Here is a 139,891-nt window from a genome sequence, read left to right on the forward strand (position 1 = left end):
CATTGTAAATCCAATAACGATCGAAACAATGTCACAATCTCGACCTTGGAAAGCAAAGGTGTAGTCGTGCTTGTAGCCACTGTAGCGCGACTACGTTATTGGCTCCCGCTAACCCGAGGATGCTGCAGACTAATAATAACCATCACAACTGCTGATTTGAGCGACACATGGACCGAACTCAAACCCCCTTCCGCTTTTCTGAGATCACCTGTGCGGAAACATGAAGAAAACCAGCGGTGTGTAAATGTTGTTATGTGCGTGTAGCAAAGCACAGGTCATCTCCACATGCATCATAAGGGCGTAGACGTAACTACGAAAACAACTCCATTAACACAGGCAACTCTTTCGTCCTCATTTGGAGCGAAACTTACTCAAAATTCAACTTGCGCTAAAGCTATAACTAGTGCTATAGCTGCGTTTGTAGCAACAGTGATGTCATTCAGTGACGGAAAACCCTGGATTTAAACATTTAATTAACACACGTTGAACCACGTTAATCAAATCAAGGATTTGGAGAATAGTGAAACCCAGAGTCCACACAGTACTGGGGAGAAAAAAAAAATCAGATACAAGTCACTTTAACCAAAAAAACTACAGCTCACTTCAGAATACTTTAAGCGAATACTTTAATCCCCATGGGGGAAATCAGGTGAGTAACATTTTCTCTTTCAAAGTTAAAATAACACTCCATAATAGAAAATAAGGAAATAGATTAAGAAAACACAATAGCAACAGTTAACCGATACAGTAAGACCAACATTCGAACCACAATTCCAATGATCACAGAACTCGACAGATACAATAAAGCTGGACTTTTGCACAGCACTGTACATAAATAGTTTTAGTGGAACACTGACTGCTTAAAGGCCCATATCAGTTCAATGGTGCTCGACTTTAGAGATATAGAAGAAAGTGATATGATGAGCACCTATAGTGTGGATGCTAAGCCACTAGACTGTGAGGATACTGACCCTGTTATGCTGAGGAGAGAAGTTGCTGACATGTTATGAGTCGTCTTGCCTTTTAAGAGGGAAATGTCATGGCAAATCAATATAACGCAAGTAATCACCTTCACCTGTTCAGATACAAATGGTCACTTCCAGGACGACAATGCCCTAATCCATATGTCAAACGTTTTTATATAAGGGTTTGCTAAATACTCTTATATTATATGGCCTTTAATCAAATATGAACCCACTTCAGCCCTTCTGATTTTCAACCGTGTTCATTTCTTTGAATTATTTACATGTCTGTTACTTTCCAAACACCACAAAGCCTTTGATTAGTTTCAGCACAACTGTGGGATGAGCAATGAGCACCTGAACGTGGAGGAGGACAACATGACCTCTTCAGTGAAGATAATCAATTTGAATAGACAGCTCCAGCAGGTCATTGTTCCCTTCTCTTCACCTTTCTGTTCACCTCCTGAGCACCAATGGCCACATTTGTTTGCTATGCTTGTTTAGCTGCAATAAGCCCCCGAGGCACAGAGAAGTGTATTTACTCGTTTCCACAGGATATTCTGAGAAATGGAGAGCTACTGATGCAGGCAGACTCACCATCTCTTCAACCAAACTCAATAGGTTTTCATTAACACTTCAGAGCTGAGGTCCTGTGACCTATCTTGGCTCAGTTTCTGTGGATCAATGGACAAAATAGGCCTGCTTGCTTTTTTGGCCAAGCAAGCAATACATCACAGCAACTGATGGGTAATGTCCTTGCTGCCTACATGAATAATTAAGATTTCACTTTCACTTCAGTGTGTAAAACAACTTTCAATTAGTAATGTGTGTCACTATTCCAACGGGGCTCTGCAGCGTATGAGAAAAAAAACCCATCAGATTCATCACTATATTTAAACAGAAGAACAGAAAAGAGGAGAGAATTTGTTGGAAAGCATGCAAGATAACGGAACAACTTTAGCAGGATTCATATAGAGACACACAATGCAAATATTCACAAATATGCACGTTTGATGGATCCAAATATATAAAAGTCACTTAATACGATAGAGGTGAACAAACTGAAAAGCTCTGGTGGTAAAGTTGATGCTTATCTATGCATTATGAAGGTATGTGATCATAAATCTAATTACTGGATGAATTGTTGTCTTATTGGGGATTAACTGAGTCATTACATGTTAACATCTGAGGATTATAAATGCATGCACAACATTTTAATTGTTTACTGTTCAGTTTAAATGTTTCCGTCTGTGTTGTTGACGATGAAACTGGGTCTGGTGAGACTAGATTTTAGATAAATAACAAAGAAACCGACAGTGCCAGTTAGGTCAGTTCGAGACTTGCAACCAAAAACTAACTTACAGCAATTAACTACTGCCAACATTAGTTATCCACTTATAACTAAACACAATTTAGTTACACGTACAATTTAAACAAGTTATATTTTCGCACAATGCATAAACTTTATACTATGTTTAATTTATATTCGTAAAATAGTAACCTTACTAATGAACACTCAGGGAGGAGGTATTGCAATGCAAGGTGCCTAAAATGCTGATATGTCACATCAAACCAGAAAAAGGGGGGAAAAAAAAGGAAGAAAATCAATCAAATCACACTGATCAAACTGAGAAAAGGTACCAGCATAATGTACCTCACTCATACTACACCACTGTAACTGCTCCTCACAGTACTGCACCATGAGACACTCTCTTTCTACTATCCAATAACTGCAGTCTCTCCTCAGATCCACACCATTTACTTCAAATAGATACACACAAAAACAACAACAACAACAACAACAACAGGAAGCCCACACTGGGGACCTCCTTTAGTTTCCTTGGATTGAGACAAATGCAAATTCATCTACGGGATAACTTAATGAAATACTGGATGTAAGTGAAATGAAAACACTGGTGTATGTAAACAGAATGCCAACAAATGAGACTCAAATGACTGAAGCAAATTTTAACTAGAAATAATGACACAAAAAGATGCCAAAAAGCAAACAAATAATCACAAATAAATCACTCTTCAAATGAGGTATGAAAGATGAGTAGACTGGAAAAGTGCTGTATAAATTAGAGCTGCAACAATTATTCAATTATTTTGATTATCGATTAATCACTTGGAGTGTTTTTTCAATCATTAAAACGCGCTATCTTTCATTTCTGGGTTTGGGAAACAGATCAACATTTTAAATCACTTGGACATATTATTTCTGGCGATCGATTAATCAAGAAAATAATCAACAGATTAAACGAATATGAAAATAATGATCAGTTAGTTGTAAATGGTTTATATAAATACAAACCATTTAACAAATTATAAACTTACAACAGAGCAATAGATCTGAGCAGTACATTGATTTTTATTTTAAATGGTAAAACAATCTAAATTAAGCAAACACAACCTTAACACAGCCAAATAATTGAAACTACAAGCCCCAAAGCACAGTAACATTTCAAAATGTAAGGCAGCAAGACAGCAGGAGAATCAAACAGAAAGACACGACAGAGGAGTCCTGCAGCAATAAGGCAATATGTCACACATACTAAATCACTACCTGTGCCATCTTTACACAAACACCTCTGAACCATCAGTCTAATAACGTTAGCCACCGCATTACCTCCATTACTTGGAGCCTCAGTTCAGGTGAACTGTCTTCACTGCCGCTGTTTCTCAGCGCGGCCCACGCGGTTCACTCACACACGCGTGGACACAAACGCACAATGTGGCGCAAAACGCCAGCGCACAAACATGAAACTATTATACATTTAGCAACAAGCGGCCAAGTGACAACAGTGCGTGCGACATACCTGAATGATGAACCGGAAACTCAGTGAAGCAGAAGAGGAAATGTTGGCCTCTGTCATGTAGCCTACAAATCACGTGAAGAAGGTTAAGGGGCGTGTACTAATTAACCTGCCGCTTACTTCCGCTCATGATGAGAGAACTATAATGTGTGTAATGCAGTGTTTGTGCGACTAAACTTTAATGCATCACTGGTTTTTTCATACTAGACCATACTTCATTTCCTCTGACTATCTTTGTTTGTTGTTACTACCAAATAAATTCAGAAGAAAAAGAGTTGGTAAGGGTCTGTATTTATATAGAGCATTTCTAGTCTTTACATTACATTACATGTCATTTAGCAGACGCTTTTATCCAAAGCGACTTACAAGTGTAGGGTGTGAATGGTGAACTTGTAGTGTAAAGCAGTTTATCAAGACTACTGTCCTCGCTCCCAAATGGTGGAACGATCTCCCCATCAACATCCGGACAGCTGAAAGCCTCCACATATTCCGACGCCGACTAAAAACACACTTATTCCGACTCTACCTCGACTAAGACGACAAAAAAAACAAACAAAAAAAAACTTGTACATCGCACTTATGACTAGCACTTCATAGTTTGTTCTACTTGAAGCTCTTACTTACTTCTAGCTCTTATTTGTACCCAAATGTTTAAATGCACTTTTGTAAGTCGCTTTGGATAAAAGCGTCTGCTAAATGACATGTAATGTAATGTAATACACTTCAACATGGGGTTAAAGTGTCTTGCTCAAGTACACATATGGACTAGCAGAGCCAGGAATTGAACCCACAGCCTTCCAGTTGAAGGTGGCTCATGGTGCCACTGAGCCACCATGGCTCAATCCTAACTGCTCACTGTTTAAACACTTTTACCTTTACTTCTAAAACTTAAGTATATTTTATATCACAACAGTAAATGTCGTCATATACTTTAAGACTTTTTCTCTCACTCTACCACTGAGCTACTGCCGCTCAATTCTAACCTTTTACCTTTTGTCTGTTTGTACATTTCATATCAGAGAATTACTTTTGAGTAAATGTCATATACTTTAAGACTTTTACCTAAGTAATATTATAAAAGGTGACTTAAGTCATTTTCTGGTAAGATATTTGTACATTTACTCAAGTATCCCTTTAAGGTACTTTATACAAGACTGCCCAGCTGACATAGGGCGAAATGTGGTTATCACCCTGGACAGGTCGCCAGTCCATCGCAGAGCCAGCATGTAAAGACGAACAAACAATCACTCACACGCTCGCGTTTATGTCCGACAGGCAAACTCCACACAGAAAGACCCGCCCCAAACCAAACCTGCAACCTTCTTGCTGTGAGGCAACAGTGCTAGCCACGTGTTCCACTGTGTGGCCCCCTTCATATACTATGAGTGCATCATTTTTAATGAGTGACTGTTACTTTCGTTCTTCTAACTGTGGAGGCACAGTGCCAGGTTTAAATTTGGCTTGTGGCACATTGATTGACACAGAGATATTTGCTTGTCATCAACTTACAAATGTCTGCATTCCCTGTGTTTCTATTTTAATTTTCTCGATGGGCTGAGACAGGGGCTGGAGCCAAATATAAGCACTGGAACTGAATTTAAAGAGGAAAACGGCCCATGATGGATGAAACTTCAGTCACATCAACAAGTGATTTTGTGTCAAATAAGGATAAACAAAAAGTTGAAACACTATAATTTCTCAGAGTATTTTTTTTGTCACCCCTGTTTGTTCCATGCCACACACACAACCTGGGCTAAAGTGGTCATCAATCAAAAGGATGCACGTAGTTCACATTTTCACATACACATGTGATTTTCCCCAAGCACAAACTGGTAGTTACTTTGTGGTGGAGTATGACAGTATTAAAAACATTGCTGCTATTCAAATGTGATGCTGATGTGCAGCTGAGACGCATGAATATGGAACTACATATGATTTTTGCTTTCTGAAGGAGCCAATCATCACATCTTTGCAGCGCTAAAACCGGTCACTGGACGTAAGTGTGATTATAAACGGGGAAAGAAATTGGCAGATTCATTCTGCATCAACCCAACAATCACTCACTCATCAGAGACCACAGACTAATACCCACGGTGGTGTTTCTTCTGCACTAGTCCGAAAACGTGCAGAGGAAATACCGGGGATGTTGTGGAGAATCAAAGACCTTACCATGATGATCCTGCAAGAAAAAAATGTGGAAGACGTGAGTCCCACTTCCCTGCAAAAACCTCAGGGGCAATCATCTAATGGCGTGGGCTCATCACACTGCTAAAGTGTCTACTCAGCAGCACCCTGTATATGGCCAGCCTGGGCCCCTGCCAGGCTTTTTCTAGCCTCAAGCATCAATGGCCAGGAATCCCTTCTGATGAATGCACCTTTCTACAACCACAACTACACTACAGTACATCAGCCTCACACACACACACAGGTTCACACAGCTATTCTTCTCAGGACACTGTATCCATCCAACCATTTGACCAAAACCTTGTCCCTAACTTTAACCACAACCAGTTAATGCATAATCTTAACCTATAACACAATTCAAGTCTTAGTCCCCAAAGCTTTAGAAATAAGGCTTCTCCCTCCTTAGCAGAGCTGGAAAGAGTACTTAAATATTCTATTCAAGTAAAAGTACCACTATTTTAATATATTTCTACTTCAGTACACGTAAAAAGTAAAAGTTACCTTTTCAACAAGGTTGGGGTTCTTTCTAGTGTCGTGCAAAAAGGGGACACAAATGTCACATGATTGAATAGAAGGCAAACCTTTATAAATTAAAGTGCTGACAAAATGAAATATGTAAACACATAATGTATCAGTCAAAATGGGACAAAGGTCACAAATGCTCTCTCAGGGACCATAATTAACGCCATCGTCCTCGTCATTCACCTGTCCTCATCGTTTGCCTGTCCTCATCCTCATTTACTTGTCCTCGTCATTCACTGCCAAAGTTTCTGGTATGTGATTTTCTTTTAATTAATTTATTTAGTTTAATTCAGGCCAACATTTTTTTTAGTCAGTAACACATGTGATTTAAAATGCATCAGTACAGTAGAAGTACAGTACTTCCAAAAAAACATACTTAGGTAGAAGTGAAATTACTAAAAAGTAGTACACAAAACATCAAACTGGAAAGTACACAAAACATACTCATTACATTACATTACATGTCATTTAGCAGACGCTTTTATCCAAAGCGACTTACAATGGAATTGAGTACAATCAGCGAGGGGTGGAATTGAACTTGCGACCATGATGTTTTTCGCACATAGGGTACCGGTCTTAACCACTGAACCACTCCACCCTCAGTTACAGTAATGCGAGTAAATGTCATTCATTACTTTCCACTGCTGCTCATTAGGACCTGGTTTTTGTGTCCAAGAGGACGATAGGTCCTGACAATGTTTACGTCAGAAAAAGTGCCAAAGAGGCAACAAATAGTACACACTCACTCACACACACACACACACACGCGCCTGCCCTGGCGTCGTTTTTGTCTTTGTCAAACAACCTGCACTAACACACTGATTTAGCAGCTATGAGTATTTGTGATGGGGTCAGCCAACAACCAAGTCAGAGCTTTATCAAATTGAAGTGGTGCCCTTCCTTAACTGCCTCCAATTCCTTTTTGTCAATTACAAACACTGGCTTGCAACGAGCTGAACTTGCAGTTTCCCCCACTGAGGGAGGAAATCATCTCTTTGCCAGCTGTTCATTTCCAAAAGAGAAGGTACCATATTGATGTGTGGCAGTAAATTGCATGGTATATATAGCCAGTGGCCAGGTATGATAACTTATCCTGGATCGCCAGCACTGTGGTGAAGGAGGCAGAGTGAGGCAGAGGCAAAAAACCAAAGCCAGAGACGTTGAGCTGACAGATCCAGGTATATTCTACCAAATCGGCTTAATCATCCCCACGGCTCTTAACAAGCAAGAGAAAGGCCATTCATCTGCTCTTTTGTGCGGCAGAAACAATTTGGCCTCCTCTAGTGCACTGGCAGACGCACAGCATTGACGAAATCCATTATCTTCTCCGTTCATTGCTCTTCCCTGACTGATGCCTGATGTTGTTTCTCCTCCCCTGAGTGTGATTAAAATTGTTTAAAAGTTCTAAAGTTACGGTTTCCGTCCTGGTCCAAGATCCACGTGAAACAAGTGTAGTTTTGAAATTGTTCAAAACCCTCCGATTTGAACAAGCAAGACAAAAGGAAATGAACACAAAACAATAACCCACATCTGACAGAGTCCAGGAACAGACACTGCATCATAGAGGTAATTCATCACCTCAAAGACTGTGAAAAGAGAAGAAATATAGAACATGAGAAAGAGAGCGCTGTGCACAGGACTCTCCTCCCCCTGAGATTCAGGGCAGTTGATGTGAAAAACACTTTTGTCCAAAGTGAGTACGGTTTATTCATCAAGTATAATCATCTCTTGTAAGACTTATTACTACTTTACTCTCTCCCCTTTGATGGAAATGACAAAACCCAGAAACTGAGTGTGACATGCAAGAACATTGTGTGGTTGCCGTTCACATGCACACACATTTTCTAAAATAACACGGGATAAAAGAGCTGCGATGGCGATGTGCAATGCACACACTGAAAGGTGCTGTATGTTACAGCTCGCCGCGGCCGCGTGTGCGATGTCTGCATCTTACTGCCAGCCGAGCAGCACAAGCACACTCATCAAATATTAGCTGAATGTTAAAATCGGCAGTTTGATTTGTGGTGGAATGGTTGTTATTCATCTCATCTACGTTTCAGCTGAAAAGCTTGGAGCTCCTTTCCACTCCACCAGACCGGTGCTGAGAACTGCCAGATATAGACAAACACACTCATGGGAATACAAATTCAAACATATAAGGCTATTAAAAATAATAGTAAACTAAGTAAATAACAAAACTGTTTTTACTGAATTCGGAGATGTTGTTATGATTATCCTTCACTACATTTATTCCCAAAGGAGAGTTTGACTGCACTTTCCATTTCCAGTGACGATCCTTTAGGACTTAGATATGCGAAATGATTGTCCAAACTATTTAATGCTTTCCTAAATAAGAGGCATTCAGCTGGAGTCTGGTGAGGGTTGTCTGGGAAACAAAAATATTAACTCAGCTTCCGCTCGCCTCAGTCTGGTTTCTACGTTGTTCCATGTTGGGGGTAATGTGCCACAAGGTGGCTGTGCCTGGCACATCCATGAGCTGAGAAGTAGAATATTGTGCTTCCTTTGACGAAAAGAGGCCAGATGGGATCTCCACTGTACAAACAAAGAAGATTAAGGAGTTTTAATAGTGAGGGGAAGACTGTGAACAGTTGGCGAGCTTTAAGAAAAATGATTTTCCTCATATGTTTCCTCATATTACAATAACACAGCTGAATTGGCAATGAAGCACAATCACATTGTTTAAATATACATAATGATTGGTCTGAATTTTAGGCAAGTTTCACTTTCACTTGCAACTGGTGGTCATTAGTAGTTAATACCAACCACCACAGAGCGTGTAATTAGTTCCAACACCACTGCCAGCCGGTCATGGCCACGTAGTTACGCTTCAAAGATATGGCTCTCTGTTTTTGTTTGCCCGTTGTCCAGGGAGGTGAGGAGGCCACCGACAGCACAGATGGAGACTGTGCTCAGAACAGTGTCACCCAGGAGGAGGATGCATCGTCTAATAAATCACCTCAGCCCTGGTGAGTTAAGGACACGGAGTGTGTGATGCTGACTGAGCTAATGATTTCATATGGGGGTGTTATTCAAACGCTGTCTGCCTCTCCCCCCCCGTGTGTTTTTCTCTCCCCCTTTATCTCCCATCATTTACTCTCTGTCCAGCAGAATAATAAGTAAAACAAGGCCCAATAATTTAACCCTTAGTGCTCACACTGCATGGCTCTGAGTCATGTTGTTGAGTCAAAGTTATCATTCATTTTATATCGCATTTTCAGTTAGTGATATAAAGTAGCAATAATTGTGAAGAAGTCCCAAAATTATTCTTTTCTTTTTGTTCATAAAAACGAGCCAAGTGAACGTCGTCGAACTGTGACACGTTTACAAATTTCACTACCGATTTTAAACATTGTGAGTACTTTTTGCTCAGGCGTGTTTATATCGTTTTTTTTAACATATTGCCGATGATTGAGCTGAAACAAATGATATAAGACACTCTATATTGCACAAGCCTATAGCCTCTGTATATACTGTATGTTACTCTATGTAACATAGTAATGGAAGAATGCTGTGTGTTCTAAGGGTTAACATACCAGCCCCGAATAAGTAAGCAGAGACAAATGTTGCTTATTTCAAGTTATTTAGCTTGGGGTGAACCATTCGAAACTGTATAATACTTCAAATAATCATGTGGGGGTTCTTTTTGATGAAAGTTAAAATTAAATGCTATTACAAAAACAGGCTCTTTGCTATTAAATTAACCAGTGAGAGGTGCACACAGGGGCTATTTTCCCAGACATAGATCGTGCTACAATTAAACTTCCTCTTCATGATTGATACAAAATGCAAAAGCCTCAAACCTTTGTAGTTCAGCATGACGCAATGTATCCTGTTATTCTCTCCAAGACAAGTGCCTGAAATCATCAACAAACTAATAATGTTCCCTGTCTTTGACTCCATAAGTCTATTTATGGGCATTCCAAAATCATATTACTGAACCCAGTCATATCCCAGTCATATCTGGGTCTCGGCACATTACACAACATCCATGTATGGTGAGGAAGAGACTTCACGAGGCAGCGTGAGCCGACTCATTCAGGTGGGCAGCTATATAGATTTTAGGCTTGTGTGGGCCTCACAGCCAGCTGGCATTTCTCTGCCTAATGATGGGATAGATGAATCGATCTGTGAGTAAAATTAACACCATTAACTAAGGTGAGCTGCTTGCTTGAAGGTGTATGGTTATTTTATGTCCTTTGCAAAAGAAAACTGAGCTAATTACTGTCACACAAAATGATTTTTACTCTGCTTAAAGCTGCAGTGCGTAACTTTTCCTGAGTGTTTCTGTGTGTTTTCAGTGAAACTTCAACCTGTTTGCAGACACCACTGTTGCTGTTGTTGTTGTTGTTGCCTCCTCCATCTGGCTTGGATCACTTCCTGTGTGCAGCACGGGGAACGTTGCCAGGCGACATAGAAATCTAAACATCGCTATCCTGAGAAAAGCAGAGAGGGAGAGAGAGAGAAAGATGTGGAGTTGAAATGTTTAATTAGCATTGTGTGTGAACTACATTTGTTCATGTTGAAGAATGATGTACTACATGTACTTTACTAGCGTTTGTTAAACAAGTAAGACAATCCTGGTGCCAGGATCATATAGTTTGCCACTGCATGATTCTTCAGACCACAGATATGCGTGAGCTCATGTTTCTGAACCAACACCACTACACTTATTTACATGTATACAGACATGTATCAGTGGGATCGTGTTTTAACAACCTGTGGCTTTTTTGACTGAAATTAAGTTGTTTTCATAAATGTGGTTTGATTGAGACTCAAAACCGCCTGATTAGAGTTAGGAAAAGATGATGTTGTTTCCTCACAGCGTCTTGACATTAAAAAGCACAACATGTTTTAGTGTTGAAACTCACTCGGATCATCAAAAACAAACACAGTGTTGCAGGGTTAAAACACACCGGGATAACACAGCTTCCACTCCGGCACAGTTCCAGTTCCCCGCACAAAATCTTCAAACCGGCCAGAGCATTCACATCGAAAATGAATTGGTTTGGAAGCTGAAATGTTGGTTCCTCGCACACCGCTGTGTCATCAGTGGTCAGTTTAAGCTGTAAACAAGAGGAAAAGGGAGTCGCAACAGATGAGTGACAAATGTCCAGAGAAACGAAAAACATCCCAAGGACAAATTTATTTAACCTGTGATATGCGGAAATTTTATTTAAAAAAAAAAAACAGATTTTGTTTAAGAACATGAGCTTTTACTTTGACACATAAAACTACGGATCTCAGTACAACACTGGTTATAAAACTCTGTTAAAACCACTGCACAGTTTAGCACAGATGAAGCTGCTTTAAAGACACATAATAAAAGTATATGTCTCTCTTGATGACATGCTGCACATATGGTGTCCATGACCGGACAAAGGGCCAGGCCTTGAAGAGGACCTGAGGTCAAAAAGTGAGACTCCGACCTCTGATCTCTTAACTCCTTGCAGTAGGAGATACATTTCACCCCGAAGACTCAACCACACGTGTTTTATGCAGAAGAACACTGGCCAGAATTGGGTTTAAATAAACAACACACTGATGCTGCAAGCATGGAAACTTTTTAAGAATTGAAGTGGTTTATGTCATTTCAAGATGTGCGTTGCCCTCCCCTGCCAAGATGACAAATTGAACCAGCACAGGAGAAGAATGAAGGGCAGCTCTGTCCAAGCTGAATTTTAAGAGATTGATAAGAAACTTCTCTATCCAGCAGCACTTGTTGAGCAGAGGAAACCTGAGAGCTCGGTCTTCAATCAATCATTCCAGGGGATTCATCTTTTTTAGAAAGATGCTCAGTGTGTATGCCTGTGTAAGGATTGAGAGAATGTGAAGGTTAAATGCCTAATGCCCTCTGAAAGAATCCTCTCTGCCCCACATTGTAAAAATTCAGGGAGATGGTGATTTACAGCTGGAGATCACTGTGAGGTCTGGAGAACCCGAAGACATCTGTACAAATTCTTCACTTAATCATTTTTGCTGTGCATGCGGAGTTCTTCAGTTCACTCGTGCCTTACATAAGCGCTTTTGGTGATGAGGCCAAAGTGATTCACGGACAAGTGTCATTTTCACACTGAAGGTGATTGAACACACATTTCATAATGAGTCTCTTGTTGTAGTTTCAATTCCTTGGCATCTCTACTGAAGTGAAACTTGTATTATAGCCCAAAAAAACTATTCAAAACCATTCTGTTCATATAATCTGTTCTGTACAATATTCATTAAAGGCATTTGTTTTGCTTTTTTTCCCATGGTGCCGCAGAGTGTTTTGAATATGGAAGAGGTGGAAGCTGCTGAGTGTAGGTGTGAAGATGCTGTTAAAATAATGCAGTTTTAATTATAAGCGTTTCATCAGCAATTAACATAAAAAAACCAGCATATTTACCATTACGTGTTCTCCAGTTGTTACACAAACATGAGAGTTTGAAGAATGAACTGCATGATGGACATCAACTTTTTTACATATAATTTTTTTACAGGGAAAAAGAAAATAAAGAGTCTGAGGATTTGGTTGCATAAAAAGAATGATTAGTGGAAAAAAGTGGTTTGTCTTTAAATAAAAAAAAAAAAATGGAGGTTGAATAAGCACACTGTTTATAACTGTTAGTACATACCCTGGTTCAAAGATTACATGATGATAACTGTTATGGCGAAAAGACAACACCAATTATTGTGTTTCCAAAACACTTCAAACACACTGTGGTGAGTTTTCAAGTGCATTCACTAAAAGGACATTTCTTTTGCCGTTTGTCAAAGGCAAAACAGTCTTAAATAGGAGGAAACTCAATTTCAGGAATGTGCGCGTGTCTGAACTCAGGCCATAAAATCATTTTCTCCTCACTAACTGAGCTCACATCCAAAATGAGATTACTTTGAGGGACTCCTTTGCTTTACCATAATAGGAATCTATTTTATAAGAAATACACGGAGAGGAGACTCTAAGTGATTTTCTTATCTGCTCACCTTTTTCCACTTAACCCCGAATGTTTTCATGAATCATAGAAATAAACTGGTCTGATTCAAACTGTGATTTATATAGGAGTATATGGTGAACCTGGAATTGCATAAAAGAGTTTTTGTATTAGGCTTTTTTCTTTCTTTCTTTTTTTCTCCTGCCACTGTCAAATCATCCCTTCCTTTTTTAAGGGTCCTCAGAGGTAAAGGCAAGACAGAAAGCTGGAGGAAAGACACTTATCTCTAAGACATGGCTTGATCCAAAGCCCTGCTCCATCTACGATGCATGAAATGATACAAAAACATTCGGCGCGGTTTCTGTTGACGCACAGCTCCTCGTGGAACAACGCGTCATGTGCGCTCGACTTGAATGTTTGGTCAGTGTATGGCAAAGGGAGCTGTCTGTGGTGGAGAGGAGGCAGGGGATGACTGCTGTCCTGCTCACTTCTCCTCTGAGCTCAAAGGAGCGTGAAGGGAGAGGGACTGTGAGGAGTCTGTGGAGCTGCCCTGTGCACGGATCTGTCTCGTCAAACAATATTTGGAAAACGAACGCGCAAACGTCATGTTAAACCATGCGGACTTGGAGCCCGGAGCCAAAAGTGAATTTATCTCTATCAAAGAAAAACATTTTTGTGAGTTGTAGTTACAAGTCGTCTGAAGCCTGCTATGGAGGACCCCCTGAATCAAAATGAGTCTGAGCATTGACAATGTCACACGGTTTTGGAAAAACGGTTCTTCGGAACTCGATGGGACTGCGGTCGCCTCATCCCAGGTCAACTTCACCAACAGCTCCAGCGGGAACCACACGGAGTCTAGCGAGCTGGATCTCACCCGAGCCATCCCTCTGGGCTTGGTGCTGGGCGCCTTCATCGTGTTTGCCATCGCAGGGAACATCCTCGTCATCCTCTCGGTCGTGTGTAACAGGCACCTGCGGACCCCGACGAACTACTTCATCATCAACCTGGCCATCGCTGACCTGCTGCTGGGCACCACGGTGCTGCCGGTGTCCGCCACTCTGGAGATCCTAGACTACTGGGTGTTCGGCAGGATCTTCTGTGACATCTGGGCGGCGGTGGATGTGCTGTGCTGCACCGCGTCCATCATGAGCCTGTGCGTAATATCCATCGACCGGTACATTGGAGTGAGCCACCCACTGCAGTACCCGGGCATCGTGACGGAGAAGCGGGCTCTGCTGGCCATGCTCGGCGTGTGGGTGCTCTCCGTGGTCATTTCCATCGGGCCTCTGTTCGGGTGGAAACAGCCGCCGTCGCCGGACGACACGGTGTGCCCTATCACCGAGGAGCCGTTTTACGCGCTCTTCTCATCCCTCGGCTCCTTTTACATCCCCCTAGTCGTCATTCTCGCCATGTACTGCCGAGTGTACATAGTCGCCAAACGAACCACAAAAAATCTGGAGGCAGGTGTGATGCGCGAGAGGATGAACTCCGGCGAGCTGACCCTCAGGATCCACAAGGGATCACAAGTGCAGGAGGAGACCTGCGCTTCAAGCACCGGCAAGGGCCGCGCGCACCAGTCGAGAAGTTCCCTCACAGTGAAACTTCTGAAGTTCTCCCGGGAGAAGAAAGCAGCTAAAACTTTGGGAGTGGTTGTCGGCATGTTTACGCTCTGTTGGCTGCCCTTCTTTCTCGCCTTACCCATAGGTACGTTCACAAGGTCACAAGGTCACGTGTATTGTGTTTAAGGACACCCAAAAAATACAACCTTTACCTATTTATTTTTTTGCTCAATCAAACAACATTTGATTACGTTCAATAAGATTTGCTGAAATGTATTAATGCTTGTGGGGAGACTAAACAGTAAGAGTTCCAGACTGCTGCAGTCCTCAGGTACTGTAAATCATATCTATAACTTACACTGGTGAAATTCTCCTGGGAAGCATTTACTACTTTGAATCGTTACCCAACCAGTGAGTGGGCTTCGATATACTGGAGTGGTCATTTTTATTACAGGGGTAAAAAGATAACACCATCCATAAATTATTGCACGATTCAATATAGCACAGAGGGAGTAGTAGCTGTATTATTCCACGGTGTATTTAATTAAGTTTGTTTGCGTGACAGTTTTCACACACGCAGACTTTTTAACTGAGATACACTCAGATGTTTCATGTCAGCACGATTTACTGTGTTGTGACTCTGTAGTCTGAGAATCCGGCGCCTTAATAATGGATCAAAACACCAGAGGAGGAATTCTTTATCCAGTTTAAGCAAATATTTTTTGTGTTTTTATTACATTATTTCCAGATTTACTCTTAATCTCTTCTGATGCAACACACACACTCCGTGTTTGTGAAGACTATGGCCTTCTCTGCTCTTGTCAGTTAATCCTGAGAGCAGGGCTGGCTCTGGAGTTTTCGTAGCCTTGCACAGAGGCTTGTTTCGGGGGCCACCCTCTCCATTTTTGCCTATTTCATGTACAGTATGTGTAAGAATAATATATATATCTGAAATAACACAACATGTTTCATATTACAAAATGTCTAACAGCAAAGTTTTGATAAATTGTTTTTTATCAGTTTTTTTAATCATAATCAAACAATTCCCGCTCATTTCACGAATATTACTAATGCAAATCACAATATTCTGCATTTATGAAACAAAGTAGCCTGACTTGGCTTTACAGTCAAGGTTTCGTGACTAGATTTAGATATAGATTTTGAACCAGGACCAGTTGAGACAGAGTCATTTAGAAAACTAACTCACAAAATAGAATTTGATTAAATCAAATTTATGTTTGCATGTTTTTTTGCACTTAATTTAACCTTTGTGCATGTAAAATAAGCTTCACACACAGGATTGAAATTGATGTGGGAAAAAAAGTCGTTCAGTCTTACAGTCACCTCATCTTGTCCCTTATCTCTTCTCCTCCCAGACTTGAGCTTTGATTAATGCAGACCTTTCATTATTATCTATGTCAATACACACAGTACATAAACATTGATTTTTGCTGCACCAAAGTGCAGTTACTTTAAGGCAAATACTTCTTTACCTTTATTTCAAATAAACTCCAGTCTCACTCAGGCCACTGTGGTTAGCCAGCATTCAACACTCCTATTTAACAATATTTTGTGGCTAAATGGTTCCCTTGTGTTGTTTTGTGGGGAAGAGTGTGAAAAATGAGGTTGTACATTCACGGTGGTCATGTGGGAATGTGTTTACGCCCCTGGCTTTGAGCTTCCCTTCATCACATCCTCACATGGACACACTCATACGGGGCACACACACCTGGGGCAGGATTACTATGCAGTGTCACATAGCAGGGATTATTGGCTGTCTCAGTCAAATACTAAAAGCACATAACAAATTACATTTTCCAATGTTGAGATTTGCAGAGGTTTTGGAAGGGGCCCGTTTGTGTCACACTAATTAACAAAGTGCCATGAAACCTGCCGCGGTTATGTTTCTCTGCACAGTCGCTGGTGTAACATACTGATACATCATGCCAAAGCACCAGAAAGACATTGTTGTTTCCGTAAGTACAGTAGGTAGGATTTTATTTATGCTGTTGATGAATAATTCCATAATAACCTTAGAATATAATGTAAATCAAGTAATCCGAGAGAGGGATAGAAAGACACAGAGAAAGACATTTGTGCACTTTTTCTAGGCTCTGTTTATAGGCTTTAGGTATGAGTTCACTAGTCCTGTGATTTCCAAATGACACATTCATTGTATATATGAATAGAGGTGGTTAGAGTAGACAAAGAAATGACTCAAGTAAAAGTACTGTTACTTTAAGATAATAAACACTTGTCATATGACTCATTTGATTGGAAATATTTTGTCTGCCATAGTCAACAGGGAGAGAAATAGATTGCATGTGTAATATAAAAAAAAAGATATTAAAAAATGAAGTAACGACCATCACTTTGTCAAATGGAACGGTGTAAAAGTACCGTTCTTTCTTCAAATATATACTCAAGTAAAAGGATGTTGCAATAAAACTACTCCTAAAATTATTTTTTTTTCCACAAAATTAACTCAAGTATTTGTAACGGAGTAAATGTAGCGCGTTACTTACCCACCTCTGCATATGTAAACAGTCGTGCAGTGCATTGTGGTGAAGTGTTGCATTTCCACTGCTCATTTGGATGAAGCGAAAGCCCAGGCAACATTATGCAAACCAGAGGTGTCCGGCCTGACTCGCTTCCACGCAAAACTACCGACTTAAGATCTGAAACCATTGCTTTTCAAAATAAAACAAGGCGGTCAGAGACGGCAGACTTCACTCCATTCACGCGACAAGCCTCTGGTGGCCTCTGCTGGTCATATTGGCAAGTGCAAGTGCGGAAACGCAAACCAACAAACAGACAGACAGACAGACAGATGCACAAGAGCCACTAAAAACAATACTTCACTTCATGGGTTATTTTTCATCAAAAATCGGTTAAGAGACACAATCTGGCTTGAAATCCAGCAGCAGAGAGCCCACCAAAGAACGTCTGAAGATGACCCATTGATTTTTAGCACACCGGTATTTTTCAACGCAACTAAGCGCAAGTGAAGCGCAACGGTTCGGGCTAAAAAAAGTTATAGTGACAATGATCACACGTGTTGTGGTGGTTGTAGGAGGCAACTCCCAGTCATTCATTGGACACCACTTAGCGGGAAGCCCTTTGCGCCCTAGTGGACATTTACCGTCACTACTCCATGCGCAGTTTCAGAGGCGGCTTTGACCAATCCCAGGGCAGTTCAGAAAGAGAGCACACGCTCAAATTAGCTGCTGACCTTACTGTACAAAAACTCCACACTCGGCTGCTGTTCCAGCGATATTCCCTAAAGTGCAGCTTTACTTGAAGTTTGTGCCCCTGTGTTGACTGTGATAGTGCAGCGGCACCCTCCTCATGTTGCTCCCTGATTGTTCATTCGCCTCCACCCACTGATTTGGGATTTCCTGCCTCACACTAGTTATTATCCTGCTACTTCCTCTGAATACTGTCACTCTTTTGTAATGTATGTGGGAGCTGCTTGGTTACTGCTCAGTGTTGTGTGTGTGTGTGTGTGTGTGTGTGTGTGTGTGTGTAGGGTGATAAAATATTTATGTGTGTTCATGTGCACGTGCTGTATGTTCATGTCGGGGGTTCAAGCGAGGCCACAGCTGCTTCTCTCTCCTCTGTCTACACTGAGTTTAAAAGATGAAAGTGAGGTTGGACGGATGCTGCCAGCATGAGCCGCTCTATACTCCTGAGGTCTCAGCTGTTGACTATAAGCAGCTTAAAGAAATAGATGTAGTCTCTGCTTCAGTCACCAACCTCAGCAGGCTGATTCACACATCCTTTTGTGTTTGTTTTTCTGTACATAAATGGCGAGCCTAAGTCCTCCAGTCCCAAAGGTTCACACACACACACACACACTTACTGTTATTTCACAACACTGTGTTGACACACAGTGAAAAGGAAAAGTGAGTGTCACTACTTTTTATTGACACAATTATTAATTAACTTCTCAAATACATAAAATTTACCAAAAATACTACAAATGACTACATTTGCCAACCATTAAATATCAATTTTATTGATATAAGTAGTAAGTAAATGATACTGCATAGGTTCCTTGACGATCCAATGATTGATGGTTATTAAAAAAGGCATTTAAAATGATGTGCTTATTCATTTTAAAAAGGGCTAGAAATTGGATGATGTCACAATGTTTTCCTGTATAACTTAGTGTAATGACAGATTTTTGTTGATATACAGTTCTTTTTGTCTTCACATATTATTGACATGTTTCTATTTTGATATAATAGTGTAGTGCACAGCACAAGTAGAACACACATTTAGAGCTTGAACTGAATCATTTTATATGTCTCAAAAGTTGTTTTTAAGACGTTTTATGGCATTGCATGGAAAAAACATAGGACAATAAAGGTTCAGAGGAAGAATTAGGCTTTATGTTTAGCATTTCATTGAGTTTTTGCTCGACCAAAGAGAAATCATTAGTCCTCAGGGAGATACAGCATATTATTTTATTGCACACACTGTCCTGCGGCTTTTTTTTTTTCTATTTAACACCCAGCACAGACACTAATGTCCTGTGAAGGGCTCACATTTAATGGGTGCAAGCAGCGTGCTCAAATGTGATAGAAACCAACACTTGGAGGTGTTCGGACCAATTGTTTCGGTGTATGTGTTTTTTGGCAAACTGACTGTAACTGTGTGCATGTGTGTGCATCTCACACGTGTGAGATGTTTTAGGGTGTTTTTTGTTACATGGAGCAAGCTGGCAAATGGTTTTTGAAGCGGGGGGGGCCTAATGAGAGCTTTAAGTGTCAAAGTAATGGAGGAGAAAGGAAGTGGCAGAGCTGCCAGCTCAAGGGGCCACAGGGCAGCGGGGGTGAACGCACAGGTCCCTGGGATGTCAGCCCAATTTTTCCAGCCCAACAGTTTCATGCTATAGTTTCATTGAAAGCAATCTGCAAGGGTAATAACTCTCCTGTCCTTTTAGATCAAGACATATTAATCATATTTAGGGGTGCTATGAAACAGGATAGGTGAGTTTTTGGTGTGTGTGTGTTTGTGACCAATGACGCAGAACTCAATGAGGAGAATCTGGTCACTTTGGTTAAAAGGGCTAAGATTTGAACGGTGATTAGGTTAAGGTTAGCGTTAGGCATTAACTGGTTATGGTTATGGTTATGGACAAGGCTTTGTGTAGGCTGTCCATATGAATGGAAGTCAGTGCTGTTTCATAAGACAAATAGGTGAGCGTGTGTGCGTGCATGTGTGGGGACCTAAATCTGATCACTCAGTCCCATTATGGGGACTTGTCTTCCATATGGGGACAAAAATCATCTCCTCATAATGTAAATTACTACTTTTTCAGGTGAAGACATGTTTTAAAGTTCGACTGAGGTCAGGGTAAGAATTAGCTTACTTAGCTTATTAGCTTAAGTCAGTATAATTATGATTAAGGTTAATGGAAACCAGTGTGTGTGTGTGTGTGTATGGAATATGCACTGCTTCTCCCAGTGATGACAATAACAGGATGCTTTGTTTTGTTAAGATGTTCCTGTCTTCTACAGAGTGTGTGTGTGTGTGTGTGTGTGTGTCAGGAAGGAGGTGCAAAGATTTCTCTCTGCAGCAGTGGTGAGACCACCAACAATAACTCTCCCACTGTCATCTCCTGACCTCTGACCTGCAGCCATGCCCCTCTTATCCTCTGCAGTTTTGACTACAGCTTTTCAACATAAACACTCTTCAAGGGAGAAAAGTTGACCACATTCACACAGAGCCTAAATATACAAACATGTAGCCTAACACATGTGATGACAGTGGGGTCTGTTGTCACTCCAATATCCTACTCTTTTATCCCGTACTTTAAAGGCCAGAAGCGTTTCATCTCATGGTCTTTGTGGAGACCAAAATAACCCAGGCCTACACAATCTTTCTCCAAACAGAAAGATCCAATAACATCAGTTTGTTAAGATTTGACATGTTACGACTGCTATTCTCAACTGTTGACACAGCAATCAACTGATTAGTTTAGTTTGTCCATTTAATCTTTTATCACACACAAAGTTTTACATTTACTTTTTTCATTTTAAGCTTTGCTTTTTGTTTTGTTTTACATTCAATAAGGGAAAGACCAAAAATAGATAAATATAGTAATCTGTGATGCTGAGAGTGAGTTATCATCCAAAAAAAAAGTAAAGTGTGATGGACAGGGAAGGACACAAAGAAAGACATGAATTAAGGTACAAGATTGATTTTCACCTCACTCTGTATCCAATCACACACCTAACTCATACAGCTATGAAATCACATTAAAGCAGCAGCAGAAATACACACACACACACACACATACACACACACACACACACAGTTGTAGTGTCATTAAATGAAAGTTAATGAAAGTCAATAAAAGTCCTGGTTCCTCACTTTTATTCACGTTACCCAAAGGACTGAAGTATTATATATGTACAAATGACGTGTGTGTGTGTGTTTGCTTGTTTGGTTTTGTGGCGTCACATTGAAACGCTTTGAGAGTTTCCAAAATCATTTTTAACGCTCCTCCCCACTACCTGCAACATTTCACGGCTATGAAAGATAATGTACCGAATAGCACTTAAGATACAGTAAATGTTAATGCTCTTGATCTGATCTTCACAAAGAAGGAAGCTGTGGTCTCGATGATGCACCTGCCGTTTATCGCGTGAAATCTGCAGATTACTTTGTTGCGTCCTCGCTCTGTAGCTTGGCCTAAAGAAACATTTACATCCGCCCACACATGCAGACATGCAGTTTGTCTGTCCTGTTCTTTCTTTCGCACTAACCTCACACATAATACTCGTATTAATTCCTTTTATCCTCAGCCGTCGCCCTCTCACCTCATTAGTGTGAGATATTCTTCCTCTCTTTCAGCACAGTAGGGGAACTGAAGCACAGTGAGGGCAGAGACTAAACTCTAGTTAATGTGATGAGCTTGTTTACAGTGTTTTTGCATATGTTTGTAATATATAAAAAGGCTTGTTAACTCCCATTTATATATATTTTCATTTTACCCACAGTGTATTTCTTTATATATAAACATGTGTGTGTGTGTGTGTGTGTGTTCTCATGAAAGGGCTTGAAATGAACAGTCAACATGCACATACTGGTTTTTTTTTTTTTATTATTATTATTTGCCTATGAATGTCCCCACAAGGTTTTTCTCTTTTAATGATGAACAAATAACTATCCTTCCTGGTGTTTCTATGCAACTCTGTGATATTCTGATTAAATGCTGCCACCTACTGGTTTAACCTGCAGGATCATAGACAGTATCACGCCAGTGTTGGCATACACTTCAAGCGGATACAAAACGTGGAAGCAGTCGTCTGGTGTACTGGTTGAAGCTAAACAGGGAGTAAGCACATACTGAATAAATGAGACTATTTCTTACTTGAATTACAATATCAGTCAACGATAAATACTGGTAGGGACAATCTGGCTTTCTCCAGATATTATTATGTCCTCACCGTCCATACACAAACCTACGCCCTTGGATACAGCCATGTAATACTGCCCTGATTCAACAGTTCAAAAATTCTTAATAAATTCTTCATCTGTGTCATTTTTATCATCTAACTATCCCTTCTCTGCCACATCTTTCCACCCAGGCTCTTTTAATGTGAACCTGCGCCCACCTGACTCCCTCTTCAAAGTGATCTTCTGGCTGGGCTACTTCAACAGCTGCTTGAACCCCATCATCTACCCGTGCTACAATCGTGAGTTCAAGCTGGCCTTCATTCGCATCCTCAAGTGCCAGTGTCACCAGCGTAAACGTCCTGGCTGGAGAGCCTACAATTACCGCTCCTCCAACTTCAGCTCCTCTGGAAACTCGCGCAAAGGCTCTACGGATCACAACTCTGGCTGCTTCAATGGCAGCCAGCGTACTCTGTCCTCCGCCAGTCCGAGCCCCAGCTACCTGACCAAGGGTCTCCCACCTTGTCCAGAGGGGGACACTTTGTACATCTGGGGAGCAACTACCCCAACTCCCTCCACACCCAATATGCTGCCCGGCAGCCCTGTAGACTATGAGCAGAGAGCACTGAGAGGCGAGGTAAGGGGGAGTAAAGCAGCCGTGGAGAATACTGGTGGTGTTTTTTCTTTCTCCTTTGGGAAGAACAGAGACAAGAGAGGAGGCAAACAGGACAGCTACGTGCCTGAAGACAAGGTGTGACCGCTGAGCCTCAGTGAGTAGTGACATGCTCATTTCTTGTAGGGATCAAAGTCACCAGAGAGAGTGAATGTAGGATTACACACAGATTTGCATCCATCATCCATCCATCTGTCTGTGGATTTCATTGTCGTTAGAGGTCAATGTAAGGTGAAGTGTTGACTATGCTGCTGTTGTTCTAGTTTAACCTAATGTGTTCTTTTTATTGGACAAAAAGGGTTTGAATACAACAAATCTAAACAACTACTGGGGCTGGAAAGACACCGGTGCATGAATTATAAATAAACAAACATTGATTGATTTAACTTATCCATGTTCCCACACCCTGTAAAAAGACTGAACATGAAAAAAAAACAAAAACAAAAAAAAACTTGTGTAAAATACGTGATAAGAGAAATGATCACCTTTCTGTTGCAGTCACTTGATATTTGTTATGTTGTGGGAATAAAGTATAACCTGGTTTATCCGCTATGCGCACAATCATCCGATATGTTATTTGTATGTTTGATGTTCATAAATGTCTGAATATTGATATTAGGAATGTGACTGGTGAACGAATAAACGTACAAACATTGTTCAAACACTGCCTGAATGAAAACTCTTATAGTCTTATTTAACCACGACATGTAAGTCATTGCACGCTCTAACTGCGTCAAGGTGAAATAATCACTGGTCATAAACCTTCCAAATATACAGTATGTAAAAGCAGAAGAGTCTGAGTTATGCATCTATACATATATATATATATATATATATATATATATATATATATATGTATATATATATATATATATATATATATATATATATATATATAGGGGTGGAAAAGATGTAGATGATGTATATCTATATATATATATATATATATATATGTATATATATAAATGCAGAGTGAGCTAACAAACCAGCATGGATTCCTATAGGTACACTTGCACACAGTATTTGAAGGATCTCAGCAGAAGGTTATTCCAAACATCTTCTGTGGATTTAGGGATTTAGAGATCTGGGCTCTGTGCAGCCTTGCCATCACTTCTAGAACTCCATGTTCTTCTTCAAGCTGTAAACAGTTCTTCATTGGCTGTATGTTTGGGGTCACCGACCTGCTGCAGAATACATATGGGGCTCATCAGATGCTTCCCTCGTGGCATTGCATGATGGTTAAGTAGCTGTATTAAGGACACCATTAATCCTGACCAAACAACAACTCCATTTGCAGAAATGTCCGCCATGGAGACCTCCAGTCACTGGATGGTGTACCTTGCTTCCACCGTTTTCTGTCAGTTCTGAGCTGATGGCACTGCTCGACATCCTCTGCTTTTGTGGGGAAGTGATCATGAAGTGTCGATCATCCGCCACATTAAGTTTCCTTGGTCGACCACTGCATCTGCAGTCCTCGACGTTGCCCATTTCTTTGAGCTCATTCAAGAGCATGAACATCACTTCTTGAATGTAGTATAACTCCCTTGTGCCTTTTTGCTGACACTCTTGCCATGATATGTGTATGACCTGTGACATGAAACTGTCTCCCACAACCTCACCTTGGTAGCAGAGTCTTAAGCCTCATACACAACTGTTTTCTCAGTATTGACTGAAAATGATGATCGTTAGCACCGGTTTGGTGTAATTTATGATCGGAATTGATGGAGCGGAGTTAAGTTAAGTTCATGTAGTACAAGTGCAACATTGATATGAATACCTTGGCAACCCTCAGGCAAATGGGAACCATGACAAGGCAGCAAGGAGATCAGCCACAGCCAAGTACTAAGAACAAGCAAAGCAGGTTTTCAACAGTCAGCTGAATGGCTTGAATAAGATCTAAGCCATCCATACCTATGCCCTGCCACTAACCAAATATTCTGCTGGCATAATTACTTGGCAGGGGAAAGAGGCAACTGACAAGGACTAGTGAGCATCAAAGCCTCTATCCACAAGAAACACCTAACATCCAAGAATACAACAGGAAGTTGCCCTTCAGTGATGACCTGCTAAGTGGATGCCTCAGGCAGTTGAGAACTGGCTGATACTAGGAAAACATACCAGTGCCAGGAGAAGGCTGGACTGAAAGACAGCACAAGAACAGGCCCTAAGGCAAGGCGAGAGCAGTCGAGGCTCACACCAGCCAGGACCCCCAGGTGTAAGCTGTGCAAAGATGCCTCGAAGACAGTGTAGAACATCACAGCAGGGTGTAAGATGCTGGCGGGGGAAGCGCACAACCAAGTGTCTGGAATAAGAAACAGAAACACCAGTATGGAGCGGAGGTCCTACGGTCAAGATGGATGAGAATGACAGAGATAAGATCCTGTGGGGCTTCCAGATCCAGAAAGACAAACTGATGGTGGCTGTATAAACACACACACACATACACAGAGAGAGAGAGGCTGTTTTTTGTTCTTAAGTTGTTTGGTGAGTTTTTCATCCATTGTTCCATTCTGTGTCGCATAAAGGGTTTCTGGAAGAAGATACTGGTCTTCTTGATGCTGTGCAGCTAATACTTCGCTAAGAGCACAGCCTTTTCAAAAACCTGCATTTCATTTCTTTCTTCCATTCAGCTAAAAGATTGATGACACACCTGTAAAGGGACCAGGCCTTCATTTAGTGTAAAGTGCTCTATCTTTCCACCTTACAGCACTTTACCCACGTCTCCTGTTACCTTGACACCTGCACAGTTTAGTTTACGTCAAGCAATGAGGCAGCGACTTCAGCGCAGGATAACAGACCAGTCAGGGAGTATTTAAGTCTTTTCAGAATGAGGAAGTAATGGTCAGTTTTAGCAACATCTAATAATCACTGTGTATTTCCATTCTTCTTAAAGCCACCAGACATCCTCAAGCTGACTCACCATTGACAGTATAATCACCTGTGTTGTTCTTTCCTGCCTTCACACGGATATATTTGTAGTTCCCTGATTTATCCCAGTCATCGAGTGCTTTTTTTTAAATTTCTGACTCAACAGACAATTTATTTGCTACACATTTGTTTGGTTTATTTGACCTCAAGCAGATCTCAAGTACAGCCGCAGAACAAAGATTTTGAGTAGGGATGTTAGTCGGTATCAGTCCGAGATATCAAAATCACTGGGTCAGATATCGTACAGATAAAGATGTGAATTCCGATACAATCCAAAAATCATATAGCATGTATATGCAGTATATCATGCTTCACTGCACAGACTTAGTGACATTATTGCAGTATTTGTTACACAGTTGGAGAATAATGACTCAGCATAAATGTGTTTGCATACTGTAGACTCCATGCACTTGGTCTTTCTCGCAGTTTACTACACCACAAGCTGAAACTTGCAAACAAAACCTCGTCACTTGACACAAGTGCAGGTAAAACCTGATGTCTCACCACAGTGTCAAATCGTCATGGAAAACCGTGGCTGGCATTTCTCATCGCATGTGAGATGAACAGAAGAGGCGAGGTTTGGTCGTGATTCAAGAGGAACAGAATCTGCAGGCCACTCCTCCCTTTTTATTCTACTCCTTTCTCACCTCCTGTCTTTCACCATCATGGCTTTCACTGGGAAATATGAGCTGGAGAGTCAGGAGAAGTATGAGGAATTTCTGGAAGCAGTAGGTACTGGGATTTTTTTGTTCATCTTTTTGATACGTAGGCTTTTGCAGAGATGAATATAGGCTGTCATTCTTTCACAGTTTGTTGAAGTTCCTTATTTGGAGTCTCACCTTCTCTGTCATAGGACTTTCCTCTGCCAAGACAGACCACAAAGTGGTGACAGAGGTGGTTCAGGACGGGGACAGCTTCACCTGGACACAGTCCATCCCCAACTGGACCTGGTCTAATAACTTCACCGTTGGCCAGGAGTGTGAGCTGGCGACAATGAAAGGCTCCAAATTCAAGGCAAGTTCATGACAGAAAGCTTTCAACTGATCCGCCTCACGACAGAATTTCCCTTTGTGACTTTTGTCCTCGTGACCTTTAGGCCACCGTTGCTCTGGAGGACGGCAAGATTTCAATACCGTTTCCTCAGTATCACTTTACGGCAGAGATCAAAGATGACAAACTGTTGATGGTGAGAATGAAAGCACATGACTTCCTTTTTAATAACTTCACCAACATGAATAGGAATCGCGGCTTGTTGCATTTACATCTTTGCCTTGTGTTCTGTAGAATTGCGTAACTCCTGGAGAGAAGGGTGTGACTTTCAAACGAGTCAGCAAACGAATCTAATGCTGCGAGACTGAACACGCCGCAGAGGAAAAGAGGCTGTGGAAGTGAAACTCATCGTGGATGTGCTCCAGTTACAAACCACTTCCACATCTCACATTAGGAGCAAGTGGGATTTTTCTTCTTTATACCGTCAATGTTATCGTCCTCTATGCTGTATTTCCACATGTTGACCATGTGTATTCCAATAAAAAATGTCATGTTTTACTTGTTCCAGGTCATTGGTGTTGCATTAGTGAAAATGTTTTATATAATTTTGATAATTTGAACTTGTAAATCATCCATTCCCAGATGCTGTGGCATAATATAAACTCTGAACCACTTCTGTGGCACAGCGATACTTTCCACTTGAAAGCCACAGCTCCATCATAGTCGACACAACATATAATTAAGTCTTTCTGCAACAATTATTGTATGTTCCAGAGCGAACAAGTGACTAGACTTGTTTTGTTTTGTTAATCGCTTCTTTAAATCGATTTATTAAGGTTATTTTAAAATGAATTAGAAAAAAATGTTATGACCTCTTATTGCCCGCCTGCTGTACCTGCAAGGCCCACTAGGAGGCCGCAGCCCACACTTTTTTATTACATCAATACAACCTATTAGTCCATACTTTTTGTACTGATGAAAAGAAGCAAATAAGATGCATTTTGAATGCTGGGAGAAGCATGATTTATTGGGTCATTCATGTTCCCAGATCCTCTGAAGTGAAGCAGTTCATTTCATCTTCTTGCTGATCAGCGTGCTCGATACTGCACCCACTGTCTTAACCTTTAAAAGAAAGGAAAGGGACACATCTGTCACGTGCTCACGAGCGCGTCGTCGCACAGGAGCGTGCACTCACCTCGATGAGCTTGTCACCAACCACCTCAGCCGTGTAAAGATAGTTGGGGAAGTGAATCTTCAGTTTTCCTCCATCCAGAGTGACAGTGGTCTGAAACAAGTATATATGATCAAACTGCAAATTAAAAAAAAAAACAAAAAAAACTATGTATTGATATCATACAGGTAGAAAATAATGAACCTTGAATTTCTCTCCATCCAGAGTTTTCAGCTCTGCCTCTCTCCCAATGAGGAACTGATTGTTCCAGGTTTTGTCCTCCAACAACTTAGTCAGTCTGAATGTGTCATTCTGATAGATGTCTGTTACAACGTTGGGATTGTTGAGGTCCTCGAGGGCTTTAATCCCTGTCGAGAAGAAAGAAAACGATCATTAAATGGTAATCCAGTCACACAGAGAATTTATATATGAAAGTAAATAAGTACAGTTCCTCACCAACCGCCTTCAAGAACTCCTCGTAGTTCTCCTGGGTCTCCAGCACGTACTTTCCCGTAAAAGCCATGATGAAGGAAGTTCTGCCGTCGAAGGCTGATGCTGGAAACTCAACAACGACAACTTTTATGTGCTCAGTTCTCCACATGCAAAATTTAGGGCAGAGCCAACACCCTTGTCTCCTTGAACAAGGTAAGAAAGTTAGTTAACTCTTTATGAATCCATTTACAACAAGCCTATACTGACTTCTTTGTTATTTGAATATCAACATATTTCTCAGCGTTACTTGTGACAAAATATTTTAAAAACAAACACACACACACACACACACACACACACACAACCTATATGTGACAGAGTTAATGGATAGTCCTTGTCACTTAAGGTGGGACTGAGTATGCGATGGTTATATCCACAGCCACACAACTGAGATATAAATGCTGTAAAGATCATCTTGTTTCCACACACAAGATTATAAAGTCTTTAATTCAAAGAGAATAACATGAACATGAAGTATTAAATGTTAAGAACAATCACAACTAAACTAAAAACATTATTATTGTTTTTGTCTACGACACAGTGATTTTCTATCCCGTACAAATCATTAAAAAATAAACATTCCCCAAAATTGATCAACTTTGAGAGTTTAAGGCTCTTATTCCAGGAAACTCGATCTTATTTTGCTTTTTTTTTTTGAAGTTTTGTTTATTGCTACCTTACGACACCATTTTCTGAATGAGACACACATTTTGTTATGATAATTGTCTTTTGTCTTTGAGCACAACATCAGTCTTTGAACATCAGAATTTGTTCAAATTATACCCAATAACTTGTTACATAGCTAGACAAACACATCACGCTCATAATTATTGTGCCAACCTGGTCCAAAACAAATGTTTGGTGCTGCTCTTTTGTCTTAATTACTGAGCCACAAGTGAGCGCTGCAGGCACAGGAGATGAACGTGTGCTTGGTGTCGGCTCAGCCAAGGTAGGAGAATTCTATTTGAATAGATTAGTTTCATGTCAAATGTGCCTTGGGAGGTTTTCTGGTTTCATAAGTGCGACATCATGCACACCTGAGTAAACAGTCCCCGCAGCCTCGAAGCAAAACTGCCTCAGTGAAACTTCTATTGTTTGTTCATCTCCTCTATGTGCGATGTTCACGTGGTCATTTGTTAATCAAAGTAAACCTTGTTTTATAAGACGGCATTCTTCTTCATTAACTGCAATGCATTCACATTTCTGCACATTTTCAAATCTGACTTTAATTCTTCTTTCTTTCTTCCACAGTTGGTTTTTGCAAAGGTCTCATTTAGCCATTTCATTTAGGTCATTTAAGAGTCTCTTTTCCCTCCATGAAAATAAACACATAAATAAACTTGCCATAGGTCTTAGACTCTTATGTTGTCACTGACTCTTCTACTGTGGAGGAACTGCACTTCTCCACTGTTGCCACTAAGAGGCATCATCCCTCCATCAAATTTTGATCTATGTATCTATAGCGATGAGTTACTGTTTCCTTTTCTAAGATGTAAACACCAAACTGTCATTAATGAGATGTGATTAAATGATATTATGGTATATATAATTATATATAATATAATTCCCATTATGTTGGCTTACACTTGTGTTAGTGAAGACAGATTTATAGTCTGCTCATGTCAATTCTTCCTCCATGTCAACATAATTTCCACATATTGTCATATCATTGATGTCGACTGCGGTGTGAGGTCAAGAGATTTACTCTAAAATACATTACGTCAGTGTGTAAACGTAGTTTAATCAAAGTGTCGAAGTTGACCTGCAGTCACGGCACCACAGAGAGGTTTAATTTGACTAAGTTATATGTGAAAGCAGGGCCAGGTGAACCTGTCGTTTCTTCTGAGGGAAAAGCTGAATTGATTTAAAACCCTGATCGCATCTGACTCTTTGTGTAACATGTATTTGTTTCTGGTTTATTTCCTCGTCTCTTGGTCAAGTTTATAATTCATTAATTCTACGTATATAATAGTAAATCAGTTTAGTAAAATTTTGTAGAAAATGAAGCAAAAAGAGCAGTGTCCACCTATAAATCCATCAATAAAACTTTTAAGACACATTTTTCAAAAGACCAAAAAAAAGTAATACTTAAAAAAAGGAGAGAAATAATAAAGAAATACAGACACCTTTTGAAATACGCATGGAAACCTAAGCTCAACTGTAGATTTTGATAATGTGCCCTGATGCCTTCACTCACGTTGAAACCTAAAGCACGTGTAGTGAAGACCCCCACAGAGCAGCCTGCTCTCTGCACCCCCACCCAACACTTTTCCAAATTCTTCCCCGAGGACACATTCACAGGAAGCCGACAGCCTGCTGTTTCAGCTCCACAAACAAAAGCTTACAGGAGGCTGCGAGAATGATCCATTATTAAACCGACGGCCCTGAGCGCTGAGCTGCTCCCCCTCTCTCCACCTCCTCCGCCCTCTATACAGATGGACCACTCAACACTGGAGATGGTGAATCTGCTTTAATCTCAACATCAATGCGTGCATTTTTAGTTTCTTCTTTCTACGCAAACATACAAATGATATAAATAGTGTGTAATGTGAGCTCTGACAAACGCCGATTAATCGTTCGCCAAGTTAATTACATTTTCATCTGGCTCATGGCTTAAAGATCAGTGAGAAGCGTAGTACTGAAGATTTCTAAATAAAGAAGAAAAAAAACTACAAAATGACTGCGTTCATTATAGATTATATTCTACCGCATGGGAAAGAACAGCACTAAAGCTCCACTGTGTCCCACTGCCAAACATGGGGGTGGGGGTTATTTACAAGAATTATGCTTGTGTATAACAGAGCCCCATCACTGAATAGATTTCTTTATATCAAAATGCCATTCAGGGCCACATGGTGGAGTAATGGTGAGTGCTGTTGCCTTGCAGCAAAAAGTGTGCGTGTGTGTGTGTGGCTTCAGGTTCTCCAGTTTCCTTTAACAGTCAAAAACTATACAGACGTAACTTGGACCCCACGCCTTTCCACCCTATCTGGGGTCCGTACCCCTTGTGTGGAGGACGAAGCCGCAGACAAATGAGCGAATGAAAACGCCATGAAACACAGAAAGCTCTGTGGTTACAACGCAGGAGAGACACTTGCTTCTCAGATGATGAATAACTTTGTCTGCAGGCTGAAAACCGGCCCACCATGGTTCTGATATTCCACCCATGGTGACGAGCGTGGGACTGAAAGATGAAATAATACTTTCCATAGATTCAAATACAAACGAGTGCTGGGTTTTTCAGAACCAACGACGTGGAAGAAGAAACACAAGCTTCTCATCAAAAAAACTCAGTTCATGTGTGGTTTATTTTTTCTATGGCACCATTATCATTTAGTGTCACATAAAACAAGACTACAGATTGGTACAAAATAATAATTAAAAAAAATAATAATGGGGGGGGTTGTTTGTGGTGTCATTTCATTAATGTCACGTTAGACAAGCGTGTGTTGCTCTTTTTCTCTTTTGGTTTGAGTGACGTCGCCTTTCACAGGACGGACAAATGCACAGTAAAATACAAACTAAAAAAAAACAAAACAAAACTATTCAGTAATATCTCTCACTCAAAAGGAAGAGGCTGCAATATGCAACATATTCATTGTGTTCAGAGCCCACCGCCTTCTAGAGGAAACCAAGCTGCAGCAAGTCACCTCACACAATTACCAAAAAGAAATAAGTTAGAAAAGCAGATGAAACCAGTGGTGAACACGAGACAGTGATGGCTGTGGTCAGTTCAGACAGGAGAAACACACCTTATTGCACCTTTGACACCTCAGTGAGAAGTTGCTCGTGAATGATGAGGAAAAGAGCAAGTTGAACTCTTTAGAAAAAAAAAAAATATATATATATAAACTTAACTAGTTCAAACCAATAGCATTTGTCCAGAGAATCATGAACATCTTTAACTAAAATACAATGAAAACAAAGGGAATGTAAACAAAAAAACAACACACATACAACTGTACATAAATGTTAGCAAAATAAAGGCATAGTTTCTTAGTTCATGGTGGCAAAACTAATTTGCATGTCCTATCCAACGGTGGGGAAAACAAACATGTGAGTTGCAGTAAAGTTTAGTTCGAGTAGTTGCAGCTTTCAGGCGACTTCAGGATGACGCGCATCTGAATTATGCATTCAAGGTTCACTGCTCGAGCGTTGCAGCAGCTGAGGACGACGCAGCGCCAGGAAAATGTCCCGCATCTACAGCGACACAGTTTGAAATGTCAGTGTTCGATTTTAAAAGGCAGTTTAAATGTTTATGTACAGAATAGAGATTTCTTTTAACTTTAACTACAGTGAGCAGTCATTTCCGTTCAGTCTACAGCTGAAGCACTGATGAGACACTTCAATTATAATTAGCAGATTTGACCTTTTTGACTGCTGGTTGGGTAAATCAACAGATAAGAACTACAAACTCAACCACAGTTAGATTTCAGGCAACGACGTCCACGGTCATTTAAGATATTGCCACGGCAACCACTGGCGCTGGGAATCTGGATGTGCTTATCTCTAAACAGGAAGTGGAAGAGTGGGAACTGCAGCTTTGGGAATCTTGGAAGTCATTAGACAGCAGAGTTGAGAGCAGAGTATGGTCCAGTGATGAGGACGGGGAAACATTTAAGGACCCCCGCAGATGCCGAACTAGCATCCACGTTAAAGCATAATAGCACAGAATAATGAGAAGGCTGCGAAATGCGGCCTTAAAACCTGAGCTGGAATATACAGTTTACATGAGGAGGTACAAAAAAAATATTAATCAATGGGGTGTTTCTAAGTGGGTATAAAAAGCTACACTATATCAAACAAAATGAATAAAAGAAAGAGAGTCATCATAAATAAAAGCTATGGCATGTTTCAATGCCATCATATTCAAGTAATCTTGGTCAAGTCCCTGATACTTAGTGGTTCATGTAAACATTAGAGTCATTAACACAGACACAGAACCAATAAGTCACAAGAAGGCAGCAGCAATTCAATATGTACAATAACACAACCAAAGTCCACATCTCCTTCACTAACGCTGGTCCACTCACGTCCGTTTGTGTCGTGGACGTCGGGAGATATTTCAACTTTAGTACAACAGAGCCGGCGGCTTCAAGAGAACCACGTGTTCACCCGCGCGTGCGACGGCTCTGCCACAAGGCTCGACTTTGGAGGAGGGAGAGAAGAGATGAACGTGAAGGTGAGCGGAGGAACCGAAACCTAATGAAGCAACTGCAGGTGTGTTCAAGCCGAGCGAGGGACTCCCTGAGCCTACACGCAGTGATCAGTGTTCCCTGACAAGGACACTTTTTGTTTCTTACCGAGTCGGCAACAAGCCTCCGTTTCCTCCTCCATCTCTCTCAAATAGTGGCTCAATAAACAATATCAGCCAATTTTTAATAAAAAAAAAAAAAAGTAAAATTTTTTGGATTAGAAAATAAATGCATGAAACAGTGAGATATCCTCGTCCACAGCTACGTCGTGTTCTGTGCACGCGTCTACAGCCGCGTTCACACTGGACGCGTCTGCAAATTCAGGCACACGTTAACTGACGAGAGATTCTACACCGTCTGTGCGAGCCGTGTGTCTCTGGTGCGTCACACAGCTCTTTTTGGATACAGATCGTTTCTCAAGCGAGTCACAAGTGTCTTGGAGCAAATTAGACAGTGAAAATGATCTTACAAGACTGTTTCAGTGTCTGTATCTGCCACATACTTTTTTCTTTTTTTTTTAAAGTAAAAGCACGGTAGCATTTCAGTTCCCTGAATCCCTTTTTTTTTCATAAAATACAGTATGTGCAGAAGCAACGGATGTGGGGCTTTATACTGAAGAGTCCTCGTGACTAAAAAAAGTTAGGTTTTATCAGCAGACGTGACACAGCTGCGTGAGATGCACGTGCGTCTACTATGAACCTGGCGTAAAACTGGCTCAGCTATCACACAACTGAGAACTGGCACTGAATGAGGTGTGTGCACTGTTTCATTCACAGTGATGACACAGATTTATAAAAACCAGTTCACGATATGGCAACAACATGTTCTTTGCAATGCCTCCGTATTAAAAACAGTGGAACGTTTGTCACGTGAGCGTGATGACTTCCACCGGGTCCGCCTTGCCTTTGGACCTCTGCTTGCGTTTGAGGCGTCTCTGTGACTGGGGGGCGGGGCAGGCTGAGGGTGCTGTGGTGCCGACGGAGAGAGAGAGGAGGTCTGTGAGCGGATGTTTCAGGGCAGGGAGCTGGGTTGAAAGCATGGCAGCGCACTCCCGCACGGGTTTGTGATCCCTCTCCGTCTCCTGGCGTCACCTGTCAAAGCAGCCAGCTGTGAAGGTATGATGAGCGCCCAGGTAGCCCCCGCTGTAGGCCATGCTCAGACAGTGCCGCGGCTCTCCTGCCAGGGTCATTTGCACAGAAATCGGACCCTGGAGCGGCAGTGCACGTGTACCCGGCTGTAGACCAGAGGTGAGGCTTGGGTAGGAGGGGAACCCACTGCCAGGAGTGATGGAGGGCGCCCCAGTTAGCAGCCCCATCCTGTGGCTCTGAAGGAAGTCCTGAGACATGTTCACCACAGGCCCCAGACCCTGGGAGTCTGCTAACGCTTGCAGCTGGGACAGGGATGGAGAATGCTGGGAGAAGTGTGGGAAGCCATCAGGCTGAAAGAGCAGCTGTGGCGTGGATGAGGTGGAGGAGGAGGAAGAGGAAGAGGAGGCCGGTCTCTGAATGGCCGACACTGGGGAGAGGTGAGAGGTCTGGACCTGAGACTGCAGGGAGGAGGGACGGTGAGGAGGAGTGGATTTGGTTTTGTTGGCCTCCTTAACGTCGCTGTCGTGGGCACTGCAGCAGAGGAGAGTGCACAAATGTCAGTTGTTATCACCTCAAACAAATTTAAATGAACTCAGACGATATGTGTATGAGAAAGTCAGTGGTGAATGCTCATTTTTACGCTGATAAATTGGACAAATGTCCCAATACACAATCACTAGCGGGTAATCTAGCTTTTGACTAGTCCTTAGCATGTCGATTGCCATTTCATGTCTTAGTACACAAACATGCAGTAGTAATTCGCCTCCCAATTGCATTATCTGGGTGTGACCTTGAATGAATTTCTAATGTCATGCAATCATATTGATAGTTTTAGGGAGAAAGCAACGTGTGTTAATATTTGAGTAAAAATGTCCTTCCAGAAAAAAGCCGACTGACATAAACCATTTAACAGGAGCAGAGGTCTGAACCAGTTCTTCACCTCCCACACTATTAGTCTGTACATGTGTAAACAATTACAGTTTCACAGGAGCAGACACACACTGCCCCTCGCTGACCATTAAACGGGCAAGATAATTGTTGTTAAATGCACACATTACAAGATTCTTAAGGTTAAAGCACCAGCCAATGTTATCACCAAAAACCATGGCAACAAAGATAAACATAGCATGGGGCCTTAATGTCGTGTATACTGCGTTATCCACTACAGTTTGAGAAGCTTATCTGTCATCCTGGAGTGTGTGTGTGTGTGTGTTGTGAGTGTCTCTTACAGCAGCATAAGCTCAATGCACTGGGTGAGGTGGTCCCATGTGTAGCCAGTAAGCAGATGTAGAGCCGTTGTCCAGCTTGGGGAAATCTGAAGGCAAATGCGAGATGCTGCAACACATGCAGCTGCAACCTGGGACGGTCGGAAACTCAGAAAGGCATGATCTATGAGAACCAGGAGACAAGAGTGAATTCTTTCATCAGTCGTGCATCACATGCTGATCTACTGCAGCCCAAAGATCGATAGAACAAACAAGGCAAAGTCTATTTCACCCTCCTCCACTCGACCCACCTTGCAATGACACTTCCAGGAAGTAGTGAGTGTATTTGTCCATGAAAGCCTTGGTCTTGGAGAGGGAGGACAGGGGCCAGCCGTTGTACAGGTCGCCCTCCTGCACCGAGGCATGGAGGTAGTAGTCAATAAAGTGGGCGGGTGTGGGCATGCACAGATTCCAGCCAAAGGTCTCCAGCAGCAGTAGCTCCATCTTAATCAGATCCCTCTTGTTGAGAACCAGGTTCAGGCTGCACATGAAACCCAGAGAGTTCAGCTGCTCCAGTTTAGGAACCCGGTCCTCTTTCTCCTCAAATTTACCTGGAAACAAACAAGCAGATGTGGCAGAACTTAGTGTTTAATCCTATTTTATTTGTTACACATCATAGACACCTCAGAGATTAGAGATTCAAGCCTTAATGGGTATGTAAACAGTACTTTGAGCCGTAATGGATCAGTGTTGTCAAAATGAACGGCATTGAAAATGTAACCTGAATTCTTTGATCTAACATTTGAAAACAAAAAAAAAAAAAATTAGAAAACAATTTCACAACAGTGAAAACAATTAAATTACAGCCAATTTATTAAGACAGTAAGATGCATTCTGGAAATCATAGCAGCAGACAACTCCCTAACAATAAGTGAGATGTCAGTAAAGAAATTACCTATTTCATCTGAAGAGATTGACAAATGACAATATAAAGTGCAAATCCTCAACATTATATGCCAGTTGGAAAAAAAATATATTTTTATAGGCAGATGTGGGATCCCAACACAAAATCTTAACAGCTTTTGATAAGAATTTGTGTTTTTTTCTCCCCCAGAAAATATCAACTGTAGCCAAATGCAGCAGATTTACAGTCAATACTAAAGAAGCTAAGAACTAAAGCAGAGTGCCTGCTAAGCATTAGCAATGAAGTTGACTATTACTGAACATCTGGCCATAAAGCTCAGCCATTTCACTAACAAGCCTTGGGAAGCATCACTACAAGCTTACAGAGCGTGGGGCACTCCGTGTGGATTACACAAGCCCGACTCTTCCCTATGAAAGAGCAAGTAATCTCGACCCCTCATATTTCTGTTCCTCTCACTTGCTCCAGATCCTCACAAGACTTTACAGCAGTGCCATTATGGTGAGGCCCCCTCCTCCCCTCCCTTCACCATCCCAGGATATACTTTCCATAGCAACAGCCCTGAGGCCTCGGGGGTCCATGTGGCCAATGAAGAGGGGTGATTCTGCTTTTAATCCACAGGTCCAGCAGGCCTCTGCTCAAACTTTAAGAATGAGGGTGAGGAGGAGGCGGGTGTCAGGTTACACACTGATACAGGCTTTGCTCTGAAGCATGTGCTTCTACTATACACAGCTTCAAGTGGGGGCACATTCTAGATTTGCAGTGGAACTGATTCGGCTCAACTGTGATGGGATTTTTAAAGCTAGTGTCAATACTGGAGAATAAGTTTTTTTGTTGTTTTTTTTAACACTGGACATAGTTTTGATTGAAGGCAAATTGCCTAAAAAGAAACATGATGTTGAAGAGCTTATGAAGAGTTTATAATAAGTGTTGTCTGAGGGTTGTTTTTAGTAGATATGTAAGAAAGTTGACATATCAACATTGAAAAATAAATTTAACAGAGCTGTCTAGAGGAGAAACGTCTGATAAGTGATTGATACATAAATACCAGGAACATCTTTCATGTCAAACAACATATACACAGACACTGATTTTTCTGGCCTGGTGAAATTGACCTGCCTGTGGCTCTAGGTTAAGCTCCTCTTTGATTTGTGATTTGCATGAGTGAGCAGTGGGCATGTACTGGATTGCAATGGCCTATCACAGATAATAAAAAGATAAATAAACCCTCTAAATCCCAACCAACATAAACATGCAAATAAGCACCTACACACACCCCTGCTTTGTTTGTATTACATCCACAGGCTGAGACTATAAGGTTCATGTTGTTGTGTCGGCTTTGTCAAAATATAAATCCAGCTGAGAATTGCAATCATCCTCTGTTGGCGAAATCCTTGGCCTCTTATCTAAAGGCACAAAGGCAACAAGATACTATTGCCTCGGCTACATAGCGTTTTATGCCCACGTCTCCACGAGAGTGGCTTCTTCCTATCAAGTGTGAGTTTTACCACTGATGTTGCGACCTGCCATTAAACAAGACAGAGGAGTGGAAGAGAGAGACGGAGTAGTTGAGGAAACACGAGGGGAGGGGAGTGGGGGGGGTCTGCAGCTCCACAGGCCAGCGGGGTAATTAGCAGAAAGGCAGTAATGGCGTCTCTCCAGCAGAACAGGAAGCACACTGCAACAGGGCTGTTTACACCCACAAGGGCTTGTTTTCCGCAGCCCAGTCCACACTTGCCCCATTCTCTCACCCTCATGTCCTCTGATCATGGCTCTGGCTGCTCCAGAGACTGCCGTGTCCACACAGATGCCGCCATAAAAAGCCATCAATACCCCCTATCTCCACACAACCACAGCCTTTTTGATCTTGAGAGAGACAGTGAGAGTCAATCTCCTAATTGTGCTCTACTGTGGGTAACCAGGTGCATGAGAACTAACCTTTACAAGTGAGGAAACAAAACAACCAAACCAACAGAAATAAGGGACGAGTGTGAACCACAAACCGGTTTGACGTACTGTAAAAAGAACTGACTCCTGTGCACATGACAGCCTCAGTGAAGAAAACAGGGGTATCATTCACGTGAATGAGTTGTCACAGCAGGAGAGATGCCACAGAGATAAAATCAGATAAAAATCAAATAAATCAATCATCCACAGATTGTTTTTTCAATTGTTTAACCTGACATGTGGCAGAATGGTAATAATATCTGATCATGTCCAAAAACTGAAATAAATTAAGTTGACGATGAAGATTAAGTTCTAAAAAATAGGCTAATAACTATTTTTTTAAATTAACACACTTTTTTTTTTATCAACAAACCGTTTCATTTCATGAGCTAATACAAGTTTTTGTACTTATGTAAAAAAAAAGCTATTCAAAGTTTAGTGGGTCAGAATTTGTACAAAGATAATTAAGGAAATGTATAAATGTGTGATTATTTAACAAAAACAACTAAGATCTTTTGTGATATCAATATCATCAGCTATATATTAGACTCAGAAGCTGATTAAAATTAATTGAATAAATCCAACTTCCAACACATGACTGCTGTCACAAAAAACAACACATAGAAGTGCACAGAAAATCTAAATAAATGTACATTTCCCTCTCAAATAAAAAAATATTCCTCATTCATTCATTTTTGACTGGACACAGTGCAGCAAAATTCAAACACCATCCCAGTCCCTAATTCTACTGCCTGTGTCCTGAGAGAGACACGGTGCATTCCTCTCCCGTGACTTCAGTCTACCTGGAATGCAGGCGGCTCAATGATCCTATCTGTATTCAGTGAGCAGGAAACAGACACCATTTAATTCCACAGCACGTATGCTTTAAATTTACTGTAACTACTTGACACCTACTCTTTCCACAGCACACACACACACACACACACACACAGGTGCCAGAGATGATGAGAAAAGTTAAGAGGTGACAGGTCAGAGGTTAGGGAGAGGTACGGCCGAGATGCAGAGCCTCCTCCCAGGTGTGCCGTCTGGGGAAGAGGTGAGTGTGAGGAGCAATAGGGGCTGTAAGGAAACCTGAGATCTGTCTTCCACACTTTGTATCTACAGCTCACCATTTTACAAATACAATCACACATTTTCAAAAGGAAAAGTAGATGTATTAATGTTCACAACCCATTTGTAGCTCAGTGAAAATTGACTATTTTCCATTTAGCCTGACTGTATTTACTTAATCATTTGCGGGGGCTTGTTAACTAAAAAACAAAACACATTTGGTTACACATGTTACGTACCACTGTCCCATTAAATTTCGACAAATGTCAGAGTGACCGACATGTGATGTGCATTGATTTTGGAAATCCACTTGTGGGTTATTGTCGTAAGAAATAATGTCATTCAATCATTCAATGTTGGTTAAAAAGGAAGAGAAAATCACAATGAATTGGACTCTCAAAGCAAATCAAACATGCGCCCAAGTATCATGATGTAATAGAATCGTGACAAAAGCATATCTCCCTCCCCCGCAGTAGTAGGTCATATTAGACAATGAATAGTACTACTGACCTGTCCACACCCATTAACATAATTGCATTCATTCTGAGGGCTGTACATGACAACAGTTCCATTTTAATTATTGCCAAACCTTTAAGAGGGGGGGAAAAGTGGAATTGGGTTTCCAATTCATCTACATTTCAGGGCACCCTGCTGAGTACTTCACCTCTAGCATGTCCCATTTTGTAGACCACCTCCCTTTCTTCCCTGTTTAACATCAGCGGCCGACCTGCCTTTGAAGTACTGCTCCACTCATTTCCCAACCCCCAAGGGATGTGAGGCTGCTTTTACAAGTCGCCCTGTCCCAGGACTGGATTACACTCTGCCTGTTCCTGACAAGGTGAGAGAACCAAGGGAGAAAAAAACAAACAAACAGCTCAAGGCAAAAAGACCAGAACCCTGTCAGCTACATAGCTGTGAGCTATTGAAGCAATGCCCGTTCGAATAAGAAATTAATTAAAACGACTTGAATGTGGTTCATAATTAGGGTGAGCAGGAGGGGGAAAGAAATCCATAGGTTTATCACAAGGTTGCCACAGCAACCATCTCCTCATTTAGCAATCTTAGCTTGCAGCAAGTCTCTACGATGAACACACAAACACACGCCTGCACACACACACACACACACACAACCTCCACCCCTCGGTTTCTGCTCCCCTCCCCCCTCTCTATGGGAAGCGTCTGGCTGGCTGTCCTGCTTGCATTGACAGGCTTTTGTTTGAGGCCTGACTCATAGAGCATATGGCAGGTGCCCCTCAGCACACAGAGCAGCCCCCACCCACCCCCGGGCTCCGAGGCCTATGCGAGTGTACGGTGTTGTGACCGTGCTTGGGGTGCGTGTCATAGAATGCTCTTTTTGGTTTCGCTTTAGAGACTCTTCACCGAATCTGGTTTGCTGGGCAAACATGAACAATAGGTCACATCATAGCTCAAAATGAACATGTACCGTTCATTATCAAAGATCACATTTCACATAAATACATCACAAGGCATCACAGCAGAAAATTCTTTGCACTCCTGTGCCGCCAGGCAGCACATCCACAATGTCATTTACCATCACAAGTAGCTGCAATATGCAGATGTGTGACTTGAGAGGGCAGGATCTGTCAGGAAGACTGATGTGATCACTGCAGGACTTCATGGACTGTAGCACAATAGAAGAAACTTAAGTTTGAGAGATGATTTCAAATGGAAATAAGGAGCCTGCATTAACTGTTTTTTTCAGAGCTGATATTAAACTGACCATGGTTTCCTTGGGTAATTTGCTTCACTGGAACTAAGTGAAGTAAAGTGAAATAAGTGCAGTCAAGAACACTCATTCCCTGTGGGTTTAAAAAAAAACAAAACTGAACAAAATCTCACTTCTGCAAATGAAGAGGTGATCATCCATGAACAAACACGTGGATCACAAGCATGCACAACAACAGACACACACAAAGGACTAACAGGATTAAGCTTTGACTGTTGTGAGGCACAAAAGAGGTGGTGATTAATTAACCAAGTGCAGAAGCCAGAAATATTTGAGGAAAGACAATGTGTGTGCCTGTCAAAGGCAAGGAGAGGGATCTGGGGAAGCCATTCAATAACTAGGCCAGATTCCAAAGCACTTCAGGACAGATAAAAACCCAAGACAACTTTGAATCAAACACTCTTTCAAGTCTTCATCAATCATAGCAGAGGATCCCTCGAGTACTGGAGGACTCAGAGGCAGGAGAGCAAAGAGGAGAAAAGCCCAACTAACTGAGCACCAAAATCAAAAGATTTAATAAAAAACTTGATTACGAGTAGAACCTCTGTCCAGGTTGAATCCATTTCTCTCCATGAGCAAACCCTAAAAGCAATTCTCGGATTCTCCCGAGATTGCTTTTAAGTAAAACCCCTTTCATGTTTCAAATTCAAATGTATCCCACCACAGAGACCAGTCTGATTGCAAAGATGGCCCGTATGTGACTTCACATTCGAGCACACATATGCCGAGCCCTCCCTCCCATTCTGTGCTCCCACTCTGACGTTATCATTAGTCTAATTACCCATGACGCCAAGGGCTGCATTAATGCACAGCAAACCTCTGTTAATCACGAGACAGGCACAGAGACACTAATAACACCGTGCATCAGCAGGACAATGATTAACACACCTGCTTTACACGAACAAAGAAACTCTGTTTCTGTTTCACAGAACAGAAGCTCGGGTTATCACACTAAACTGCACATGTTTCTGCACTAAAGCTCACAGTTGAAGAAGCAATAACATTAAGTAAGAAAACATACCAAAACAACCAAACCAATCTAAAAAAACAATTTTATAAAGAGAAGTTGGATCTGTGGTTTTTCCAGAACACAGATGAAACAAAAATGTATTATTATTTGATTAAATCCTAATATGGTCACAAATTTAACAACAACAAAAAAGGCGTGTGTGTTTCACCAAATGAGCTTCATGAGACAGCTTGGAATTCAGGGTAATGCTGTGCTTCAGTGACCTCCATCATGGCAGTTATGTTTCTGATGCTGGTCATCGGTCTGTCTGTCTGTCTGTTAGGCATGGGGCCATTACATTTTGGTTGAATCCCATTAAGAGGGTGGATGAAGGGATTTCTCTGACTCTCTTTTCTATATATATATACACACACACATACAAATAGTATTATGATGACTTTATGACAGACAGCAGGCAAGCTAATCTAACCATTACATATGAAAAACATCAGGTGATCACAAAGAAAAAGGCCATTCAAATGATTCCACCTTAAGAACAAACAAAGTGCTTTAGTCTTATACACTGCATAAGACTAAAACAACAGCAGCAGCCACAGAAAAGGGATCAAACACAAAGATAAAGTTCTGCAGACAAGCACCCTCCCAACCAGTTTCTCCTAAAACAATAGTGTAACCCTAACCCTAACCCTAACACAATGGCAACATGGTCTATTTTTAAAACGGCATCACAGCTAACAATAAAAGGTCCTTACAGGCTGTGAGATCAGTCTGTTAAGGGCAGATGTAAGACAAAATCACCATGATCTCTCTACAGTCACAGCTTCTTTTTTTGCTTTTTTTACTCAAAACACTCCTCGAGATTAAAAAGCACAACACCAAATGTTAAATTACTACTGCACTAACATAACATATACAACATATTACAGTTTCCATAGTACATCCAAGAAATAAGAGGGAAAGATGAGAAAGTATGCTCTTCAGGGAAAAATAAACACACAACATAAAAGTAACATCAGGGTTCATACACTACATATACACACACACACACACACACACACTCATATATATATATATACACATATATATATATATATATATATATATACACACACACATATACATATACATATATATATATATATATATATACACACACACATATATATATACACATATATACATACACACATATATATATATACACATTAACATGTAGATGCTGGAAGGCTGTTCATGCACTTACTAGCTAGGAGAAGACATGAGAGGGCTATCACGTAGAGCTGCTTGACGGCCACATCGTAGTGGTCCATGAACAAGTCCAGCAGATAGACGGCCAGGTGACGTGCTGTGGGACATAGCTGGTAGCGGTTACTGAGGATGGCCAGCAGGTCTGCAAAGTACCGCCGCATGCCAATCTGCGGTGAGTGGGCCCGATAGACTGGTAACTTCAACTCCTGAGGAGGGGGAAGAGAAGAGGGGTGAGAGTGTAAATGACGGGGGTAAAGAGGTGAGAGGAGCAGAAAGCAGTGGTGACGAATATGCATAATAATAGTGAGCCTTGCATCTCTCCTGCTGACTGGGTTTGACTGCTGTCAGGAGGTCTAACTCACTCACACCAAGAATAAAACCTTTTATTTTAACAAAAGAGAAACCGGTGCTCGCTCCAGTTTCATCTAATTCACCATTGCTGCGCAGACCTGGAGCTAATCTGGGTCATTGCAGGGGTCTCAGTGGGCTGAGGGAGGTGCTGATGTCTGTGTGTGGTTTTTTTTTTTAAAGGGGGGTGCCATGGAGGCTGGGTAGAAGATAGGATTAGGTTTCACCCCTAGAACATTGCCTATTCATGTTCAATTAGCTGCATGTGTTTCAAAGTGGAAGGAAGATACTTGGGGGCATTAGCATTGAATCAGCTTCGCCCCAATCAGCTATACAGAAAACAGCAGAGCACATGGCTCCAGTCTCAGAACAAACAACAGATGTACAAAGACAAAGGTATTAAAGCTGCTAATACCAGTAAAAATGTTTTTCCTTTCAAAAATGATTCATGAAATGATGTTTTTGTGATTCTGAATAAAAAACGGGATTTTGGATTTTGGATGTAATAGGAGATTGAGGATTGCTGAACAAATCTCCTTATGACCAAAATGTGAGGGCTGCTTACATTAAAGGAGAAATGGAGAAAACATAAACATCACGTTAACAGTTGTTAAGGATCATCCCTGCCTTTGGGCTGAAAGTCCCATATTTGTTTAAAGCATATCCTTTGGAAAGAGGGAGAACTACAGACTCATCCGGAGTTTAAACAAACTATTTGTTTTTAACACAACTAAGACAACAAAGATGCTCAGAATGACAATTCAATAGAATCCAAAATAAACAGTAACCCCCTCCCAAATTCAAATAGAGCCGCTCCACACCGGTGCCAAAACCAACCACACCACCCAGTCCTCCAGCAATTCAGATTCTGCCTCTGGTCCATCTGTCTGTCTGGGGGTATAAGGGCGGCAGCAGGAGGAGGGGGGGGGCTACTGGAGTCTGGAGGGGCTCCAGGGGGTGGGTGGGTGTGGAGGTGCCTTTGTGGGGGACCCGCACCATAATTAAGGACTCCACAGCTGCCTTTGCCTGATTTGCATGTCTGGTAATTTGCCACATGCTACACAGCACCACTAACTCTCCCACATCAGGGCATCATCACTGCAGCAAACATCATGAAAGCTGCATGAGGCTGTGGAGGAGCAGGCGCCGTGCGGGAAATCGCAACACTCATTCACCTTCCTTCACATTTTCAGAGAGTCCACAGAGACGGACCAAACCCAAAGGTTTTTAATTCATCACGATAAAGAGGGAAAAAAGGACGAGAGTGTACAATTGTGGTAATATTTAAACAAAACACACAACAGCTACACAATAATATGTTTTACCCCGTGTATTCTATTTTGTTTTGTTTCTTTCATAAATTGTACTTTCTCACGAAAAACACTTTAACATGCCTTATTGTCCAAATTGTCATATTTGATAATGTGCACTGTCGCCAGTTTTAAAGACTGAAAATCACTACAAATATTAATGCTTACTGTTTTCCTAACAGCCAGAAAATGCATTCACACCCCATATCCTTGCACTGATTAAAAAACATACTCACTGGTTAAAACCCTGTTTAAACAGTGTATGTTTTCACGTAATGATACATTATACAACAGATAAGTTCTTAAATACTTAAAGTTCTTAAAGCCTTAAGTGGAAAAAGAGAAACTGGCGTCACCATGAAGAATAGTAAGCATGAGGCAGAGGAATATCAAGCTGCTGTTTCTCTAAAAGTAAGTTTTAGAGGAGAGAGCAAATGATCTTATTGGGAATAAATCTGCCTCTGGTGGAAAGTCTGTGGCGGACTGTGCTTTAACGTTCAAGAGCTCAATATTTTCTCAGGTGGTACTTGGTATAAAAAGATTGAGAACCACCGTACTTGAGTGTGTCATCAGATCTGATGTGTGTCTGTGAGAATTAGTCTCACCCGTTTCTCAATCCACCACACGTATCAGATTTCGCTTTTTTTGTAACGTTACAATGAAGACGAGACATTACACCGCATGTACACTAGAGTGAGCCTGTGGCTTGGGATTTTTGGAGATCAAACCCTAAACATTAGACTCACAGTATCTCTCTTTCAATATAATATGTAAGAAAAGAGTGAGTGTGTTGTTGAGATAGCAGCTCTGCGTACAGATTCTCAGTCTGACAGCTCGCTCTGAGTCAGTCCCTGTCCAGCATGAGCAAACTGGATCTCACTGTGAAAGAGAATGACTCATTGTGAAGCTCACAAACATCCAATTCATGGTACAGTCGTCATGCCCCGCATAAATACATACAGTATAACCTCTCACACATGCAGAGACCTGACATCTCCGAAAAACCTGATCTGTACTCATCTCCCAGTGCGTGGAGCTGGCAGGAGAGCCACAGCCAGAAGATGCCAGTCAAGTGACAGATGTCTCCATTAAAGGGGACACATGGGAAGAAATATGATCACGCTTCGAGGTTAATTAAGACATTCTCAATTAATGAGCCTTAACTCCTCCATGTAATCTAATTTAGATCGGTTTTAAATAAACAGTGTGACCTGTGTAATTATTTTTTACTGTCCAACCTTTAACACGCTGTGGCCTCATCCACACGGAACACTGAACTTTCCTTATACAACCATTTTTATTTTTCTTGCTTAAAACAATTCTGAAAACAAAGCTTTCAAGAAATGTCTTCATCCACACGAAACCCACCCCCCATAAACAACTATAACCTCTGTAGTACATGAGCCATTCCTGTAAGTGGCGCTGTAAAGCCGGTACAGAAATACATCAAAAAGAAGAGGTTGTTAATGTTGAGCGGCACCCGCTGTGTACAAACGTCTTTTCTTTATTTACTTTTTTATTTATTAAATAAAGCTAGATTCGAATTCATATAAATTGTAACGTATACGATCACAGAAACAAAGACAGAATAAACCAAGTCAGGGGGAATAAGGAAAAAAAAGAAGAGTACAAAACTTCAGCTGATTCTCCTGAACTCGTTTTCCTATGTACAGCCCCAAAGGCTGGTTGTGTTTTAAGTCCCGTTGACTTGTTCTTGACTGACTTTTAAAATGTAATTTAGCGTTTTCTGTTAAGAGACCAGATAGACTATTATGATAAATAATTTGATTTAAGGGGACATATTATGCTAAATCAACTTTTTAACCATTTCAGTACTTATATTTGGGAAGTGTGGAAAAAGAATACCCAGTCATGTTTTCGTGGTCCCCCTTAATGTAAGTATAGGCCATAAAACACGTGATGTTGAATTCCCTGCGCTTATGACGGCAGCATGCGCATTTCACCGCGAATGTTACCACCCCACCAGTGAGTTTACTTCGAGAGCTCCACCTTAGCCCTTCGAGAGTGCAGGCGAGGGAGGAAGAGCAGTATTATGTCAACGCGGAGGGACAAGTGTGCTGTTGGTGAATGCACAGTGGAGCACAGTGTTTTACACAAACTTCTGACAATTATCAGGTCTGCTATCAAAGTGAAAACGTTCACAACAAACAGACTCACCTTGATGCGGAGGGACTGATGGATATCTGAAGCTAGCTGTCCTTTCCACCATAGCAGCTCCCTCTCCATCTTTCCCATCCAGGGGAGAGTTCAAGACTCAGGTTTGACCTGTAGAGACAGAGTTTGATACTTCAAAGATGTGCCAGTTGGAGCAGATAACTAAAAAAAAAACATCAACAATTAGTGAAGACACTTTGATACAGGACATATCAAAGGCTGATATACTGATATAAAGACATTGCACCAATATGCTTATTGACTTCAATCTAATGAATGAAAAGCTGCTGTTAAAAATAGAGGATTTTGAAGTTCTCCCCTGGTTTTGACAAAGTTTGCAAACATCTAGCTGCAGAGACAGATGTGTACAAAAAAGACCAACAACAGAGAAGTAGCTGGACTAAGGACAAAGGTGAGGATAACTAGAAACTCATTTATAGTTTTCATACAGGACGTTCACAGAGAAAATTAACAGTATCTAACTGATATTAAGTCACTGCTTTAAAATCAAAATTAAAACCCTTTTTAAAAATATATATATAATTGAATATGATAAAGGCTCAAGTTTGATCTTTAAAAACCAAATCTGATTTTGAACATCTAGTTGAAGAGACAGGTGTGTCCAAATTTTAGAGACAGTGTGGCACCTGAACTGAGAAACCTGAGGATAAAGTTATGGATAAATAAAAAGGGTTCGGATAAGCAAACATAAGATTTCATTATGTTCACAAGATAACCAACTGATATAAAGTCTGAGTTTTTAAACCAATGAAGTGCCGAGTTTGTATTGACAGTCAAAGTAAGGCTGGTGATAATAGCAGTAGATTTTGGATGAATCACAGTGTTTAAACATCTGACTCAGTCAATGAGACTGGGTCACAGAATCTTCTGAGAATGTTACACGCTTTTATAATGATTACATAACACGTGGATCAAGTGAAGGTGTTTTCCATGTATCTCTTGGAAATTGTTGGTTTACCTGATCAGGTACATAGAAATGGCTTTAAAAATGCTCAGAAATAGGATGTACAAATGTGTTCCAGTTAGGATTTATACAGACAATTGGCTCGTGGTGTTTTGTCTTCTGGATGTTCATATTAAAAAAGTTTGAGAAACACTGGCCCCACAGTGGAAGTCTCCGGCTGCATAGGCCATTTTCTGTGTTGGGGAATTTAAATGGCTCAGTTAAATGCCCGCTCCTCACACAAGGGTCGAATGAATCTCGGCAGACGTTCGTGGTTCACAGTTTAGACGGTTGGTGGAAAATAATGACATTTAACACACTTAAGGTTTCATTGAAAACGCGTCTGCACCACGAGACAAAGTGAGAGGCTACATTAGTGAAGTGCCCACCGAGCGCTCGCTCGCTCGCTCTCTCTCTCTCTCTCACACACACACACACACACACACGGTGGCCTGGCTTCACAAAAAGCATCACGCTGTAATAAAACATCTCCGCACACACACACTGCTCATCCCTCCAGCTGCTCAGAAACCCGGCTAAACTCCCGGTGTCCACCGGTACAAAAACATGTGCCACTCACCGCTCCGGCGACGGGAATGCCCCCCAGACCCCTTTGTCTCAGCCCGACATCCTGGATGAGATAAGTCCTCTTCGGCTCAACTTTGAGAAAGAAGCCTCTTTGATTCAGCCGAAACACAAAGTTCAAACGCGCCGACGGGTTCGTGAAACAGTCGCCGCCGTCAAACCCCGGTCACCGCCGTTTCCCCCCAAACTCTTCACACTTTTTGCCAGGGACTTGGCTCCGCCGTTTCACCTCCGGTGGCTCCGCGGTAACAAAGTCGGCTCTTCGGCTGCACCAGCTGCTGCTGCTGCTGCTACGAGGAGAGAGGCAGAGAGAGAAAGCGCTCCTCCTCCTCCTGCAGCCTGGGGGTTGTAGTCCTTTACTGGTCATTAAGGACTACAAACGTCCACATTTCAGTTGAGCACCTCGGGGCAGACTCTAGACCACGGCTACTCAGTTACAAACTCAGCTGGGCCACATTTTCAAAACTCATGAAACATTTAAAACCAGCGCAAATGTATGAAAGGCCTAAAAAAACTGCATGAAAATAATAACAGAACTGAACAGAATCTGAGGTGGTAGCAGTAATGTTTTTCACTTTGAAATAAAACATATTCTGTCCTCTGTCACAGTTGTTTCTCTTTAAAAGTTAGAATAAATCGTATTTAACACAGGTGCAACTCAAAGTGCATAAAACCAAAAAGGTGTGCAATGTTAGCAACAGCATTAGTTTCTCCGAATTAAGAGAAATCAGTCAGTCAGTCATCATCTAACCGCTTTATCCTCCACCAGAGGGTCGCGGGGGGTGCTGTGCCAATCTCAGCTACATCGGGCGATAGGCGGGGTACACCCTGGACAGTTCGCCAGTCCATCGCAGGGCCACACACAGCTAGAGACAAACAACCATTCACTCTCACACTCACTCCTACGGTCAATTTAGAGTGTCCAATTCACCTATTCCCCACATTGCATGTTTTTGGACTGTGGGAGGAAGCCGGAGAACCCGGAGAACCCGGAGAGAACCCACGCACACACGGGGAGAACATGCAAACTCCATGCAGAAAGGCCCTTGTTCCAACCGGGGCTCGAACCCGGGTCTTCTCACTGCAAGGCAAGAGTGCTAACCACTACACCACCGTGTGGCCCATTAAGAGAAATATTTGTCACATATGACCCATGGATATTTGAGGGACAGTGGAAAGTCTATGTCCGTTTTTTTCTCTCTGTTTCTGGTGGGACCACTAAGAGGTTGCTTTTGGGCTACATGTGGCCCATGGGCCGCCATTTGAATAGGTTGGCTCTAGACATTTGATGCCCTGTATCACTCGCCAGCCATTTTATTAGGTACACAGGTGCAATTTGACAGGTGTACCTAATAAAACGGCAGTGTGTGTGCGTAAGAGTGTATAATGAGGATTTTTGTAACCTTGGCTCAGAATAAGCCTTTTAAAGGGAATGTCCTACTTTACAGGTGGCCATCTTGTGCTGGATGTTTTCAACAGCAGCTGATGAGACAAACCAGCCTGAGCTCCCATTTTGCATTTTGAAGTGGACACTTACCATGCAAACAAAGAAATGGCAACTGTAGTTCCCTGACAAATGCATAGGAGAGGGAGGGGTGAGTGGAAGCGTCCTCCCTTTGTCTCACATTAGATAATTCTTATACACTGGACCTGGCCAGCAACAATGAAAGCAGTCCTGACACCACGCGAGAGCGACTAAAGGGAGGACCTTTTTCCTCATAAACTAAAATGTATTGATTTAACCAGTGTTGTAATATAACAAAGTACTTTACTTTGTTATTTGTATTTCTAGCAACTTTCTCCACTACATTTCCTGTAACTATCTTTGTTACTCGTTACTACCAAATAAAACCAGATGAAGAAGAGCTGGTAATGGTCTGTATTTATATAGAGCTTTGATGAGCTGCTTTATACTATTGTTTAGCCATTCACACATCTTCCATATTTTCACACACTTAATGCAGGGTTAAGTGTCTTGCTCAATGACACATATAGCCTAGCAGACCTAGGAATTGAACCCACTACCTTCCACTTGAAAGACAATTTTCATCATTACTCCTCACTTTTTTATATTTTTAAATAATATATTATTTAAATATTTTTTAAACTAAAACTTAAGTACATTTTATATCACAGAACATTACTTTTGATGCTTAAGGAAAGTAAATGTCATAAATGAGACTTTTGCTTAAGTAACATTCTAAAAAGTGACTTCAACGTCTACAAAAGTCATTTTCTGGAAAGATACTTGTATTTTTACTCAAGTATCCCTTTAAGGTACTTTATACAAGACTGTATTTAACCAAGGGCTTAATTGCATTAGATAACTGTTCCAAAGTTTCATAGATTAGCTGTTTAGAGTACTAAATAATGTCTGTATTTAAACCAAACTATAGAAACAGCTGTCTGTAACTCTCAAGCAATTATTTTGTGTTCTCTGTTGTTTTCTATAGATGTACAAATCGAAAACAGAAGAGGCAAACAAAAATAAATAATTGGAATGCTGCCCTCCACAGTTCATCTAATAATCATTTCAATAATCTAATAATCAAGCAGCACTGACAGGCCCTCACATCCCATGCATGTCAGGGTGTGGAGCATCAAAAATGGCCATTGTGTTGCACCAGAGACAGGCCAGCAATTATTTATGTCAGAGTAAAGCAAATGTAGACCCCACCCTGAAAGCTTCATGTAAATTAAACATTTTTCACTGAAGGCATACTTCCTGTTGCCAGTAGGCGGTGCACTGACTGGCCTTGTAGGTTATCATCTTGGACTGATTTTCCCCAAACAAGAAGATAAAAGACAGAGCAGAAGCCTGCTGTGCTGTAGCTCCTTCTGCTGGCAGAATATACAGCAAGATGTGCAATGCTGCCCTCTGCAGTTTGAAATTCCCAATCACATTCTGAAGTCTGAAATCACAAAGCTCAAAGTTGCCCTTCATTCTCATCCTTCATCCTCATCTCTCTCTCCTCTAGTCCTTCTTTTTCTTCTAATCATTTCCTGCAGGCTGCACACACTGAGAGGTGTAATGCTGCCCTCCACAGTTCAGAGTTCTTCATCACAGTTCATCTCCTCGGTCTCATCCTCTTCTTTACTCATTCCCAAGAATGAGGAGACACGAGAAGAGATGATTATTCTCAACAGTGTTTCCACATGACGAGAGAACAGCACAGTCTCTGGACTTAAACCCAAACCCACTGCTGGTTGTCATGAATCTGCAACACTATTTCCCCTGTTTTAAGATGTTTCACTGGCTTAAGTTCAAGAAAAATCCAACCCTGAATTTTAAAAATAACTCCATGTTTAGTGTGTGATTTGGATTCATCTTAAAATACCTGATGGGAAATTGAGGTTTTGGAAAAAACCTTTAGGTAGTTTGAATTTCATCATCTTTAAATCAACTGTTTTGTGATTTATTGTATAGTTTTGTTTATAATTACTTGGTATTTATATGCGTATGCACAAGATTAGATATTTTATTAATACAATAATGGAAATAAATAGATACTGTTAAACTGTGCAGATGAGAAGAAAAAAAACCTAAATGAAATGTACAAATACTGACACTAAATACTTTTGTATTACCCTATTTCAAACTGTGCTTACGTGTCTGTCAAATTACCATTGTTGAGAGAAATACAGTATGTTATTAAATAGTTAATTTAGTTCAGGTTTGACACTGATCAACGTTTTCTGACATTTTGTGGACCAAACTGTTACTCGATTAATCAAGAAAATAATCTACAGATGAATCGATTGTGTAATTAATCGTTAGTTGCAGCTCTAATCAGGACATAACAGCGCAACACAATTCTACTGTCTTCCCTTTCTGGTTTGAATTAATTGAAATTATTGAAACTCTTTCTTGTAATCCAGAAAATGGTTGATGAGCAGTGGGTGTGACACAATACTGTTATTGATTTCAGTTTTATTTAATAAAAACTTGAACGCATGTAAATAACTCTGGCAGTTCTTGGACTAATTATTTAAAAAAGCGTTTTCCTAGAAGTGTGACAGAGCATTGTGGTTTCTCTAGTTGACTTTCTTCCTTCAGTGACTGCCCCCTAGTGTCAGAACTTGTTCAATGGCAGGAACATGTTCCAGGAGTGCAGCATTAACTGTCATCCTTAGCATTTGCTTTCCTGTCAGCCTCATTGAGAAAGTCCTGGTCGGCATAGATAAGGAAGCCAGTGAAGGTGCTGTCTGTCCAGAAAGGGTCAAAGAAGAGTCCATTCTGCTCAGAGTAAAAGATCTGCAGCCAGACCTGGTCTCTCCGCTGCAGCTGGAGAACTGTAGACCCAGACGCCACATCGTGGTTTCCTGTGTTTGCGTCAAATGTCTTGATCTTGTACTGTCCATTGTGCACCAGCCCTATGGCCAGATGTTTACTTGCAAGAGTGATGTCATAAGAGAAATAGTAGACTCCAGGAATAACGCACACAAACTTCCCACTGGTGGCATTGTAGTGATTCCCCTCATTCAACAGGATCCGGCTGAAGCGGATGGGCATTTTCTCTTTGGGGTAGCTCTTTGTCATCGCCACAGAGAAGGCAGAACGGGCTGCACTGTCACAGTTGCAGCCTCCAGGCGCCCCTTCATGGCCTGTATCACCCCCCTCTCCCTTTGGCCCCCGTTTTCCAGCTAATCCCGGTATCCCACGCAGGCCCTTCAGACCTCGAAGTCCAGCCTTGCCGATAACTCCTTCGCGGCCTTTAATCCCGGGTTTGCCTTGGTTTCCAGTCCTTCCTGGATTACCTGAAATAACAACAGTTCTTATATTTCTGACACAGTAAAGTCACACGTGCTTTACTAATCTAATTTAATTTAATCTAGATTCTAATAGATAGATGGTAGAATTACATTGAACTACTTTATAGATCTAGTGTGTAACATTTAGCAGGGTTAATGGGCAGAAAGTGAATATCCTACCCATAAGCATATTTGTAGGAGTGTATAATCACTTTTGGAATAAAAAAACATTTGGATTTTGTTTCCTTAGAATAAACTTTCTTTATATACTGTAAGGACCTTGCTTTACAGTGTTTCCACAGTAGCCTGAAATGACAAACCAACCAGAGCTTGCATTTTACATTTTGAATAAGACCATTACTGTGCAAATGGAGAGTGGTGAGAGGAAGAGTCCTCTGTCCTAATCTGCAGTGTGGAGTGTTACTTTTAAATTTGAACAAATGTACACTACATTCAGCTCAACGCGACTCAGAGGCCGTGTTTTGATCTCGTGTCGTTCCTGCACTGAGCACAGGAAGTGGTTCGTTTTATGTCAAGACAGACAGAGACAACAGCAACATCAACAGCTAGTAAAGCAAGACGGCAGGTTTAGCTAAGGCGAGTGTTGTGAGGGGACAGCTGAGCACTACTGTATCCCTCCATGTGCAGCTTATGCTAAATTATGTGATTTAATTTATTCTATAATATATTACTGTTGGTACCTGCAGACGACTGTAGAACATCTCTGCATCTTTGGCTCACAGATAATACCATATTTGGATTGTTCAGCAGCTTGATGACTTAAATGCCTCGTCCGCTGCTGCGCTGCTGGTATATACACACAAACACTCCTTCGTTCAGGTCTGATAGTATTGTTTGACAGATGAGGGACGCAGCATACACAACCAAGGCTTCTGTTGACTAACAGACTAAACAGAGGCAAAATAATATCATCGACAAGAAGAAAAAATACCAAAAGTTATGCACTGCAGCTATAAATCAGTGGATGTTTTACAGACATTAATCCAGAATCCATTTTGTTTGTTCCCAAACATACACAACACTTGGATTCTGATGTATAGGATGAGGATGTACAGATGTGAACTCTGCTGGACTCTGCTTTGACAGCTGTCGGGTTTGTCTCACCAACATATGAGAGAAAGTGTAAGAACTGATTCAAACATCACGAGTGAGAAGATGACCACCTCTATTTCCCCTTTCTCCCTTCTCTCCGTCCTTTCCGTCTGGGCCATCCTTCCCCGGCGGGCCCATTGGTCCCATGGCCCCTGGTGATCCGGGGACTCCTGGGTTCCCCGCAGGCCCCACTGGACCGGGCAGACTGCAGATCAGCTGAGATGAGTGGATCGTGATGTTGCGACCTTTCTTAAATGAGGAATTTGTTGACTGGGGGTCGACAACTGACAACAACCAGCACAGCACACACATCTGGAGCATGATGGTCACTGTGGAGTCACAACAGGAAGAGACACATTAACTGTTCACAAGAAGAATACATAATACATTTGATTTGAATTTTGTCTTGTCACTATAGAAATGGTTAAAAATGTGCACTGTACAGCACATGCACACCATGTCTAGCTGTAATCCAGTTTACAGACGCTACATGCACACGAGTAGTCTCTTTATGCAATGACTGCGTGCATAGAGAAAAACTGGACTCGCAAAGAATGCAGCTCACAGCAAGTTAGCACAGGGAGGGCACTGGACAACTCACCAGTAGAAAAATGATGACCTATGAACATGTTAGCGTCCTTATTTCTGCGGGTGAGAGCAAGAATGTTCTCCTACATCATTTTCCAATAATCGGCGAGATAACGCTCTAGGAGAAGCACGGCAGAGAAATGTGAATCAGTCTGTGAATCACAGTCCATAACATCCGCCCTGTTTCAGCAAGTACTCTGCCAAAACATACTTTCACCATGATGTCATTCTATTCAAGTCAGTGCAGTGGCTATATTGTAGAGCTAAAGCTGTGACACCATCACTTGTTGGGAAAATGGGATGTTATATCACAGGCATAATGAAACGTATAGGACAGCTATAGGTGAATGACATACGTGTGTGATAGTGTAAGTGAAACACGGCGATGTGCAGAAGGGTGTATAATCTTATTGTGAATATGACAAAATGTGTTCAGTGTTAATCCTAGTGATTTGGAGGAGAGAGCAGAGAGACAGTAGAAATGTTGCAGCTGTTGGGTGAGGCAGTGCTGCTGTGTACTGTATTCACCATGGGAACAATTACACAAGTAGTTGCTGGTATCCGAGACAAAAAAGTCCTACAATTGGTTCATTTGTGTAGAATAAGAAAAAGAAATGTATTCAATCTGACAAGAGGATTAAAAACACAAACACAAAAACGTATTGATCGAAAAATAATAGCGCATGCCAACGGACATACACTGAGAGGGGATGTTTAGCACACTGACCCTGTAAAACAAAATCCATTTTCATGACACAGTACATTCAGACAAACACATTTTATTTACAAAATGCCTTAGTTCCAGTAAAAGTACTTCCTGAAACTACTATTAAGACAGCATTAAGCAGCTCTGCTTAGAATCAAAATGTGCCCAATAGTTAAAATGCATGGAAGGGATATTTTCATTTTTTTAATGTGGGACTGGATCAGTACAAACTGAATACATCATTCTGTCCTCTGCTGTGTCAACTGGTGGCGCCGGAAAAAGAAAAACAATACCAAACAAAATGTTTTTTTTCTGTATCATTTTGCAGCAAGTTCCTGATCTAAATGTACAAGATGACAGTTTAAAGGAGTCCAAGAACTTTTCTCACAGAGCAACTGCTCTGGTTTTGTCTGTCAGGAGAGTTACGGTGGTTACTTTCCCAGGAAGGAAGCCATGGGATCATCTGCTCTGCAGCGTTTCATGCGGAAAGCCTCCATCTCTTCCTCAGTGGGCGCCTTTACTTCCTGCAGGCTGTTGTATGGCCGTTTCCTTTCTTCCAACTGCATGATTTCTTCTACATGCTTTACCCATTTGTCCTCTGCTTCAAGGGCCTGAGACACAAAAGCAAGTTGGGGTTCAATCACAGAATTGAACCAAACCAGAGGTGAATAAAGGTTCCATTTTTTATTTTTACTAGAGCTGAAACGATTAATCGATTATTAATCAATTACTAAATTAATCGACAACTATTTTCAAGCTTTTTTCATGATTAAAACAAGATTTTCAATTGTTTAAACTTCTTAGATATGAATATTTTCTTCATTTCTTTGCTCTGGATAACAAAGAAATCATTAAAAGTCAATCATTTTGGTTTGTGGACAAAACAAGCCATTTGAGAACATCTTCCTTTCCAGGTTTGACAAACACTGATCAACATTTTTTAAGGTTATCTATATTTTATGGACCAAACGATTAATCGATTTATCGAGAAAATAATCGACAGATTAATCGAATATGAAAATAATCATTAGCTGCAGCTCTAATTTTTACCTTCTTCAACTTCTCTTTCTTCTTCTCTTCGTCCTCCGAATCACTGTTGTCAGAGTCACGCTTTTTGTTCTTCTTGCTCTTCTTTTTCTTCTTCTTCTCTTTCAGCTTATCACGATGCATCTGGTGAAAGAAAATATTCATAACGAGAGCAAATGAGGTATATTTAAAATCTATGTTTAAAAGTGAATACAAAAACAAAAAAATTGGTTGCAGGAGCAGTGGACAGCACATATCTGCATCCGGGGAGCAACTGGGTATTGGTTGCCTTGCTCAGGGAACCAGCAACCCTCCACTTCGAGTCCAATTTCTTTCCTCTTTTTAATGGGCTGTCCTTAACATCAGTAACTCTCTTCAGCGTGATTTACCTCAAGCAGAGACTTAGGCTCTTCCTCCTCCTGTGGCTCAACGAGTCCTTCTTCAAATGGTACACAGTCTGTGTTGTTCTGTAGTTATTTAAAAAAAAAAAGAAATAAGTGCCAGTTAAAAATAAATTTGATGAAAAATAATCAAGGGTGTAGTTTTATTGCATGCATTACACAGAAATCATTACTCACTATTGTAACTCCAGTCTCTCCTGTGCAGTAACTCTGTTTGACCATGGAATGACAGCACTTGTATCCCCAGAGCCCATCCTTCCAGTAAGAGCCCCAGATACACTTGAAAAATAAAACAAAAGATTGTTTTTAGAATACACAACGAAATAAAAGCTGTCGAATCATTAAGAGCCATGGGCTGTTGTGCTGTTCTCACAGTGTGGTTGTTGTTGAGCACGTCCTCCTCATACTTGGAGCGAGCGACAGCCTTCTCAAGTCCCTTAAGCACCGCACCGTGACGAGAATATTCAACGTAGTCCTCAGTCTGGGCCAACAGCAGCTCCCGTGGTGGAGCATTTAAGTGTTCTTGACCTCCATACTGATCGTCACACACAACAGAACAAACAGTTAGTGAAATCATCACTGAATATTTATAGGCCACTGTAAAACATTTGCGCTCAAAGAAACATATTGAAATATTTGCTTGTTATTCCAGAACAATAATCAGAATCACCTTTATTGTCATTATACAGTGTACAACGAGATTAAAGAGTGTACAACGAGATTAAAGAGTGTACAATGAGATTAAAGAGTGTACAACGAGATTAAAGGGTGTACAACGAGATTAAAGGGTGTACAAGATTAAACAAAACAATAAACAATAATCCTAGGTGAAAGCAAGATACATCAGATGTTATTTACAGCTTGTGCAGCCACAAACAGCTAGAATTTTTTATAGATTAGAAATGTTACTGCTGCAATGACCCAATCATGAAATTACTTGCTTTCCAGTGTGTAAAATTTAGAAGGTTTATTGGCAGAAATTCAAAATACTACCAGTAATCCAGTGTTTGATAGCTTGAATAAACTGCTTGGTTGTCATAGCCTCAATTATCTTTTTATATGGTAAAGGCCGCCATCTTGAGCTGATATGTTTCTTCACCAGAGTGTGTATTTCGTGTTTTGCAGCACTAGCTTGCAATGCACCATAGTTACCTGACACACTTGGGAAAGGAAGGGGTAAGTAGAGAAGTGCTCAGTTTGTTACATTCTGCAGGCTCACCATTAGATGGCCTTAATTGCAATACACTGAATCTTTAAAGTGGAAGACGTCAAGTATTTACCTTCTCTAAAATGCTCTCCCTCTGCTCGTCTTTAAAGTCCTCCTTCTTGACTTTGAAGGAACGATGGAGCAGCTCCAGCTTGGTGGGGTCCGCCTGCAGATGCACCTCTGAGCCTCTCTCATAGGCCTCCCAGGCAAACACTGTCACAAGATTAAGCAATGACAATCATTACAGGGAACATGACAAGCTACAATCTTCAGATCTTCAAAAAGAAAATTCAGTTTTCTTCTTAAGTCATGTAAATGTACCGACAGTGGGTGATGACAGGCAGCTAAAAATCACAGAGATTATTTAATTACAGGAAAAAACAAGTGAAACTGATATCATACTGATATAACTGATATCTACAGATCTAAAATAGATACCCCCATTAAATGCTCCGCATATTTAGCAGTTAGCAGCAACAATATACTTGATATTTTTTGTAAGATCAAAGTAATATCAGAAAATGTCTCGATGACGTACACTGTGTTTGAGCCATGGTGATTGTGGCTCCAGAATAGCGAACAAAGTTGTCTCCAGCATACCCCACTCTGTCAGACAAAACAGGAAAAAAATGTTTAGAATGTTGACAAAAGAGAAATGAGTTTGCAGGAAATTAAGAAACTTACTCATCAGGGTTCATGCCAGTGTTGTAGTATGGGTTCTCTCTCATAGCTCGGGTCTTTGGATCGTAGTAGGCAGAGTTTGGATCCAGATTCCTCAGGTACTATGAGAGTCAGACGTTTGGACAGGTGAAATAATCTCTTGACATCCATGTAAATCAACAGCTTCAACAGTGAACATTAAACAAATCAACAGGCCTGGATAGACATGTGTCTCTTACTTTGGCTGTGTCTTCTCGGATACGTAGATTCCTGACAGTGATTCTTCTCTTAGAGTCAAAGTTCTGACCAGGCATGTCGATGTCATCTGCATATTTATCTTCATCCTCATCCTCACTGTTATGTTCATACTCCTGCAGAAAAACAATTCAAATGATTTGATGTTAATTCTGTAGACAGGAGGTCAACTGTAATCTGTTATATTAGACATCTATAAATCTCATTACAATTACAGTATTGACTTAACTTACAGTTTTGTCAAGTTTACCAGAGGCCAACTCATCCTGAAGTTTCTGGGCTTTCAGAGTCCTCTTGGCCTGAGAGACGGAGACAAATACAGAGTCAGATTCATCTAATGACAAACATATAATAATAAAATGTTGTCTGTTTTGATCAATGCAATGATTTGTGTGTGTCAGATATTAATTTCAATCAACAAAACATTTTTTTTGTTTTTTTATTTGTTTTAAACACCTTGTTTGTACAGTGCATCATGAGAGAGAAGATGGAAAACATCTATAGCCTTACCGTCACACCACAGGCCTTAATCACACAGTGAATTTACCACTGAACAACTTACCAAGTCAACTTTGGCGTACTCCTCTACAATCCGCTGGTGTTCCTCTGGGTCATACCCATTCCAGCGATCTCGCTTCCCATCGTAGTCTAGGTCAAGCTGGATCTGACAGTGTTCATCTGGAGCTATGCTTGTGCCTGTGAACCTGGCCCCAACTTTCCTGGGCCTCTGATGAGACAAATGTAAAGTTCAGAGGTTATAATTTAAGCATATAGGGACAAAAGTTTACTAACGTACCAATTAAAAATGAGTGTAAGTCAATCTCAGCGGGAAGATGGAAAGAGAAGAAATACTGCTTTATTAAGTCTTACCTCTAAGCAGTCCTTCTTCTTGTGGGTCAAAGCACCACAGTTTTCACAAGCTCCCTTACGAAATTTAGTGGACACAGAATTCTATGTAGAGACAAAAATAAAGCTATTAAATGAAAAACTTATTTGATACAGCTACATGAAAGCAATATTTTCACTCATACTCACCTCTTGTACTCCTCTCTTATACCACTCTCCAATGGTTGAATATTGACCCTCTTCTTCTTCCTGTGGTCGTTGATGTTTCAGTGTGGGCCTTTTAGATGGGTCTATGTACCATGGCACTGATGAAATATACTGTGGGATGTGAGGATTGATGTCTCTAGAAAGAAGCAGCAGGACAAATAATTCACATTAACAAACAGTCGCTTCCTTGGTCATGTAATATGAAATGTATGTGGCACAACCTAAATTCTTCCTATGACCAACTGTCTAGTCATAACAAGGTCTACTCTGGCAAATATGTTTTAATATCTTCTCGTATCACTGAAGAAATTTTGTCACGCCTATGGAAGATGCTTCAAATCAGGGTTTTGAGTCTGAGCAAGTTGAGTTAAAGAGAGGTACATAAATACTGTTTAAGTTAATTTGAAGAATGTCCTACTGGCTTTCATGCACTCAGAAAAAACCCTCAGAGCCCCATCATCCAGACAACAGAACAATCAAGCAGCAAAGCTACTGTATGGGAGAAACAGTGCCCATTATCTTTGTTTTGATTATTTTTCTTAGTTTAATGTGTTCTGCTCTGACAGAGTTGCTTTAATGTCAGATCCACCTCCTAACACTGACCAAAGATCAAACACAGGGGCCCATTCATCACTATGATAATACTTTTAACATTTAACCAAGTGATATAGGGCACTTTATATAATAAGGACCCACTATTTATCTGAGGTACTTACTTTCCCTCTTCATCCACCTCAGCTGGAGCGTTTCCCAGCTTCCTCTGCTCCTCCAGCTCCTTCTTCTTCCTCCAGTCCTCCCTGGTCATCTTCTTAGGCTCATCCAGGCCCACGATGCCCTCTGTGCTTACGGTGGCCTGCTCAGTCATGACTGAACCTTGGATAAAATCTGTTGGCACAGATAAATTGATGAGAAACAGAACCAGGAAACAGCCACCCACCAGTCGACTTGCTCGCATCAACCCAGCATCATATGTACGTTCATTCCAACTAGAATACGTTTATAAAGTTGTGGATACGGAGTCCTTTGATCCGTGTGCTATGTACTTTGACTGTCTTTGCTCAACCTTCTCTGGTAATTTCCCAAACAGAACATGTTTAAAACAGTAAGAATAAGGTAAAATGGTTAAAATGGTAAACTAAACTAAAACGATGTGTACTTAACGAGCCAAGCGTTTTGGTGCAATTTTGGGTGACATTGTCAAAAAAAAGTAGAAACCGTAAAACCGACAGAAAATTGTGATATATGCGACCGAGTAGGCTGAGAGGGTTTATAAAACAGAAGCTAACCATCAGCAATAAGCTAACCATGCTACTGAATAAAACGTGGACAAATAGTTTTATTTCTGGCAAAAATCAACTTAATTTAAACCTGTTTTACCTTAGTGGAAAGAATAAATATCACGTCGGCTGAAGTTCCTTTGCAAATAGCAAAAACTTTCTGGTTAACTCGTTGTTTTGAGTTCGTCACTTATGTTGTATGTTTTGGCTAATGCGTCACCTCGTCGACGCCATTTTAGACGAACAAGTACGTCACTTCCGTTCTTCTGTTGTGTTTTAGTCGCGACAATCGGAGCTTGCGACACCTAGAGGACGTAGCTATGCGACACCAGTGGTCCGTTCACAATATTAATCATGTCATGATCAAGTTTGTGCATTATATAACATTTCTGACTATTTTCGCTACCAATTCTATGACACTTGATATTAATTTTAAGAAAGTAAACCAAGAAATGTATGCCTCCTCATGGCACAGGGGGGTTTAATGGGACTTGGCCCCCTCAGTGGTGTGTTACTTTTAATTAAATATTTTGCTATAAACTGCAGTTCGAGTTATCATATTTTACAACCATGAACGCATACATGTAAAAAATGCTTAATGGCAAAAAACAAAAACCAAGGACATTAGCAACAAAAGGGTTGATTTCATTTCCTTCATATTTACATAAGTTACTTATGAAAATATATGACTTTATGATAAATTAACTGTAGTGACAAACTTTCAAATCACACATTTCCACCCATTCTTTAAAAAAAGGGGGAAAACCTCACAAAAAAATTCATTTGTCAATTATTCATAAAGTTGCTTTTTTTGGTCTGTAAAATGACAGAAAATGTTTTAGAAAATGTTGATCGGTGTGTCTAAAACCTGGACATTATGATGTCCTCAAAGGTCGTTTTGTCCACAAACCAAAATTATTCAGTTTCATGATTTCTTTGTTTATGAGCAAAGAAACCAGAAGATATTCACATTTAAGCAGCTGAAAACTTCAAATTATAAACTTCAAATTATAACTTAGAATTAAAAGCTTTTAAATATTGAAAAAAACACAATCCAATGATCAAAATAATTGAAGATTAATTTAGTAATCGATTAATAGTTGCAGCCCTACAAACAATAATGGAACCAAGATTTGTGTACTTCCCATCTCCAGACTGCTTGATAACTTATTAAAAGTATACACTGCATGACTACCATTTTCTGCAATGTGACATTTTAAAAACAACAAAATACTGAATACCAAGATTAAGTACTTAGATTTTATTCTAATTAACATAATGGAACAGCAGTGATGAGTGTATAACCACTGTCAGTGATGCATGTTCAGGTTTTGCCATTATTCGTGCATCTGATCCTGAGTTCTGACATACCTGAATGGAGAAGGAAAAAAAGGACATGATAGATTGTGGGTTACACAGTGATAAAGTGGTTAGTATTGTTGCCTCACGGCATAGGTCACCGGATCAACCAAGGCCTTTCTGTGTAGGGTTTGCATGTTCTCTCCCCTGAGGGTTTTCTCCAGGTACTCTGGCTTCCTCCCTGTCCAAAAACATGCAGATTAGGTCAATTGGACACCCTTAACTGATCGTAGGTGTTGAGTGTTTGAGAGAGAATGGTTGTCGGTCTCTGTATGTTTGCCCTGCAGTGGACTGATGACCTGTCTTGTGTGTACCCTGTCTTTCATCCTATTGTCAGCTGGGATGGACCCTCATGTAGAGTATAAAGCAGTAGACAATGAAAGAATAATAAACTGTGAATCAATATTAGTAGTTTTCTGTCTTTACAATAATGATTTTTAGTCTTGATGACTCCAGTGGGTTTATTTTTGTTTTTTCTCAGACACAGCAAACACATACTGTTGTGTCTTACTGTAACATGAACCAGTGAGAACTCTATTTCTTATCACTTGTATTAAAAAGACAAGGTTAAGACAGCAACAACAACATAATAGGCCCTTATGGAGACAGTTTGGTCAGATCTTTTTCTTACATTACAAACATTTTTAAAAAAAGGCCAAAAAATGTAAACAATATTGAGAGAAAGAACAAAAGATCATAACAGCACCAGACACAAATGGACACATCAAAGTAAGTATAAAGAGCCTTAGCACCAGAACACATCCCCACTGTCAGTCCAGCCGTGGATGAAAAGGCCATGTAGTACCAGAGTGACGACAGTATTGCGTTCAAGTAGGTACCAACTATTTTGTCCTCTGGATGACTACTGAGAGTTTGTGTTGAGGAGTTAAGGGATGGACAGACCGAGTCATTTGACATCATCTTCCACTCTGCCCCAGTCCTCTCCGTCCACTTCACCATCCTCAGCATCTTCATCCCCATAATCCCCCCAAGTGTCATACACACTCCCTCCTTCATCCTCATCATCATTATCCTCCTCCTCTTCCCCATCCTCCCCATCTTCTTCCAGCTGGTCACTTCCATAAAGCGGCTCCTCCTCCTCCTCCTCTTCTTCTTCTTCTTCTTCATCATCATCTTCCACTATCTGCATCTCCTCCATTTCATCCTCTTCCTCTTCCGCTTCTTCGTCATCGTCATCATCGTCGTCGTCATCATCATCTTCCACCTCTTCAACCTCTAACCCACACACCTCACCATCTTCCACCTCACCATCCTCCCTCTCATCCTTGGAGGAGGCAGCAGTGGAAAATGATTTGCCTTCAGTTCTGTCTGTGAGGTAAGACCTTAACTTGGAGGGGATGAAGCTTGAGGTAGCAGTCTTTGTATTGATGTAGAGACGAGGAGGAGGCTCATGCCTGCCCTGTGCAGCGGGGCTGGCAGGGGAAGAGATGACGACAGCAGAAGAACCGCCTGCTCTTCTGGAGTCTGAGGCCAGCGAGGGAGTGGCGGGCACAGTCAGGGCCCCGGGCCTCACAGAGGTCTTGTTGGGCACGTATTCACGAATCTCCCCTGGCTCCAGTGGGTCGGGCCCACAGGGATCATGTTCACTGCAGGACAATTTGCCGTCCAGCTTGGAAATGAAGAGCATGCCTTCACGATGCTCCTTACAGTAAGAGCTGGGACACATCTCACAGAATGAAGCTGCCTCTTTTCCACAGATGTCACACTGGTGCCACGGACACTCCCACCGCCCTGGAGACAGGGTTAGAGTCATTACTCAAGACAAAGAGTTTGTTTTGAGTTAAGCTAAAGGCCACAAACAAACATTTAGACAACGATGAGCTGCAAAGAGGGTTTCCATTATTGGAGAAATGTCAGTGCAGGGTCAGGTCTTTTAATTGTGTGAAAAAAGTATTTCTTAAATGCCACAAAAAAGCCTGAGGGCGTGTGAAAGTTGTATCAGGCAACATATGACTTCAGACTAAACACAGCCGCTGTATTAGAATAATCTGTGTAAAAAAAAAAAAATTAAATTAACCAGAAAATCCCTGGTGGTAGAAATCTCTTATGAGGGAGACCTGACCAAGACACCTCACCAGTTACAGTTAAATGATACAGATTAAAGGGAGGAAAACTGAACCATTTAGTTTAAAATAGTTGCAACCTTCTATCATAAATATAAAAAAAAAATCCAGGGGGATTATATGCTCAAGCATCTCTACAAATTATTTATTACTGTGGTCTGAGTCAGGAGAGTGATGTGTGAGGGAGGTTACCCAGAACAGCCTTGAACACAAAAAAACAGCTCAAGTTTTCTGCATAATGGCCAGTGATGGCCAGTTTCTAAATTCGTACATAGAACAGTGATGGATATTGGAGCCAGTCATAAAACATAACAGAACCTCACCATAGTTCAGAACGCATAGATGAACAGTTAATGCCTCCATACACACACAGTAAGACAACATCCATCTCTACTTGCCTGCTGGCCTCTTAGCCAAGTTGAGACAATCAGCGTGATAGACCTTCGGACAGCCTGGTCTCTTACAGGAGACTATCTGCCCCCCGTCACCACAGCTGAAGCATTCGTCTTCTCTTTCCTTTTTCACTTCTTGCTTGGCCTTCCTTCTCATGTAGCCCCTTCTTTTCCCTTCCTTCAGTTTCTCTGACGGCGGCTGGTTCTGGACAAGAAGACGGAAAGGGGAAGTGATTTTATGGCAAAAATTCTCATTAGGTCATCTTGGCCAGAAATCACAAGAGGACAGAGAAAAGTGTTGCCCACCACTCTTCATTTCCTTTTGCTCAAGTTGTCCTCTCAATAGAATTTTAAAATGTCTTCCTCCGATTAACTCAGCAACCACGACTGCAACTAATGATTATTCAAGTAAAAGGAAAACTCAAAATAATTTTATCACGTCTTATTTTGTCCACAAACCAAAGTTATTCACTTTTAGTGATTTTTCTTTGTTATGTGGCGCAAAGCAACCGGGAAATATTCACATCTCAGACACTAACCAATTATCAACGTAGTTGATGATTAATCAATTAATCATTCCAATGTTGTCAAAGTCATCCACCATCAAAAAGCAAAAATTAACAAACTGATGGAAGAATGTAATGATACGGATGATAACAAAAAGAGTCAGCCAGAGTATAGTGAGTGGTTACCATGGAGACAAATTTAGTTTTTGTGTGGAGAGACCAAGTATAAACCAGGCTCAAGTGTGTCGATAAAGCACTCAGACACTCAAATGCATTATTTTACCTTCGGCCGGACACCAAGGAAACCACTGCAGTTGGGTGCTCCACATTTACAGGCAGTTTTCCCATTGCCAAGACACTCCAGGTTGTAGTTGAAAGTCAGTTCCACACCTAAATGACATGTCACGTTAGTTCCAAGTTGGTCTCAGGTGTGTAGAGTTTTGAAATGATTGAAACAAACTGAATGGTTATTGTTTTGGGACCTTGTGGGATGTCTTGAAGAGCAAACAGTCCCACCCTGGTGTCCCCGTTCACAGTCCATTTTTGGGTTTCACAGTTTGGCTGGCAACTGTGGTTCATGAAGCGAGCCTGGTTCCCCTTGGGGCCGGCATCAATGATGCGGTCCTGACAGAAAAGGAACATTTTAATAATAGCATGAAGCAGCACTTATATTATTTAACTTCTATTAAAACATAACCATGTTTGCAGGTTATTTGGCTAAGACTCACCTTGTCCAGTGTAAGCATGTAAAAGTTACAGATATCATTCTCCTGCGCGTGTTTGATCCTGGCTCGACATTCTTCTTCATCGATCACCTCTCCTACATATTCACTCACAAAGGCGCCCTACACAGTAACATCATGAGAAAATATATTAGCAAGATGATGACGCAGATGAATAGGCGTCCGATTTCTCTCCAGCTGACCTTCTTAATGTCCGCCACGCCACGTAAGCCCCAGCCGCGCGACAGAGTCCTGAAAATCTCCACAAGGGTGTACTGGCGCTTTGTGAAGGTTTGGTTCTGACACCGCTCGCCTGCCACACACACCTGAGGGTGGCACTCGTACATCAGCATGCGGTTAATGCATTCCGAGTCGATGCCACACGGGTTCTCGTCGGAGGCTTTACAGTTGCACCGTGGGATTTCTGACAGGTCAGCTGTGATGATCTGCACCTTCCCAATTGGCCGGTTTACCTAAAAGAGAAAGCATGGCATAGAGTTTGTGGCACAACATAAGCACTGAAGTGCACTTTATTAGGTATACCACCAACACACATACAAACACAGCCAGTTACATGGCAGCAAGTCAATGCAATGCAATGCATTTAGGCACGTAGACACTGTCAAGAAGTCACAGTAGGAAAGAAAGGGAATTTAGTTAAAGATGGGCTGGTGTGAGTATTTTAGAAACTGCTGAGATCTTTGCAAACAACCATCTTAAATGATGAATATGGCAGTGACCAGTGACATTGGATGAGAAAGCAATTGTAAATGCCAGAGGTCAGACAAGAATAGCCTTGTTACAACCAAGGTATGAAGAAGACCATCTCTAAATGTTAAAACACGTGAAGAAGATCCCAGGTGCCACTCCTGCCACGTCACAAGGTGTCCTGTGTACCTAATAAAGTGGCCACTGAGTCTGTTGCACAGTACCTTGACGTGCTTGTACGGAGGAGGTTTCTTGTCGTTCTTTCTGTCCTCCTGAAGCTGCCTCATTTCCTTTTCCGCCTGCAGCTCTTTGAACCTCTCGGCTGCTTCCGTCAGAGCTATGGTGACAGACGCGGTCCTTTCTCAGATTATAACAGCGTATACTCACACAAAACAAGACTAAATATAATGTGCTCTCATGAGATCATACCGAAATGTGGCCACATACCGTTTTTGTAAACCGCATCGGCACCCTTTCCCATTTTCTCAATGTTGTGAGTGTCCCCCTCCATGTACGGGAAGACTCTGGCCTGATAAGTCCACACAAAATCTTTGGAGCCAAAGAATTGCACCGGGAACTCTCCGACCTCATGTTTCATCCTCAAGATGTTATTTGGAACATCTTTGGTCAGACAGACTTCTGCCGGCCACCACCTAAAGAGTTAGTCAAAAATGATTATATCGATACACAGTACATACGTTCACGAGGCATCGCTTGAAGCAAACGTTGTGCCCTCACCTGTAACGCCCCCATTTCACCCACAGGATGTCCTTAATGCGGGGCCTCTTTCCAGCTTTGCAGTCGTTGCAGAACCAGCTGCCTTGGGGCATTTCCATATTCAAACATTCCCTGTGGAAAGCAGCAGGACAGGCTTCACAGCACAACAGACTGCCCCCTGCAAGCACCACAGCACACATGCTAGTTAGTTAGTGAAGTGAAAACAACATTTTATTGATTTGACCTTGTAAAATGTATTCCGGTTATTTGTCAACTTATTTCAGAAAGCTTTAAAAGGCAAAGGTGAAATAGTATGATCCACATTTGCTTCACACCCGTACTCAATAGGAATGATATCTATTGTATGATTTGGGGCAGAATGCCAGCACCATATGACTGCGAGTGCCCTAAGAAGGTGGATCATTACGAACAGATTACTTGAAGGCATCACAGTGAAAATGACTAACTGTAGGGTAGCAAAACAGTATGCGAATCATTAATCTTACCTCCTTATTGGACAATTCAAGGAATATAAAATCATCACTTTTGTGTGTCAACGAGTTAAAACATTGGCATAAATGAGGCGTGTATTACAAAAACTGATTTGGTTAAGTTATTCACAAGCAAGGACTTTAATTTATTGTGAAACCAGATTTATGTCCAATTTACTGACATCTATGACAGCTGGAAATTCAAATTAGATTTAAAAAAAAGAATATTTGTTCTGCACAGTCAAAGGCATTAGAGACACGTGTGTTCTGTTCTCTACAGACAGGTTCAGTTGAGAAAGGGAAGAACAGAACGAGCTGCCAGGCCATCCAGTCAGGAAGTAATACAAACCATACATAACTCTTCTGATGATGGAATTGACTGCTCCATTAAAATATGTTTATAGATTAAACCTCCAACAGAGACCGATGTTGTGAGTAATGATCAAAGTATGGAGTCAGAGCGACGTGTGCATAATTTAAGGGTTAATTAATTGAATTTCAATAATGGCCTTTAATGGATTATGAGCTACTGATTCATCATCTCATATCATATGACGTTTCTATGCATGCACACATTACCAGTCATTTATGTTTTAACATCGGGTTAAAAATGACCGTGACACAAAAGAACAGACTCGCCTTCAGAGCAGACAAAGCACCAGCTCACGTTGATGTGCTCGTGGTTCTTGCAACCTTTGCGAGGAGTGAAGTGGTTTGGACAGAGAAAGCTGTTGTTCGCCAGCACCAGGCTTCCTGCTGCCATGCAGTTGTCGTTGGTATGATAAGCCACCGGGCAGCGCACGCATCGAGCGAGTCGACCTGCAATCGCAACACAGAGGAGCATAAACGTGTTGACCTGTGCACAGTCATTTTTGCACTGCAAATATTGAGGCCCTTTCACCTGGATTTTACACTTCAACTGTCATGAGAGAGGAGAAACTATTTAAATGTGTCAGGTTCAATTTAGGATTATGTGTGTACGCTGACTGAGCAGCAATTGATTTATGAAGTCAGATCAAATGGCCACAATCCAAGACACACACTGTTTGAATTACAGCACCAGGAGTTGGTTCAATGATGTTTCGTGTATGGAAGTTTTCGCTTTTTTAAATTCGGATTGGTTTTGAAAGTCTGGACAGCGAAGGAAACCACAAGGAATCTTGACTTTTCAAATCTGATCTAAACCACATTTCAGGGTGGTTTGAAATGTGATTCGAATTGGATTTGAACAACGTGAACAAGAGGACACCAACGCACGGGAGTGCAGCAACCCTCGCTGAACAGCTAAACCAGCGCAGAACACTGCAGCATGAACATCAGCCCGAACTGTGACTTTGATAGGTCATTTGTTTGAAGAAATCAGATTTTGTTTTGAAACTCATGCCACAAACATGGGTAACACTGGACAGTCTGTCTAAAAAGATCACATATGGGAGAAATCCAAGTTGCCCACAATCATATAAAAGCCACTCTAACTTTGATATTGCTGGTCATCTAACAGACATTTAAACACACAGAAGATACTCACTATGGAAACAACTAGTTTGATGAAGTCGTAAAGCAGAATGAGATCATGGGAATTGTTGCATCATGTGGTTTCTCTGTGCATTTGAACGTTACGAGTAGATCTTTGGTGGCAGGACGTGAGTAGTCATTATCCATTAGGGAAATATAAACATATTAAAATGAACAAACAATAGACATCGCTCTGGTTAATTAGTACAACCAGGATATTTCAAAGGGCTTTTGCTCCCAAAGTAAAAGCAGGGTCAGTAAAGCCTCATGACCTCATTAAAAAGCCAATTAAAACATCACAGACCATTATCTTGAATGGAAATATGATAAGAGTCTTTGAACAATAAAACAGTCCATGTACAACTTCTGATAATACTGATAGCTGAATGACTGACAACATTCCACACCTTAAACAGTGAGCGCAGAGGAAACACGCGTTAATTCTTATTCAGACTAAGAACACACAAATAATTATGGTGTCGTGAATCCTTTAACTACCTTTTTAAGGTGAACCGGCTTGTGATTATAAACAAACCAAGCTTGTGGGTGGAACTTTGGGTTGGCTGACGTCAGGGCCGTCTTATTATCCATTTAGTACATACACGTTAATATTGCTAAGCAGGGACTGTTATAATAGAATCAGAAACATGAGTGATGCCACTGTGATAAGGTGGCCACAGCCCACACACCTGAGTTAAACCATTGGGGTATGATCAGTGTGGTTCAATACTAACATGTAATAGTGATCACACACAGCACTAGCGCTTACCCTTGGTGCTGCACACGTTGAGAGGATTGGTGATGTGGCAGGACAGACAGACATGCAGAGGGCAGCGTAAGCCTTTGTTGTGCGGCTGTGTCGCAGAGTAGGCCAGTATACAGTCGCTATGGTAGAACTTGCCACACAGTGGTATAATGCAGCGCTTGACCCCACTGCCGGACTTGTTACATACAAAGCACGTGTGGACACCTGCAAGGGACACAGAGAAATCAGCATCTCTAGACTCAACCATGTAAGAAAATACTAAAAGAAGTAGTACTAGTGCGCCGTCACCTGTCTTGCATTCATGACAGAGGAATTTTCCCCTGGGAGCCACTGACAGGCCAATACACTGCAAATGAAAGGCTCCATAACAGTGACCATCACACACCAGCAGGTCCCCCGACCTCTCGCATACCTGCACAAACAGGCACCAACATACAGAATGAGAGCCGCTGATAAATGTGTAAGAAAACAAAAAAATCAGTTTCGAGATTATCTCACCTGACAAACGTTTTCCTTTAAGGACGTCGCTCCCACTTTCCCTTTCACATCCATGTGGGATGTGAGGCTGTCATTCAAAGCAACAGACTGCACCTGTAGGGACGAAGGAAGAGCAGTTGTTGTAACCCAGGCTCGAGGAGGTACTTCGTACAGATTCTTTCTTCTTTCTTTCTTTTTGGCAAGGGCAACACAACATGCACACCTCATGTTTGCGAGTTAATGTTCCAGGGTGTATGTTGGGTTTCTCCTCAGAGCTGCACGCCTCCACCTGGGTCTCCTGCTTCGGGGTCTTGCATCCATGAGGGCTGGAGGGTCTCTTTGGAGTGAGGCCGCCGAGGACATCTTTGTTCTCTGAATGCAGCAGGGAGGCAGCAGGAGTAGCAGAGGACGTCTTGGGTTCAGGCTTCTCTTTCTTTACAGATTCGACCTGTCCAATGTGGGATCGTTTAGACAATTAAACAAAGTATAATCAGCATAATAACATCTCATTGTGTGTGGTATACTGTATGAGGTAGAAATTGCTATTTAGGAACCTGAGTTCTCTTGACTAACACCTTCACCTCTGAGGTAATTCCACTGTAACACTTTTGTTCCTAGAAAACAAACACAAAACAAATTGCAAAAATAAAAAACACATTTGAGGGGTAGTCCAAAACACAAAAAACTTATTTATGCACCCGTTTACTGGCATCTCAGGCCTAACACACCTTCTTTTTCATGGGAGGAACAGACACTTCTTCTATAGCACACTCCAGAATCTTGTGCAACAGCTTCCTTGGCCTTTTCCTTTCTTGAGCCAGTAAGCCCATGTCTGAGGTGAATAAAAATAGGGAGTAAAATATAATTAAAAAAAATATTCCACAAAGCAAAAAGGGGCGTTATTATAAACAGATTTCAGGGTTCAATATTGCCCCAGTTGCACCAAGCTGCACAGTTCGGCTCAGTTCTGAACAGTACACGGTTACATGCGGTTAGATAAACAAATGCAGTTAAGGGTACCAAAATAACTAATCCATACTGTTTTACTTCTTGACACCCTTTTGATCGGATACCTGGCACAGTGGTCTGGCACCTAAAAGGCAAATCTAGACACACTGCTGTCTGTTGACTAATCAACAGAGAATCATTGCTTGTAGACAACAACAGGAATTAAAATTGGAACCTGAAGGGGATTAAAGACCATTTGTGTGTTGTTGAGTCACATTGGTATGACGTCATGTTATTTACAAAGTTAACATAGGCAGCCTAACACCATCCACCTACACACCCCATAATAGAAATGCAAGCCAGAAAAAAGGTTTATGATATTCCATGACAACAAATGGGTTTTTACCAGATTCAGGAGGTAGATCAGTTTCTGCTGCTGTCTCTTTGTCACTAGTGGGTTGTGTTGTGGCTGGGGATACTAAATATGTTGCAGGTGGAAGCTCATCCTGACACAGACTCTGTTCAAGCTCTGCCGGCGCCTCTGTGGGCTCTGCAGAGGAAGAGGCTGAGGTAACAACTTCAGGTGAAGAACCGAGATCATGGAGTGCTGCCATTGCCGACGTCTCCTGCGTAAACACAAGCAAATGAAGCGCAGTTATACATCAAATACACTCAGCGCACAACAACACTACACTCAACTGTATGTTAATGCTAATGTCAAATAAATCACTTTGCAGCACCTCGGTGCATTGAGACACGGTCATCAAGAACCGAGTGTCAGAATGAGGCTGGTCTGATCTACTGGTCATTTCCCATGCAAAAATCTCTCAGATTCACAGAGAATTGTCCAAAAAACCAAAAAAAAAAAAAGGCAGAATGGTTTGAAATGATAAAAACACAGTAGCTAAAATAACCACTTGTTACAAATAAGTGATGTCTGAACACACAACTCATCAAAACATCAAAACACATGGCTGAGGAGTGTATATAAAATATAAATATACAAATATTCTCAGAAACATAGTACACTCCGTATGCTGCCGAGTTAACAGTAAACTGAAATGAACATAAACTTACCATTTTGGAAGATTCTAAGCTGTGTTTTCTTGATTTATTTTTTGAGGCAAATATTTGATCATACTCCTCCGCGGACTCCAGGAGCCTTTTTGTTGGTTTCCGGGGACGTTTGTTCTCTGAATGCCCTGAATGAACACACACGCGACAAGTTGTACACGTCACTATGTTTCTCATTTTACCATCTCAGTGAACAAACCACATGTGAAGAAGGTTTGTCTTACCGGCTGAGCTGTTGGTCTCTAGGAGGTGCACGTCATCCTCTTCCTGCTTCTGGACTCCGAGATCTGGTGAGGCTGTTGTGGAGTAAGACCCATTCATACTCACCTTGCTCATAACCGCACACTTATTTTCAACAGCTTTCTCAATGGCCTGCCAGCGCTTCTTTGGAGCCACGGAGCATTCTGGCTTCTTGTCGAGGTAGCTAGCCAGGGGATCAGCAGTAACAGGGGGACCAGATCCAGGTTCAGCTAAGTCCGCATGGCCACTAACAAACTCCCTGCCATAAGCAAAGTCAGCCAGGTCTGAAGACAGCAGAGGTACGCTGGCCCTCAGTTTGGCTGGGAGCCTTTGTTTTCTACGCTGTTTGTCGGAGCTCGCCATCTGAGCGTGAACAGGAAACTCTCGACAGTGGTAAGTGTCAGCCGTCATAATTGCTTTAGTCCTATTCTTGGTTTTCACCGCTGTGTTGTAGGGTGCTTTGGATTTTCCAAACCGGCCATTTTCCGTTTTGATCCCAGGAGTGGAACCATCAGAAGACCCCGGCAGCAGCCCACCTCCTGTCGCAGTAGGGATGACCAAGGGTTCCTCCTTGATCAGTACCGCTGACGGCGGGACATTCAAGGGTTTCCCTTCTTTTTCTCTTGTGTCATGCATGTCTTTCAGCAGCATCAGGAAAGTACTGAATTTATAGTTGGAATCGGGTCGAAATACAGTGTGCTCAGAGTCGCTGCTGTCCTCATTCTCCAGAGATTTAAACAAGAGTTCTTTGACATCGTGAAAAGCATCCATTGGAGACAAAGACAGCGGTGGGGACGAAGAGGAGGACAGATCCACAACGTTTTCTGTTTTGATTTCAACAGGCTGCACAGTGGACACACTTGGGTCCGCACACCTTGACTTTTTCACTGAGCCGTTATAAATGAGTTTCTTATCAGGCTTCCTGGCGCGCCTTTTTGGACACCAGTGGTGATCGGCGGAGGAGGACGCACTGCTGAGGTGTTCCCTATTAGAGGACATTTCAGTTTGGTTGGCTGCGTTAGAAGGTATATGACCAGGACAATCATCATTGGGGGCATCTGTTGAGATTTGGCTTGTAGCCAGTGCATCTTTGAGATCGGTCTCTTCCTCAGCTTTCATAGCCCTCGTCATAAGACCACTGCTGGCAGGAAGAGTCATAGAGTGCTTTTCAGATGAATTAGATGACTGTTCATGACAGCTTCTCAAACTTTGTTCTGAATTTCTATCTTTATAAGTCAAGTCGTTTGTTGAAATGTTATTACACGAATCTGTACTCTGGTTTGCCTTCTCCGCAAACTTTGTTTTCGCTTTTGTCGAACCCTGTTCTTTGCCAACCGATCTGTCTACGTCCTGCACGGGAGACACTGCTGTGCGTTTAGGACGATGAAGCATTGGAACTGAATCCAGGTCGGCATAAGGGGAGTCCTTTGGCTCTTCTTTCAGTGCACGCGTTTTTGAACAAAACTGGCCCACTGCGTTTAAGACAGTGGATGATTCTGTTGACCCGCCAACTATATGCCCAAATATGTCCGACAAACATTTCTTCTTTCTCTTGCAAACTTTGCTCTTACTGGCCTGAAAGGTGGAGCTTTTTAGAAGATTGTGTTCCTTTTCACTGGACGGCATATTTGGTGATGGAGTCTGGCCAGGGTCCACAGAGAAGGAGGGGGCCTCCTGTGGCTTTTCAGTAGGTGGTGGGCTGGGTACACGCTCCTCTCCATTAGAGGACACTGCAAGCACACTTTCATTATTCCTTAAACGACGAGGGAGAAGGTACTCTGCTTCTGCCACACTGACTTTCCATGCCGTCAGTAAACTTTTGGGTATCTGCCAAGAAAAAAAAAATAATCTTTCAAAATAGTGTTCACGTAAAGTTAACTTTTTTTAATCCATTTAATACACTCACTGTATACTTGTAGTTTTTCTCCTTCTGCTTCCCTCTCCTTCTCAGCACAGGTAAGTCTTCAAACTGATGACCTCCTTCAAAAGGAAGAACAGCACTCCCAGGGACCCAGGCACGTTCTACAATCTCCCCTATTGTCTCGAGGAAATACATCCGACAAGGACGGGGACTGGGGACTGAAAGACAGCAAGAACAATTGACCACTGGAATTGCTTTGATTGATAATCCACAGCTCGGTAAATGTGAAACACTGGGAAATAAATCAAACCTCACCTTTCATCTTAGTGTGTGTCCCCTTGTTTGAATCGCAGGTTACATGGCACGGCCACCAGGGCCTCCTGTTGAATTTTGCCCAAACTATGTCTCCTTCCAAGTATTTTACTGTAGGAAGTGGCTTTTTCTTTGGGCTGTTGGACTAACAAGGACAATAGAAAAAATTAACATCTAATTGTAAAGTGTTTGTATGCTGTGATGAATACAAGTGTGTAAAACTGTTACAGGTAGATTTACGACTACAACAAATTGTCATTTTGATGCACCAACACGGATTTATACATGCAAATACATGAAATAAATAAACTTTATAAAGTTAGTAACCCAGCCCAGATGTGTGAGACTCACGTTAGAGCTGGTGCCGGCTGGAGAAAGAAGCACAGGGTCAACAGGAGAGGCAAGTTCAGAATCACTGTCCGACTCCTCACCCAAACTCCACCCATCTCTCATAGTAATTTCTGGCAGTGCGCTGGGGCTTAGTGTAGGGTTGAGTTCAGATATAGTTTTGGACATCAGATTAAAAACAGTGGGTTTGTATGTTCTTCTGTCCACCCCGGAATCACACGGGGTCTTTCTGTCACTAACAGTACATTCCTGACTTAACTTTTGTGAGTGATGAAAAGGCATCAAGTCGTCACCACTGCTCTGATCGCCCTCCTCGTCCTCCTCCTTAACGCCACTGCTGTCAAAGAGTGTGGACTCAAAATGCAGGTATCCATTGGGGATGGGAGAACAGTGCTCCAAGCTGTCAGGACTCCGCGGCGAGAAGCCATTTCTCCTGACGCCCTGCAATGTCTCAAAAGGCTCCATAGCATCATTGTCTGGGGAGGGAGGCAGCTGTACTGAAGGTGCCTCAAACTCATCATCATCACTGATTGGACTGGCACAGTGCAAGTGGTTCCTCGGATGGATGTCCCTGTCTCGGTCAGGCCTGTTGACCACAGTGTCCAGGTCCTGCAGCCTCTTTAGGGGATTGTAGCAGTGAGTACGGTCTGGCTGATTGTATCCCAGTGAAGCCGGCTGTTTGAGACTGGAGGACGGCAGCTGCACAGGTGATGGTTGATCCGATACACGCTTCACAATGCCACACTGGTTTCCGTAGGAAGTGCTTACAAGGCCATTGCGGGGCCTCAGCTCTGGCTGGCCTGAACCAAACACTGAGCCCCTAACAGCCTGTCTGTACGACTGATTCATGTTGTCATGGCTGTATCCTGTCCAACAAAAGAAAGGCAAGTTAGAAAGGGGAAATGTGCCAGTTAGGTTCCATTACAATGAGGCGTGTTGACTATCACAGCAAAAAATTATTCACATCCAGTCTGATAGAAAACTATTAAAGGGTTCTTTCACAAAACCTAGGTAGCAGATTCAGGCGGGATTCTCCTATCCTCCTAATAGACTCTGCTTTTTGCAAAAGTAGTGGCATACACGTTGCCACGGAGATTTATTCTGTGCAGTTAGCCCTGGTGTCCAATCTGTTCATATTAAAGGCACCGCATGCTCATACAACTCCACTGTTACTGTTGCTGTCTGTGCCACCTCAATCAAGAAATCTACCTCATGTTTTGATATGGAAATCTGCTCACTATAATGATCAGTAACTCACTTTCAAATCAACATCGCAATTTCAAACAAAGCCCAATGGCTGCAATTTATTACTCCTGCCAAGGAGGTTATGTTTTTGGCTGCATTTGTCAATCTGTTTGTTAGTGAGCAGCATAACTCAAAAAGTCAAGGATAACATTTCCTGGGACTGTAGTTTATGCCCCAAAGAAGAATTTACTAGATTTTGGTGGTGGTCCAGACACAGATCACTAGTTGAGTGTGTTGACTGTAGGGGAAACAGAGCAGTCTTGGCACTGCTAATTAGTTGTTTAGGTTATGATTATACCATGATCTAATGCTATATTTAAAATATGCAACACATACATGTTGCACCGTTACATTTCCATCCTTGAGTTATATTGAAGGCTTTAATAGTATAAAAAGGAGTCATTTCTAGTCCATGGACAGTGGACCTTGACTTGTAACAAATTATATTGCAACTCAAATAGACTCACAGTGAGAAAACTTGCAAATATAAATATTATTTTTTCTCAGGCTTTCCAGAATCAGCACTACTTAGCATCTGAATGACATAAACCTGACGTGACCTGGCCACACCTCCTTATCCTGACTTGGCCTACATGAGACATAATAAAGCCAAGATGGACTGAACAGGCTAAGTAAAGCCTGGCTCTTTCTGTTACTCTGTTTTCTTTTTTAATTTTGCTTTTGAGAAACAGCTATCAGCATGGGGCGCGCATACACACACACACACACACACAGTGGGCAGACATTGCATGGCCTCCATACTGGAGGCCGGTCTAGTAAAACACAGAACACAACCGTAATGTTCACACGATTCAGTCACAAACTGTGGGAAAAGACAGCCGCTTTGTCTGGTGCCCGTGGGTCATAGCGATGGCCCACTCTCACAGTGACTGTGGGTGGCTGTGGTGGTGACACACAGCCACACAAACGAGCTTACAGCCACACACACTGACTGAGGAAGAAGAGACTGAGCTACTGACTCACACACATACACACTCACACACACAAAAAAGGGGGCTAAGTTCACAACACTCTCGGCACGTGGGGAAAAAACGCCAAAAACTCACCATTTGGAAGTCGGTCACCGTGAAACCAACAACGGACGTGTGACTGTGTGTCACAAAGCGAGTGTTTTTCTCGGTTTGTGAGAGCGGATCTGCACAATCCCAGTGGCAGCAGCCAGCACTAGCAGGCCATGGCACCGCTCTCATTCTCTGCACTTCATCGCCTCATCAGCGGCGGCCCTCTGTAGAGAAGAAAACAGGCTGTCACTACAAACGACAAATATCAAGTAGAATTCCCCATTACGCTGCGACGAGACACAGCGGCGAAAGTCAGTGCGCCATAACCGGTCTCCCAGCAGCCACAGCGGCTTATTTACTACATGTTTTTTGCCTGCTGTCGAAGTGCCCCCGGTTAATGTTAAAACAAGCCCAGACTGACTGTGTTGGTGAGCAGCAGCCAATCGGCAATGCTCCCAACCCCCAGTCTGCAGCAGCAGCAGCAGCACAGGGCCGTGACACTCACCCTGCTCACGCACGCGCTCATTTCAAGCCCCCCCGCGCGCACACACGCACACACAGAGAGGCGCGCGTGCACATCCAGGTGAAGTTTGTTACAGTCGCGTGTGTAATAACAGCAATATGACACGATAGACACAAATGAATGGGTGACCTGCTTTTAGGAATGTGGCCAGCGTCTGCTCCGTTCTCCCTTTTTTCTCTCTTTTTTAGTTTAACCCCACTGACACGCGCACAGGCCCGTTTGACGTCGAGTGGACAAAAAACGAGTGCAGTGCGCAAACAACAGCGACGCGGCCTCTGCGGCCACAGCAAACTCCGTGCGCCATGTTGTGTCTCTGTGTCCCCGCTGTCTCTGGCTCCACAGACGTGTCTGTGCTGCCGTGTGACATGAGGAAACACGGGCCGCCAAGCGCACAGGAAAGAGAAAGAGAAAGGCGTTTTACACACGCTCCGGCACACACACGCAGTGCTTCTCTCTCAGTCAAATCACGAGGATTTGGTGAAATGAAACAGATAAATAAGCGTAAATGCGCAAACATTCAGTGCACGACAGAGACTCCGCACAAGCAGCAGCAGCAGCAGCGGGCCAGTCCCTACACAAACAAAGAGCGTCCAGTTTTTAGACGCAGATTTGACATCAGAGGAGCGAATTAGATATTTTCTACTTTACAACCACGATTGGTGACTTGATATAGTCAATTTCCATAAATTTAACAGTGAGTGGTTGAGTGAAAATAGACACCAACCCGGATGCCCCAGTATCTTAGCGATTATATTGAAAAAAGACCCAGTTTAACTACAATATCACACAGTTTAAGGACAAGTCTATAATACCAGTACGCTGTAACTTACCTAATTAATGCGTAAATAAACGTATTATTATTATGAGAAAAAGGTGAGTACTGTTGCCTTTTGACACGAGCCCTCTGGTGTCTACAGAGAGAATTACAACATGCTTTGGAAAAAGACAATTTCGTGATTTTATTTTGGTTGCACATACAGCACACGTGAGCATTTACTACATATTCCACAAAGCATGTTCCTGTTTCGTTAAATAAGTCCCCCCTAAATAACAGCATAATAACATACAAGTTCAACTGGAAGTGCCTATTACGTGAGTTTGGAGAAGAAAACATTCAAAGACTAAATCAACGGTGTGCAGAAATGAATAATACTTCAAAAATGATACAGCGTGTTGAATTTTACCAGTCTAGGCTAATTGAAATAGTTTAGCAGTGTTTCCAGTCTGGGTATGATGCAGGTTTACATAGCAAAATAAAATTCATATTCTACGTGACAGCACACAAAGACGACAATTATACATCAACATGTTAATGCTACAGAAAAGACTGAGTTTATAGACCAAACGAAAGTAATATTCTTTCTTATAAACGTAGAAAATGTCCAAAGAACATTGTTATAGAAACGGTAAAGCAATAAAAAGGGTGAGGAATAAAAGGGTCGAGGGTGAAGGAAAATCCACACGAGGGTGAGGTTGGAACTACAAACTGGTGAATACTTTTTTTTTGCCTATACATAAAATGTGATTTATTCATATGCATGCATCTCTGCCAAAACTGCAATGATATATGTCTGAGTCAGTCATTTTCTTATGAGAGGGTGAATACAATGTCAAACAATGTACAGTGAAAACTCCAGTCATTTAGCCATTTCTAAATGACAAAGTTCACTTCCTAAAACACTTGAGAGAAATGTTTCCTTGGCGTTCCTTTTGCTGGATGCAATCAAATGTTTCCATAACAAGCTGCAGGACTATTCTCTGGTCTCATCTGTTTTGCTACTGGGTTCACAGAGGTCTCTTTTCTCCATCATGCTGTACGGAAAAGACGGCACATCACAGGCAGTGAAGTCAAGTTTCTTGGGAACGCTGCAGTTACTAAAGTCAAATTTCTTGGCAAACTCCAGCTTCTTGATGCGATTCTTGATGCTGCCGGGAGGCCTCCCCGGGCTGACCTTATATCCCGCTGCTTTGGTTGTACCAAGTGGCCTCCCCGGGCTGGTTTTGAACCCCGCTGCCCTGGTTGTTCCAAGTGGCCGTCCAGTACTTGTACGATAGCCAGCAGACTTTGTGGTGCCCGACGGTCTCCCTCTCCGCCCTGACTTCCCTGCGCCCTTTTTCTTTTTGGAGCCATCAGGCCCTGCAGCTTCACCGTCCGCGACTGTGACGGTCTGAATGTGGAAGTCCTTCTGAGAGTCTTGCACTTGGCATGCAATGGTTTTGTGCATGCTCTGTGGCAAGGGGCCGAGGCCAGCGAGAGACAGCTGCAACCCTGGGTTTGTTGGAGAGGGGAAGAATTTGCTGGATGACGTGCTACATAGATCAAAGTGTCCGGCTGGATGACAGTCCTCTGCCAGTGCACTCATACAGTAGTCACTGTTGCTGCTGGTCACTTGATGCATCATTTTCTGCCGGAGTGTAGAGAAATAAATGTTATTTATGCACATTTGTTAAATGAACATCTTAAACGGATTACCTTTGATGGAAAAAAAGCCATTTGGGGTTTTTATTTTGCTGTTTATTCAGCTTTCATGAGTTACAGTTACAGTGACGGTAAAGGCAAACAAAGAAACAGGAGGAACAGATAAAAAGAAGGTTTAAATATACACATACATGCATCTCTTATTGTGTTGTTTAACTTCTTTGCTCATTTATCTGTGCACCATGTTACATTCATCATACACAGACTAGAAAGTAAATAAATTAGGAGGAATTGAAGTCTGGAAGGCTTTTGGAATCCTTAGTCCTTTCAGTGTTTCAAAATAAAATCTCATTTCATATCAAATGGATGCTGGGTTTTCCTTCAGACCACTAACATTTATGGGCATGATATTTTTCGCAGAAAGTTAGGACATACAAGAAGGAAGTCTCTTTATTTTCTCCAAACAAAAAAATGACACCCGTTTTCTGTAAATGACTCTTAACCTCACACAGAGCTCAAAAGAGTTATAACACATAAATCCATAGGAATTTATAGTATGAATACTGTACGTTCATATCAATAAATATACTGTTAATGTGGCTGGGTTACTACATAAATAAAACAAACGGGCCTTTTCTGCTCAAGACAAAGCCTCGTAAACTACAACTATTGTTTGCCAAAAATACATTGTAAAATGATGAAACGCAAACAAGGAAATGTAAAAGCGTCCCACTGGAAATGCAAAACTAATGCAAGGATATAAAATCGAACGATTCGTACCTCATTTGTTGCTGGAAGTTGGGCGAGGAAGGGTTAATTTCAAACCGTATACAATTTCTATCTCTGACAACCACAGCATCTTCCTCAGGCGCAGCACAAACTCACTCTTGTCATCTGCGAGTGTTGTGTTGAGGCTGCGGCGCTGTTTGTGTTCGCTATTTTACCCTCATTTCATCATTCACACACAGGCTCAGATGGGAGAGTCAGCCATTTTCGTCCAGAAAAAAAAAATTAATAAAACAGGATGCGTTGACCGCGCATGCGCAGAAGGTTGCCAGGACCCGGAGTGGGCCACACTCCCTTTTCTACCGCTTTTGACACTTTCAAATCTTATTTGTGATCGTAAGTGATTTGTCAATCCCACTTTGGATAAAGTCTCCTGGATTATCATCCTACATCTGAGGGTCAAGAGGGGCCAGAGGAGCTGGAACCAATCCCAAATGACAGAGCGCGAAAGGCAGGGTAAAGCCTGAACAGGTCAACAGTCCATCACAGTGTCCAGTTAACCTCTACATGTTTTGAACTGTGGAAGGAAGTACCCGGAGAGAACCCAGCAAATGTCCTTGGTCAAACCGGTGACCTTCTTGATGTGAGGCAACTATGCATGCCGCTGGCCCCAGGAGTAATCAGCCCTCCCAATGTCCTGCCAAATACAGACCCCTATTACATTTGGCTGTGACAGCAAAAAGTGGACCTGTAACAGTGTTGATATGCACGTGCTACAACAAAACACACATTCACTCAAAACTATGTTATTAGTATAATTTTCAAATCCAAAATTAACACTTGGGCTATAACCTACTTTGTCACCCCATTAAAAAAACATGCAAATTCATCCTTTTCTTCTGAGTAATGATAGATGGAGCTGAAGATACATAAAGAAAAAAAAAGAAAAAAGGCCAAACTCAGATTTTGTAGATTTTATTAACACGAATAAGCACAGACACTTGGATTTATGGAGCAATTGCAGTGCTAGAACAGGTAGCAATGTACATTTATCAGCATTTCCCCCACCGTCGTCTCTGATCCTCAGCAAAATTGAGTCCACAGGACTTAAGTCTCCTTGATGAGCTTGGTCAGCTTCTGAATCTTTGTTTTGGTGGACATGTCCACATACTTGTCTCCGATGCTGACAATCATGCCACCCAGGATTGAAGGATCCGACTGAAGTAGAAACGAGAGGTTGTTAAGCATTTCCATACATTGGGATTAAGAGACACTAAATGCAAAAATGGTATTTGCAACTGATGCGTTTACACTATACCTTTGTGTCCAGCTTGATGGTTTCACCTTTCTGAAGAAATCCCTTGAGAGCTACTTTCAGTTCAGCAAGACTAGCTGCATCCAAAGGCTGAAATTGATAAACATTCATACATGACTGGACAATCTACAGTTAAGGGCAAAGCGAATACAAACAATTGCCAATACATACGTATAACAGTGGCTCTTAATATGGGGTGACTTTACGCAAATGAGACTAAAGAAGAACATGCGGAAACATATCCAGTTTGTTCATCCAGTTGATACCTGAGCAGTAGTGACTGAGCAGATGACCTCTCCACGGTGAGCACTCATCATCTTGCCAAAAGCAGTGATGACATCACCAGTGAGAGTGAGACGACCATTGTCAGCCAACACATCTGCAATACAAAAAGTAAAATACATGTCAAGTAGATTAACCATGGTCATGTTTTGCCAAAAGAATTAACATACATTGGCGAGGATGTGTATTCCATTATATTAGAAAAGGTCTGATTTCAGCCAACTGTCCTGCTAAATGCACTCTCTTACATGTCAAATTCAGGAGCACTGGCTCCAGACTTCAGGAAAAAACATCATCACCATCCTCATCCAGTGGCTCTGAGCCACAGGGTTTGTGGAGTATTACTGTTGCACAATGTACATAGTGAGTTTTAAAGCTACAGCTCTTAGATGGTAAGTCACATGAACGGAGAGTCCAACCAGCTTTCTTGAGATGCTTTGTGTTTTTTTTTTTTAAACTTAACACATTTACATATGCAATAGTAGCAGACAATGGCTTATCTATAGACATTGGAGAATCAAACATATTGCATTCAAATAAATTTCATTATTTTATGTGGCTCTTTAAAAACTGTTACTTTATTACTCACAATATTGATTGTAAGCAGGTACTGACAACCAATGCTTTTATTTCATCCTACATTTTAAAGATCCAGTGAGTAAAATTTAAGTTATTTTCATATTCCAGAAATTGAAGATAATTATACTTAGTGTTGTCTTTCATGACCCAATTTCTACCAGGAGCTGGGCAGAGGCAGCCATTTTGGACCACATTATTTATTTTTTATTTATATATATTTTTTTTACACAGATAAAAATAACAGAACCACAGCGGACAAACTAAACATCTTTTAAAAGTTTTGATGATAACTGAAAGTTCTCCCAACATACTTGGAAGGGGAGGGTATGGTGAGGTGAGGGATATTTTTATAATTTTGTCAATAACACAATTTAGTGTGATAAAGATAATGCTATGCTGAGACAGAGTCTCTAGTGTCCACTCACTGATGAGATTGATGGTGATCGGTGAAGCCTTGGCCTTTGAAAGAGCATCACCCATTGCTTTCTGCTTGATGTTGCGCTTTACATGAGGATTCATTACAATACTGGAAATCTTGGGGTCCTTGATCATGGTCTGAAACAGAAATACATTATCTTTGATTTATGGACAAAACACAACAATTGAGAAAACAAATGTATATTTTATCATTGTCTAGAAAATGTAGATGAGACAACTTATCATTTATTTCATAAAATAAACAAATTGAAAACAATTAAATTACATTTTCAAAATTTACTTTGAGCCTACAGCCATTGACAAAATCTAGAAGTAGGGCAACAATTCACCTGCTGATTATTGTTGATGTAAGTGTACACATGTTTTTTTTTATTTGATAAATGCTGCCAAGTACACTAAAAAATGTTTTTAGTATCTGCTGCCCTGATCTGTGAAGCTTGGCATCTGCCATAAAAAAAACCCTCAACATATCTATCTACCTCTAGATCAGACTATAATAAAGGTGTTTTATTGTTCAAATACAGTGTGTATTTAACATCTCATGAGATATTAGAAAAACGTGATTTAAACACAAATCCTTTCAGTGCAGCCCTAAATGATAGCACACACAAAATGTTATGATTATTTTAGCTGCAATTCAGGGCTCTACTGTTTGACTTACAGACACTTTTCCCAGCTCTTGCTCCACTTGGTCCAGTTTGTTCTGCTTACTAGCAGCTGAGAACAGAGCAGTGGCATAGCGGCCCTCCACTCCATACACCTGGATGGGAGGCTAGAAAGACATAAACATAAACACACTGGTCAATTAAACTGCAACGTTACAATCTGTAGTAGATGCAGATATGCTCAGTGCAGTTTCTAGACGTTAGACATTTAGACGTCATTTTTTACCTTGACCAGTTTTGATACAGGTCTAATGACAGACGTGCTGAACTGGCGGACCTAAAAAAAACATAAAGAGAAACCATAAAGTGAGCCGATGGGTTTAAAACACACTCTGTACCCTTTACGTTGAAGACTGGCAGCGCTAGCGGGCAGGCTAACATGTTAGCAGTCATTCAAGTGCAATGACAAGTACGGATTTATAAGACATGTAACACAGCCTCCCGGACATTGATGGGAATATAAAACCTAAGACACCTTTAAACAATAATAATATCACTCGGACGAATTGCAGTATAATGTATAAAAACATCAAAATCATTGAATGTCTTACCTGCTGTCCTAGCATGTGTGCTGCCATTTTCTCCTACAGCTGTACAGAGTGGAACAGAGGACTGCGCATGCGCATTTCACAGTCAGCCGTGTGGTTGTGGGTAATGTAGTTCTTCAGCAGGGTACCTTCAGAAAATGTTTTAAAGGTTCAGTGTGTAATATCTAGATGAGCGTTCTGGCAGGAATTGAATATATTTGTATATATGTGTATAGTTACTCTAAAATAATAATAATAAAAAACAATTCGGTTTACACAACCTTAGTATTTTGATGCTTTCGTGCCCATTTCCTATATGCCTTTTTATTCTTACATAAATGTGTCAGAAGAGAAATAACACACATTTAGGGGGTCAACAATATATACATTTTATATTTAATTTCAATTATTATTGCAGCATATTGATACAGTTCTTGTTCAGCTTGTATGACCTTGAATTTCCCCTTAGGGATCAATAAAGTTTTTTGAATTGAAGAATGAACCAAGCTAAATGTTGGAGATTAACGCATGTTTTCAGGATGTTTAAGTCTCTTTAACTGCTCTACAATTCATTTTTTGGTTTGATTCTTGTGTCGAACTCTCTGACCAATCAGTGGCCGTCAGTCTGTCGACGTCACATTGTAGTATCGGCTCAGCTCACTTGGAACCTCACTGGAGCAGGTACTAAAAATGTACCAGGTACCAAGAACTATCACTAATGGAAAATCAAAAACACAAAACAGTTAATGTGACCCCAAGATGGCTGCCACTCATCACGGCTATTTTTACTGTTAGTTGCATTTCTGTCATATTTGTTTCACAGTAAATCAGTCATACACACATTACTGTTCACTTTCTGTATACATGTTGCTATCCTGTTTGTATACGCAAAATACCTTGCAGAGCATTATTATCTTATTGCTAAGCTAGCAAGGCCGAGATATGTTTGCCTTCACGCTTTTTCCAACTTTTCAAGGTGATGGCACGACCTCCAACATCTGATCTAAATGGAACGCATCATAAATCTAACCAACATAAAAGTGTTTTAAAGCCATAGTAAATGTCTAAAGCAGATTTTTATGATTATCACAAAACTAGCATGCATCACAAATATTTTGTGATACAATTCGAGTTACAGTTAATCGAAACTGGTAAGTATCAAAATCACAATATGGCTGACTGCAACTTTTGCAGGAGGGGCAATATTTCTTTTAGCCAAAATCTGTGTCAAATGACCATTTCAGTTTAAATATTGTCCTAAACATACACATCATATCCTACAGACTGCACACATATCACAACAATAATCATTTTAAATATGTTTTTCAAATGAAAATGAGAATAAGTATGTAAAAATTACCTTTCTCTTTCATATCGCAATTTATGTAAACAATAATCACAATTAGATATTTATTCAAAATCGTTCAGGCCTATACTTTGGTGATAATAATCGTGGAGGTTGACCTGTATGGATTTGTCTTTGGCTGATACTTATATTTAAACATGCAACAGATTCACTGATATGATGCTGATTTTGAGGCCCAGTGAAACGTTTGTCAAATTGTCTTTATTTGACTCCATCTGAATTTTTTTTTTTTGGCAAAAATCGTGCTGATAAATCGATCGATGGATTAATCTATGTACCTCTGATATTTCACATTTTATTTAAATCGTACAAACCGCCCCATAAATTACTGTAAGCATCCAAAAATGTGCGCACTAAAATATAACGTCCACCACGCAAACGCAAATAGCGTTCGGTTTGACCTCAGTCTAGAACCCCAGCCACGATGCGATGACGTATGTGTGATGAGTTGCTCAGCAGCTTCAGTCTTCAGTGGATCTGCGTTTGTTTGGGTGCTACATCTCCTCCTGTCTTCATGCTCTCGGTCATTTTTTTAGAAGCGCGTTACTTTTGTGTCATGTGAACACTTTGGTCTTTATCACCACAGCGGCAGGGACGCAGGACAGTTGACGCATCCGCGCGCGCGCGTAAACACTCACACACACACACACACACACGAGAATTGCGAATGACTAAAGAGCTCGCTGGGACGTAAACGGGTCACCAAGGCGTAACAGAATAATAAGAGTTTTCCCAGAGAGGGAGTGTGAGGCTGCTCGGCTCTGCGGCTGACGGCTGACTAGGCATGGACGACAAGTCATTCACCAAGGAGCTGGACGGATGGATTGAACAGCTGAACGAGTGCAGACAGCTCTCGGAGAATCAAGTCAAAGTCCTGTGCGAAAAGGTAAGGTTTGCGCGGATGAGGGACCAGTCGTCTGTGCCACACAACCGTTGGCTGTTATTGTGCTAGTATGAGCGTCAGCTAATGCACTGGAGAACACCATTTGACTGCAGCTGCAGTACAGTACACTGCTGTGCTGTGGGAGTCCACTCTGCGAGAAGATGGAGGAGAATGACTGCTAATGTTAGTCCTAGCTACGCCCACTCCTGGTACCTCTTCACTGATGTGCACTGGTAACACCACAGCAAACTGTGTCTTTATTCTCCTGTATCCTGTATTTAAATGGGACACTCCTACACTGCACCACACTCCCGAGTTGTCTGCTAACTAGCACCGTCCTGTGTTTTCTTGCCCCCTATGCCTAAGGCCAAGGAGATCCTGACAAAGGAGTCCAATGTGCAGGAGGTGAGATGTCCAGTGACAGTGTGCGGAGATGTCCACGGTCAGTTCCATGACCTCATGGAGCTGTTTAAGATCGGAGGGAAGTCTCCAGACACCAATTACCTCTTCATGGGAGACTACGTGGACAGAGGCTACTATTCTGTGGAGACAGTTTCACTCCTGGTTTCTCTTAAGGTGAAACAAATGTTTACGATGTACTTATGCACTCACTGGACAACTACAAAAGAGGCAGGGGTTGCACCTGGTGTGGTCCTCTGCTGCTGGAGATGATCTGCTTCAAGGTTCAATATCTAGTGCGTTGACAGATGATCTTTTGCATAACCTGGTTGTAACCAGTGGTTATTTGAATAACTGTTGCCTTTTGAGTGGCCATTCTCTTCTGACCTCTGGACATTTTCTGTATTTCCCAGAGATGGTTGTGCACAAAAAAGCAGTTTATATGATAGTCAGTCCAGCCCATCTGAAACAAACAACTGTGCCATGTTACCAAGTCACTTAAAAACACACTTGTGCTTTGTTTCTACTTCATTTGGTCGACTTGACCGTGTCTACATGCGTAAATGCACTGAGTTGCTGCCATGTGGCTGTATCAACAAGTTGAACAGGCGTACCTAATAAAGTGGTATACTGCATATATTTTATTTTGTAGGTAAGGTTTCGTGAGAGAATCACGATTCTCAGAGGGAACCACGAAAGCAGACAGATCACACAGGTCTACGGCTTCTACGACGAGTGCTTGAGGAAATATGGAAATGCCAACGTTTGGAAGTACTTCACCGATCTGTTTGACTACCTGCCTCTCACTGCACTCGTAGATAACCAGGTGAGGTTGTTGTATTTTAACATGGCACCTGTAGCACAGACACAGAGAATGTGCCATTCATGTGTATTTACTGTCATCCTCTTTTCTTTTTCTTTTATTAAGATTTTCTGCCTCCACGGAGGATTGTCCCCTTCAATAGACACCCTGGAACACATTAGAGCGCTGGATCGCTTGCAGGAAGTCCCTCATGAGGTAAATTCTGTCCATGTTCTTCACAGTAAAGTCATACTGGTGGTACATGTTCTATATTATTCTGTCATGGTATTTGGTAATACTTTCACACTTTTTACAGTATGTATATTCACTGGGTTCCCTTATTAATTAGTTAGTTGATCCACCAAATTCCCTTACGTCCCTTGCGACATTTAACCCACAGATGTGGGTCATGGCAGCTGAGGCAACCTACGATGTCATCACTCATTGTGATTAAATAAGTTCCAACAGTATTTCATGTTAAGGCTGCCCCACAGTAGAGGATAATTGGCCAGATTTCGGTCCTGAGCTGGCCCTTCTGACAATCGTGATAATCTGGCCAAATTATCCTGTAGTGTCAGGGATTAACGAAAACGATTTTAATGTCAGAGTCTTCCCCATTTCAAATCGTAAGAATCAAAAGTAATGTTCAACCCAAAGTAAAGTAATAACCCAAGAAAACAAGTGTGACAACCGTCTCCCGAGCCCGCTGGACGGTAGAGTAAGAGGACAAACTTGTGGATTTATGGCAAAAGTATGATTCCGTGTTTAACGTGTCCTGCAAGAAGTATCACAACTGAACGGGGACAGTCCGCCTCCATGTCTGTTGACATTCTGAAGCCACGTTTCTGTGAGATTCCAAATCCCTGGAATCTCCTCCCTGAAATCGTTTGATTAAACACCAAGTGTGAGGTCCTGCGTCTTGACTGGATCGTCCAATCTGTGCTTTCTCAGGATTAAAACATTGAACATCGGTTACAGAGTTTGTTGTGTGTGTGGTCTCACACGTTTATTCATTTTTCTTCAATCAAAATCAAATAAAATTTGAAAACCCTAAGGCTTTAGTGAAAATGCTAATGTCTCACTTGCCTAAAGGGGGAGCCAACATGTTTTGGTAACATTATAACATGATGTAATGCTTAAATAATGAACTAAATGAAGGTGAACTACAGACAGAAGGTTTTCTCTATTTATATTAAAGAATCTGAAAATAAAAAACACCATGAATCTCTATTATTTTGGTCAGGATAACCGTGACAGGACATTTTGATATTCTATTGAATTAGCCATGAACAACAGTGTGATGTTCATGGCTGGGATTCTCTTATGACTCACAGTAGCAAGTCAAGGAGAAAATTACCTCCATTAACTCTAGTTGTTCTTCGGTGAAGATATTAGTTTATTACAACATAAATCTGCATACAGACAGGATTCCTGGTGCAGCTCACACGCACACACACTCTGACTGAGTATAATAGCAGAGTTTGAGTGTATTCAGGGATCCGGGAAGAAAAGAAAACAGTCCACGTCAACTTGAGTTAGGTCCGGATGAGCGGAGACTCTCAAGGTCCATCTCATTTTTATAACTGGGACAGGCTGGCAACTCCTAACTGGAAACATAAAACATTCTGAATCGAGAACATTCTAAAACCTTGGTCATGCACATTGTACTTTGTGTAACACCACTCCAGGCCTTAAGTGTGAAAATACCCTCACACGTCCAATAACTATCACAGTATGTCAATTTCTCTGGGGTGTTGAATGGTTAAAGGACAAAATAAGCAATCTTAATGTGTCAGTTTGATCTGTGTGAGATGTTGTAATGGATTAAAAGACTTTATACCATTTGTGTTTCCCTCCTTGTCTCAGGGCCCCATGTGTGATTTGTTATGGTCAGACCCAGACGACCGAGGTGGCTGGGGCATCTCACCTCGGGGGGCTGGTTACACCTTCGGACAGGACATCTCCGAGACTTTCAACCACGCAAATGGCCTCACGTTGGTCTCAAGAGCCCATCAGCTTGTGATGGAGGTACTTAAGATAAGATAAGAAGATAAGATAAGATAGTCCTTTGTTAGACCCACAATGGGGAAATGTTCATTGTCTCAGGAGCAAAGACAGTAAAGATAACAGTAATAAATAATAAACGTGCATTTTCACATCTGTGAATGCACAATAGATACATTTTGACAATAAGACTATAAAAAGGTAAAGTAGTATATACATTAATTTACAGAATATATACAGATTGAGTTTAATATTATCAGTAGAAACAGGATTGACATATTGTACATGTGTATTGTATTGCACTTAAGTGAAATGACCGTATATTAAACTTAAACTTTATGTGAAAGCTAAAACATATTTTCTGCTTACATAACTCAAATTTAAAGACGTTGACATGCAAATAATCTCTTAATCTAGGGTTACAATTGGTGCCATGACCGCAACGTGGTGACAATCTTCAGTGCACCAAACTATTGTTATCGTTGTGGAAACCAGGCAGCAATCATGGAACTTGATGACACACTGAAATACTCCTTGTAAGTAACATGTTTTTTCTTATTTCAGTATAAGTGTTTGGGTTGGCAGTTCACATTCATTTGAATTGAATTGTTGTTTACAAAACAAATTGTGATTTTTTGAAATTCTGCCCGTTTTTTGTTTTTTTTTCAGCCTACAGTTTGACCCTGCACCACGCAGAGGAGAGCCTCACGTGACACGGCGTACTCCAGATTATTTCCTGTAAAGAAAAGTACGAGGGCTGGCAAGAGACTTTAAAGAGGTTTCATTGTAACATGGACCATAAAAAAAGAAAGGATAACGTGTGCTATTATCACAATGAAATGGAAAGTCACATTAACTTTTCCTCTCCGTGCATGATGTTTTTATTGCAGCATATATGTGTATACATATACTGTGTATATATATATATATATATATACATGTATACATATATATGTGTAGTATATGTACATAAATATGCTGCTTCTTTCACTTCGCATGGCCTCAAATCAGAAGTTGCCGTAAATTTGTGCATTTTCTTCCTTGTTTTTCGTTTTATAACTGCAACAACAGCAGGTTTCTTTTGTGTGACGTGAGATGATAGATAGTCAGAAAAGAACATGTTCCCTTTGCACTTTTGTATTTGACTTTTAACACGTGTTACCGACAGATTATACGTTCTTTTTTTAAACCCTTGTTTCGGTGTAAGTGTCGCTCCTTCTGCTCTGCTGTCTCCCATGAGAGTTGATGTACTTCATACACGCAGGCAATACTGTAACATAAAATGGCATCGGTTGAAAAAGAAAAACAAACAATTGCTTTGCAGCCACAGCTATACAAAATAAAGACTGAAGTTGCTTCAACGTTTTCGTTTTCTTCTAGCTGCAGTTTGTTTTACTTGAACAGGTCTCACCAGTCACCACTAGATGGAATCAGACATTGAAAAACTGTCTGATCATTAATGATAGGTGCGACTGATTTACATGATGTCACTTTGAGTCAAAGGTGATTAATTTTGCATTTAAATCTGTAATGTTCCATTTTCTACCCGTGTATTTGTCACATAAATCAATGTTTGTTTGTTTTTCTTTTATTGAAAGGATTTGTTTCATTTTTCATCAGACACGACCTTGTCAAGATCCTGGTCCAAGCTCTGTTTCAACTAAGATAAGGGAGGAAGTAACACTAATAATAATAATTATGATCATCTTTATTGTCCACAGACGTGGAGGACAGGACACAGGTCGCCATGTTTTGTGCACATATTGACAGGTTCAGCAAGGCTCCTGTCGATCGTCTCAAAGATATTCTTACTTAGGTCAAAATTAAGCCAGTTCTGTGATTAGATAGAAGCGTTTAATGGATGGTGTGAAGCAGTGGTCAGCAAAACAGATTAAATTAAAAAAATCAGATTTTTTTTTATTATAGATTATTTGTGTTTATATTCACAGAAATGACAAAGTGATGTTGAATGTAGCTCTTTGAGATGATTCAATGAGCAGTTTTAAGACCATAGTAACAGTGTGTGGCAAAGTCAATTTGTTTTTATTTTTTAAACCAAAACATCTCTTAAATTTGCAGTTTAGATTTGAAGAAAGAGGTTAAAGGGAGAAAAAGGGCAGGTTTTGCTTATTTGCTTAGGTTCTAGCTTAGAAAAATATGTAAATGAATAAAGGTTTGTGTATAAATGCTGCAAACTTGTTTTTTAGCACCTACAGTATATTGCGCTGGCTGCGAATCAAGGCAGCGACATTGACGAATGTGAGGTCCTCTGCTGGCTGTTCAAAATAAAAGTCTCGTTTAAGTGTGGGGTGAATCTCCTCCCTGCGTCACAAGTATGGTTCACTTTTGACTCACATTTTAACGGAAAATGTAAAAACGCGTGCATCCCCCAGAAGGGCTTGTTGCGCTCCCTCATGCAGTGTCCTCTTACTATGACTGGTCTCCCCTCTGAGTCAGGACTTTTACTTCCTCAGACAGTTTCCGGTGTGTCACAGGGAGGGGGAGCGTGCCTCTGTGTAATGTGCTGACGCCGCTGCATGCTAAATTAACTGGACGCAGCCATCAAGGGACGCTTCTCGCGCTCACCGCCGGAGCTCACAGTGCAGTAAGTAGCCCGACTGTATGCTTTGTTTGTTTGTTTGTTTTTAATGGCACATTAACATTGAAAGGGAAGGCGCGTGCACGTATGTGTGTGTGTGTGTGGATTTTTTTTGCTCTGCTGCTGCTGGATGTGTGGATGTGGCAGGCTGGTACTAGTTGAATCTGGGACGCACAGCTGGACACACATCAGGATGCGGTTAATTAGCCGTATATGTTATCATTCAAATTGTGCTCGATACAGATTTCGTCGCGCGCGTGCACACACACTCAAAAAACGCATCCAGTCACATTCCAGATTTGACTGGACCCTGTCGGGTCGTGTTTTCAGTCACAGCGCGTGTTTACACTGCGACCACCATGTCGCACACACACATTAAAATGGATCTCCGGATCACAGTATTGATGTGATATCTTTGATGATTATGAGCCACACACACAGCAGGTTAATGTGTAGCCACGCAGGCCGCCTTTGATTGGCTGAGAGTGAGGGGAGAAGCAGCAAAGATCAAAAGTCCAAAGGTCACTCCTCAGCTCTCACCTCCATCAGTAATGATCATCCATTAATTATTATTATTGTGATAATAAACAGCAGCAGCTTTACTGCGGACTGTTCATTATTTGATTACAGCTGAGGGAGGGAATGAGAAAGGGGGGTGGTGGGTGTTTAGTTACCGTCTCGTGAGAACCCCGTGAAGTTTAATTCGATTTAAAGAGACAGCACATCTGCACATCTGCCAGGAAGAAAACCCAAGACACTTTCTGCACGGCTGTCAATCCAGCAGCCATCTTTGGTGCAATCGCAGGTAGAGTTTCATCATGCTGCTCCTCCAGCTGCTGCCGGTGCTGCTGTAACTGTGGCACACACTCTGTGTGTGTGCGTGTGTGTGTGCGCGTGTCAGTGTCTCCCACTGGAGGAAAAACACATGAACAAATGGTTAAAAACCAGATCAGACTGGGTTATAGTGACCCCCTTCGCACACTGGGTGGAATGAGCACACTGCAGCCACATACACACACTCAGAGCTGACGTTCTGTGTGGTGCAGGGTTTTATTCAGTGAAGGCCACTGACTCACATCAGGCTCTACAGTGGATTTAGGAACGCTTACATGCTTGTACACATGCAAGAGGCCCGTCAAGTCACTTTACTTGTTTTGCAGTTTGAAGACAAAGGCTTCCTTTGATGTAATAGACGACACAGACCTAACAGTCGTGACACACGTAATAAGATATGCGATTATTTACAAAGAAAATGCTAGAATTTGTATCATAAATAACAATACCCTTGAATTAAATACAGCACTGTTTGATAGTAAAATTGTAGCATAATAACCTATGAACAACAACATTGTTTTACATTTAATGAAGTATCTTTTTACAAAATATGAAATTCTTGAGAAAAATAAGTGCAATTTCAACAATATTATACCTAATTTGACCATTTACATATCACACTGGATCTTTAAAGATTACATTACGATTAGAATATAATTGTAATGTGAAATTCATGCTGCGGGCCAGATTGGACCCTATGGTGGGCTGGTTCTGGCCTGTGGGCCGTACGATTGACACCCCAGGTGTAGAAGGAGGAAGCAAGTCATCATCATAAAGGGAGTTTGCGACTGTCTTGAATACAGGATTGAGACAATCTACAATCTGATTCTCTGCTCTTCTCAGACAAAGAAGATGAAATGGATTCAAGTCATTTTAGGGCCATAATTCAATGATATGTATTGCAGTATAATTTCTTTTTGTCTTGATACAGTGAAGGTTTAACACAGATCTCACCTCAGATTTCTTTCACTCTCACTCAGGAGCAAAAATCAGTCTTTCACTGTCTGACATTTGTTGTGAAAATGATCAATATCAACTGATTTGAATTGTTTTATTGTAACAATTGTGTTTTTGGTAATATCAACCAGCCTGATGTAACTTAAATATGGGGGGGGGATGTAGGACAGACATGTTACATGTGCAGTGCCCTGATGAGTCACAAGCCAGGGTTTTGAATGGAAGCTAGATTATGTCATGTAAAAAACTGTGTGTGAATGAAAGAAAATCACATTGACCTACAAGAGAGTGACAATTTTATTTTCAGTGACATATTAGACCTTGGTGAGCACTCTAGCCTTTGCAGCAAGAAGACTCTATGTCAGCTGAGCATAAAGCGATAGAAGATAGATGGATGGATATTAGAACTTTAAAAAAATTAACATTATTTTGAATATTTTATGAATATTATGATATCATGTAAAAGAGATTTTTTTTTTTACTTTGGTAAAATAAAGGTTATAATTATAATAACAACTACATACTATGATAATGTAAACTGCCGTAATATAAAGTTTTGACGTAATCGCTGTGGTTGACAGAATAATGATAATCCAATCCAATCCAACTTTATTTATAAAGCACTTCAAAAACAGCAACAGCTGAGAGAAAGTGTTGTATCGGAGATAAATAAAAGAGATAAATATCAGAGATAAATAAAACTAATGAAGTATAGAAACATTAGACCTAATAGAGCTAAAAACAAACAAGAAAACATACAAGAAAACAATGAAAGACTGTAGAAAGTATATAAAGAACACAAGTCATACAATAAAAACAATAAAAAAAGACAAAACCAGCATCTCATACTGGGTCGTTTTAATCAAATATAATCGCCCGAATGTAGCACAGCCTTTGACTCGATCACGTCGTCCATGCACAGGACTCTGTCAGTCAGCGAGAGCTGCTTTTCTCCTCAGCCACAGTTAGTTTGGGGGTTGGTGTTCGCCCATTAAAAGCCTTGGCAATTTAGCGCTTCACAACCCTCTTGTCTTGTCGGCCATCACCATAGCAACATTATGCTGAATTAGAAGCATGGCAGTTCAGAAAAGGAGCTCTTTTTTTTTTCACCAGTCCTCCTTCACTGACGTGTCTGCAAATTAAAACCAGAAGTGACAGGCGGTACCCTTCAGAATTCCAGGGATTTGATTTTGATTTTTGTCGAGTTGAGTCAATTTCCACGATTGAGAAGTTGAGCTTTAATTGTGCATGTTGCCACTTAGAGCATGTACTCCAGGCTACTGGGGACTCATTGAACCTTAAATCATCGCCACGGTTCACACCGTTCACTGTTATCTGACAAAAGCTGATGTGATGATTAACAGTTTCCTTTTCTCCAGGTAAATATGGCAGCAGAGATCTCCACGTCTATAAACATCAAGGAGCCGCGGTGGGACCAGGCGACGTTTGTAGGTCGTGCCAAGCACTTCTTCACCGTCACAGACCCCAGGAACATCCTCCTCACCAATGAGCAGCTCACGCACGCACACAAGATCATCACGGACTACAGGTGGGTCCATCACAGATTTCGGGTCGCAACCACAGGAGTGATCTGTGATTCAAAGCCGTTATTGGAGGAGGTTTGCTTCTTTACCGTCTCTCAGGAAAGGCGTCGTGTCTCCCGGGCTGACAGAGGATGAGCTGTGGAAAGCCAAATACGTGTTTGACTCGGCCTTTCACCCCGATACCGGGGAGAAGATGATCTTGATTGGCCGCATGTCAGCGCAGGTTCCAATGAACATGACCATCACTGGATGCATGATGACGTTTTACAAGTGAGAGCTTGTTGTCGCCTGTGATGTCACTGTAACCTCTTTACATCTGTGTACAGTACAACCATCACTGTCACTATGCATTTTTACCATTGTTAATAGCCCAAAAACCCCAATCATTTAAAGTGTTTGTTTTTATTGTTTATCTTAGCATATATTTTATTTATTTTTTTGCTGCTTATATTTATTTTTGTATTGTTCATGCAGCATTTTGGTCAACTGAGGTTGTTTTTAGACGTTCTTTAGAAATGAATCTTGTATTATTAGGGTTTTTTGACATGTTCCAAAAAATCTGTCAGAAATGTCATAGATTAGTATGTCTTCCAAAATTAGACAAAAATAGCATAGTTTAGTATGTCTTCCAAAATTTAACAAAAATGTCATAGTTTAGGATGTCTCCCAAGTCAATTTGTGTGCTTTCTAACAAAAACCAACAGGCTGCCTCACAAAAATGGACCTAGACTATTACCTAGAATAGAATAGAATAGAATAGACTTTATTGTCAGTGCACATTAGACTTCAACCAAATTGTGGGTGCTCCACACAGCAACAGTGCACTAAAGGTACTTTTTTTTACAACAAACATGTAAATAAACTGCAAGATTTTTGAAATAGAATAAAAATAATAAGTCATTTAGTGTGTGTGTAATCCTGACTCTGTTAAATCTTGCAGGACGACTCCAGCTGTGCTCTTCTGGCAGTGGATTAATCAGTCTTTCAACGCTATAGTTAACTACACCAACAGGAGTGGTGACGCTCCCATCACAGTCAGGTAACCGGCAGACATTTTGGCTCATATCTCATATTAACCCTTTAGATCTACTGGGTTTTGTGAGGACATATTTATTTGTTTTGGTGTTGTTTTATTTGTGAGTAATGGGACCGTTGACTCTTCTGTTCATCTGTTCACAGTCAGCTTGGCACAGCTTATGTGTCTGCCACCACAGGGGCAGTTGCCACCGCTCTAGGACTAAATGCACTAACAAAGGTATTGGTCCATCTAACCCCATTCTCATCTCATTTTGATGTGTTGACCTCAGCAGCGTGGTCGTGCTGATGTGACGTTAGCCGCGCACAAATAGTCTCTTTGTCGTCGAAAAGCTGTATTATTTACAGGGTCACGCTCTGCGAGCAGCACGTTGTCATGCCTGCTTTTATAGTGACTCTACTGTACATGCTGTTTCTGGCACGTGAGCCGTTGTGCCTGAGATAACCTCCGACTTAGGTTAGCCAGGTTTTCATTTTGTCCTTCCTTGTTTTTAAAGCATGTTTCGCCTCTGATTGGACGGTTTGTGCCGTTCGCTGCTGTAGCCGCTGCTAACTGTATCAACATCCCACTGATGAGACAACGGTAAGAAGGATGCACACTGGTGTTCTTTTACAAAAGGTAAAATAAAAGTGTGGTGGATTTCCTCTGACTTATTTTGCAATTGTTGTCTTCAGAGAACTTAAGCACGGCATTCCCATCACAGATGAGAACGACAACAGACTAGGAGAGTCAACAAAAGCGGCACAGCAGGCTATCTCTCAGGTTGTGGTCTCCAGGATCCTCATGGCGTCTCCAGGAATGGGTATGAATCTCTATGAGACACTGTGGCTCTACTCTGGATGCTAGTATGTAACATTTAATCACTTTATTATAGGCAGAAAGTGAATATGATGGCCTTAAGTATAAGTACATCTAGTGCCACCATGTTTCAACAGCCAAGCAGAAACTTATTCACAAAAAAACACATTATTTTTGGTATGTGAAGGCCGCCGCAGTGCCCTGACCATCTTTGGAAAAGGAGGAGTGAGCAGAACATTTGTTACAACCTGCACTCTCAGCATTAGACGTCACTAAATGTTACATAATAGACCTTTAATTCAAATATTAAACAACAACTTTGCAATGTGTCTGTAAAAATGTAACTGTGTCGTAACCCTTGACACTCTGTGTCTTTCCAGCCATTCCTCCATTTCTAATGAACCATTTGGAGAAGAAGGCCTTCCTGAAGGTGAGTGTTTTCCTGGATCACACAGACACATTCTACGTGTGCTGCAATAATCTCCTCAGCGTCCTCTCATTCCATGTTCCCACACTGTCTCTGGCACTTGGCTCCTCACAGTAATCACACACCAGAGCGATGAGAAGCACCGAGGCCATGAGGCCACTCCACGATGAGAATTCTCTGCTGCTTTTGTGTCCGCCATTCATCTTTTTTTGTTCTCTTCTGCCTGGTCTTTTCAGAGGTTCCCATGGATGAGTGCACCCATTCAGGTCGGCCTGGTGGGATTCTGGTGAGTCGTCAGAGACGGTCACTTTTAATGTCCCATTCCACCAACACTGCACAGTCACAGTTTATAACAAGTGATGTGAAATCTCAATGTAATTCAATGATTTACTGTATGTCACTGAAGTTATGGTGAGGAATGTGCCCCTCAGAGAAGACTCAGAAGTTAACAGCAAACCAGCAGTTTTTTGCAGTCTCTCTCTCCTTTCCTCTGTGCTTCCATCTCTCCAAAATGTGTCTGTGGTGCATTCTCACCTGAACAGAGAGCTGTCTGCGTGTGATCAGAGCACCTGAGGCACATGTTAAAGCTGCAGTGTGTAACTTTGACACTTTGCCCTGGTCTCTTGTCTCACATTTTGAAGTTTCATGTCACAGATCAGTTTAGATGCAGCAGTTTTTACCTGATCATCTCAGATTAAACCTGAGCATAAAGTACACAGGATGTTTAAAATTGACATAAACGGATTGAATTGTGAAATTTGGAAAATAGGCCACGGTTCAAAGTTCGCTTGGCTCGTTTTTATGAACAAAAAGTTTGTGACTTCTGCACAATATTTGCTACTTTAAATCACTACTAAAATTTTGATTAAAAAAAAAAATGGATAACCGTGACACAGCAACACATAAAAAGGCGAAAACATTCTTCCTCAAAAATGTGATCCACTGTGTGAGTGATAATTAATAATAACAAAAAAGTATATAGTATGTATACAAACACTATACATTGTACAAAAATGTATACAAATGTTTGCAAAGCTAAAAGAGATGGATGAATAGTCTCTAATATAAAGCGTGTGAACACAAAACAACCTGCATGAAATATTTCTCCCCATCAGAGATGATAATGGAACAGGAAGTAGTGGACACTGTGTCTCAAAGATGTCCCGTCTCTTTTTCAGTCTGGTGTTTGCGACTCCCATCTGCTGTGCATTGTTCCCTCAGAAGAGGTGAGTGAGGATCTCACTAACCCGTCACTAACTTGTCTCGTCCTCTGAATGTCTGCATTATTATTCTCTGCCTCAAGCGTTGCATAAAGTTCACCGGTGTCTGTCTGTGTTTGACCCTTTCACCCCCGCATTCCTCCCATTAACCCACACCATCCCCCACCCCCATCCAGCTCCATGTCAGTTAGCCGCTTGGAGCCCGAGCTGCAGGAGAAAATCCGGGCCGACCACCCGGGAGTGGAGAGAGTCTACTTCAACAAAGGTCTATGAGTGAGCAGCGCACTCCACCAAACACTGCCATAACACAGCTGCAGGCTGGCTCCTCACCTCTCGACTCGCCCTACTCCTCATCCAGTGTGCCAAAAAGTTAGGTCTGTGTCTCCTCATTTTCCACCGTTCAGATCTGATCTGAGGACTCCCTCTCTCAAGCTGTCTCTCTGAAATCAAATGTTTGCTTTTGTCAGTGTGATTCTACTGTAAATTGCTATTTTATATGATTGGTTGAGATGACAAGTGTGATTTATATCACAAAGGTTAAGTGGTCTTTTATTTTTCAGTGCATTTTCCTCGAATTGGTCACTTTATCGTGTGTTGCCATTGTATAATTTTGACACCCTCTCTTACCTGAGGGTGACAGATATTGCATTATTTTTGAATATGGTCATGTCGTGACATTTATTAGTCAGCGACCTCCGCAGTTCATACATTTGCCAAATATCTACAGTAGTCCAGGTCATTTCAAAGAACTCACTCACTTTAATTCACTTTATTTTTGCAAATGGGTGACATTCAGTAAGCCTCGTGGCCTCTGGACATCTGAAAACAATTCTCCAGGGATCCACTCAATAAAATGTGATGCTCTAGTGGTAATGGCAGCCATTGAGGGGCCAACATGGTGCTATTTGATGTCTTTATAACCAGTGTTTATCGTACTACCTATTCTGCAAACACGCACGAACAAACCACTCCAAGCGTTTCTGTATATTTTGTGGTCACGTCAAGGGTACGTTCAAAAGAATCCAGCAGTGACCAGATCAGAAACGTCATTCACGATCATTTCAGATAAAAACAACAACAACAATAATAAAACACCAGCTCTCATTCACGATCTCCAGTTTAAACAACAATGAAAAAGCCTCTCTGGGTGAAAGTTAATCAGGAATTTCAGATGATGATATTTGATCATGCTCATTCACGCCTTAGAGATTAGTATGGAATCAGCCTTCTGAATGCACCATCATCCACAGTATTACATTTCAGTTGCTGTTGTTTGTAAGGTTTATATGTCAATTCGTGTGCGATGTGAAGTATTGGGGGACATCGGGGTAAATGAATTGCATTGATCTTCATGACTTGTTATATCTTTCTCCTCATTTGGACTTTTAAAGGAATACTTCACCGATTTGCATGTAGCTTTGTATTACTAGAATAAGGCTAGTATTGTGAAAATTGTGCTTCCCAACCTCTGTTTCCCCTGACTTTATTCGTCTTTCTTTGTTACGTGGCCACCAGTGACACTTGGTCCTGTTAGCGTAACTGCTATCAAAGATGGCGGACACTGTTTACATTCTGGGAATGATGTCCCTTCCCTCTACGAGTGGGTCTAAAAACTGCGGAATTTAGCGCTGCAGTTTCAAGCCTCGGACCAAGTGTCACTGGTGGGCACATTCCGCATTTTTAAGATGGTGCCTCACTCCCAGAATGTAAACAGTGCCCGCCATCTTTGCTAACAGTTGCGCTAACAAGGTGGGCAGTAACACAGACAAGATATTTCTCAACATATGGGAAACTGAGGTTGGGAAGCACAATTTTTTCAAAAATACTAGCCCTATTCTAGTAATACAAAGCTATTTTTTTCATCCTGTAGAAGATTATAATGCAGAATGTCTTTGGGAGAATGTGGAGCCTCTCAGCTAAAAACCTTGGATCTTCAACAAACCCCTGCTTTAAGGGAGAAACGAGTCATTACATGCAGTCACATCGGCACATACTTTTAGGGCCCCGTCCACACGGAAACGGGTTAAGTGAATGCACATCATTTATTTTTTTGCCAGAGAGGCGTTCTGTCCACACGGAAACAGTGTTTTAGGGGACAGGAAATGATACTTTTTGTCCGAGTAGGCAGCGAATACACTACTTTAGGAAAACGTGTCATGTGTTTAGAGATTGTTAGACACTAGATATCACTAGAACACGTCTGTAAAGTCTCTACATATGCACACGGAAACAGCTCAAAATGTAATTTTCTCAGTTCATTCTATCTCTGTTGCGTTTTGAATCATTTCAGGGATATTTCCAGAAAACGACGCCATCTTTACGGGGCGATCTTTTTTTAACACGGCAAAGAAAAAAGATTGTTTTCCTTTCTTGCCATTTCCATGTGGACGTGGCCTTATTCGTGGCCTGGTTCAGTGTGATGCTGTGACTGTAAACTCTTGTCACATCAGCCAGTGTTTTAGATCACATTCATCCACAAGTCTGTGTTTCCTTAACAGCCGCTGTATTAAACTGCACATACTGTAGGTAATTATAGTCCAGGTTCTTATCAGAGAGAGACTATACAAAGTGTACCAGATTTATCAAAAGGCATCTTTAAATCAGGGATTTGAGTGAAACAGATGGACTGAAGTCACAAATCTCAGAATAAGTATTTCAACCTTTTGATTATTTTAAATATAGCTGTATGTTGAAATCATTAAGTCCAATTCATGCAAATGTTTACATTTTAATTTTTTTTTTTCCAAAACATGAAATGCTTGTGAACATCGGTTTGATTTTCAGTGCATTTTTTTGCTCATTGTGGTCTGTGATTTCCGTGAGGTGTTAAGTGTTTAATATACTGTAAATTGACTTAAATATAAATATATATATCAATGTTGCTGTCAAAGTGTCTATTTCAGGTGATCTGTGTGTTCCCACAGAGATTCATTAGGGGTTGAAGCTGATCTGTAGCTGGTTCGAAGTGAGCAACGTGATTCTAGGTGACTGAATGTAGCATTTTTCCAAATACAGCTGTTTTGTGGTACCTTGGTCCAAAAAAAAAACAAGCACAATATTGTAACAGATTAAAAATGCTGCACATTTTTAAAACATGAATAAATCTGTTCAGTTTTCCCGACACCAATGCTTATCGAGAACTTGTTTATCAGTGAGAGAGAAAAGATGATAAATAATGTAATTAACCTTTGGTACGTTCATTCATTCATTCATTCATTCATATTTTTACTGCTTTATCCTCCACATGAGAGTTGTGGGTCACCCTGGACAGCTCACATTCACAAATACGGGCAATAACCTCTGCATGTTTTTGGACTGTAAGGGGAAACTGGAGTAGCTGGTGAACATGCAAACTCCATGCAGAAAGGCATCACCTTCAGACCGAACCAGAGTCGTTCTGATACAAGCCAACAGTGGCCACCACTACTGCACCGTGCGGACCTTTGATACATGTCATATCTAAATATCAATTAAACCTCCGTTTCTAATAAAAACAAATTTGCAAACCACTTTTACCACTTGGTCAAATGAAGAATAAACTTAAAATCATGATGCTGCTGCCATTTGTTTAATTCCATTATAGAGTCAGGTTAAAGTAAATTAAAGGTAAATTTGACATTTTAATCTTTTACTCATAAAACTTGACAGAAATGCAGTAAAGAGCAGTGTGGGGCTTTTCTTTTCTTTTAAGGAAGTGACTTTTTTTGTCAATTGTATGCATTTTTTTTCAATCCCAATTTCCCTCTGTTGTTGTGGGAACGAGACATGTATCTCAGGTCCACTGTCTGATGATCGAATATCACATTTTTCTCAGGAAATTAGTAAAAAAAATTGAATATTTTTTGGGTGAAGTGGCCCTTTAATGTGTTTAAAAACACACGTTCACAAGCTTCCACCTACCAAATAATTCAAAATGTCACCACAGCCAAAGCACAATTCAAATGCTGAAATAAAAACAATAAAAGGCACCTGTTTTGCAGAACACTGAGGCGCTGTTATCACCCCACAGCGCCATCTTGTGGCTGAAATTGAAAACAACAAAGTGACATTTAAAAAGGCAATTTATTCCAAGGCACATAATGTTTAGGAGAACGTGGAAAGAACAACAAGCCTGGACTTGTCGCTTAATTTAACTGCACAAAGATCGAAGTCCGTCTGTGTGGACAACTTTACGAAGCAAAGCACAAAAACAACAGACGTGGCGTCATAACACAAAGACGTGGTGACGGCCGCAGAACGTAATCCTTCATGGGGAAGTCTTCTGCACCACCAGAGAGGTCAATGGATGGCAGGAAAATAGTGATCATCTTCAAACTGGATAAAGCAAACCGTAAACAAAAAAAACAATATAAACTGAGCCGTCACACCTGCAAGACACATTTGGTCCAGTTTGAGTGCACAAAAACCCCCAAAACGACTTAATGTATCAACGTTTGTTTCTCAGTAACTTATTTGGTGGAACAGCAGGGACACAGTTTCTGATAGGTCTGCTGATTGTGCTCCTGTGTGCAAACCATGTAAATTATAATAGTCGTGCAAAAGAGAAGAGAAATGGAAAAGGTTGCATAATTCAATGGGGAAAAAAAGAAACACTGTAGCACCACTAACATTAAAAACTAAATAAATGATATCCAGCCTTTTCACAACATAACTTATCTTTACAGCAAGCCAATAAAGTAATCCAAGCACAGACAGTTATTCATGTATATGTAACTTCACATTCACCGACAAACAGCTTCATATTTAACCAAAGACGCAGAGAGTCGACGCGACTAAAAAGATCAGTCGCTTCTTTCTCCCTGCTTTGACCTTATCTCAGTTCACTCTCAGTGCACGTTATATATCCAAGGTAACATCCGTACAGTGCTATCTTTGGAATGTGTTGGACTTTGCCAAGGTGGCACTTGGGTCAGACGGACAAATACATCTCACTTCACTGGTGAAGTGTTGCACAAACATAAGCTTCCAAGCGAAATCTTCTTACAACTGAGGTGTTTGTTTTTTGTTTTTTTTGTCTTTGAGTGTTCAGATATTACACATTTCCGGGAGACTGACGCTGAACATTGACATTTTGATTCAATGATTCCATTGTTTACATAGGATATAAATGGAAGGGGAAAAAAGATAAATAAGGATAATATAAATACTCTGAAATAGAATAATACAACAGTGTTATTATAATTTTCCATTTTAGGAAAATCCGATAAAATATAACTGTAGTGTCCACTCTTAAAACAGGCACCACTGTTAAAAGGTCTTTGGATAGATGGTAAAGATTTTACTGGCAAATGACCACAAAATGCAGAGCTGATCCTCACTCTGGTTCCTGGATGTGGACACCTGCTTCAAGGTTCTGTAGATGCTTAATGTCCCTTCACACAGTGCTCAGGGATCAAAGTGTCAAAGCTTTAGGCAAAACGAATGCACCCAATGGCAGTGACCTCACCTAAACACTGTCTGCTGCTGAGGGAGAAGACACGATCTCAGCATGCGCTCAAGAACATGTGATCTGCTGGTTGAGCTGAAAGAAAACAAGTGACACATAAGCTTTCAACAGTGCTGCCTTCAGGCACCTACAGCAGATGGACAGGCCATTAGTCAGCGTGGCCTAACCTTTAATAAATACAATTACTATCTACTTCAGCTAACAAAGGTCATCACAGCCAGACCATGTGGGCTTTAAGTGCTCAGCAGAACTCCTCATCACCCAGCGCCTCCCCCACCAGCAGAGAGTGTTTGTCGGGTTCACTGAGAACCAAACTGTTGAGCGAGTGCTTGTCGGACCGCAGCGAGTTGATGGAGGCCCGGCTGTAGGTGATAATGCGGTCCAGCAGGCTGAGTTTGGGGGACGGACGACGCACGTCACCCATGCCGATGTGGATGCTGACATCAGACAGGCTCCTCTGCCGCCTGATGTTGCCCAGTCGAGCCTCCAGCTTCTCTGCACTGGGCTTAGTGTAACTAGACAAAAACAGACAAATACAGACGGGTATTAAAATCTGTCCTGAGGGACACCGTCACGAGCAGATTGTACTAGATACAGGAGCGAGGACTTCAAACCCTGAATGTGTCCTCACAGAAATCTTTATGGATGCACGTGGCCACAATTCTGAGCTCACATGAACACAATCTGTGCTGAGGAGGGATCAGACACCGCCTCCTCAGCTGATGTCTGATCTGCAACAGTTTCATTTTCCTTTACACTAATCAGAGCTCATAAAACAAGTAAAACGAAGTACACAAAACAAGATGAAAGGTTTTAACAAAGCGACAGCTCGTTACCATTTGAGTAGAAGGGAGGACAAAACCACAGAGACGGACGACAGTGCCATCGCAGCAGAGCCCATCCACGGTTGTAACACCAGTCCAATGGGAAGGAAAACGCCTGTGAACAGTTCAACTTCATATAAGTGCTTTGAACAATCTTCTTTTTTTTTTAAATGGTCACTGTCAGTGTGATGCAGGCACCCACCAGCAGCAATGGGAATCCCAACGAGATTGTAGATGAGAGCAAATATAAAGTTGATCCTGATCCTCTTGACAGTCTTCTTAGAGAGGTCAATACTACCCACCACATCCAGGAGGTCGTTCTGTAGACAAAGAGGTTTGAATCAAAACTGCAGGGATATTAAAACATTTGTATTAAAATGGGTATTCAACCACTGTAAGAGGCAATACTGTCTCTGTAGCCAGAGTAATGAGCACTGACACTGAAGACACACATATGCAATATAACTTACTGCCTATTAAATATTCTGCTTTATTATACGACACTGACCGTGACACCGCAAGTCCATACTTCCCAGACATTAAAACAGAAATTAAACTCTCACCCTGATCAGCACCACATCTGCGGCTTCTATGGCCACATCCGTCCCAGTTCCTATGGCGATGCCCACATCGGCCATGGCCAGAGCGGGTGAGTCGTTAATCCCGTCGCCCACCATGGCCACCCTCTTGCCTGCTTGCTGCAGCTGCTCCACCTTGGCCACCTTGTGGGAGGGAAGTACCTCAGCGAAGACTTTCCTGATACCAACCTGGAGGACAAGCAGAGACCAACAGGCTCAGAAAGACACAGTGACATGATGCAATATTATTTTAGGCATTCATTCAAAGTTGAACCCATAACTATTAAAAATGTTTTAACAGTTGTGTAAAAAGTGGAGCTTTTCACTCTAAAAATACTGTCACGTTGTCAATGTCCAACAACAGCAAACTGATTTTGTACAGTTCACACATTTGTCGTACCTGAGCAGCAATGGCCCGTGCTGTCTTGCTGTTGTCTCCGGTCATCAACACAACTTCCAGACCCATGTTAGTCAGAGTGTGTACGGCAAGATCAGCCTCTGGCTTCACTGTGTCAGCTATGGCTATCATCGCACACAGCAGGTCTGCGTCAGAATAGAAATATTTAACAATAAGGCCACAAACATTTAGTGAGAATATTGTAAAGAATAAATGTTAGCCTCACACTTAATGACAGATACTCCTTACCATCTACAGCTACTAGAACAGCAGTGCGTCCTCTGCGCTCGTGCTCTGTCATGGCCTCATCTATATCAGGACTAATCTGCAGGCAGTTCCTCTTCATCCACTCTCTGTTGCCTATTAGGACAACGTAAGTGGCTGTGGGGACCGAGCCTAAACACAGAAACACAAAGGTTAGATGAACTTGTACTTGATTCACCTTAATGTTTCCTAATCATTGATTGCTTTCATTTATGTTACACAGGATGAGATGTAGACAATCCTTAGTGCCTGTGGACTCTGCAAGGCAGGCACTTCTGCTAAATCCATGACTACAACAGTGTTTTAACCCTCATTTCGATATGTCACGCAATTATTTGCGTTTCAAATGTCAAAATTTGTGAAGGGTACCAAAATAACCATTTTAAACCACATCGTGATGAGCAGAACTGCACTGCACTGCACATTTCCCAACTTACTCAGTGGCTGTGGGTCCATGATGAGTGGATGTGAGTTGGTGGTCATCCGGGTGTCACTGATTTGGACGAGAATACTGTTGCGTTGGTTGTTGTCCTCACTGTCACTGTCCGTCTGTTTCAGCAGGGTCTCCGTGTTGCTGACCTGACACCGGATGCCACAGCCTGGCACTGCCTGAAAGCCTGTGCATGTGCCGAGAGACTCCGTGCCAAGATCCTGCTCAAAGAAATAGAAATTTAATATAAGACTGAATTTATATTATGCAGACAACAAGTTATGGGAGATTTGATTTTTTGAAAGATGGAGAATGGAGATAAAGACCGACCTGTTTGCAGTACTTGGTAATCGCTGCTCCCAGAGGATGTTCACTGTTGTTCTCAGCTGTACCCACGATGGCAAGCAGCCGGGAACGAGGCATCTTGTTCCCCTCCACAACTATCTTGACTTGGATAACCTTTGGAGCTCCATATGTGATGGTCCCGGTCTTATCAAACACCACCGTCTGTACCTGCAATTACCAGTGAGAAGAAATGGCACAAGTCAACAAGAAATACAACCAAACTGAATGTATGCGGTTCAAGATATTTATTCAGAGCTAAGTATAGGCCTGGTTTTGTAAGCTTGTAAAGCAGAGACATTTCAGTGTTTAAATTGACAGTTGGCCTGGCACACGATTGGCTGACTACATACATATAGTGTCAGGGGTGTCACAGTGTCATCATTAACACACCTTATGCGCCATCTCAAGTGGCTCCCCTCCCTTTATCAGAATGCCATTTTGGGCTCCAACTCCTGTGCCCACCATGACAGCTGTCGGGGTTGCCAAGCCAAGAGAACAGGGGCAGGCAATGCATAACACTGTTATGGACGCCTGGAAGGCAAAGCGAATCACTGCCTCGGACCTGGAAATGCTCTTATCATAACCCTGCAGGAAGAAAATGGGTGCTGTGATTATAAATAAATAATATTATCAGATGCAGTGATATTGATTTTAAGATCAGTAATAAAAAAGGAATAGAGAAGAGTAAATGTCACTTTCTGATGCTACAGTCAGACATTCAGACTCACGGGAAAATATTTCTCCACTAGTGAGAAGTCCAAAAACCCAATGATGATCCAGGCGAGCAGTGTAACTAGAGATATGCCAACAATGAAGGGAACAAAGTAGCCACTGATCTTATCTGCATACTGCTGGATGGGAGCCTAAAAATATAAAATGTCAGAAATCACACACCTTCCCAGGATTACCCTCAAAGCAGGTAGACACAGTGTAGAAATGACAGGATTCACCTTTGAGGTCTGAGCCTCCTCCACTAGTTTAACAATCTGAGACAGCGTCGTGTCCATGCCAACATGTGTAGCACTGACGAGCAGAGAGCCGTTCTGGTTAATGGAGCCTGCGATCACAGTGCTCCCAGGCTTCTTCGTCACTGGCATGGCCTCACCTGGAGTCACAAAGCAACAGCTGCTGAGCAAACACGACAATACAAGGCACCAAAAAACAAGAGCTGGTCATCTGGAGGAAATACTGGTGCTGCAGAAGAAACCCCAGCTCAAATGATCACCAAATACATGACAATGTTTTCTGACTGAGTTATGATAATAATTATAATAATATGTTACATTTAAGTTTGTTATAGTTATATTAATGTATAAATTAATAAAGATGCAGGTAAATTAGACATTATAGCACAGCAACCTGATTTTGGGTATTTGTTGAACTACTCTATGTGTATTTTCTTTTATTTTCACCTCCTCTGTTTAGAGCATCTACTCACATCGGTCAGTGCAGGTATATTTTAGGTTTAAAAAGATAATAATTCAATATCAGAGAGAGCTAGAACCACACTCACATTTTAAAAAAATTTTATGACTAACCTGTGATTAGTGACTCGTCAGCCATGGAGTGTCCCTCGATGACCCTGCCGTCTACTGGAAACTTCCCTCCAGGAACGACTTTCACCACATCACCCCTCTGCACCAGCTCAACATCTACCTGCTCCTCACTGGAAAAAAAGGATTTTAATGAATTAGGGCTCCTGTAGTGAGATATCTTACCATATTACTAATAGAATAACCCCAAATCATCTAATATCAATACGAGAAATGTGCCAGGGAACAACGTGTGGTACCTGATAACAGTCATGTCACTGCTGAGATTGACCACTGTGGCCTCGGTGGCTTGTAGAGACATAAGCTTGGACAAAGCCTCAGATGTCTTACTCTATATGGAAGATGCAGACAGAACAATCTTTAAAGACGTTGTTCATTTTAATACTTTCGAAAGATATATTGAATGTTAAAGACATCATCAACAATAATAATAACAATGAGAAACACCTTAGCTATCTGTTCCAGCCAGCGTCCCAGAGAGATGAAAACAAAGAGCATAGGTGGTGTATCGAAGAAAGTGATGGGGTTGACTTTGGCTTTCTCTGCTATGGCTACTATAAGAACCACCAGTGAGTAGGTAAAGGCTATGGACGTAGCTAGAACTATAAGCACATCCATGTTGGCAGATCTGTGTTTGACTGCTTTGTAAGCTTGAACGTAGAAGTAGCGACCTCCAATAAACTGAGGAGAGGAAGAAAACAAAGAAAGGTTATAATCAAGGAACCACAGACTCCCCCGTCGCTCCTGAATATGTTTGTCTAAATAATCTGAAAATGTGCTGCTGAAATGTCCATACAATTCCTGGAATGGACTTACCTGTACTGGGACACAGAAGAGGAAGGAAAGGAGGTTCATGATGGAGAGGCCTGGCAGCAGCTGTCTCTCCAGGAACATGGTGGAATGGTAATGATTGCGGTCCTCTACTGTAGCATTGTGGTGGTGTGAAGCATTCATCTGGTGGTCCATGATAATCATGTAGATCATCATGCCCATCACAGGCACGCAGAAAAACAAGCTGATCAGGAAGGATTTCCTCCACCTTAGAGAGAGTTTTGTTATTTTTACTTTGTAAATTAGTTTTAAATATTTGTTATTGTGCGACAAAGCAAGCGTACACAGAGCATAACATACACACACTGCTGACAAAAATCAAAACATCTGTAATAGTATGCCAAATTAACAACTGTACCATTATTAGTTACTCACTGTTTTATCTCTTTGCTGTGGTCGAGGTGACTGGCTGTGCGATCTCTCTTTACCAAGGATGATTCGAACCCCAGATTCTACAAATATAACAACCCAAGAACTGATCAAATGAAACCCTTTTGATTCAGCACTTATAGTGTATGAAATGTTCCGCAGGGTAAGGTAGTACCTCGATCAGCTTAATGATGTCTCGCGGGCCTATGATTTCCGAGTCATACTTCACATGTGCTTTGTTGGTTGCCAAGGCAACAGAGGCATATATAATCCCCTTTTCTCTCATAAGACTGGATTCAATTTTGTGAACACAAGAGGCACAAGTCATTCCCCTGACCTGAAAGAAGGCAGAGAGGAGCACAAGAAGAGAAGGGGACAAAAACATATTAAAAAGGATATCAACAGGGAAATGTAAGATTCACCCACTGCATGTATTCAACCTCCTTCTCAAATATGATTGAATTTATTTACACATTTAACATTACAGAAATATCTTAAGGCATGTCATTTATCTTTTCTTAAAAAAAAACAAAAATGGTAACTCACCACTAGTTCGAGGTTTCCATCTGAACCTTCATAGTTCTCCATCACAGAGGCGGTGAAGCCCAGCTCTATCACACACTCGGCTACCTTCACCGGGTCAATGACTTCAGGGTTGTAGCGCACTTCTGCTTTACTGGCCATTAATGCCACCAAAACAGAGTAGATACCTGGAGAACATTAAAGATTTTCTCATCAGCCTCAAATTAACTTACTGACATATTTAAATATTTATGTGTCTTTACAAACCAGGTTCATTCTTGAGGTTTCTTTCGATGTTTGCCACACACGAAGCACAGGTCATCCCTCCAATCTGGATATAACATTTAGATTGCTTGTCTCCGTTGTGTCCCTGGGGCATTTCTTTGTGTGGATCACTGTCCATCTCGATATCTTTCACAGGCACTAGACTTGTAGACTTTGTGACACAGGGTTCTGGTGAAGGCAGCAGAGAATTGGTTGCTGTGGAAAACAAATTATAGTAATTAAAGGAAAGTATAATTTGCAGTTAGTTATGACGTCTCAACACTGCAGTGGCAACATAGTGAAGCTATATACTGCACTATCTATAGACAGCTATAAATTTAAAGCTGCAGTGCATAAACATTGATGATTTTTGTTGCTGTTGATGTTTTTACTACTATGTGACAGAGGAAGCGTTTGGGTGTATACAGCAGCAGTGCAGGGGCAGGCAAGGATAGTTTAGTCCATCAAACTGCTGAACTACTAGCACAATGTTGCTGTTGCCTTTATCTGTCTTAACATAAAATTAACCACTTCCATTGAGCAGGAATGTTGCCGAGCAACACAATATCAGGTGACACACAGAGAGAGTTGTGTGGAGCCGAGAGAATGCTTAACCAGCATTGTGTGAACTTATTTTACAATGGCTTATATGAAGCAGGCTTTCATTTATATTTAAAAGTTACACACTACAGCTTTCAATCGTGCAAAAAGAAAAACGGCTTCATCCATTTTGCTATGTTAATTTGGCTGACACAAGCACATCATCTGTCCTCTCACCTGGTAGGAAGGCATCAAATCCCATGTTCTCTATAGCCTCCCTGAGCTCCTCCGGTGTGGTCAAGAGGGGATCATACGCAAAGATCCCCTGGTGTTCAGCCAGAGAGACCTGGGCTGATACCACACCCTTCTTTTGAGAGAGCATGCCTTCGATAGACTGAACACAGGAGTCACATGTCATGCCCTCAATGTGGATATTAGCTACAGATGCCAGAGGCTGTGTGAAATAAGACTGTGAAGCAGGTGCGACTGTCCCTGCGGACCGAGATGATGATGAGGCAGGTATGGGTGATATGGACACAGGACTTAAAGGGCCCGTGGAGTCCCAGGGTTGAGTCTTGAAGTTTCCCGGAGGCAATGCCTCAATTGCTTGCTGTAGTTGAGGCACTGTAATCTTTAGAGGATCATAGCAGATAGAAGCCTTCTCCTTTTCCAGAGAGACCTCCACTGAGGAAACACTAGGCAGCAACGAGATGTTGTCCTGAATGTTGACCACGCAGGAATGGCAATGCATGCCTTTCACCCTGAGCATGACCAGTGTTAAATCTATGAAGATTTCAGTCTCCTCTGGAATCTCTGATTGTGAAGCAACAGTTGGCTTTTGAGAATCAAGAAAATGTTCGATTTCACTGGGGGACAGCTGCACAGGGCGGGGCTTGCACTTCACAAATGCCTTGAAACCAGCCACAGCAATTTGGTCGATGATCGTCTGGACGGTGATGGCTTTGGGGAGGTACAAGACTGCAGCTTCCTGAGACTCTAAAACAACTGTGGGTAATTAAGACAAGTCAAAATTAAAAATATAACACAGCATAAAGTGAGAGAAGTGTTTCAACATGAATATGATGCAGATTTTTATACTCCATAGAGCACACAAAATAGAACATCAAATCCGTAGTTGGCAAATGTAATCCTATCTCTTAGCGCGTAACTCCTTATAACAATGCCAATTAAAGAATTTCATGGAGTCAAATTCCATGGGTCTAACTGTCAGTAATAAACCTGCGTGACTGCGTGACTGTGCTGACTTACACAATAACATGACGCCTGTGACCTGCGTTACAACATTCTAGCTCAAAAGTTATACATGACTACAAGTTTATTAACAGGTCAAGTACATCACCTTTGATCTTTTCAATCCCTTTCAGTTTTCCTATCTTCCCTTCAATGGTGCTGGTGCAGGAGTGGCATGTCATTCCTTTAATGCCCAGCTTCAATAGTAACACATCTCCCTGCCTTATGTGAGATGGAGATATGTTTGAGGCTTTTTCCACCGGGCTGTCAGGTGTGGGGACCTCTGAAGGCGTTAGGCTGGCCAGCAGCTTCCTCAGCTGCAGTGCTGAAATCAGGGAGGGAACAAAGGTGATGGAAAGACCCATCTCAACCTGGCTCTTGCTGACATCCAGCACTCCCTGAACCTGGGATAGCTTCTTTAAAGCCTCCTCCAGGGCTGCAGGTGTCAAACCTGAAGTGGGTATCAGCTGGGTATCTGTTGATACCAGCATAGCTGGGATGGACTCTGATAGACTTGAATCAAAGCCCATGTCCTCGATAGCCTCTGACAGAGACTCTGGACTCTGTCGGTTGCTGTCAAATATGATGGTGGCATTCCTTTGTTCTAAAGACACCTACAAAATAAAAGTAAAGTTATGTGTTAGACTAGGTCAAAACATGTGGCATTTCTTTTACAGATTAATAAAAGCTAACATAGATATGTTTCATATAGCAGAAGAGAGAAAACCAGCACTGCTATACTATGATCATTATTGTAACAAAAGAACTTTACACTGCGGGGGGTGGGGGGTTGTAAATCAGTCAGTGGCCTTTGAAAGCTTACAGGATATTCTGTCAGCACAATGAGTCCTAGCTCCCCCTCTTTTGGTAGAAGCAGTAAACATGTGACACACTGAAGGTATCACCAGACTGAGCTGTAAGCTACAGACTATGGTGCAGATTTAGTAGTAAGTCAGTGTGCCTGAGAATGAGAGATGGGGGAAGGCTAGGAATGAGACAATAACTGTTCTAACAAGAAAAAAAAACCCTATTCACTCTCGTCTTTATAGATTACCATGAAATAACCCAGGCACTAAATTCTCATCCAAGACACAAATGACATTTCCTGTTGGTACAAACAGCATTTCGACCTGCTGTCACAGTCCTGCAAAGGGCAGAGCTCTATTTGGAACAAACTATTACATTATCGTCTCATTTAACCTCAGCCTGAGGGATAAACATACAAAATACAAAACAACAGGCCACAACCATTGTAATTTAGCTCTAGGCTTTGTCTTTTCATATGGCTCAAGTAACAGCTAAAATAAATCAAACTACATTACCCTATGGACAGCAAACCTTACTTAATATAATTTATACATATTTGCTCTTTCCATGTTTAAAACATACTGCATCATTACAACATCTATGGTAGTCATTTCAGATCCTGTTTTTAAAAAAGAAATGGGAAGCAAGTTTTTCTGAGTCAGCAGATTAAAAAACTAACAAGCAAATGAACATGGAAAACATACATGGCTCTAAAAATAAGAAGTGTGCTTATATCATTGCAAACAATGCATTTACCTTTATATGTATCACTCCTGAGAGAGACCCGATGTGCTGCTCTATGGACTGGACACAGGAGTTACATGTCATACCCACCACTCCGAGGGACACCGAACGTAGACTGACTTCCTGTGTCATGATTGTTTAGTCTAAAAGGAAAGCAAAGAATATAAAGTTTATTTTCCCCCTTGAAAGCCTCACAATGTTAGCGTAAATGATGAAAGAAAAAGATAGTTATCTCTATAAAAAATAACATTAAACATTAACATTATAAATACCAATCATTGGCTATTGGCTTTTACACTTCTGTTATATGGTTCTTAGGACTGCTATGATTAACTAATTAATAATTGATTTCTAAATTATCACAAAATATTTGATTATTTAGAGGTTTTTCTTTTTTATAACTGAAACATGTTAGCGAATATGTTCAAGTTTCTTTGCTCCACAGAGGTTTTGGGGAAAAAACACTGGTCGTCATTTCTTGATCTTATTTTTATTTGTTTTTAATATGGTTTGTAGCTACAACTCAAAGCCTTGAGGGCATAAGAGGGAAAATGAAAAACAAATTATTAAACCATTTATATTAAAGTAAATCACATTTCTCAAAATGTTTAAACATTTAAATTAAATTTTATTGCCATCTCTCTTAATGTAAGGAATATCTGTCCGTCTGTGTGTGTGCGTGTGTCTGTCTGTGTTTGGGACAAAGTCATCAAAGCCAAGAGTTATATGATGACTTTGAAAAAAGAAAAGGTAGCAGGGACTGAGGAGATGAGGGGGGGAAGAATCCAGAAGGAATGAAGATGAGGAAAAAAGAATGAGGATGAAGGAAAACTTCAGACTGAGATAAAAGCGACTGAGGAGACGAGAAAGCAGCTGGGTGGAGAACCTTGAGCTAATTTTAAACCTGCATTCGGAAACTGAACTGCATTTAAAAGCTTTGAACTACGATAAAGAAGGATGACACTGAGGAGAGGAAGAGAGGAAATGAGACAAAGAACTTGGAACTGGAGGAGCATTACACCTCCCAGTGTACAGCCTGCCAGAAATTAGTTTGTGATTCTTTTGATGTAAAATTTGTAATAGGAGTGTGATGACACCCATCTAAGTCAAGGTATGTTTGTCTGACTGTCTGAATCACATAACCCAATGGGTCACTTGACATGCTTCAAACTTGGCACGTGTCTTACTAAGGGCTCCAGTGTGGCAGAAATGCAACAGATGCATAGTTAAAGGATGTGCTATGCACATGAGTCAGTCACTGCCTGAGATGCAGGTACTGGATTAAATGAAAGTGAGGTTTGGCTGAGCAGTTCAAAACAAACTTGATGCAAAACAATGAACCAATGCACCAATGATACAAAGCCACTTCCTGCTTCTAACACTTTCACTTGAAAAAAATGAAAATGTATTTGTATATAATGTACAAGAAAATGTAAAACCAAAATGGAAGGTTAATAATTTCACGTTTCTGCAACAATGTGATTGATTGAACCATGAACAAAAACATAGAAGCATGAAACATACCATTGAGAATAGAAATTACCTGCCTATTCATTATTCTGTCAGTGACAAGTGAGAATAGACAACTTAGATGCACATTTGGTGCTAATAACAACAAAAAAACAACCTATCAATGTTCAGGTTGGACAAAGACTATTCCAGCAAGTCGAAAATAAATCTGTTGTTTTCTTTGCTCCTTTAAAGCTCCTGCTTTAAGTAAAACAATTCCCAATCGAAAACGACGACATATACTATTACAGAAATACTTAACAATAAAACCTCGTTAAAAACGTTTTATGACTTGTGCTGAGTAAAATTGCTCTTTCTCTTGAACTTAATTTAGCCAGAGTTCAGGCAGTGAGCTAGCTTGACTAAGCTAAACAGTGTGTTCAACTTTTATTTTTCAGTCAGCTATGCTGAACTAAAACTGACTGAACTAAACTGACCTCCTGGAAAATGCACATTGTTCTACAATCGGGATGAAAAGAGAAAACACGGCTCTTACCTTATTCAGGAGGAAGTCACAAAATGTTTTTAAAGTCGACTGTCAAGACTGTGTGGCTAAATTAAGCTAGCATGCTAGCTAACCCTTTCCTTTCTACGCTGTGTTACAAACAGCAGCGCGGACACCGCTGGGCATCGCGCTGCTTGTGGGAAACAACTGCTTCTACTGGAGTAACAGTTTCTTTTCCACTGTTATCAATAAACTCAATTGAGGAAGCCTGTTGTTGTTTCTGCTTCACATGCCGACGTGACTGACGGTTGTACCTCAACGAGGCGGAGCTTCGACGTGCGCCACAGAGACCCATGGCAACAGAGGGAAAAAAATGTTGTCCTGAGTCAGGTCTGTCAGGCGCCCAGAACGTGGCAAACATTTTTATATAGGTGACGTCATATTGACCTATCGTAATTTCATTGATGAATTGTATATATCTGTGACGTCATTCTTACTGGTCAAAACTACAGTTACACATTACTGATAAACTAGTCCTGTTAAATGCTGACTATAAAACTTAAATAAATAATACAAACGTGTTACATGAGTGTTTTTATGGCTTCAATCAGTTATAATACAGTATAACTTAAAAGTATTGTATTCAATACTCCAGATCTAAGTTGCAGAGAAATATGTATCAGCTATAATTGAATTTATAATGTTTAAATCCTTTTTTCCAATATATTCCACCTTCACTTTATTTAATGTCAGTGTATCTAGTGTTTGATTATTTTTTCTTGAAAATATTGTCAATTGTAGGCCTGTTACTACATAGTACAATAACCTTTGTGTTACTGTAAATTAGATTAATTATATGATAAATATGATATGATAAATGATAATAACTCTCTTACAATACGGTGACTATTTCTATACCCAGCATTCATCAATCGTCTACTGCTTTATCCTACAAATGAAGATTGTGCCCCATGTAATGTAATGTAATCTCTGTTTACATAGGCGTGGTACACCCTGGACAGTTAAGAGTGTCAAATTTACATCATAGTGCATGTTTTCAGACAGTGGGAGGACACCAGAGAACCCTGAGAAATCCCACGCACACGAGGGAACATGCAATCTCCATGCACAAAGGCTCTTGTTCCAATCAGGTTGCAAACCGGGGTCATTTTGCTGCAAAGGCAAGAGTGCTCCAGTATCCAGCATGTAAAATATGAATTGAACTTTAAAGTATTTAATTTGTGCAGCTATTCTTCTTGGGAAACTGCACTGACTTCCATTCAGACAACCTAAACAAAGTGTTATCCCTTACCCTAACCATAACCAGTTAATAAAAAAAATATAACTACTTAAAGAAATGAGGTTCTGCCTCATTAGGGCCAGGTTTATGTCTCCAGGAGGACTGGTTGGGAAGGAAGGGAATCGGTATCAGTCAGTATTGGTCAAAATTGTCTAAATCACTGGATCGGGATCATATATCGGACAGATAAAAATGTAAAATTCAACACAACAAAAAAATCCTATATATGGCATGCTTCACTATGCATAAATGTAAACATGTAAATAAAAATCGGCAAAAGCATTTAAGCTGTGTATTTCCTCTTTTTTAGGGAAAAAAAAAACGTTTGTTACACAGTTGGGGAATTACGTCTTTGTCAACAACACATTTTGTGCTGAGTCATTTCAAAGACTCGTTGAAATGACTCCGCACAAAATGTGTCGTTCACAGCTTCATAGTTCATAAAGGGTCTAATAATTACTATATCAGATCAATACTGGTAGTTTTTCATATCTGTATCATACACACAAGAGTGGTATGTGCCATCCCTGGTCTTAACAAGGTCGATGTTTATGCCAAAAAAGGTCCCGAAGAGGACACACACACAACCTGACACATTGACCTACTTTCTCAGCGTGCGCGCGCTCACTGATCTTGTGCTGTCTTCTCGTGGGACACGACGTGACAATAACAAATAAACACACAGTATTACACAAACACGCAGAGTACATTTATTTTATTACGGAGGGGTGAAGCTGTGCGTTGTGTGTGCCCTGTTGACGTGGCTCAGTCTGGGCTGTTTTCATTTGTCTCCTTGCATGACGGTGTTTGGAGCTGCGGAGGACTGGAGCACATCCATGTTTTCCTCTGCTCACGTGTACCAGTGCGCGTGAAGCCGAGAGGAGGAGAAGAGCTTACTTATTATGGGAGCAGCTTTTGCTGTCCTGTCTCCTTTCACCACTCCTCCACAGCCATGCCACCAAGTGTGCACCGGCAGACCACAGCACCAAGACGAGCAAAGTGTTTTTAAATCATCATAATGTGAGTAACAATGACTCGTTTTTAGTGGCGTTTGGTGTTGTATATTGTTTCATAAACTGTGTTAAATAAATGTGTTGTATACATGTGTCTGTGAAGTTCACCTGAGAACTGGGAGGTGGAAAAGGGCAGAGTTTTGTTATATTTTAATAAAACGTCCAGATTTCTAGAAATGATCTGTAAACATTGACCTTGTGCCTCATGTTTTTCCAGTAAAGCTTAGTTCAGTTCAGCTTTGACTGTTAAGGAACAACTTTCCCCACATAAATCATTTATAAATATAACATGAGCAAACATCTATGTAGGGCAACTGCTGTGTTTGACATAGATAGATAGATAGATAATACAGGAAATCTTTATTATGTGCATTTGCACAAAAATATATGTAATGAAAATGACATAAATACAGTTAACCACACAACCACAGCAAAGAGAAAAATCCTTTCACCCAATATTTGATCCTGGACCTTTTGATGATAACAATTTATATTCACAATTGAAAACATGATTTAGATGACTTGGCTTGTCAAGTCGCGGACCATTACATAATACATAGATTTCATGTACAATACAATAGGGCAATTGCGACCCTATCGTAATCATAACAGTTGTAATTATCTATTTATTGACATGTGGAAGCAACCATGTGTTTATTCAAATGTTTCAAGCTCAGTATTTACCATTGGAGCCTGTAGCTAAGCTGTTAGTGTGAACACATGCACTGACCCTCAGACATTTACAGGAGCACGATCCTAAATAAGTAAAGATAAAGAATAGAAATAAATACATCGAATCGTGTCAGCTCAAAGATTAAGACAGTAATTATGTGGAAAATAACAGTCCCCATTAATGGACCTCATTGCTGTGAAGATGGCATGGAGGAAATTAGGTAGAGGGTTTGGATTTGTGATTTTTTTTGCATGCTAATAGACTACATCAGTATATAATCAGACTCAGAGAAAGAATATCTCAGTCATAAGGCTTCAGCATCACATTTGTTTTTGTTGGCCACTTGTTGCCACAGCCCTGAGGTGAGTTTTCTGTTATTTTATAACCAAATTCAAATCAGAGTTTGATGTCTGATAGACATTTCAGGGCACGTTGTATCAGTTGCGGTAAAATGATGAGCGGTTCTCTGTAGTTCTGTGTGTGTTTTTTAAAGCATGCTCTGTGGATTTAAAAAAAAAAAAAGTGTTGTAGAAACAATGTTGTAGACCATGAATAATATTTCCATGCAACAAAAAAGCAATTATATCAAACATGTCATCACATGTTTGATTTAATGAAATCAGCACAGATCTATGTTTTCCAAGACTAATACTCATAATTTATGTAATTTTATTAGACATTGAGTTACACAAAATACCTCAAAGAATACTTGAAGAACAAAAGTTAAAATTCAGCATTGAGGTGATTAGTACAGCTAACCTCCAATGTTAAGCACTAACAACCGATATAGTAACCAACATGTGCATTTATAAAAGAGAAATACATTATATTGTGACTGAACACACCACCACATATTTGTGTACAATGTAAAAGTAGGTTTCATTCTACGTAAATAATATTGTATATCATTGAAACAAATAAAAATGCTGCGTACATTTTAATGTGAATATGCTATTGTTGTTGCTGTAGAGATTTTGAAACATTCCTGCTCTCTTATGACCCCACAGTGAGCTGGCTTGTCTGAAAATGAAACGAGGACAGACAGGTCTCATTTCAAAGTGCCCGACCTTCTCCTCCCACGAGGAGAGGACTAAGAGACAGAAGTGGGGGGCGTCCAGCTTCGCTCTGTCCCCAGCAGAGGACTGGGGCAACCTGCCCCACCACGTTGTCCTGCAGATATTCCAGCATCTGTCACTCATAGACCGAGCCAGGGCGTCGTCCGTGTGCCGCCACTGGAATGACGTCTTTCACACCCCCGACCTGTGGAGGAGGTTTGAGTTTGAGCTCAATCAGCCGGCTACGTCTTACTTGCGCTCCACTCACCCTGACCTCATTCAGCAGATCATCAAGAAGCATGCACAGCACCTGCAGTATGTTAGCTTTAAGGTAAAGTCAACCCGCATTTTCACAACACAGCCGCCTTAAAAACAGTATGTGCCCTCCTTAATCCCAACCATCTGCTGCAGAATCAGTCATGACGCATCAGCAGTCATAGCATTAGCAGACTTAACACATCCAGGCTGAAATGATTTTTACACCTCTATCTCTAATTTAATGTGTGTGGGTTTTTGGTGGATCGATTGCTGGTAAATCAGGTGGACAGCTGCATAGAGTCTGCAGAAGCGGCCTGTGACATTCTCTCCCAGCTGGTGAACTGCACCATTAAAACCCTGGGGCTGATTTCCACAGCACGGCCAAGCTTCATGGACGTGTCTCAGGTAAGACGCAGCTTCTGTTTCTGCTGCCCTACTTGTTACACATAAAGATGGGTTAGTCACATCAGGTGTGTCAGTTGCTTGCATGGAAGTGAGGATGGTGTTTTGTTTTTAACAAAGATATCACTGCGAATTATTTAAAATCATTTGTTCCTCCTCAGGCTCACTTTGTGTCTGCACTGACGGTGGTGTTCGTCAACTCCAAGTCCCTCTCCTCTATCAAGATTGACGACACGCCAGTGGACGACCCGTCCTTAAAGGTGCTGGTTGCCAACAACAGTGACACACTTAAGTTGCTGAAGATGAGCAGCTGTCCTCATGTCTCCCCAGCAGGTCAGTACACCTTCTTGTTAAAGGATTATGTCATTTTGCTTGCTGAGTGTCCAGTGATGAGAAGAGAGACGTGCAACAATACATAGCAAGTGTCCGGGGCACAGCTTGAATTAGGACATTATGGTCCGTGTCTTAAATTTCTAGGCCACCAGAATGCCTGTTGTCGCTGTACTTACTGTGACCACCTAATAGCACAAATACATCATTAAACATTTTAAGCACCTGCAACAAGGCTAGCAGCTCTGGAAAAATACAAGAACAAAAAATTCAGCATGTCACCATCCCAGCGTAGCACGCCAACATTTGCCAGTACAATGCATATTAGAGGCTGATGGGAACAGTTTGCAGATACAACATCAAACACCAAAAGTGTTATTCCTATTTAAACGTTGATGTCTTTTACTGTGGAAAGTAAAAGTCGAACATGTTTCTGTAAGTGTTGAGAGTTGAGTCTCTCAGCCAAAAACTTATGTTTGTAAATGAATGCTCATTATCAAGGTGGTTAACACTTAAATTACAGTTTAGTGACAACATAGTAATCCATCCCTCCATCATTCCATCTTATTTTCAGCTAATAATTAAGGAGAATGGCTATAGGTGATCAAAGTCAATAATAACTATGTTATAAAGTTGAAATTGACCCTCCTTTATGTCCCACACACACTGTCATTACTAACCATAATCCATGGAAAATGGAATTACCATAATAGTACAACATTATTATCACACAATTATCACATCTGTTTTTTGAAATCCTGTATCCTCTCCTCTTTGTCCACAGGTATCCTGTGTGTGGCAGACCAGTGCCATGGTCTAAGGGAGCTGGCGTTGAACTACCACCTCCTGAGTGATGAGCTCCTTCTCGCCCTCTCCTCTGAAAAACACGTTCACCTGGAGCACCTGCGCATCGATGTGGTGAGTGAAAACCCCGGCCAGACACACTTTCACACCATCAAGAGGAGCAGCTGGGAGGCCTTGGTCCAACACTCACCCAAGGTGAACATCGTCATGTACTTCTTCCTCTATGAGGAGGAGTTTGAGCCCTTCTTCCGCGAGGAGACCCCCGTCACCCACCTGTACTTTGGCCGGGCGGTAAGCAAAGAGATGCTGGGCCGCATCGGACTGAACTGCCCTCGGCTGGTGGAGCTGGTTGTGTGCGCAAACGGCCTTGAGCCCCTGGACGAGGAGCTGATCCGTATCGCGGAGCGCTGCAAAAGTTTGACGGCCATCGGGCTAGGCGAGTGTGAAGTGACCTGCAGTGGCTTTGTGGAGTTTGTGAAGATGTGTGGGGGCAGGCTGACTCAGCTGTCAATCATGGAGGAGGTGCTGATCCCAGACAGCAGCTACAACATGGAGCAGATCCACAGTGAAGTGTCCAAGCACTTGGGCCGCATGTGGTTCCCTGACATGATGCCCACCTGGTAGGAATGAAGCCACAGTGGTGAGAAATATTTGCCTTTGATGGACTTACTGTACGGATATTACATGAGCGTTGTGTGTTCACAGTTATACATTTTTTTGCGAAACAGTTGCAAAGCTTGTGTTGTGCTCCTTTTGGACAGTTGGCCTAAGTTTAAGCCTCAGACGGCTCATCAGTCCTCAGTGTTGTCGGCTGGTTCATGAGAAGTTGGGTCATCACTGTATTTTTTATACCTGCAGTGAATGTGACATAAGAGAAATAATTATTTATTTTTCACGTACAGACTTTTATTTTCAGGATTTCTGTTCTGTGAGCACACAGATTTGTTTAAACGCATCAATATTGTGATGTAAAGTTTTGGATGTAACAATTTCAACTTTAAATTCATTGGTTGACCTGAGCTTACATTCAATGCCACATTTCATCATGATGTGAAAAGGCTGTGACTCTGCCACCTGCTGGTTGATTTGTGTTACAGCCATCACACCGTCACATGTCCATCCAGTTCTTATTTTGTTTTTCTTCATTAAATATAGCATCAGCATCGTCTACTACTTCTGAAGATTCAGTCTGAGGTGCAGAGACTCACCTGGAGTCAGTGTTTTAGAGAGTTGTGCAGACGGAACAAGAGTTTCCAGTTGCGTTTGAAGAAGTCATTCATGCATTCTTGTCAAACACAAAAGTCTTTTGTGCTCTCGTCTATTTGTGTCAGAAGGGATTCTAATATTTCACCCTACAGCATTTTCTTTCACGTTTTAATTGCTGGGTTGTCGGCTAAATTATGTAAGGCTTAAGACGATGCCACAACCTAAGTCTGCTTTTGACATTCAAGTGAATGGTCATAGTGATTGTCTCTGTCAACACAAAACACCTCTAGTTGACATCAGTCTGAGAAAAAGACATGAAGGTTTTAAGACTTGATGTCTTTACTGTTCTTTAAAAATAGGGGCCAAATATTGGGTAATACGTGTTTCATGGTATTTCATTTATTTTACTACATGGTCAAAATGTAATTTAAGCAAAGTACTTTTCCGAATCATACCATGTGATAAATTAAAACAGCTTTGTATTTAAAATGTGTGTCAATTTAATGTAAAGTTAACATATGTTTGTGTTATTGTGATTTAGGCTCGCTCAGGTCTGTGCTTCACTGTAGCTGCCCTTTTTGAACGTATGCACTCAATTCTCAGACACTGAACTTGACTGTGCTTCTCAAGGCTTTAATGTGATGAGACCTGTTTCTCTGTCTTTGTCCCATTTGACCTTTATGCAGCTCATTGTTCTCAACACTAGAGGGCAGCAGTGACATGATTGCCGGCAGTGGGACGTTATGTAAGCAGGACTGCTGCTGTATAATGAAGTAGGGAAATGCCAATTATAACTCAGCCCTTTTAACAAGTGGATTTGTCTTGTGCATACTCCATTTCCATAAAAAAAAAGGCATCAGACGTTGCAGCTCAGCAGCCTTTTCTTCAGATTCCTTTGAATTTACGTTTTCACTTGTTTGATGTTGCATCTGAAATTAAACAAGACAACATCTCTGTGTCACACACACACACACACACAGACACTTGATCATTCTTTTAATGCATTTTAACAGCAAATTAAACAGTTTTGTGATAAAACTAAAGTCACAGACCCAGCTTAGGAAAAACATGTTTTCAATACAGGAAAAATGAATGAAAAGTATGTGAACCACACATTTGACAGGACGTAATGTGACTGTTGGGGATGTCTTTCTTGGTGAGAGGAAAATATTAAACCAGCTAAGCATTTCGATCTGGAAAAGTGCTTCTTTTTTGGAGGGGTGGGTGGTAATTGGGTTAGCACCCATCAGGAAAGTAACAGGCTTATGTGTTCACTGTGGCAGCTTGTTGTGATGACTGTGAGGAGGAGAGGACCCACTTGCCTTTAGTCAAGCGGTTTATTACAAAATGAACTCATCATCTCAATCAATGATTTGTCACGAGAAGAGGAGAATTTCTCCCTGACTGCCTTTACATAACACCACCTCCCCCAGCCCTGAGAAAATGAGACATTGCTCTACACAGCATGGAATGAATCCACTTATGAGCCAGTTCAGAGTATTTACAGTTTTCTGAATAAATAATAATCATCGTGTTGCCTTTGCCCTTCAAGTTACCAGTGAATCTTTTGTGTGTCCAGGCCCCTGATAGTTCTCAGTGATGACATTTAGAACAAATTCATCCTCCAGGATATCAGAGGCACTGGGAGACTGAGGAGAATTGTCCATAGGGGTCTCCAGGGTGGGAGAGGGTGGGGTAGACAGCCTGGAGCGTTTGACATACCCTCCGCCCCTGAAACCCCTCCACTCCTTGATGAATAGGTCCCTTTCGCAGGAGTTTAGCCGGTCCAGACACCTGGCTTGCAGGAGTGGGGAGGGAGTGATAGAGTTCCTGAGCACGTGAAACATGTACCTGGGGGAGAGAGTGTGGTGGTGAGAAAGTAGGCCATTGAAAATATGCAGCACTTTGATGTAAATCAGAGCATTCCCTTTAAATTTCTGCACTCTCAGACGCATCACTAAGCGAGGGGGAGAAAGGCGCTGTGGTGCAGTCATTCCTGACCTTCACAATTAATGTTATCTAATTACAAATTGGCCTCGAATGTCCATGCTCCAAAACAACCACAGCATTTCATCTGCATGAGTCAGCATGCTAATAAATCAACTTAAACAGGAAGAGGAAGAGCTACCGTTTGTGATCCCTCACCACAGATTATCACCTGTGCAGCAATTGTGATTGTTTTAACTAAATGATTTAAATTAAAGCAGCCAGCATTGCAAACAATGCAAAGATAAAGGAAAAGTTGAAAATAACGAGTTTTTGTTTTTCTTGAATCATCATGTGACCCTATAACATATAACACATGATTGTATCATTGTTCGACAGTGCTGACTCATTTTGCAATTTTCCATGTGTCAGTTTTTCCAGTGTGCATATTTGCTGTGTGTTTTACACAAGTGTAAACTGAATATCTCACAAAAGTTGTTATATGTAATGTAAATAATTGTTAGTTGCTGCCCGAATTACAATGTGACACCTGATGATTTTATATGCAGTACAAGTTCAATTAAACCCAGAAAACTAGAATTCTCTTTTCACTTTTCTTACATTATTTAAACATTATATAAAAATATATTATTATTATTATTATTATAATAATATAATAATAATCAAAAATAATATCCAAATCTAATTCATTTATAGAGGACATTTAAAACAACATAGTTGACCAAAGTGATGTACAGTAATAAAGCACCTAAACATCTAAGAATGAATAGATCTGTAATGTTAGAATAGGTAATTATAAACAACATATAATTTGATTTCTAACACATTTGATAATGTTTGAATGCTGTCACAGTTACATGATATGGTATAAATGTATACATATGTTCCGTGTGTACCCATCCTATTTTTTTATGTATTTTTTTTATCCCTTTTGGACCCTATTGTGAGCCTTTAATAAAGTTTGAGAATAAAAAAGCTACTATGGTGATATAATTACATTATATTACTTTTCCTCTCCTGGGTTTTCAGAGTGCCAGACATAGGGAGAATAACAGTGATTGTACCTGGGCAGCAGAGCCACCACAGTGGTGATGATGCAGATAAGGTAGAAAATGGGGTCGGCCATCTGGCTCTGGAGGATCCAGTACGGGTTGGATGGAGGGTTACAGGTGATGCAGATGGCGCTGTAGGCCAGTGTCACAATGAAGTACAGCGCCACACTTCCCAGCATGATTGCCCAATGAACCACCGTCTGCAACACAAACATGTAAGGCAGCAATAAGGTATGATCACGTCTGTAACGACCACATCACAAAAAAGTGAACCATGACGCGTCTATAAAAGTGGAGTAAATTAGCCTTTCAATGCGTCAAACAACTTAATGGCTGGAGTTTTACCGCAATTATATCTACAAACAGATATCCACCGATTCACCACTCACCCAGGATTTGATCTCTATTGACAGATGCAGTAGGATAGTAAATAGAGAAATAGTGTTCAGAGGAGTTCCAAAGGTAAAGACATCAATGTCTGAATCCTGGTATGCCTGAGAGAGTAAAGCACACGTTGTCAAATTTAAGGCAGAGCACAGACGGGTAAAATGACTTGGAGGATGCTCCATGACAGATGTGAGGATGTTTTTCCTCACCAGGTAAGGAATAAAGAAGCACACCAGACTCTGGTAGAAGGCATCCAGAATGGAAATCCAGAAAGTGGAAAACGTGTATTCCTAAAACAGTACACATATGTTTAAAATACAAAACAGTACAAGCAAAATATTAGGAGCTGATCAGGAGTCACAGGGAAGTTACTTAGAAAGTGTAATAAGTTAATCATGTCATATTATACTTAATACACATAATAGTATTATTTATTACCTAATATCAAAAGTGATTTATACTACTCGTTAAATTACTATACTACTTATTTAAATACAGTCAGAAAGTACAAGAAGCAGAGCTGCAAACATGGCAGCCTCTTTCCCAATATTTGCCGTTTTCTGTACATTCCTTGTGATGTGACCTGCCTTATTAATGTAATATTATTACTGTAATCCTATACTCTACTTGTTGCTGAGTAAAGTAATACTCCTCAAGATAAAGAGACTATAACGTCACTGACCCCTGAACCCTGTCCAGTCCTATAGAGTTCAGGAACACCCATCAGTATCTCAGCAGAAACATCTTTGTCCATAATCCCAAACATGATGGGCGGTACGGAGGTGAAGAACAGGTTGAAGAAAATCATCAGCCAGTAGTCGATCATGGCGGTGCCAGAGAAGCCGCAGAAGAACTGGTACCAGAAGAGCAGGTTCACATAGGCCTGAAAGACAGTCGGAGCTGCACATGATGAGTTGGAGGAAACCACAGGCGGCGTGTTTGATGAAAGAGTGGCGCTCTAATTCAGCGACGAGACTCACCACGTTCTTGTAGAAGAAGTAAATGATCATGTTGGCTAGTCGTGAGTAGCACCAGTGTCCATGGACCAGAAGAAGTTTCCTCAGGTGTTTGAAGCGAGATATAGCAAAATCACTCGCCATGACTGCCTGCGGATGACAAAGGCAAGTCGTCATATGTCGTGAACCGACAGGAGCACGACATTTACGAAACAAACAAAAATCCTCAGTTCACACCTGCATGCCCTCCTGCCCCGAGATCCCAACGCCGATATCGGCTGCTTGGATCATGTTGACATCGTTTGCACCATCACCTGAAGCCACAGAGAGGATAAGAACATGCAGTTATGAGGATCAATAACCTATTTAATGTGTATTATGCAAAAAAAAACAAAATAACTCTCTTGAGGTTGTGACACCAATCAGAGAATCTGAATGGGAAAAATAAAAAGTATAATCACAAGTAATCTATTATTATCAATGACAAGGGAAACAACTATTCAGCATGATTACAGACAGATTTTGTTGCTCTATTCAACTAACTTTTTTTAACTTGATTTGAAAAAAAAAAACCCATACAATTTGTTGTGTCATAAGGTGTTTAGAAAGTTCAAGGTCGAGCTCCTTACCCACAGCGAGGGTCATGACCTTGAGTTTCTCCCGCACCACCTTCACCACTTTGCTCTTCTGTAACGGCGTGACTCTGCAGCAGAGCACAGAGCGGCAGCGCCGCGCCAAGTCCACGAAGCGGCTCTGCAGGTCCGAGGACAGAGCCATGGCCAGGGTGCGTCCATCGATCACCAGAGAGATGTCGGGGGTTGTGTCCACGTTACGAGGGTCCGCGCTGTACCTCCTCACCTCCTCCAGAGTACAATCCAGGATGGATGTACAATTGAGCTGCAAAACAACACCTACTTATTTTTCAAATTCATTTTCATGACATTCATGATTACACTTACTTGTAGACAATAAAGGCATAAACATTTTGACAAGACTATTGATGATTTTGGTCAATCTTTTGAACATAATGCTGGTTTCAGCATCATTAGAGTGAACACTTTGTGTTTGCAAGAGCAGCACTGTCTCTCACTCTCTCTCTCACACACACATGAATCCAGACAATGTCTGCAAGACTGTGAAACTTTTATCTTTTAGCCAAGGAAGCGGGTAGGGACATCAGACTCCTCAGGTGAGCAGGTGAAAGGATGAATCTCGGTCCGTATTTCAACAGTTTGCTGCCATCTGAATTTATAAGAGTAGCTGTTTTGCTTTCCTGGGAGTGTCGTCACAGACATGAAAACACAATACTGCTTAATCAGCACTGTGTGCAATCATTTGACAGTGGCTCTAATGTAATGGACATTAGTTTACATGTAAAAGTTACACGTTACAGCTTTGACGAAACGAAGCACTCAGAGAGCGCAACCCAACCTGGCAAGGATTCCCACATTATCGATTCACTGCTCTCTGGAAATGTTAACTATACATTTCCAGAGAGCTTTATGCTGTAGAGCCATATTCATGATGTGTGACTATAAGCACAGACTCATCACTATTGTCTGTAAATAACCCCTGCTTCTGTGTCAAAAGGAAAACTAACATGATTTACTTTTTTTTTTTAAATGGGTCACATCCTGATTTTATTCATCTGATCCGTCTAATGCTGGCTAAATTTCATTAGATGTGGTACACGGATGATTGTGGGAGTGCAGTGCATCCCTTAAGTGGTTCTGGAGTTGCAGTGGTTAAAAAAAAAGTTCATTACTAATATGCCTCCACTCTGGATCACAAGAGAAGGCTGTATTTCCTCTGAGGGTTCAATATTAGACTTGGTAATTAGATATAAAAGCATGAGGTGTTGTGTTTAGGGAAGCCCACTCCATTCATCATCAGTGACTGGTCCCGTCTGAGAGAAGCACAGCCGCTCCTCTGTTCCAGAAATCTCCCCATATATCCGTTACAACCGACAGGTAATTCTGGCCTATTTGATTGCAGGGATGATTAGACATGGTCGGGTTGTTATGAGGGGCTCATTCATGTGCTACCACGTCTTTAATGGCCTCAGAAAAGCACAGGCTCACAGCTGACATCTTACGACCTTTAGTTAAAAAGATGTAGCCGCTTAAAATGGGAGGAGAGGAGTTTCCGAGTTTAAACCTCTTCAACTTGGAAAACATGTGACTTAACCTGAATGTCCATCAAAAGAAAACAATAACAACAATGGTTTATCAAGCTTCCATCACTGTCATTTGTATGTCAGGGTTGGATGGACAGGTTTGTCTGTGCATAAATGGAGTCACTGGCATATTTTTATCTATAAGGCAACTGTGGGTTTATTACTGCCGTACTTAGGGTCTAACATTACTTCTAAAAGTGATGGAAATTATGACCTATGCTTGCAGGATACATTTTCATTAAATTTCCCAAAGGTCTGTGCTGAACTGGGGAAAAGGCGTTGAACTTTCTTGCTCCATCAGCTTGGAACAATTTACAAAAACAGCTGAATCTTAGAGGCTGGTCCAACTGAATGTTTTTTAAATTAACTTTGAACAACATGGAGTCATGTAGATGTAGATGTTTCACCTGAATCACATTGACCTGTTTTATCACAGAATGTTGTCAATCGTATGGAGCACGTTACTTAATGTATTGTTCTGTTTTTTCCTTTTTCTTTTGGATTAATATTTTAGGAATACTATATCTTATCTCTCTGTAAATGCTATAAATGGTATTTGTTATTCTGTCTGTAAACCCGTTGAATGTGCTGCTGCTGCTGCCGTTTTTGGCCAGATATGTTTAATCTCAATGAAGCCTTTCTGGTTAAATAAAGGTTATAATAACAAAATAATCTGTCACAAAATATGGAATATGAAACTTGCTCTGCCTTAATTTATTTAAAATGTAAATCAAAGTGTTGGAAACGTTACTTTTAAAAAGTACTTCTTCCAAAACGTAACTGAATTTGTTACTGAGTTACAAATTACAAAAGTTGCTGTGGGACGAAGTGAGTCCAAAATACCTGGATACCAGTTTGTTGAGCTCGGTCAGAGACAAAATAAAAATCTAGCTTCCCTTGTTTCGATTCCCTTGTTTCGCTACAACTTCCTTAAAGCTGTAGCGTGTAAAAACGTTTATTTAAGCCCATCAGCTCCACAGGAGCCACTGTATGTGTTTCTCAGTGTTGCAGTTTCCGTGTCTCCGATAACATCCGTGCACTGTATACAGAGGCAAACATTTTACGTCACAACTGACAAAGAAACACCAATGAAATGTTTCAAAAGTGGATTCTATTGTTAGAAATAAACCTGGATGTTCGTCCGACGTTGAAAATGTGTGCTCCGCCAATAGAATTCAAAACAAATCAAGTGCTCCCCCGAAACAACTGCCTGACTATGTGCCAGCATCACAACACAGCTCACGTTTTCAGTCTGGAAAAGTCATTAAAAGCTGCGTTAATTGCATAAAACAAAAAAATGTCACACATGGCAGAACGAGCTCTCTCTCTCTCTGTGTGTGTGAGTGAGGAGGTGTCTTGGTAATTACTCATAAGTCCTCAGGGGGGCGATAAATGTTCAGCACTGGAGCTTTAAAAATATATATACCAAGTTTGGTAAAATATATAAATGCACCGCATCTGCTCTTACACACTCAGAGTAGTAGAAATAATTACATTTTACAAATGAGAGAGTATTGCAACTATTATATGACGATCAATTCATTTTTTTCTAGCTCAAATTGTATGAAATATTTTACAGATATGTATCCTTTCACATCAAGCAGCTGTGAATCAAACAAGCCTCGTCACCTTGTTTTTGCAGCTCATGTTAATCACCAGGTCTTCCTCCTCTAGCAGCCTGCAGGCATAGCCGATGTTGACAGCTGTCTCCGGCTTGTCACCAGTCAGCACCCACACCTGGATCCCTGCCTCCCGCAGAGCCAAGATGGTGTCTGGGACGCTTTCCTGGAGACGGTCCTCGATGCCTGTCGCCCCTACAGGAGGACATATGTCTAAAGTCACATTCTATGATCATCGCACAAATGTACAGTGTGTGTTCCGTGTGAATCGCTTGTGCTGCGCAGGTGTACTGTATGTTACCCAGCAGGGAGAGATTTGTCTCCAGCTGCACAGCAGTGTCCATCACAAGCTCCTCTCTCTTTTCTATAGCAGCCAGAGCTTTGCGTCTGCTCACTGACCAGCTCTCAAACTCTTTATCACTCACAACCTGCAACACATGCAGAGAAGAGACTGAACACAACTATAGTGCTGCGTGACAACATAATATAATGTATTTGATTCTGCACCTTCTTCGTAATGCAAAGTGTACGTAGCCCCTCTTTGGCATAGCAGTCAAGGAAGTACTGCGTTTCTGCTGCTATATTCTTCTGACTCCCACTCAGATGTTCTGGAAATAACATGATATAGATGCAGTTATAAATTTCTATCTTTAATTATAAAGTGACCCACTTTTTCTCAGTATTGGCAAATACATGTGAATAAATATTTTTGTGTGAACACACCTGCGTATGGTGTACCAAGCAGCTCCATGATGGCATAGTCTGCACCTTTAGTGTACAGCACATACTCTCCGGTCTTTGGGTGTCGCACCAAAACAGACATTCTCTTCCTGTTGGAGTCAAAGGCTAAGGTGTCCAGCACCTCAAACACCAGGTCCTCCCCAGATGGGAGCCTCACTGTCACACTGTCAGGAGTGCGGGCCAGCAGAGTGAAGCCATATGCCTTGGCTGCATAGACCAAGGCGGCCTCGTCTGGACTCTCTGCCTCGTATCTCACGTTATCTGAAGTCAGTGCAGGCTTTTTGAACTGGGACAGAGCATGGAGTGAACATGTCTGGAGCCCATTGACGTCTTCAGTTTCCTCCCTTATTACAGAAGCATTAAAGTGGTCCTCCTCTATGACAGAATCCTCAGCACGTTTTTGCTTTGGTTTGCGACGCCAGCAGGTGAAAATACGGCTGGCCCTTTTCATCCAGGTGGACATAGTATCCAGAGGATTGTTTGTGCTGCTGGAGGGCATAAACCAACTCCCCTGAAACAAGAAGTCTTATGTCATTTGATGTTTTTAGAAGGTCACTTTTTTCAATATGATGTAAACAACACACCAAACGTTTACATATAGTGTCACCAAATCTACAAGCTCAAAGGAAAAACATAGATTTCTCTCGTCTGCCAGACCTCAGAAGAACACAATCAGGAGAAGCTGATGGTCAAATTAATAACAGTAGCCAATTAAGTGGAAACACTGAACCTTTAAAACTGGGGTTTTAAAGATGACAGGCAATTAAGTTAAGACCATTGAAGAGAAGAGGAGGAAAAATAGGATACATTTTGATGGTAATAAATTTAGCAAAGCGGATCACAAGAAAAATTGATCATTTATTGTTGTATTATTGATCACATCACAAAGATTTATAAATTTATAATGTATATAGGCTTAAAAACGTTTGTCAAGGTTTCTTTTTTAATTGGTATCATTGGTTAATTTTCACTCCCGACTGTCCCCCTCATCTGTACATCCCATCCACAGACACAGCAAACAGAGTACTCACCCTCCGTCTCTGAGCTGTTGCCATGGAAACGACCACAGTGTTGCAAATAGCAAGAGCCAAAAAAAAGTCCATGTAGGGCTCTTTCTCCTGTCTGCTGCCAATGCGGAACTCTGGCCTGCTAATCTGCTGAAGCAGCTTCCTGTCTGGAATCACCTCAGTTTCCTGTTGGGGTAGAAGTTAATCACTTTGTTAATTAAAAGCTTGTGGTGATAAACTCATTCTTGCTTACACTCAGCATTCACTGATTTAATGTGACTGGACCGTGGTGGAAGTTTGAATATCTTAACCTTTTCCTCTAGTTTTGTTTGTGCACAAATGAGAGAAGATTGCAGGTAGGACAGATGGAGCGACGGGAGGGCGTTTTCATTCATATAAAAAAAGTCTGTTCTCTGAGAGACACAGTGTGAGAAAAGCTAAAGATAAGCCCTATGTCACAGCTTTTTTTCTGTCTTAGCCTGTTTCTCCAGGTCTCTGCTCGTTCCTCTGTGGACAAAAATAGACACAGAGTGACTGTACTTCATACCAAGACAGCGATGACTAATCTATACTGCACGTTTACAGTTTATGTCACATCAGGGTTTGTGCCAAATGGTGCCCAGCGTGACCATATGTCCCCTCACAGACACAGGGGCAACTTTGAGCCAAAATGGATGTGCTCATTACTGACACCTAGCAGTTTGGCCATCTGCAGTGGGGACTGGGCCCACGATGACTTTTGACACAAAGCAGGGTGAAATTTGGGTAAACAAGAGGCAGCTTGAGTGTAAATTCAGATATAAAATATGTGTTAGGTAGGAAATCTTTGTTAGAAACTAGGCTAAACTTAAATGTCCAGTTTGAACTTTAATTATTTTTAATTTAGCAGAAATTAAAGATAAAATAATGAACTTACATTTTTAGAAGTGTATAATCATCTGATTTATGAATTGTTTTTCATTACCCCAGAGTTTTTTTTATTTATATTAGGAGCCGGTCAGCTCTTTGGATCACCATGTTTTTTACAATAGCCCATAATGAACAAAATAAACATCTTTTGAGTTTTGATGCTGACTGAAGGCTACATAAGCTCTCACACTTGGAAGGAATGGGTGAGAAGAGGAATATTCAACTGCAACATGCAACTTCACCAATAGGTGTTGCTATATTTAACACACTGTAACCTTAACAGTTGTTGTATTTCAGAATGAATGCATCTGTTAGTATCCGTATGCTGTTAATGTCAAAAAATGTCATAGCTCTGGTCAAATCATGAATCTTGAGACTCAGGAAAATGTTTCTGAATATAAAAATCAAGTTGACTAATTTTCCCATAGACTTCCATTAAAACAGAGTAGTATTTTATGTACAGTTTTTGTTTGTTTCTTTGTTTTTGAAACTAGTGGAGCAGTTTTTTATGTACAGCAAAATCTTGGATTCACCCAGCTCAAATTAAATAATCTGCCCTTCTCCTCCTTCTCCTGAAAAAGCGACCATCTTACCAGTGGACTACTGAAGGCCACATCTCCCTTGGCATTTCCTGAAACCTTGCTCTTGCGTTGAATCCCAGGGTGATGATGTTTGTCTCCAGGCTTGGTGTCCTCAGCATCCAGTGACCATCCAGTCTGTGACGGCTGTGGCCGCTGGTTAAAGAGGACCTCATCCTCTGACTCTGCTTCTTCAAGGATATTTAGGCGTATGGCTGCAGAAATCCCCAAAACACACACAATATGCACACAGTTAAGTTTATGTATGAGGTCAGGTCATGCTCAGATTTGGGGTCCTGTCCTACGGTAGAGTCTCAATGTTTTAAGCAGAGAATGACGTCATGCTACTTCTCTGTGGGTTGTTATGAGGGCCTTTGTTTAGGAAGGCCCACATATATCTACATATATATATACATATATATGTATATATATATATATATATATATATATATATATATATATATATATATATATACATATATATATATATATAACCCTAACCCTAACCATGTACATATAAGATCACATAACAAATAAATTCCAAATCAAAATGAAGCCAGGCAGCACAAAACATGAAAGCAAATACTTTGGTCTCTGATCAGGAAACAACATGAGATCCAGGTAAACAGGTGATACAATATTAAAATGAGTCTCTGTGTGTTTGTTTATATTGTATTTATTTTATGTGTGTATTTATTGTTATACATATTCTGTCATCAATCTCCATAAGGAAAACTATCTATCTATCTAGCTAGCTAGCTAGCTAGCGAGCAGCTATCAGCTAGCTATCATAGCTTACATAAGGGTGTGTAGGAAAAGCATTGTGTTAACTTTTCATTTTGATGTTGCAAAATGTCTTAACGTGAGGATTTACCGTTCTCTTTGTGTGGGTACTCATTACCCATGATGGAGCATCTCCGAAACACCATCTTGTTTTCTGTGAGGGTGCCCGTCTTGTCAGAGAAGATGTACTGAATCTGGCCCAGGTCCTCCGTGATGTTCAGGGCCCTACACTGCATGCGACTGTCTGTCTCCTCATCGTACAAGTCAATGTCATTAGTGATGAAGAAGATCTGACCAACCTTCACCAACTCAATGGACACGTATAGGGAGATAGGAATCAGGACCTGGTGAGGAGAGGAAAAAGAGAGAAGAGGAGAAGGTAAAAGAAGAGACCGGAATAATTTATTGATTTTCAAAAGTTAATAGAAACGCATACACCCTGTAGCTCTGATTAGTCTTACACACACCTGCAGCAGGATGATCATGGTAAAGAACATGTAGAAGCCAGACAGAGCAGGACTGTCCAGGTGACCTTTGCTGTCTGGGACCAGGTAAGGTGGCACGCTGGGCAACGCCTGCAGCCATACAAAGTGACCTGCATGTGGGAGGACAGAGGGGATTAATCACACCCACTGACATGCAGAGAGGAGAGCTATTTTTAGCACCACACCTTCCCCTGTCTCCTCCCTCGACTCCTGCTATGACTTTGGGCGTGAGGCCAAAGTGACAGTTTCTTTTTTTTTTTAAATAAATTGATGAATCGAAAATTAAACATCCCTGAGTCAGAAATGTAAAAGCATTAATCATGACCGCTCAGTGTGCTGGTTTTACGGTTAAGTTATGCACTTCATCACTGACCTACTGCCCCGATGAGACACATGGTGAAGAGGAGAATGAGGCAGAAGAAGACATCTATGTTCAGCCTCCGCTCCAGTCTGCTGCGCTTGTATCTCGAGCCATTGTTGTTGAGCATGGACTTGGTTTCATGCCCTAAAGGTGTGGTCAGAAGGTCTTGATTCAGTTCATGTGTTCACTGGCACACATTTCAAATGGTCAGTGAATGTCAAGGAAAAAAAATGTCAAGAAATAATAATAATTCAAGGCCATGTGTATCATGTCCTCTGTAATGTTTTTGTACATTTGATTGTTTATTATTAACAGAGGTGGAAAGTAATGAATTACATTTACTCATGTTACTGCAATTGAGTAGTTTTGTGTACTTAAAATTACTTAAGTATGTTTCTTTTGGAAGTTCTGTACTTTGTTCAGTTTTAAATCACACCCGTTACTGAGTAAAAAAATGGTGGCCTGAATCAATAATAAATGAATAAATAAATAAATGATGAGGACAGGTGAATTAAGGTCCCTGAGTGATTGAGAAAGTTAAAGCATTTGTGACCTTTGACCCATTTTGACTGATATTTTGTCAGCACTTTAATTTGTAAAGGTTTGCTTTTAATTAAAAATAATTAATGTGAGATTTGTGTCTCCTTGTTGACCTTGGTAAAAAGGTAATTAAGTAAATTTTACTCAAATGTGCACATTTTAAACAAGCTACTTTTTTATTTTAACTTGAGTACATTTCTAGACCAGTACTTTTATTTGTACTTAAGTAAAATGTTGTCAAAATAGTGGTACTTTAACTTGAGTAGAATATTTCAGTACTCTTTCCACCTTTGTTTGTTTGATGACAATCATGATCCTCAGAACATCTACTGAGGTGAATTTGATCAAAATGTGTCCAATCATGGTGGATGACTGAAAATGAAGTTTGGTTGTGAGTATAATGTCTTCAGTGTGCATACCTGCATACACCACAAAGCCCACAGCATGGTCCGTGTTTCTCACAGTGCAGCCTCGAAGCAGCAGACTCTCTATCCCAGCTCCCACCTTCTCCTTATCAGGACTCTCTCTGCAGCAGGAGAAAGTGAGAAACGTCCTTTGTACTGTCAGATCATGTTAGATATTCATTACGTCTCATATATACACCCCATTAGCAA

The 139,891-nt window shown here is 41.2% G+C and overlaps 14 protein-coding genes across 15 annotated transcripts in view; 5 read left to right on the top strand and 9 right to left on the bottom strand.

The window, feature by feature from the left end:
• The first annotated feature begins 13,862 nt into the window (after positions 1–13,862).
• On the top strand, positions 13,863–23,718 carry LOC122778936 (alpha-1A adrenergic receptor-like). The gene is made up of 2 exons (XM_044041100.1): positions 13,863–15,117; positions 22,574–23,718. The coding sequence occupies exons 1-2, from the start codon at positions 14,145–14,147 to the stop codon at positions 23,134–23,136; spliced, it is 1,536 nt and encodes a 511-aa protein (XP_043897035.1). The 5' UTR covers positions 13,863–14,144; the 3' UTR covers positions 23,137–23,718.
• Positions 23,719–26,596: 2,878 nt separating this feature from the next.
• Positions 26,597–27,528, top strand: LOC122778586 (gastrotropin-like). The gene is made up of 4 exons (XM_044040624.1): positions 26,597–26,712; positions 26,834–26,994; positions 27,077–27,166; positions 27,265–27,528. Exons 1-4 carry the CDS (start codon positions 26,646–26,648, stop codon positions 27,322–27,324), a joined length of 378 nt encoding a protein of 125 aa, XP_043896559.1. The 5' UTR covers positions 26,597–26,645; the 3' UTR covers positions 27,325–27,528.
• Positions 27,529–27,976: 448 nt separating this feature from the next.
• On the bottom strand, positions 27,977–28,724 carry LOC122778585 (gastrotropin-like). The gene is made up of 4 exons (XM_044040623.1): positions 28,598–28,724; positions 28,346–28,509; positions 28,166–28,255; positions 27,977–28,092 (listed from the first exon to the last, which is right to left on the bottom strand). The coding sequence occupies exons 1-4, from the start codon at positions 28,662–28,664 to the stop codon at positions 28,039–28,041; spliced, it is 375 nt and encodes a 124-aa protein (XP_043896558.1). The 5' UTR covers positions 28,665–28,724; the 3' UTR covers positions 27,977–28,038.
• Positions 28,725–31,923: 3,199 nt separating this feature from the next.
• ccnjl (cyclin J-like) lies at positions 31,924–49,697 on the bottom strand. Its single transcript, XM_044041045.1, has 6 exons — positions 49,404–49,697; positions 47,863–47,970; positions 44,022–44,232; positions 36,433–36,732; positions 36,146–36,305; positions 31,924–35,447 (listed from the first exon to the last, which is right to left on the bottom strand). Exons 2-6 carry the CDS (start codon positions 47,938–47,940, stop codon positions 34,916–34,918), a joined length of 1,281 nt encoding a protein of 426 aa, XP_043896980.1. The 5' UTR covers positions 47,941–47,970; positions 49,404–49,697; the 3' UTR covers positions 31,924–34,915.
• A 3,625-nt stretch (positions 49,698–53,322) lies between these two features.
• c1qtnf2 (C1q and TNF related 2) lies at positions 53,323–56,048 on the bottom strand. Its single transcript, XM_044040933.1, has 3 exons — positions 55,875–56,048; positions 55,345–55,602; positions 53,323–54,166 (listed from the first exon to the last, which is right to left on the bottom strand). Exons 1-3 carry the CDS (start codon positions 55,900–55,902, stop codon positions 53,526–53,528), a joined length of 927 nt encoding a protein of 308 aa, XP_043896868.1. The 5' UTR covers positions 55,903–56,048; the 3' UTR covers positions 53,323–53,525.
• Positions 56,049–56,624: 576 nt separating this feature from the next.
• On the bottom strand, positions 56,625–62,698 carry slu7 (SLU7 homolog, splicing factor). The gene is made up of 15 exons (XM_044040932.1): positions 62,547–62,698; positions 61,886–62,054; positions 61,152–61,305; positions 60,987–61,067; positions 60,679–60,843; positions 60,350–60,415; positions 60,101–60,232; positions 59,886–59,983; positions 59,740–59,807; positions 59,275–59,414; positions 58,368–58,529; positions 58,172–58,273; positions 57,983–58,060; positions 57,618–57,737; positions 56,625–57,178 (listed from the first exon to the last, which is right to left on the bottom strand). Exons 2-15 carry the CDS (start codon positions 62,032–62,034, stop codon positions 56,999–57,001), a joined length of 1,695 nt encoding a protein of 564 aa, XP_043896867.1. The 5' UTR covers positions 62,035–62,054; positions 62,547–62,698; the 3' UTR covers positions 56,625–56,998.
• A 994-nt stretch (positions 62,699–63,692) lies between these two features.
• Positions 63,693–80,124, bottom strand: nsd1a (nuclear receptor binding SET domain protein 1a). Of its 2 annotated transcripts, XM_044039909.1 has the most exons (24): positions 79,886–80,124; positions 79,279–79,457; positions 76,970–77,832; positions 76,622–76,763; positions 76,352–76,524; positions 74,430–76,272; positions 74,209–74,333; positions 73,538–73,757; positions 72,912–73,015; positions 72,738–72,797; positions 72,407–72,631; positions 72,205–72,297; positions 71,995–72,118; positions 71,710–71,910; positions 70,065–70,244; positions 68,956–69,112; positions 68,665–68,870; positions 68,442–68,554; positions 67,713–67,982; positions 67,516–67,632; positions 67,270–67,411; positions 67,071–67,177; positions 66,288–66,486; positions 63,693–65,557 (listed from the first exon to the last, which is right to left on the bottom strand). In XM_044039909.1, the coding sequence occupies exons 3-24, from the start codon at positions 77,813–77,815 to the stop codon at positions 64,713–64,715; spliced, it is 6,492 nt and encodes a 2,163-aa protein (XP_043895844.1). In that variant the 5' UTR covers positions 77,816–77,832; positions 79,279–79,457; positions 79,886–80,124; the 3' UTR covers positions 63,693–64,712. The 2 variants fall into 2 exon arrangements, with proteins under 2 accessions (XP_043895844.1, XP_043895843.1); XM_044039908.1 differs by lacking the exon at positions 79,886–80,124 and having other exon boundaries at positions 79,279–79,709.
• Positions 80,125–80,690: 566 nt separating this feature from the next.
• si:ch1073-44g3.1 (uncharacterized protein LOC797133 homolog) lies at positions 80,691–83,180 on the bottom strand. Its single transcript, XM_044039910.1, has 2 exons — positions 82,956–83,180; positions 80,691–82,161 (listed from the first exon to the last, which is right to left on the bottom strand). The coding sequence occupies exon 2, from the start codon at positions 82,156–82,158 to the stop codon at positions 81,508–81,510; it is 651 nt and encodes a 216-aa protein (XP_043895845.1). The 5' UTR covers positions 82,159–82,161; positions 82,956–83,180; the 3' UTR covers positions 80,691–81,507.
• A 680-nt stretch (positions 83,181–83,860) lies between these two features.
• Positions 83,861–86,817, bottom strand: atp5po (ATP synthase peripheral stalk subunit OSCP). The gene is made up of 7 exons (XM_044039683.1): positions 86,732–86,817; positions 86,407–86,457; positions 86,177–86,287; positions 85,503–85,632; positions 84,483–84,595; positions 84,220–84,306; positions 83,861–84,119 (listed from the first exon to the last, which is right to left on the bottom strand). Exons 1-7 carry the CDS (start codon positions 86,756–86,758, stop codon positions 84,009–84,011), a joined length of 630 nt encoding a protein of 209 aa, XP_043895618.1. The 5' UTR covers positions 86,759–86,817; the 3' UTR covers positions 83,861–84,008.
• A 1,700-nt stretch (positions 86,818–88,517) lies between these two features.
• Positions 88,518–93,522, top strand: LOC122778823 (serine/threonine-protein phosphatase 2A catalytic subunit alpha isoform-like). Its single transcript, XM_044040925.1, has 7 exons — positions 88,518–88,959; positions 89,323–89,532; positions 90,008–90,181; positions 90,284–90,373; positions 92,024–92,185; positions 92,579–92,697; positions 92,831–93,522. Exons 1-7 carry the CDS (start codon positions 88,858–88,860, stop codon positions 92,901–92,903), a joined length of 930 nt encoding a protein of 309 aa, XP_043896860.1. The 5' UTR covers positions 88,518–88,857; the 3' UTR covers positions 92,904–93,522.
• A 1,164-nt stretch (positions 93,523–94,686) lies between these two features.
• Positions 94,687–104,699, top strand: sfxn1 (sideroflexin 1). The gene is made up of 11 exons (XM_044040674.1): positions 94,687–94,766; positions 97,931–98,100; positions 98,195–98,365; positions 99,036–99,134; positions 99,275–99,350; positions 99,628–99,713; positions 99,806–99,933; positions 100,310–100,359; positions 100,593–100,642; positions 101,535–101,582; positions 101,753–104,699. The coding sequence occupies exons 2-11, from the start codon at positions 97,937–97,939 to the stop codon at positions 101,847–101,849; spliced, it is 969 nt and encodes a 322-aa protein (XP_043896609.1). The 5' UTR covers positions 94,687–94,766; positions 97,931–97,936; the 3' UTR covers positions 101,850–104,699.
• Positions 104,700–105,619: 920 nt separating this feature from the next.
• On the bottom strand, positions 105,620–119,033 carry atp7a (ATPase copper transporting alpha). Its single transcript, XM_044040583.1, has 23 exons — positions 118,747–119,033; positions 116,754–116,884; positions 115,300–115,804; positions 114,177–114,944; positions 113,403–113,615; positions 113,160–113,323; positions 112,789–112,950; positions 112,620–112,696; positions 112,230–112,452; positions 111,861–112,094; positions 111,653–111,744; positions 111,399–111,526; positions 110,811–110,965; positions 110,589–110,723; positions 110,251–110,445; positions 109,846–110,028; positions 109,523–109,736; positions 109,071–109,217; positions 108,825–108,967; positions 108,410–108,613; positions 108,049–108,166; positions 107,859–107,961; positions 105,620–107,537 (listed from the first exon to the last, which is right to left on the bottom strand). The coding sequence occupies exons 2-23, from the start codon at positions 116,871–116,873 to the stop codon at positions 107,264–107,266; spliced, it is 4,557 nt and encodes a 1,518-aa protein (XP_043896518.1). The 5' UTR covers positions 116,874–116,884; positions 118,747–119,033; the 3' UTR covers positions 105,620–107,263.
• A 1,818-nt stretch (positions 119,034–120,851) lies between these two features.
• fbxl3l (F-box and leucine-rich repeat protein 3, like) lies at positions 120,852–126,937 on the top strand. Its single transcript, XM_044040710.1, has 5 exons — positions 120,852–121,015; positions 122,689–123,067; positions 123,277–123,399; positions 123,558–123,729; positions 124,511–126,937. The coding sequence occupies exons 2-5, from the start codon at positions 122,708–122,710 to the stop codon at positions 125,152–125,154; spliced, it is 1,299 nt and encodes a 432-aa protein (XP_043896645.1). The 5' UTR covers positions 120,852–121,015; positions 122,689–122,707; the 3' UTR covers positions 125,155–126,937.
• atp10b (ATPase phospholipid transporting 10B) overlaps positions 126,716–139,891 on the bottom strand; it is an 18,059-nt gene continuing 4,883 nt past the window's right edge. The window contains exons 4-21 of the mRNA XM_044040709.1: positions 139,697–139,803; positions 138,750–138,881; positions 138,359–138,486; positions 137,983–138,235; positions 137,124–137,323; positions 135,646–135,807; positions 134,597–135,125; positions 134,381–134,481; positions 134,175–134,301; positions 133,884–134,068; positions 130,708–130,975; positions 130,316–130,392; positions 130,103–130,228; positions 129,805–130,005; positions 129,332–129,412; positions 129,125–129,229; positions 128,748–128,935; positions 126,716–127,587 (exon numbers count right to left, since the gene is read on the bottom strand). Of these exons, the coding sequence (XP_043896644.1) occupies positions 127,284–127,587; positions 128,748–128,935; positions 129,125–129,229; positions 129,332–129,412; positions 129,805–130,005; positions 130,103–130,228; positions 130,316–130,392; positions 130,708–130,975; positions 133,884–134,068; positions 134,175–134,301; positions 134,381–134,481; positions 134,597–135,125; positions 135,646–135,807; positions 137,124–137,323; positions 137,983–138,235; positions 138,359–138,486; positions 138,750–138,881; positions 139,697–139,803 (3,274 nt within the window). The 3' untranslated portion in view covers positions 126,716–127,283. The remainder of the gene's footprint in view (positions 127,588–128,747; positions 128,936–129,124; positions 129,230–129,331; positions 129,413–129,804; positions 130,006–130,102; positions 130,229–130,315; positions 130,393–130,707; positions 130,976–133,883; positions 134,069–134,174; positions 134,302–134,380; positions 134,482–134,596; positions 135,126–135,645; positions 135,808–137,123; positions 137,324–137,982; positions 138,236–138,358; positions 138,487–138,749; positions 138,882–139,696; positions 139,804–139,891) is intronic.

This window comes from Solea senegalensis, linkage group LG12 (assembly GCF_019176455.1).
Source record: "Solea senegalensis isolate Sse05_10M linkage group LG12, IFAPA_SoseM_1, whole genome shotgun sequence".
NCBI lineage: Eukaryota > Metazoa > Chordata > Actinopteri > Pleuronectiformes > Soleidae > Solea > Solea senegalensis.

Bases quoted from the DNA above. Each gene is read 5' to 3' on its own strand.
- LOC122778936 (XM_044041100.1), top strand. From the start codon at position 14,145: ATGAGTCTGAGCATTGACAATGTCACACGGTTTTGGAAAAACGGTTCT. The intron at 15,118-22,573 runs GTACGTTCACAA...CTTTCCACCCAG, and splicing joins CTTTCTCGCCTTACCCATAG to GCTCTTTTAATGTGAACCTG.
- LOC122778586 (XM_044040624.1), top strand. From the start codon at position 26,646: ATGGCTTTCACTGGGAAATATGAGCTGGAGAGTCAGGAGAAGTATGAG. The intron at 26,713-26,833 runs GTACTGGGATTT...TCTCTGTCATAG, and splicing joins GGAATTTCTGGAAGCAGTAG to GACTTTCCTCTGCCAAGACA. The intron at 27,167-27,264 runs GTGAGAATGAAA...TGTGTTCTGTAG, and splicing joins AAGATGACAAACTGTTGATG to AATTGCGTAACTCCTGGAGA.
- LOC122778585 (XM_044040623.1), bottom strand. From the start codon at position 28,664: ATGGCTTTTACGGGAAAGTACGTGCTGGAGACCCAGGAGAACTACGAG. The intron at 28,256-28,345 runs GTTCATTATTTT...TACTTGTTTCAG, and splicing joins TGGATGGAGAGAAATTCAAG to ACCACTGTCACTCTGGATGG. The intron at 28,093-28,165 runs GTGAGTGCACGC...TTTCTTTTAAAG, and splicing joins TTGGTGACAAGCTCATCGAG to GTTAAGACAGTGGGTGCAGT.
- ccnjl (XM_044041045.1), bottom strand. From the start codon at position 47,940: ATGGGAAAGATGGAGAGGGAGCTGCTATGGTGGAAAGGACAGCTAGCT. The intron at 44,233-47,862 runs GTGAGTCTGTTT...CCCCCTCCTCAG, and splicing joins ATCAGTCCCTCCGCATCAAG to GAGTTGAAGTTACCAGTCTA. The intron at 36,306-36,432 runs GTGGGTCGAGTG...TGGTTCTCATAG, and splicing joins CCTGGAAGTGTCATTGCAAG to ATCATGCCTTTCTGAGTTTC.
- c1qtnf2 (XM_044040933.1), bottom strand. From the start codon at position 55,902: ATGTTCATAGGTCATCATTTTTCTACTG. The intron at 55,603-55,874 runs GTGAGTTGTCCA...GTGACTCCACAG, and splicing joins AGGTCATCATTTTTCTACTG to TGACCATCATGCTCCAGATG. The intron at 54,167-55,344 runs GTGGTCATCTTC...TTGTTATTTCAG, and splicing joins GGGAGAAAGGGGAAATAGAG to GTAATCCAGGAAGGACTGGA.
- slu7 (XM_044040932.1), bottom strand. From the start codon at position 62,034: ATGACTGAGCAGGCCACCGTAAGCACAGAGGGCATCGTGGGCCTGGAT. The intron at 61,068-61,151 runs GTGAGTATGAGT...GTCTCTACATAG, and splicing joins ATAAGAGAGGAGTACAAGAG to AATTCTGTGTCCACTAAATT. The intron at 58,274-58,367 runs GTGAGAACAGCA...TTATTTTTCAAG, and splicing joins TGCTCAACAACAACCACACT to TGTATCTGGGGCTCTTACTG.
- nsd1a (XM_044039909.1), bottom strand. From the start codon at position 77,815: ATGAATCAGTCGTACAGACAGGCTGTTAGGGGCTCAGTGTTTGGTTCA. The intron at 71,911-71,994 runs GTGACGGCGCAC...TGTCCCTTGCAG, and splicing joins CTGTCATGAATGCAAGACAG to GTGTCCACACGTGCTTTGTA. The intron at 67,983-68,441 runs GTACTGTGCAAC...TTTCTCTTTTAG, and splicing joins CTCCGTACAAGCACGTCAAG to GTAAACCGGCCAATTGGGAA.
- si:ch1073-44g3.1 (XM_044039910.1), bottom strand. From the start codon at position 82,158: ATGATGCATCAAGTGACCAGCAGCAACAGTGACTACTGTATGAGTGCA.
- atp5po (XM_044039683.1), bottom strand. From the start codon at position 86,758: ATGGCAGCACACATGCTAGGACAGCAG. The intron at 86,458-86,731 runs GTAAGACATTCA...TGTTTTTTTTAG, and splicing joins CACACATGCTAGGACAGCAG to GTCCGCCAGTTCAGCACGTC. The intron at 84,596-85,502 runs GTGAGTGGACAC...TTTGTATTGCAG, and splicing joins GATCACCATCAATCTCATCA to ATGTGTTGGCTGACAATGGT.
- LOC122778823 (XM_044040925.1), top strand. From the start codon at position 88,858: ATGGACGACAAGTCATTCACCAAGGAGCTGGACGGATGGATTGAACAG. The intron at 88,960-89,322 runs GTAAGGTTTGCG...CCTATGCCTAAG, and splicing joins TCAAAGTCCTGTGCGAAAAG to GCCAAGGAGATCCTGACAAA. The intron at 90,374-92,023 runs GTAAATTCTGTC...TCCTTGTCTCAG, and splicing joins TGCAGGAAGTCCCTCATGAG to GGCCCCATGTGTGATTTGTT.
- sfxn1 (XM_044040674.1), top strand. From the start codon at position 97,937: ATGGCAGCAGAGATCTCCACGTCTATAAACATCAAGGAGCCGCGGTGG. The intron at 98,101-98,194 runs GTGGGTCCATCA...ACCGTCTCTCAG, and splicing joins AAGATCATCACGGACTACAG to GAAAGGCGTCGTGTCTCCCG. The intron at 99,351-99,627 runs GTATTGGTCCAT...TTGTTTTTAAAG, and splicing joins GACTAAATGCACTAACAAAG to CATGTTTCGCCTCTGATTGG.
- atp7a (XM_044040583.1), bottom strand. From the start codon at position 116,873: ATGACACAGGAAGTCAGTCTACGTTCGGTGTCCCTCGGAGTGGTGGGT. The intron at 111,745-111,860 runs GTGTTTCTCATT...TCTTCCATATAG, and splicing joins GGCTGGAACAGATAGCTAAG to AGTAAGACATCTGAGGCTTT. The intron at 108,968-109,070 runs GTAAGGAGTATC...ATTCTGACGCAG, and splicing joins TGTTCTAGTAGCTGTAGATG to ACCTGCTGTGTGCGATGATA.
- fbxl3l (XM_044040710.1), top strand. From the start codon at position 122,708: ATGAAACGAGGACAGACAGGTCTCATTTCAAAGTGCCCGACCTTCTCC. The intron at 123,068-123,276 runs GTAAAGTCAACC...CTGGTAAATCAG, and splicing joins TGCAGTATGTTAGCTTTAAG to GTGGACAGCTGCATAGAGTC. The intron at 123,730-124,510 runs GTCAGTACACCT...CTTTGTCCACAG, and splicing joins TCCTCATGTCTCCCCAGCAG to GTATCCTGTGTGTGGCAGAC.